Source organism: Bufo gargarizans, chromosome 8, assembly GCF_014858855.1.
Source record: "Bufo gargarizans isolate SCDJY-AF-19 chromosome 8, ASM1485885v1, whole genome shotgun sequence".
NCBI classification, from domain to species: domain Eukaryota; kingdom Metazoa; phylum Chordata; class Amphibia; order Anura; family Bufonidae; genus Bufo; species Bufo gargarizans.
The window spans coordinates 184,058,596-184,182,502 of NC_058087.1; the positions used below are offsets into that span (position 1 = coordinate 184,058,596).

Here is a 123,907-nt window from a genome sequence, read left to right on the forward strand (position 1 = left end):
ACCCTCCTCAGTAAGGGCGGCGCCTGCGCAGGTTATTACAGGGAAATATCTGTCTGTTTTTCGAGTTGTTTCACTCCTGAAGTTTCTCGGTCGGTGAGCAGCAGCTGATGCAAAGGTTGGTGCCAAGGTGCCCCTCAATGGTGCCACCCAGTCCATGCAGCTGGTTTGGTCTTGCTTGGGTGCCTATGGAGCAGTTTTAGGGGTGCAGGGGCCCGAGGGGCCACCAGTACTCTGAAAGGAACGCAGACTTCAGTCTCTGATACTGAGCGAGACCGCTGCTTGCTGTCAGTGAGTACAAGCCCTGTACAAGCTTCTCGCAGCTGAGTTTTTGTGACAGTTGTATTCAATTGTATGTTTCCCGTGTTTGCTACAATGTATCGGCACAGAATAACTGCACCGTTTTATTGAAGCAGTATCTTGTTTTAGAGGAGACCAGATACCACTGTACCTCAGGTAGGTGTAAGAAAGAACGTTCCCATTCATTGACAGCAAGCAGCGATCTAGAAAAAAGAAATTTGAAATACAATATTTTTTTATTTGTTTAAGGAGTAAAATATCTGAGGCAGAAAAATGTCCGACTCTCCTGTGATGAACGGCGGGCACCATGATCCATGGACACGTCATAACCAGATGGTACTGGAGCCTCTGGAAACAAATGATCCGGAGGTAAGAGTTTCGCTTTTACCAGACTTAAAGGGGTTGTCTGCTTTTTTTTTTTTTTTTTATATGCTCAGGATAGGTCATCGATAATAAAAGAGCAGACAACCCCTTTAAGAATATATAAATCCAAGTCCCTGAGTCGTCCAGGTTTTCTTGCTTTCCTACATCAGAGGCCGGGTGATGATGGCTAATGGAATCCATTATGGTGACCCTACGGTTGTCACCCAGCTTTCCATGGACCCTGAATGTCAGGAATCTGCATTAGGTCATGTCGCATTCATACTGGAGATTTCTATGGTAGAGTTAACCTTTCTTAAAGGGATAGTCCTACCTTATCTCTAGATATGATATCAATATATGATCACGGGGGTCCGACCTCTGGGACCTCTACCCATCCTCAGAATGCAGGGGCCGCTGCGTTGGTTTACAGATGTCTCCCCTACACTCTTTTCCTGCAGAGCAGCGCTCCGGCCACCCAGCTGTCTAGGGATCTGCAGCACAGCCCCATTCTAGTGCCTGGGGTCTGATGGGACTATATGTGTCCTTGCTAGAGGGGGTTGTCAGCATTTCCGGACTATCAGGTGCTGCATTAAAGGATGCATTTCTTACGTTTAATAATCACAATTATTTATATTTTATCTGTAAAAGGTGTACGAAATTATCCGCAAGGAGAAGCACCGCCAGCGCTACGGACTGGAGCTCATCGCCTCTGAGAACTTTGCCAGCTGTGCCGTGCTGCAGGCTCTCGGTTCTTGTCTGAACAACAAGTATTCCGAGGGTTACCCAGGACAAAGGTGGGAGGGCGACTCTGGGGCATTGCAACATAATGGGCAGGCCCGTTCTGTGCCTCCAGCTTTCACATAGTGTCAGTTATGATATTGACCAGGTCTTTAAAGGGGTTGTGCCAAGGTTATAAGTTATCGATAACTAGCTGATCGCTAGGGGTCCGACTGCTGGAACCCCCACCGATCCCTGTTCTGATGGAGCAGCGGGTCGAACATGTTCCCTGCCTCTCCCTTCATTCTCTATAGAACTGCTGGAAATTGCTCAGCACCGTACTCGGCTATCTCCGGTGGCGCCTCAGAGAATGAACGGAGTGGCAGAGCCCATGCTAAACATCAGAATAGGGAACAGGGTCCCCGTTCTCGGGATTGGTGGGGGTCTAGTTATCTCCTATACTGTGGATAGGATGTAATTTATAAACTTGGCACAACCCCTATAAAGGGAATTGTGATTTTGGGGATCGTGTTCTTGCAGTTATAACAAAAAGCCGTACTGGCAGCGACAGTCGAGCCGGCTGTATATAAGGCCTCATGCACATGGCCGTTCCAAGCATTGGGGACCGCACATCCGTGTGGCGGCCGGGACGGATCGAGAACAGTGTCCTATACGCATTTTTTGCGGAACCATTGAAATTAATGGGTCTGCATCCTATCCGCAAAAAAAACGGAACGGACACAGAAACAAAATACGTTTGTGCGCATGAGGCCTAAGGCTGAGTTACTTACAGGGCATGAACACTTTTGCAACCATTTTTTGTTGCTCCAGTGCACTTAAAATAAAAAGTGAACTGGTTATAGTCTTAAAAACCTCCAACCATTTTGTGTATGCCGCTCTCATACAGGACAGTGCGTCTCTGTGGTCAGGGCCGCCATCAGGGGGGTACAGCCAATACCCCAGTAAGGGGCCCGGACCCTGGGGGGGGGCCCAGCCAGTTCCAATAAAAAAATAAGTCCAAGTAAGTGACTTGAGTTGAACTTTATTGCATCTCTAGAGGGGGGCAATTGATTATTCCTTTAGTGATGTCTGGTTCATGAACGAATCGTTCATTTGAATCGATTCAGTTCACTGAACCGGAAGAGTCGATTCCTCAGACTGAGCCGATCCGTGTGAAACAGCTCAGTCTGACCTAGCACACAATAGCAGAGCCGCTGGCAGCAGGGAGGAGTGTAATCTGATCCTAGAGTGGAAGCTGCTTCTGCCAGCCCCTCCCCTCCCCGCCCACCAACCAATCAGAGCTGAGGCAAGGCAAGCACTAGCAGCTCTGAATCTGAGTCTGTTATGGGGGGATTCCCCCATAACAGTGTGTCATCCACAGATTCCCCCCATAACAGTGTGTCACCCACAGATTCCCCCATAACAGTGTGTCATCCACAGATTCCCCCATAACAGTGTGTCACCCACAGATTCCCCCATAACAGTGTGTCATCCACAGATTCCCCCATAACAGTGTGTCACCCACAGATTCCCCCATAACAGTGTGTCATCCACAGATCCCCCCATAACAGTGTAACAGTAAACCTTGTGCTTTTATGGTGTTTTTTCTTAAATGTGCCAGGGGAAGATTGCTAGGGCAGATAAGAACAGGCAGTGTAGTTAGTGTTAGTGTAGGGTCCTGCTTAACCACTTCAGCCCCGCTAGCTGAAACCCCCTTCATGACCAGGTCACTTTTTACACTTCTGCACTACACTACTTTCACCGTTTATCGCTCGGTCATGCAACTTACCACCCAAATGAATTTTACCTCCTTTTCTTCTCACTAATAGAGCTTTCATTTGGTGGTATTTTATTGCTGCTGACATTTTAACTTTTTTTGTTATTAATCGAAATTTTACGTTTTTTTGCAAAAAAATGACATTTTTCACTTTCAGCTGTAAAATTTTGCAAAAAAACGACATCCATATATAAATTTTTCGCTAAATTTATTGTTCTACATGTCTTTGATAAAAAAAAAATGTTTGGGCAAAAAAATAATGGTTTGGGTAAAAGTTATAGCGTTTACAAACTATGGTACAAAAATGTGAATTTCCGCTTTTTGAAGCAGCTCTGACTTTCTGAGCACCTGTCATGTTTCCTGAGGTTCTACAATGCCCAAACAGTAGAAAAACCCCACAAATGACCCCATTTCGGAAAGTAGACACCCTAAGGTGTTCGCTGATGGGCATAGTGAGTTCATAGAACTTTTTATTTTTTGTCACAAGTTAGCGGAAAATGATGATTTTTATTTTATTTATTTTTTTCTTACAAAGTCTCATATTCCACTAACTTGCGACAAAAAATAAAAAATTCTAGGAACTCGCCATGCCCCTCACGGAATACCTTGGGGTGTCTTCTTTCCAAAATGGGGTCACTTGTGGCGTAGTTATACTGCCCTGGCAATTTAGGGGCCCAAATGTGTGAGAAGTACTTTGCAATAAAAATGTGTAAAAAATGGCCTGCGAAATCCGAAAGGTGCACTTTGGAATATGTGCCCCTTTGCCCACCTTGGCTGCAAAAAAGTGTCACACATCTGGTATCGCCGTACTCAGGAGAAGTTGGGGAATGTGTTTTGGGGTGTCATTTTACATATACCTATGCTGGGTGAGAGAAATATCTTGGCAAAAGACAACTTTTCCAATTTTTTTATACAAAGTTGGCATTTGACCAAGATATTTCTCTCACCCAGCATGGGTATATGTAAAATGACACCCCAAAACACATTCCCCAACTTCTCCTGAGTACGGCGATACCAGATGTGTGACACTTTTTTGCAGCCTAGATGCGCAAAGCAACCCAAATTCCTTTTAGGAGGGCATTTTTTGACATTTGGATCCCAGACTTCTTCTCACGCTTTAGGGCCCCTAAAAAGCCAGGGCAGTATAAATACCCCACATGTGACCCCATTTTGGAAAGAAGACACCCCAAGGTACTCAATGAGGGGCATGGCGAGTTCATAGAATTTTTTTTTTTTTGCAGAAGTTAGCGGAAATTGATTTTTTTTTTTTTGTTTTTTTTCTCACAAAGTCTCACTTTCCGCTAACTTAGGACAAAAATTTCAATATTTCATGGACTCAATATGCCCCTCAGCGAATACCTTGGGGTGTCTTCTTTCCAAAATGGGGTCACATGTGGGGTATTTATACTGCCCTGGCTTTTTAGGGGCCCTAAAGCGTGAGAAGAAGTCTGGAATATAAATGTCTAAAAAATTTTACGCATTTGGATTCCGTGAGGGGTATGGCGAGTTCATGTGAGATTTAATTTTTTGACACAAGTTAATGGAATATGAGACTTTGTAAGAAAAAACAAACAAAAAAAAAATTAGATATTTCCGCTAACTTGGGCCAAAAAAATGTCTGAATGGAGCCTTACAGGGGGGGTGATCAATGACAGGGGGGGTGATCAATGACAGGGGGGTGATCAATGACAGGGGGGTGATCAATGACAGGGGGGTGATCACCCATATAGACTCCCTGATCACCCCCCTGTCATTGATCACCCCCCTGGTAAGGCTCCATTCAGACGTCCGTATGATTTTTACGGATCCACGGATCGGATCCGCAAAACACATGCGGACGTCTGAATGGAGCCTTACAGGGGGGTGATCAATGACAGGGGGGTGATCAATGACAGAGGGGTGATCACCCATATACACTCCCTGATCACCCCCTGTCATTGATCACCCCCCTGTAAGGCTCCATTCAGACGTCCGTATGATTTTTACGGATACATGGATCGGATCCGCAAAACCCTTGCGGACGTCTGAATGGAGCCTTACAGGGGGGTGATCAATGACAGGGGGTGATCAGGGAGTGTATATGGGTGATCACCCCTCTGTCAATGTTCATCCCCTGTAAGGCTCCATTCAGACGTCCGCATGATTTTTACGGATCTATGGATACATGGATTGGATCCGCAAAACACATACGGACGTCTGAATGGAGCCTTACAGGGGGGTGATCAATGACAGGGGGGTGATCAATGACAGAGGGGTGATCACCCATATACACTCCCTGATCACCCCCTGTCATTGATCACCCCCCTGTAAGGCTCCATTCAGACGTCCGCATGATTTTTACGGATCTATGGATACATGGATCGGATCCGCAAAACACATACGGACGTCTGAATGGAGCCTTACAGGGGGGTGATCAATGACAGGGGGGTGATCAATGACAGGGGGTGATCAGGGAGTGTATATGGGTGATCACCCCTCTGTCATTGATCACCCCCCTGTAAGGCTCCATTCAGACGTCCGCATGTGTTTTGCGGATCCGATCCATGTATCCATAGATCCGTAAAAATCATGCGGACGTCTGAATGGAGCCTTACAGGGGGGTGATCAATGACAGGGGGTGATCAGGGAGTGTATATGGGTGATCACCCCTCTGTCATTGATCACCCCCCTGTAAGGCTCCATTCAGACGTCCGCATGTGTTTTGCGGATCCGATCCATGTATCCATGGATCCATAAAAATCATGGGGACGTCTGAATGGAGCCTTACAGGGGGGTGATCAATGACAGGGGCGTGATCAATGACAGGGAAGTGATCAGGAAGTCTATATGGGTGATCACGCCCTTGTCATTGATCACCCCCCTGTAAGGCTCCATTCAGACGTCCGTATGCGTTTTGCGGATCCGATCCATGTATCCGTGGATCCGTAAAAATCATACGGACGTCTGAATGGAGCCTTACAGGGGGGTGATAAATGACAGGGGGGTGATCAATGACAGGGGGGTGATCAGGGAGTCTATATGGGGTGATCAGTGGTTCATAAAGGGTTAATAAGTGACAGGGGGGGGGTGTAGTGTAGTGGTGTTTGGTGCTACTTTAGTGAGCTGCCTGAGTCCTCTGGTGGTCGATCCAAACAAAAGGGACCACCAGAGGACCAGGTAGCAGGTATATTAGACGCTGTTATCAAAACAGCGTCTAATATACCTGTTAGGGGTTAAAAAAATCACATCTCCAGCCTGCCAGCGAGCGATCGCCGCTGGCAGGCTGGAGATCCACTCGCTTACCTTCCGTTCCTGTGAGCGCGCGCGCCTGTGTGCGCGCGTTCACAGGAAATCTCGGCTCTCGCGGGAGGACGCGTATATGCGTCCACCCAGAAGAGCAGGGCCGCCGGCAGGACGCAATCCTGCGTACGGCGGTCCTGGAGTGGTTAAAAGAGTCTACCTTGTCGTGGTAGCAGGCTTCATATTATTTGGTCAAAAAATAATTCCTTACTGAAATCGCTGATTATCATTTTTTACTGTCTTTGTAGTTGTAAAAAAATAATGAAATTGGGGGTAGTTCCTTGGGGGTGGAGGGGAGGTGGAGTCAGGATGGATTCTAAAGGGGCGGGGTAGGAGGGGGGGCCCAGGCCTTGATCTGTGTAAGGGGCCCCAAAATTTCTGATGGCAGCCCTGTCTGTGGTTACAGACAAATGAACCCTGTGTAGTCCGATCATGTAGTCATGTGTTACTCCAATACATCTACCTACTATCTGTAGGAGACCAGGGATAGGTTCTTGGTTGTCATCTCCTGTATGTAACCTGACAGGTACTATGGCGGCACAGAGCACGTAGATGAGTTGGAACTGCTGTGTCAGAAGAGAGCTTTAAAAAAACGTACAGGTTGGACCCCCAGAAATGGGGGGTGAATGTGAAGCCGTATTCAGGTGAGAGGCCACAATGTGATAATTATGCAGTCCTTTTTGTCTTTGATGATGTTAATTTAAAGGGGTAGTCCGACCGCTCCCTCACTGCAGTTGTAATTATGGCCCCCGAATCTGCTCTACCTAAACACAGAAAGGCAGGTGTCCCATTCCTGCTCCTATCAGTCACCTGGGGACCAGAAGTGTGACCACCCATCTATGGTCACGTGCACTGCTGCATCCATTTAATGTCCTCGGCGTTCGCATGTCCCTCAGCAGCACATGACTGCAGAGGCCAGTAAAGAGCTGCAGCGGTGCACATGACGACAGACTATAGGTTACACTTCCGGTCCAGCAGGGACGGCATCTTCAGCACCGATGAATAAGTGCCTTTCTTTGTTTGGGGCCATAACTAAAATTGCAGTGGGGATCGGACAATTCCCTTTTAGAGTAAGTGGACATGTAATGGGCTGTTTGCTGTGGATTTCACCAGTGCGTTCCCTTTAATTTCTGATTCCAGGTTCCCCTGCAAATTATGCTGTTTACACTGCTTTGGTGGAGCCACATGGGAGAATTATGGGGTTGGACCTGCCTGATGGGGGGCACCTTACCCATGGCTTCATGACCGACAAGAAGAAAATCTCTGCCACATCCATCTTTTTTGAATCCATGCCCTACAAGGTGAGTGCGGTCATTACAGCCAGTCCCTTCACATCGTTTGCAGTCCCTTCACATCGTTTGCAGTCCCTTCACATCGTTTGCAGTCCCATAACATCGTTGGCAGTCCCTTCACATCGTTGGCAGTCCTCCATATGGAAAGAGTTGACTCTTACAAAACATGTTTCCTCTATTAGCCAGTCAGATCATGACAATAGCAGCAGGTGAGGAGTGTGTTGACCTTGCGAGAGACAGTGACCACGTAATCATTATGTTAGTGAGGACAGATCTTCAAGTGACAGGGGCAGTGTCATGATATTAGGGGATAAACAGGATAGGATACCTATAGTGGAAGGATCGTGCCCCTCCAGCAGCACTGAATATTTTGGCAGGTGAATTTATCCTGTGGGGTCAGTGTCCTGTTTGGTTTATGGATTTTACACTTCTGTGCAGGTGAATCCAGACACTGGTTATATAGACTACGACAGACTGGAAGAAAACGCCCGCTTGTTTCATCCCAAACTGATCATTGCCGGTGAGGACTGCCTTCATCTATTTATTTGACCTCTTTCTAATGTGTTGCTGGCATAATATTTAGGGGGGTGAAAATAACATTTATTTATTTTTTTCTCTAAGGTGTCAGCTGCTACTCCCGGAATCTGGACTATGCTCGGATGAGGACGATTGCTGATGAAAACAATGCTGTTCTCATGGCAGACATGGCACACATTAGTGGCCTGGTGGCAGCGGGTGTCGTGCCTTCTCCTTTTGAACACTCTGACATTGTGACCACCACAACCCACAAGACCCTGCGTGGCTGCCGTGCTGGCATGATCTTTTACCGGAAGGGTGAGTTGTCCACCTCGGGGTGAGAGAGGGTTGAATTCATGCTAGTCGTACTGACACAATCTCTTGTTCAGGAGTCTGCAGCGTGGATCCAAAGACGGGGAAGGATATCCTGTACAAATACGAGAGTCTGATTAATCAAGCAATATTTCCTGGCTTACAAGGTGGACCCCATATCCACGCTATTGCAGGTACAGCCCATGCTAATTTAAAGGGTTTTCCGTCAACTCATCCTTATGAGAAATCCACTAGATCAGCAAATGTTTACATTCCATATCGTGACTTATTACAGGTATTGCTGTGGCCCTGAAACAAGCAATGAGCCCAGAATTCAAGTTGTACCAGACACGGATCGTCGCCAATTGCCGGGCATTGACAAGCGAGCTGAAAGAACTTGGTTATCACATCGTCACTGGTGAGGAACCTTCAGAATTACCGTATATTATGGAAGCAAATGTTTTATAGGCATTAAAGGGGTTTTCTGGGAATTTGATATTGATGGTCTGTCCTCAGTAGAGGTCATCAATATGAGATTTGGGGCGACTGACTCGGAGCACCCCTGCCGATCAGCTGTTCTTCCTAGGTCATGTGACGTCATGTTCATCAGTCACAAGGCCAAGGTGCAGCTCGGTCCCATTCAAGTCAATGGGGCTTAGCTGCGATTTATCAAGCACTACTACTATTAATTGGACAGTGCTGTGCTTAGTAAACTGCGAGGAGGCTGAGCCGGTCGTGCAGTAGAGAAGCCAACACACTGATGAAGGACCTGTTTTATTAATGAAGTGGGTGTTCTCTTGCATCACGTCAGCAGGGAACGTGAAACAAACCTTGCCATCTTGTCCTGCATCGTCAATTAGTTGTATGGCAGCTGGGACATCCATGGGTGTCTGTTTAATACATGGGGGCTAGGGGGTCCTCTTTCTGAAAGCAGTTCTCTACTCTGACCGATTGCTCAGACACCTCAAGTAGTGTGCCTTTGCGGGCCGGAGCGGGGATGCTGTAATACATGCCGGAGATCATTTCTCCACTGTCTGAACTTTTAAACGCCGTAATCCGTGCTGTTCTGACATTCAAAGGAAGTTACTAATTATGCACCAAAAACTGGTAACTGCATATAGCACAAGAAAAAAGAAAAATTATTTTTTTTTGCACTGCTCACCCTCAATTTGAGTAAGGGCTTTTTCACACGACCGTCTGAAGCCCGTGCTGTGGACCGCAAGTTCCGGTCCGCAATGCACGGGCACCATCTGTGGGGCAGTCGCATGGGGTTCGCAGACCCATTCACTTGAATGGGTCCGCGATTCGTCCGTTCCACAAAAAGATAGAGCAAGTTCTATCTTTTTGCGTTGCGGAGGCACGGAACGGAACCCCAGAAATCGCTCTGTAGTGTTCCGTTCTGCATCTCTGGATTTGCAGACCCATTGAAGTGAATGGGTCTGCATCCGTGATGCGGAATGCACACGGAACGGTGCCCGTGTATTGCGTGTAACGGCTACGGGCAGCACACGTTCGCGTGAATGAGCCCTAATCCAGACACTCCCGTAGTATGAAGAAAAAGGCAGCAGGGATGAATCCCCCGAGGACACCATGGAGTTCTTTTATTTATGTAAATAAAAGTTACGTTTTATTTTAAATTCCAAAGCGCTGGATCTATTGAAAATTTGTTACATATAGTACAACTCATCCGGCAAAAAACAAGGCCTCATACGGCTGCGTTAAAAAAAATATATGATTGGCTTTACTGAAACTTGTGCGTCATCTCTTCACAGGGGGTTCTGATAATCATCTCATTCTGGTCGACCTGAGGAACAAGAAGACAGATGGAGGACGAGCACATAAGGTCCTCGACGCCTGCGCCATTTCTTGCAACAAGAACAATTGCCCAGGTGAGTGCCCAGGCCTGACGTAAAGGGTACAGGCGGAAAATCTGTATCTAGTGGATTCACATGGAACAACATCCTGCTAGTGGATAAGTGCACAAATGGGAGGATCAAACACCTAGATGGATGGGTAACGGTGGGTTCACTGCTCACTGGGTCACCCACCCAGTATAAGGTAAAGGTAATGAACAAGCAAAAGAGGAGGCACACCACCTTCTGGAGTAAAAAAATGTGACGACAATTTATTCAAATACAAGACCATAAAATGGGATCATATGCTTGATAAAATGTGTGTGGAATGTGAGTGGAAACATACACCCAGTAAAATAAAATAAACAATAAAATCAATCAAATATATAATCACACAAATCCACTAATTGAGGAGGTATAGAAATTGACTGTAGTCTCTAGATAGAGAGTGACAATGTTCACAAATACATCATCATTGTTCACCCGAGGCCCATAAAAATCATCCAAACTCGATATCAAATATAAAGAAGTCTCAATGTTGGAGACACAGCGATATGTGTATAAAGGAAGTGTAGATAGGAACACAGCCGAATGGACACGATCACAGCCCAGTGTAAATAAGCGCACAGCAAATGAGAGTTGCCTCACTGAGGCTCTTACCGCGCTGTCGGTGATACAGTGTCCGTTCTGTGTAAAGGCAAATGAGCCAACTCACGTGTGAATTCGGGCACTGGTTCCAGGGACGGAGGGTAATAAAACTCTGTGAGGACAATTCGCCCAGGACGCTGATTCCACGTGATGGAAGCGCTCAGCTCCGATACTTAGTAGGCGTGTGTAACTGTTGCGGAGGTCAGATGATCCGATCAGCTGGTTTGTTCGTCGGTCAGCTCCTATGGTCATGTGACTCACAGGTCCTATATGGCAATTCTAAAAATGCTGTATTTCGATGAGGATAAAAGTAATTCTTTGCAGGCAAAGGGGATTCTTTTTCCTTTTTCTTTCTGCTCCGGACCAGCAGGGAGTATAGGGAAAACGCAGATTGCCAGACGCGTTTCGAGGAGACTTGCCTCTTCCTCAGTGGCTACAAAACTGCGTTCCTCCAAAGGTCTTTTATAGGCCTCATAATTGAGGCACAAATAAAACATGGATTGGATTCAGAGGTGTTACCTATGTATAAAACAGTTCTCAAACAAATATAAAGACGAATCCAATTAAAGAGCACATCTATTATATTAATTTAGAAGAATATGCTATATAAAAGACATAATATGTATAAATATATATATATATATATATATATATATGTAAAAGTGAAAGGTAAAAAATAAAAATTTGTTGGACAGCTATAGATCCCTTAATGCATAGTTGTATTCTGCTGTTGTTAATGCGTTTTTTCCTTTTTTCTTTTTTTTATTGGTGCATTTTTATTCAGTTCATTATATTTTCTCTACCCCCCCCCCCCCCCCCTTGTTCTACTGTTTATTATCACGGATGAGGGAGAGTTTTTGGGGCCTGGGAGCAAGGGGATATCATGGTGCTGGTCCTATGGCGTAGGTATATCGATGATATCCTTTTTAGCTGGAGTGGGGGAGAAGCTGACTTGATAAGCTTTATATCTGAACTTAACCACAATGAGAAGAACCTAACCATTACCGCTAACATCAATAAAAAACAGGTTGAGTTTCTAGATTTACTGATTACAGTAGAGGATAAACTAGTTTGCAGCACATATCACAAACCGGTGACACAGAACAGCTATATGTTACAGACTAGCTGCCACCTCCCCATGTGGTTAGCCAACATACCGATGATTCAGTTCAGGCGCCTTAAGCGTCACTGCACACTAGAAGAAAACTTTGAAAAAGAGGCCCAACAGATGAAGAATTTTGAGGCTAAGCAGTATCCATCGAGTTTGTTACAAAATTCCATTAATAAAGTAAAAGCGATGGATAGAGCAGCTTTCTAAAGAAAAAAACAATATGGAAGGGAAGGAAGATTCAGAAGTGACGATAAGACTTCTTCCATTTAATTCACAGTATAGGAAGATAGAAAATCTGATTAAAACTCACTGGCGCCTCCTACGTGAGGTCAAGATAATTGGCCCTCTCCTACCAATTTGCCCCGAAATCACTTATCTAAGAGTGCCCTCTTTAGCCGTGAAAATTTTAAAAATAAAAATAAAACCAATTCTGGAACCTTAACAAAATGGGCAGGTTTACAGGGCTTTTATCGATGTGGTAGTTGCTCTAATTCAGGCATCCTCAAACTGCGGCCCTCCAGCTGTTGCAAAACTACATCTCCCAGCATGCCCCGAACAGCCTACAGGTATCAGCCTACAGCAGGGCATTGTGGGAGTTGTAGTTTTACAACAGCTGGAGGGCCGCAGTTTGAGGATACCTGCTCTAATTGTAAAATTACAAAGAATCGTAAAAAATAGAACAGGTTAAATCAACGACTAACAATTATAAATAGGAAATCAAAGATTTTCTAACATGCAACACCACAGATGTCATTTATTTACTCCAGTGTACGCGTGATAAACAATACATAGGGAGGACGAAAAGGACATTAAAGAAAAGAATTTCGGAGCATATTGCCAACATACGTAAAGGGTATGAAAAACACACGGTATCAAGACACTTTAAGACGCATCATAACCAGGACCCATTAAGATATGTGGCCCTAGAGAGAGTTGAACCAAATTGGAGGGGGGAAGGGGGGGAATCATATTATGCACATGTCCTGCATACAATCAAGGAGGATTTTTGAGTCGCGGGTACTTGGGATCGATGGGACATCAGGGTCCGGCTGTTATATGATCTCCCCTTGCTCCCAGTAGAGCAAGGAAAAAATAGAGAAAATATAATGCACTGAATAAAAATGCACCAATAAAGAAAGAAAAAAGGAAAAAAACGCATTAACAACAGCAGAATACGACGTACGCATAACGCGCTAACTATGCATTAAGGGATCTATAGCTGTCCAACGAATTTAAATTTTATTTTTTACCTTTCACTTTTTACGTATATATATATATATATATTTATACATATGTCTTTTATATAGCATATTCTTCTAAATGAATATAATAGATGTGCTCTTTATTTGGATTCGTCTTTATATTTGTTTGAGAACTGTTTTATACATAGGTAACACCTCTGAATCCAATCCATGTTTTATTTGTGCCTCAATTATGAGGCCTATAAAAGACCTTTGGAGGAACGCAGTTTTGTAGCCACTGAGGAAGAGGCAAGTCGTCTCGAAACGCGTCTGGCATTCTGCGTTTTCCCTATACTCCCTGCTGGTCCGGACCAGAAAGAAAAAGAATCCCCTTTGCCTGCAAAGAATTACTTTTACCCTCATAGAAATATAGCATTTTTAGAATTGCCATATAGGACCTGTGACTGACAGGACCTGAGAGTCACATGACCATAGCAGCTGACCGACGAACAAACCAGCTGATCGGATCATCTGACCTCCGAAACAGTTACACACGCCTACTAAGTATCGGAGCTAAGCGCTTCCATCACGTGGAATCAGCGTCCTGGGCGAATTGTCCTCACAGAGTTTTATTACCCTCCGTCTCCTGGAACCAGTGCCCGAATTCACACGTGAGTTGGCTCATTCGCCTTTACACAGAACGGACACTGTATCACCGACAGCGCGGTAAGAGCCTCAGTGAGGCAACTCTGAATTGCTGTGCGCTTATTTACACTGGGCTGTGATCTTGTCCATTCGGCTGTGTTCCTATCTACACTTCCTTTATACACATATCGCTGTGTCTCCAACATTGAGACTTCTTTATATTGGATATCGAGTTTTGATGATTTTTATGGGCCTCGGGTGAACAATGATGATGTATTTGTGAACATTGTCACTCTCTATCTAGAGACTACAGTCAATTTCTATACCTCCTCAATTAGTGGATTTGTGTGATTATATATTTGATTGATTTTATTGTTTATTTAATTTTACTGGGTGTATGTTTCCACTCACATTTTATCAAGCATATGATCCCATTTTATGGTCTTGTATTTGAATAAATTGTCGTCACATTTTTGACTGCAGAAGGTGGTGTGCCTGCAGCTCTTTTGCTTGTTCAACATCCTGTTAGTGATGAATGCCAGTCAGGCTGTGAAATCCATTTGACAATCTGATGACGCCACTCTGCACCATGTCACTGATAAATGACATTATTTTCTATCTGCGCCCCTGGCAGGTGACAAGAGCGCCCTTCCTCCCAGCGGCCTTCGACTGGGATCCCCCGCCTTGACTTCTCGAGGATTCAGAGAAGACGACTTTAAAAAAGTTGCGCACTTCATCCACCAAGGTGGGTTGTAGTTAAGTCACATTATGTGGGTGATCTTTGCTCTCTTTTTTTTCTTCTTCATTTCATTAGTAATTGATACTTAATTACCGGAATCTGTCCACATGCTGCTGTTGACGGATCTGTTCTTACTGGGTGTCCTGCAGGGAATGGGCTGTGGTTCTGCCTGGCTCATTAAAGTGTTTTCTGACATTTATAAAAGATCAGCGGGATGCCACAAACAGTCACGGTCACTGCTGAGCTCATTGATTGGCTGGTAGCAGACTATATGTCACACATGCGGAAGCAGCAGCAGGTCCATGGAGCAGAGTCATTTCATTTCCAGCTAGCATTCGTGTGTTACACCCCAAACTGCAAATATTTTTTTTTTCTTTCGTTTTTTGTGTTCCGTATACGGAATCATTCATTTCAATGGATCCGCAAAAATAACGGAAGGTACTCCGTATGCTTTCCGTTCCAATCAAAGATAGAACATGTCCTAATATTGTCCGAATAACGGACAAGGATATAGTACTGTTCTATCAGGGGCCAGCTGTTCCGCAAAATACTGAAAAAGCCATACGTTCGTGTGAACGAGCCCTAAGGGTCCATTCACACGTCAGTATTTTTACCTTTCCAGATAAACGTTCCTGTTTTTTGCGGATCCGAAAATCTGGATGACATGAGGATGCTTTTAGCATGTCTTCCAGATTTTCGACGGATCCATTGACTAGAATGGGATGACGGAACGCAAAATCGGAAAAATAGTAGGACAGGGTATATTTTTTTTCCAGGATCCGAATAACGGAACCCACGGAACGGAACGGAATCGGAGAGCACAATGAGTGCTGTCCGATTATTTGCTGATTCCATTGAAAATGAATGGATCCGCATAACGTTCCGTTTTTAATCGGAACGGATGCGGAACACCAAAACGGACGTGTGAATGGACCCTAAGGCTAATGTCACACGAGCATGTTCAGTCTGTAAAATGTGCTCTGTGTGTTGGGTATTTCCTAGGCTGAACACTGCTCCTGTGACAGGACCTTACAGCATTATAATGCTGTGTGTCCCTGCCCGACCTCGGATCTAATGAATTGTGCTAACAGCATTATGTCAGTAAAACAAGGTAGATCCGAGGTCGAGCCGGAACACAATGCATTATATTGCTGTGACGTGCTGTCACATGTCGCTCGGGTGATATCAGCCTAAAGACAAGGAGCAGCCGGATGACATCTAATCTTAGGCGGTCATTTTGTGACTGATCTCCGTTTTTCCAGGCATCTTGCTCACTCTAGAGATCCAGAACGACATGAACCCCAAGGCGACCCTGGAGGAGTTTAGGGACAAACTGGCATCAGACGGCAAGCACAGAGAGAAGATTTCTTCCCTGAAGGAGGAGGTGGAGCAGTTCTCAAGCGCTTTTCCTATACCCGGCCTGCCTGACCTGTAAATGATTATAATGGAGGAAGATGGGCTGGATTTATACGCGAGCTCTGATCTGCTTAGGAAATGGATACGTACACTGGATAAGTCTCAGGAAATGTGGCTATTAATAGGAAATGTGATTTCACTGTGTCCTGGGCACATAGTCACATGGACGGTGTCTCAAGATTTAGAAATGAGCCAACAATGCATTTGCAGGATAATCGCCCCCCCCCCCCCCCATGCTATTATTTTATATTTTATTTTGCTTCAGTGTCCCTAAAATATTAAATGAAGCAACTGTGCACCCAATGAACGATCTGTACCATTACAAAGAAAGCGTCTGACGCTAATGGTGGTTGTGGCCATGGCACTTGTCAGCTGCACTGAGGATTCCCTAATCTAAGATGATGACATTGCAGCTTATAGACGAGGCCTATCCTTTGAAATCACTGTACTGCACTACTGCCTCTGCAGCGCTTATTTTCAATCTGTTTAGATTGTGCTGCTGCCGTCCTGAAGTGTAGATTTGTAATGGTCACAACATGGATGCATATTCCATGAGATTAAACATCAGTAAACTGTCTTCTCTCATTTGTATTTCTGTACATACTATTATTTTTATTCCCCATACTTTTAAAGGGGGTCATCCACCCATTAGGACATAACTTATAGAGGGGGGCTCTCACTAGTAGGCAGAGTGTAATGCTGCTGCAACACAAGGCTGAACTAAGTGTGGTCTCCTGTTGACTTCAGTGGGTGCTGTCTATGGGTGGCCATACACATTAGACAAATATTGGCCAAACCCACTGATCTCAGAAGGACCAGCCGACCGTCTAATGCAGGCATGTCCAAACTGCGGCCCTCCAGCTGTTGCAAAACTACAACTCCCAGCATGCCTGGATAGATTGATTACAGCTATTAGGGCATGCTGGGAGTTGTAGTTTTGCAACAGCTGGAGGGCCGCAGTTTGGACATGTCTGGTCTAATGTGTCCATTCTTACAGGAAAGAAGGATCAGGCGTGTTGGATATTAACATGTAGCAGCTTACTCCCCTCTCCCTTTTTGAGAACACATGCATGCTCAGCTGAAGCCAGTATGCATGTGTGTGAGAAATTCTCTTTCAAAGCCCCAAACCGTATTAGATGCCCTATGAGCTCTGGGGAGGTGTTGACAGCCACTACTGATACCCCTGGAATTGTCACACAGCCTTCCTGGACTCCTGAATGGAACATCTGCCTAGGTAGGCAGGGAATGCGTCACACTGTGCCTAGCCAGATTTCAGGATTCTGAGTACGCTGGGTGTCAACACTTCTGGCAGACATATTGGTCGTCGTCCAGCTTTTCCAAAACCAAACACATTGATAGAGCAATACTCAGCCACGTACTCGTGATAAATCCATTTATTGAGGTGGATTTCCGGCCTGACAACACAAATGTGGGTTCATGCAGCGGTTTGTGAGCACAGACGAGTCCTCGCATGCACCAATATAACTAGGATGTCTTTGGTACACCAGCTGTTCTACTACAACACCCATCAGTTGGTGTAACAAAGGTTTACATGAGTCCCTTATGGATCTGTCGCTGCTGGAAGGGGAAGCAGATGTCCTATAGGTTTGTATTGCTGAAGAGCCTGAAGTCGTGGTTTGAACCCTGAGTGTTGTGTTCAGTAGAAGGCACTGGAGGAGTCGGGTTACCTTGCACTATGGTCCTGATGCAAGGCCCCAGCCCTCCAGTGTGCTTTGGCTGAAGGACGGAAATCGGCGTGAACGCTGCGATGGCTGAAAATCAGGTTGTTGCTTTGTCATACGAAGTCTCAGCTAAATATCAGTTAGTCGATTAGGAGCGTTAATGTCCAGAGCGAAGAGATTCACAGTTTTATGAAGAAACCAGTTCTATAAATATATTTCACATTGTGTTCATTTACAGAGATGATGCAAGTGAACCGTAACACCAGCAGTGCAAAGTCAGTGCCATGGAGAGAGTAAGAGCAGACGGTTAATAAACGTGTCCAGGTAATCGGCGTGAGGCTGGCCCCAGTACATACAGATGCCCTAAAAAATTGTATCATGTGGGTGAATTCACACACAGCAGATTTAATGCTGAAATTTCTGCAACCAAAGAACCTGTATTTATTTGAATCGAGAAGCATCTGCATTGAGCACGTGGTTTTATGCGAGCATCAAATCTACCCTGTGTGACTATACCCTATACAGCCACAAGGGACGTCATGTGCTGAACAATCCACATATTACATTCAGGTCTGCTGCAAATCTCACCCAAGGCATTGCAAAGAGTTAAAATCCACAACCTAAATTAACATGCCCAAATTGGGGATAAGAATTTTTTTTTTATTTTTTTTTAAACTCATCCACTTTGGGTTCTTATGTTAGATTTCATAAAGCCACAGCGGACCCTCAGATTGGCCTCATTCCCTATGGGGTTTTGGGGGGTGTAAGGGGCTCTCTATGGACACAGCTCGTCCCTGCAGAAGTCTGATGTCATAAGGAAGATGTGGAAGCCAATGACATCATCACCATCCAGCCTGAGACCAAAATTTTTATATACAGCATAGGAGAAATAGGTAAAACTAACTATGGCGGCTTTGATATGCTGCTGACAGCTACAGCAGGCCGGGCTATACATACCATCTAAAGGGGAACCCTCCACAGCATTACATCCTAAGGGCACATCCAGACAGAATTTTTTTGCAGGAGGAATTTTGGCACTGACGCATACCCAAAATTCTGTTGCATGGTTCAATGAGATGCGGTTAAAAGCTGCAATCCCGCCGAGAAGGGACACGTCCCTTCTTGACATCTGCTGGCGGCTTAACGGCCTTTAAAGTTAAGAACTGTGGTGGAAATCATGGCACTTTCTGCCGCATTATACGTGGTGGATTTTGACAGCATCAAAATCCGCAGTGTGAACGGTCCCCTGAGCCTCGCAGTGTTGGGGGTCAGTGCCAAGCAGAAAGACCAGACACATACAAGAGACTGTCGCTTTTATTCCAAGAACAGCGCCCCACCTGTTCACAGATGTGTTATTGCAGCTCATTCACTTTAATGGAGCTAAGCTGCAATACCAGATCCGGCCTATGGACAGGGGTGGCGCATATTTTTCCTGATCCTGGAAACAATGAGGTGTTGAGAGGAGGTGCAGGGCTCTGCAACATCAGCAGATGTGGTTTAATGTCATTCCTATGACACACCGGAAACCTATAGCACTATGGCTCCTGTGCAAATACAAGCCCAGGCCTTAAAGGGGCATTACCCCCAGGCCAGTCTAGGTTCACATTATATGTGCTGCAAGTTGTCGGAATAGATTGACAAACTGAGATCAGAATTTCTCTATTGATTCAAGCGAAACTCATGCACAGTGTTACGTCTAGTGCAGGTTCTGAGGGGGCGGAGTGTGACACAAGGACTTACTGTTTGCTGTTCTTTAAAGCCTGGTGTCATGCTCCGCCCCTTAGGGCCCTGCATTAGGCATAACGCACACATTTTGCCTTCCTAGACCTTCTATGAGAAGAGGGTAGAGTTCACACAAATTTGGGACGGTGCCGCATGTGATAAGATCTAGTCACCTCTGCTACATCTAGCCTGGACCTCATCCAGCCCAGGGCCTAAACCCTAAAGAGATCCAGTAAAAAAAAACAACAAAAAACAAAAAAAAAACAACAACATACTCACTCACTGTAGAAATACAGTATAAAAAGTTTTGCAGCTTTTTAATAAAACTTTGTGTTTTCATTCCTCACCGATCTCTGCTTGCCATCAGTGAATGGAAACCTTCACCCAATCTATTCAGGCTCTTACCTAGTTCAGCTTACCAAGTGGTGTGCTTGCTAGTTGCTACAATAACTCACTCGTCCTTTGTGACAGCAAGCAGACATCTTGAAAATGGTGATGAATTGAAACTAAAAGTACATTAGAAAGTTGCAGAACTCTTGCTTATACACAGTTTTACAGGTCAGGTGACAATATAGCAAACTTTAAAAAAAATATGGCGACATTACGTGTCCCTATTTCCATCGTACTTGCATTTATAAAACGCCACTCACCACAAATAGAACATCTGGTCGCGGCAACAAACAGTACACAGAGTTAATGAGATTACATGGCGGACGTGTCACAAGACAAACACATGAGCCCCACAAATCTCAATTAGTGCAAATAATTACATGGAAAGAAACGAGAAATCGCGTGACTCGGGCACGGAACAAAAAACCGAGTGCAAACGCTAAATAATACTGAGCATGCAAGAGTACGGGGGCGACACGGGAAAGGGACAGTAACCCTAAAGCAGCGCTCTCCCCCCGCGGCAAAACTACAAGTCCCAGGATGCCCTGACAGCCAAAGGCCACAGTTTTTGAGACCTATTTACTTGAGGTGATAATAGTCCAGCAGTGTTAGGGCTCACGCACACGACCGTTGTTTTGCGGTCCACAAAACACTAATGTGCATTTTGCGGAAAGGAACGGCTGACCCCTAATAGAACAGTCCTATGCCTGTCCGTAATGCGAACAATAATAGGACATGTCATCTTTTTTTACAGAACGGACATACAATGCACACAGGGTCATTTCCGTTTTTTTTTTGCAGCCCCTTGGTTTGCTGCACTTCTCACTGACGAGCAGTGTAATCCGCAGGGAACAACAGATTATATTGAAAAGGTTAGGTTTTATGTCCCTTTTAAAGGGAACCTGTCACCGGGATTTTGTGTATAGAGCTGAGGACATGGGTTGCTAGATGGCCGCTAGCACATCCGCAATACCCAGTCCCCATAGCTCTGTGTGCTTTTATTGTGTAAAAAAAACGATTTGACACATATGCAAATTAACCTGAGATGAGTCCTGTACGTGAGATGAGTCAGGGACAGGACTCATCTCAGGTCAATTTGCATATGTATCAAATCGGGGTTTTTTTACACAATAAAAGCACACAGAGCTATTGGGACTGGGTATTGGGGATGTGCTAGCGGCGATCTAGCAACCCATGTCCTCAGCTCTATGCACAAAATCTCGGTGACAGGTTCCCTTTAATGGTTTCTTCACTACTGGCGCCCTCTGCTGTACAGCCAAGGCAAAGCATGCAGATCTCCATTGGATTCATCCTCTGCCAGCACAATTTAGGCTAGGTCTACACGACGACATGTCGCACAACTACACTGCAACAAATGTCGGGCGACAATTTTTATAATTGTAGTCTATGGTGTTGCACTGCGACTGTCGTGTCGCAGTGCAACACCATAGACTATCATTATCAAAATTGTTGCATGACATTGGTGAGACAAAATGTCATGTAGACCTAGCCTTATAGGGGTTCTCTGGAATTTACGTATGGACGACCTCTCCTCAGGATAGGTCATCAATACGATAACGGTGGGGATCTGACCCCCGGAATCCCCGACAATCAACTGTTTGCGGAGGCTGCAGCTTTCCGGCAAACGGCTTAACCTAGAAAGAGGCCTAAGTGCTCACATAGGACTGCGGCTTCTTCATACAGCTGATCGGGGAGAAAACAGCGCCACACCTGTCCACCGGTTGGTCAAACCATGGTCAGGTAGGGCGTTGTTGTGTCTGGAAGAAGGCTGCCATGTTCTTCACAGGTTGCCAAAAATTGGATTACTATGGGAGAACAGCCTGACTTCTGCTCCTGTCGCTTCTCTGCCCGGTGCCAATTATGGCACTAAAATCTTATGTAATCTGAGTCTGGTTGCTAGGGACATCTGCCATCTGACAAGAAGACACCAAGATGGTGGTTGAGTATGTCCATAGCAACCAGCCTGTCAGCGGTGATTCTACGCGGACTACGGGTGAATTCACACGAGGTAGAAATTTCTGCAACTGAAAATCCAGTTTTTCGGTTCATCTGAAGGGGGCTGCGCCTGCACCTGGAGACAGTCGCATAAATGTATGCAATAAACCTGCCGCGTGTGAAGTCACCCTAAGGGCCTGAGCGTTGTCAGAGGAGCGGCTGATATGTCTCACATGGATGTAAATGTGTCTACAAATATGTGACTGTGGGGGGAGGGGAGGTTTCTGGATTGAAAAGAGTTTTAGCGAAGTGACTGGTAACAGGGAACAACAGATGACATTCGCCTGCAAATAGAGCGACGCTCTATGGTTAGTGTCCCTTTAAAAAAAAAAAAAAAGTGCATGCAGCACATTCAGCAGCGTCTTTACCTCTCAGTCTAGGTTAGTGGTCTCCAGCTGCTGCAAAACTACAACTCCCAGCATGGCCAGGAGAGCCACTGGCACGCTTGGAGTTGTGCTTTTGCACCAGCTGGAGAGCCACTGGTCGGAGACCACCGATCGATGTCCTCAGTAGTTAAAACTGGTTGAGATGATCTAACAAATCACATAAATAGGTAACGAACATAAAAGGCAAAAAGTAAATGAACCCCCACAAATCTTCTCTGGGCCACAGTGCAGACCTACCATGACTTCTACATCCATGAGTGCCTATTGGGGGGGGGGGGGGGTTCTGTCAAATCTTGTATAAAATGCTGGGGATGTAGTCAAATCTGAGCACTGGCAGCAGCGGCGTCCCCGATTCCCTTAGATAATGCATTTTGAGAAGCTCGGAGAGGTATTCCACGATTTTACTGTCCTCGTGTGAGAGGCCGAGGAGCTGCTGGAGGAAGGCGGCCCGGCGCTGTGCTATAGACTCCTCGCCCTCCTTCTCCCGGATGGGCAGGTGGACGTGGTGGCAGAAAGTGAACAGGAACGCCTTGGCGCTGAGCTGGGTCAGAACGCTATGCACATGCAGGTAGTAGGTGCTGCCCTTCCGGATCTGAGTGCGGTGGTCCGCCAGCCTCTGGAGGAGGGTGCCCCTATACACCGGGCACCGCAGCGTCTTGTTGTCCGCATCCAGGATGCTGGCGTAGCGGCTGTATCGGCTCAGGGAGTGGAGGGTGTTGGATCCGGATGGAGAGACCCCCCTGCAACATGAGAAAGTAAAAGTTAAAGTAAAGTTAAGGCTACAGGCACACGAACGTTGTTTGTTTCAGTGTCCGTTCAGTTTTTTTTGCGGATAGGATGCGGACCCATTCATTTCAATGGGTCTGCAAAAGATGTCCTATTCTTGTCCGTTTTAGGCATTGTTACGGTTGTCTGCATGTAGCCTAAGGGTCACAAAACTAACGGGAAAGGAGGGCACATATTTATGAGAACCGGTGCTTATATTTCCACAGATTTCCAGTTTTATACAAATGACGCTTGTTAATTGTGTAATGAAAAGTTCTGTAACTTCCTGCTGCTGATACAAGGTGCAGGGCTGCAGTGTAAAGTATGGGGGACAGATTTCTGCTTCCATTGGACTCCTAGACTAGGAATCACTGGTCATAGCAGGAAAAAAAAAAAAAAAGGGGTCCTCCTCTGTTTTACTCCTAAAAATTTCAGCAACTTTGGGGGGAGGTTTATCAAAACTGGTGTAAAGAAAGGAACTAGCTTAGTCGCCCATAGCAACCAATCAGATCATACCTTTCATTTTTCACAGCTCCATTGGATGATGAAAAGCCGACTCTGGTTGCTATGGGCAACTAAGCCAGTTTTTTTTCCCTTTTACATCAGTTGTTATAAATCTCCCCCTTTGTGTTTTCGATTCCTTACCATCCCCAGGTGCTTGCTGTCAAGGAATGAAAACACTCGTTCATATTCCTGATGATACAGGTGCCCAAACTATGAGACCAGAAAAGGTCTCCTGCCTCTGAGTGTAAGCAAACTTCCCATGACATCAAGCAGAGATCCTGAAAATGGAGAGAAATTTAAACACACACTTGGGGGACCAGTTTTTCTACATTCCCCCCCCCCCCCCCTCCCCCAAGTCTATTAGAAAGTTGCAGAACTTTTCCTTATACAATGAAGGAAGGCGAGGAAGCGGGAGGAGGAGGGCGGCTCTTCAGGAGAGCCATCTGGTGCTTCTAATTCAGCAGTAATCTAATACTGTGATCTGTGGGGATTGGATTATAATACAGAACAGACTCTACCCCTAAGGGTAAAAACATAACCAGAGATGTGAGATACTGGAGAACTACAACACCCAGCATGCCCTGGTTCTTAGATGAAGATGACCCTAAAGGGGTTGTCCCATGATGGCGACTTCACCCCTATCCAACCACTGGGGCACCCACTGATCATGAGAACAGGGGCCCATCCTCCCCCAAGAACACCGCTCCACTCAGAGCACAGTCCAATAGAGATGAGCGGAGTGATGGACCAAAGTGTCTGTCGCTCAATTCAAACAGGGAGCATTAGCCCCGAGCGGTCGGACCCCCACCGACCAGACACTGATCCCCTATCCTGTGGATGGGGTATTCCGGTTGCTACAAGTTATCCCCTATTCACAGGATAAGGGATAACTATTAGATCAGTCGGGGTCCTACCACTGGGACCCCCAACGATCACGAGAAAGGGGCCCCGTACCACCTGCAGCTCTCCTGTAAAGAACAAAGTGGCTGGTCACACATGCGTGCGGCCGCTCCATTCATTTCTATGGGAGTTCCGGAGATAGCCCCTGTTCTCATGACCACTAGGACCCCCACTGATCTAATAGTTATCCCCTATCCTGTGGATAGGGGATAACTTGTAAACACCGGAATACCCCTTTAAGGCTACGGCCACACGTAGTGTAAGCGATATGGATGAGATTTTACAAAAAAAAAAAATCTAAATTTATCTCATGCACGCGCCTATGAGGTGTCCTCGAATCCCTTCTCTGAGCGCGCTTTGGTCCACCACTCCATTCACTTCTATGGGACTGACGTACGCAGCGCACTGCTGAAATGGACTGAAACGCGCACAACTGCTCCACTCCGGTCAATTCACATCCGAGTTTGATTGCACCCTTTGTTGTAGAGAGGGTACGGCCTGAGGAAATCTGCTGGTACCGCACCGACTGATCACAGGGGTCTGACCGCTGGGACCCCCACAATCCTGAAAACGAGGCATCCCCGTATCCCCACTGGAATGGAGCAATAGAAGGGAATGATGCACCAAGATGTGCACTAAGAGACTGACCTCCCCGATCCATTACTTATTACCCATGCTGTGTTTAGTTGTTATTTCCCAGGCATAACCTCTGATCTGCAGACAACGGCTGGAGCTAGCAAGAGAAAGAGGAAGTGAAGTCTCCCTCTGAATCAAACGTCTTAAAGCTGAAGTGTGGAGCAGTTCACACCATACCCCTGTGAAGATCCGACCTGGGATCCTCATGATGTGAGCAATTCCTTAAAGGGGTTGCCCAGGATTTAATCATTGATGGTCTATCCTCAGGACAGGTCATCAATATCAGATCAGTGAAGGTCCGTCACTCCGCACCCCTGACGGTCAGCTGTTTTGGTGTACCGAGGACGGACCCCAGCAGGTTCCACAGTATGACTGAACACAGGAAAGAAGGATTGGACAGTTGGGTTTCAACACGTCTGATCCTTTTGTTCTCATGGCAATAAGCCACTAACTTAATTCCCTCTCCCTATTCAGAACACATGTAGGCACAGCCGAGCAGAGCATGCATGTGTACAGGGGGGTAAGGCAGCGGTCATCTAAAATGCATGGTCCACCTAAGACAAGTACATACAAAGTGACTGCACCTGGAACGTAGGTTAATTCTATACATAATCTGGGGTCCGTCGGTGGACATCCCCTTAAACTACTATTTTAGACCTTTACCTCTGAAGCCCAATCAGTTTCCACTTCTGGAAATCCATGATGTGCAGTGGGGAGGTCACCCATGGCTTGATAGGTTTGGCAACATGTCCACAATTAGGGACAAAGATGGACAAAGCAGTCACGAGTTTTTTCACAAAGGCTTCCTCTTCACCCAGCACCACGAGGGTCCTCCCGCTGAGCAGAGAGTAAATGGCGGGGTGGGAGAAGGGGTACTGCCTGATAAACATCAGAGCGTTTCGGCCGGATTTTCTTTTCTGACGTTCAGTGATGGCGGGCACGGGGGGAGGGGAAGGTGTCCTATCAGAGCAGGTGGAGGCGCTGCTCCTGAAGCTGGTGGAGTCCTCGTCGAGAGTCGTTTTTTCCGCATCCTTGCTGCTGAGGAAGTAGTTGGACTCTGGAGGAGAGAAGACTTCCCCAGAGGGATCGTCCACCTGCTCTACTGAGAACTTCACCTGGCCGAACGTCTGGCTCACGTGTTCACCAGGCTGTGGTGGGACACTAACGACAACGCCATCACCGCAATGTCCCGGCACAAGATCTCCAGCCAAGTCTTCAAGGTTTGGACTATCTGATCTTATACAACAGGCAGGGTCACCCTGGTTGGCTTTTTTGTCATCCGGCATTGCACCAAAATAGTTGGCACTCTCATAGTCCTCGGCAAAGGCCTCCTCTTCGTTAATGGCTATTTGGTAAGTGGCTCGAAAATCTTCCGGGATCACAGTTTCAGAAGTACAAGTGCTGAGAACCTCAATGCTGTCCTCGCTAATGGTCCTCCGGCTGCCCGCCCTCCGCCTCTGCTGCGGGCTCGGATTAAGCCTCAAGCACGGCTGACTCTCAGAGTGGATAAGAAGAGTAGACTTCTCAGTCCTTAAGACCTCGATGCTCTCTCCACTACTTATACTCCCTTTGGTATCCGCCTCCAGACCCTCAGCATTGCCCGAAGGGTCACAAATGTCCGTCGCGTCTTGCTCGTCGCCAAACTCCTGCTCGATTTTGATAGGGACGGACTCTACGCTGGACTTGTAGGACTCCATACTGCCCGAAGGCTTCAGGTTTTCAGGTTTTTCAGCAGGTTTGGACCTCGGGGTGTTCTGATGGATACCTATATGGTCTGAATACTGCCTATCGATCAGTTTAGGGCCCCAGCTGGAGATGTCCTCGAACAGAAAGTTGGCAATGGCTTGTTGGCCCAAGAGAGTCTTGTCCAGGTGGCTCATGATTAAGTAGCTCACGTCACCCCTATAGCGCTTCTCGACGGAGGTCAGCAGGTCTATGGTCTGCGTGAAGAAATAGACATCAACAAGTTCCTCCAGCGTCTTCAGTTTTTTGTCAAAACACTTGGAGGACTTGGCTTTTATGAACTTGGGGGTGTAAGATGGGCGGGGGGTGTAGACCTCAGTCTCATCGTGGTTGGCCGGTTCGGAGTCTTGGGCCTCATCTTGGGAGGTCTCGGGCACGTACGGCTGATAGTCTTCTCCTTTCAGATGTCTGTACGGATAGGACTGGATCTGCTTCAGAAGGTCCTGGTGCTCGATGATGGACTTCTCCACGTTGGCGAGCTCGTTGGCCTTCTCGATGGCCTGGGTGGTGTAGAAGCCGGTGTGGTCAGTCTTCTGCTGCTCTTCCATCTCGTTCAGCAGGACGGCCCTGGTGTAGTCCAGGTCCTTCAGCTTCTTCTCCAGCTCGTTGGCGAAGGCTTTGCGGTTTCCCGTCTTCAGGCAATCGGAAGCCTTGGAGAAGTCGCCGGAGAGCTCCAGGAACTGCTCCATGATCTTGTTCTCGTCGGTGGAGATGTAGGCCATGCAGAAGGGACGCACAAAGCCTCGCGCCTCCAGGTCGTACAGAGTCAGGTGGTGGACATAAGCGAAGGCCCCTTCCTTAGAGTCCCCCAGGACCACCTTGGAGTCCTCCACAAAGTTCAGCTTGGGGTAAGAGGAGCCTGGGGGGTGACCCACAAATGAGGCCTGGTAATCTACGGACATGATACGGAGGGAGAAGTAGTTGAGGTCAAAGGAGCCCCTCACCCGGGGGTCGTCGGGGATGGTGAGCAGAGGCTGAGGCCCGACCTGCTCCGAGAACTCCGAAATCAGGATGAAGTCCCGGCTGAATTTGGCCCCTGAGAGCCGGGACCAGGGGCTGCTCTCCGCCTCCGAGTACGGGAAGAGCGGCACCGAGTATTCCTCCGGCAGCCCCGGGCAGCTGTGCTGCGGGGAGTCATAGTCCTCGTCCCGGGTAAACGCCACCAGATCCGGCGATCCGATCATCATTCCCCTCCCTGCGCTCTGCTCCTTCTCACAAACACCTCACAGGGAGGAAGCCATCTTGGATTGCGAACCACATGACCTCCGACTGACGTCACGGCTTCCCTATCGCCCAGACCGGGGGATAACACCACTCCAAATAACCGTCCGCCAGGAATTACCGTCCTCCTGCATCACTGCCAATGAGGGACCCGGAGGATTTAACCGGACGGGGAATGCCGGGGATCTTAGTTCCAGCACAATCACGTGATAAATGTCATCGGCTGAATTATGTACGGAGAGAGAAGAGGGACATGCTGAGAGAAGGCGTTAGGTGACAGGTCACATGACTGTGTAGTGACGTCACTCCTCCCCGGCGAGCGACGCTGTGGGACCCGAAATTTCGTAGGTTGATGGTCCCACGCGGGGTTGGTGGTAGGTACCGTCCTCGGACAACCCTAAAAAAAACCGAAAATCTTAAAGATGAAAAAGGGGAAACCAGGCGCTAGGGCATGCTGGGAATTGTAGTCTAGGTTGGATCACGTGATGCATGCCTTCGGCAGGAGCGATCTACGGTGGGAGAAGAGGGTCAGTGGGAGTCACGGGCGGCGCGGGAAACCACATGGAGTGTAATTATACTAGCATTTCTTCTTATTACATGGTGCACGGTGATGAGAGAGACCTGATGGGTAACCATGGAAACGTTGGGGTTAGGAGGGAATGGTGACTTAAGGGGCCGAGCTCATGAGCCTGTAGTAATGCTGTATGTGGTGGGAGACTTTTCGCCAGCTTTGCTGGGAGTTGTAGTTCTCCAAAAGCTGGACAATGACCATTTGTTCCAAGGAGTTTAGAACTACGATGACCGATCACTGTACATTGATTAGTTATGTCTGATCGCAGGATGGGGGGCGCCGCTGCTTCTCCGTCACATTGATATTGGAGCTGCTGGTGCCAGTTTCTGCAGTTTTCTAAAAATACTTTGTGTTTCTATATTTTGTTGTTGCTGTTTTCAAGATCTTTGCTTGCTGTAAATGAGAGCATTCCCATTGGAATCCAGAGGTGGGAAACCCGTCCTCCCCTAATACTTCTCGGAGAAGGCGTCTCTACAAAGTATCAGCCTGGAGTCCGGGGTCGTCTGACGTCAGTCCATTGTATCAAACGCTCAGCTCTGCTGTGATGTAAGCCTCATTCAGTGACAGCAAGCAGAAATTGTGAATGTGGCGAGGACTTGAGACGCTAGAAAACCCCCTTTAATCACACAGTCCCCCTTTATACTGACGGAAGTACGCGGATACGGTTACATTCACTGACAGCAAAAATGACGACGAAAATAAAGTTTTACTCACATTTTAATGGAGGGGTCCAATCCAGTCCTCTGTGTGAATGGGGCAGGGGGGCACCACCAATGAGGTCAGGTGAGGCACCAGGTAGGGGCAGGGGGGCACCACCAATGAGAACAGGTGAGGCGATCGCCTCAGGTAGGGGCAAGAGGAGGGGTAGCTGAAGGGAAGGGGTTAGGTTAAGAAATTGACATGTGGGGGGGGGGGGGGGGCGCGTTTCAGTTTTCGCCTCAGGCAGCAGAAGGCTAGGTGCTCCCCTGCCGCTCCATTAACTTCTATGGGGCTCACTGAGATAGCCAGCACTGCCATAGGAGTAAATGGAGCGGTCGTCAAACATGCGCACCCCTGCTGCCTTTACACAGGGGACGGGGATCCCCGTTCTCTCGTTTGGCAGAGTGACAGCAGTCGGACCCCCTGTGATCATATCTTTATCATTTGTCCTGTGGATTATAGTTAAGTGGAACCCCCCTTTAAGGTGACAGAATGAGGGCGGAGCGGGCAGGGGCTGTGCATTTTGATCAGGGCTGGGTGACCCTGTGACTAAATCCTGGCACTAACTGTCAGGACAAGGCAAGGAAGAAGGCTGGTCACAGAAGATGACGGCACACAGAAAAATGTGAAAAAAGCAACTTTTCAGCACCGTTTTGGATTTATTTTTTCCAGTTTTTATGGAATAGGAACATCTCGCTGTTGATATAAATATATTTTTTTTTTACAGGGATCATTCTCCTCCTTCATTAATCCGCTAGCCTCCTGCAGAGCCCCGTCATGACCGCCGCCAGCGCCCTCCGTCTCCTCCCGGTATGATCTTGAGAAGTATTTTACTGTTCACCAGACGACTGACACGTTTCAACGTCCGCTCCTGTTCCCGGAACTGCGCAAACATGTCGCCGAGAGCCCCCATCCAGAAGGTCCTGTGCGTGGCCGAGAAGAACGACGCCGCCAAGGGGATCGCGGACATAATGTCTAACGGGAGGATGAGGAGGGTGAGACCCCTTGTGTGCTGCGTCTTACTATAGCGAGGGTGTCTTAGTCGCTATCTCTGTGCATGGAAAAGCTGAGTGACTAACAGTATGGCCTCCATTACGGCGTCCACCATGGTTGTCACCCAGCTTTCCCAGACTCCTGATTGAAACATCAGTCGATTTGCTGGGCTATGGAGTGAAATGTAATTTTTGGTCTCTGATAGAATGACATTGGTGGAACCTCATCGATCACGAGAACGGGGGTCCTCGCCTACGAGTAAGGGTGGCCGAGCCCACATTCATCTCTATGGGCCTTTCAAAGAGAAGCTGTGTGCATGCTCAGCCACTGCTCCATTCATACTTAGATTGGGGGGGGCAGTTGGTATCAGTTGGGGTCAAGTGGTCAGACGCCCAACTGATCAAACACATGTCCACGAGGTGACAAATCCTCATTCTGGGACAACCCCTTTAAGTTTTTTTTGGTACATTAGGTTAATTTAGAATTATTTTTTTTTTCATGTTTTCTTTCTACAGAGGGAAGGACTGTCAAAGTTTAACAAGATTTACGAGTATGAATATCATCTTTTTGGACGGGTAAGTGATAGGAAAGAAGACAGGGAAGAATGGACTTCTACCGTTCATCGTGACATCCAGAAAACCCGACAAATGCGTTGCGCTTGGGCAAAGAGAGCGCGCTCAGATCTGTAACAACTCCTGCCCCTGTGTCTGTAGCTTCTGATTGTAAGCAGGGATGTTTCCCTTCACTGACAGCAGGCGGAGGTTTTAGGCCACTTTCACATCTGCGGTTTTGCCTTCGGGTTTTGAGATCCATCAGAGGATCTCAAAACCAGAGCAAAACGGGTCCGTTTGATTTAATGCACCAGGAGGCATCCGTTCCGTCAGGATGCGGTTGTATTAAATGGAAACAGAACAAACCGGATCTAGAATTAAAATCATTGTAAGTAAATGGGTGACAGATCCGTTTTTTTATTTTTTTTATTTTTTTATCCGAAAAACAGATCCGGCACCATTGATTTACATTGTTCCGTTTGGCAGACCGCACACAAAACTGAAAAAAACTGAACGGATGCATCCTGAATGGATTTTCCTCTTCTGGATCTCAAAACCAGAATACAATGCAATACTGCAGCTGTGAAAGTGGCCTTAGTTTGCAGCACATCTCGCAATGGTTTACGGTGTGTCCTGTTTCGCCATTTTATGAATCGTACTTAATGATTTCTGTTCTCGGCAGGACGTCTCCGTCTCGATGACTTCGGTGTCCGGACATCTTCTAGCGCTGGAATTCCAGAGTCACCTGAAATCCTGGTCAGTATCTGGAATCAGAAGGTTTTCCATTGGATTATTCCAGTAGTGAGCACCTTGCAGTTGTGGGACGCCTGCAACATCTACTATCACCCTTGTCTGTGGAGCTTGCAATCTAAGGTCCTTTGACCATATAGATGAGATAGTTCTGATCAGAAAACTCCATTCACACAACTGTATTTCTGGGTCCGCATTTGTTTTACAATCTTGCGGGACGGGTGCAGACCCGTTCATTTCAATTGAGCCACAAAAGATGGGATAGCGCACTGTGTGCTGTCTGCATCAGCACTTCCGTTCTGCAGCCCGCAAAAAAGATAGAGCATGTCCTATTCTTGTCTGCAATCACGGACATTAATAGGCATTTCTATTAATGTCCGTGATTGCGGACCGCAAAACACTTACAGTCTTGTGAATGGACCCTAATAAATGTTTTATTTAAAGGGATTGTCCCCCCTATAAAGGGGTATATCTAGACATTTATGGCATATCGATAGATGTACCTGCTCCTATCTAAAGAACGGTTCCCTGACTGAAGAGCCAGGTGCACGGTTTTCTCTATTCACTGCTATGAGGCTTCAGAAATATTGTTAGAAGTTCTATAGCGGTGAATGGAGGGACACCATGCATGCATCCAAGTCAGGGCACTGTTCTAGACATAAGTGCGGGTCCCACCTCTGGACCCCACTCCTATCAGACATTTATGGCATATCTTAACGATATACCCCTTTAATAGTGGGACAATCCCTTAAAATCTCATACATGTTATATAAAGTTAGGTCCATATATATATTTGGACACTGACACAAATTTAGTTTTTATTACCTGTTTACTAAAACATATTCAAGTCATAGTTATATAATGGACATAAAGTCCAGACTTTTAGCTTCCATTTGAGGGTATCCACATTAAAACTGGATGAAGGGTTTAGGAGTTTCAGCTTCTTTACATGTGTTTTTAAAGGAACCAAAAGTAATTGGACAATTGACTCCAAGGCTGTGTTCATGGGAAGGTGTGGGCGATTCCTTCATTATTTCATTCTCAATTAAGCACATAAAAGGCCTGGAGTTGATTTGAGGTGCGGTGCTTGCATTTTGAAGATTTTGCTGAGAAGTAAACATGCGGTGAAAGGAGCTCTCCATGCAGGTGAAACAAGCCGTCTCTCATCTGTTAAAACAGAAAAAAACCATCCGAGAAATTGCTACACTATAAGGAAGAAGGCAAGCCCTGGTGACCTCAACAATGCAAAAAGACCTGGACGCCCCGGAAGACAACAGTGGAGGATGAGCTCAGAATAATTACCATGGTGAAGACAAGCCCCTTCCCAACAGCCGACCAAGTGACAACACTCTCCGGGCTATAGGCGTATCAATATCCAAATCTACCATAGAGAGAAGACTGTATGAAAGTAACTACAGAGGGTTCACTGCACGGTGCAGCCACTCATCAGCCTCAAGAATAAGAAGGCTAGATAGATTGGACTTTGCTAGAAAAAAAAAAAAAAAAACATTTAAAAAAAATCAGCACACTTCTGGAAGAACATTCTTTAGACAGATGAAACCAAGATCAACCTCTACCAGAATGATGGAAAGAAAGAAGTACGGTGAAGGCTCGGTACAACTCATGATCCACAGCGTACCACATCATCTGTAGAACACGGCGGAGGCAGGGTGATGCTTGGGCATGCATGGCTGCCAGTGGCCCCGGGGCCCTATTGTTTATTGATGATGTGACACAGGACAGAAGCAGCCGGATGAATCCTGGGGTTTTCAGAGACAGACTGCGCTCAAATCCAGCCAAACTGATTGGTCGGGGTTCCAAAATACAGATGGACAATGACCCAAAACATAAAGCCAAAGCGATCCAGGAGTCTATTAAAGCAAAGAAGTGGAATATTCTAGAATGGCCGAGTCTCCGGATCTGAACCCAATAGAGCATTTCACTTGGTAAAGACTAAACTTCAGACAGAAAGGCCACAAACAAACACCAACTGAAGGCCGGGCATTAAAAGGAGGCAACGCAGAGTCTGGTGATGTCCATGAGGTCAAGACTTCAGGCAGTCATTGCCAACAAGGGGGTTTCAACCAAGTATTAGAAATTAACATTTTATTTACAATTATTTAATTTGTCCAATTACTTTTGAGCCCCTGAAGTGAAGGGATTGAGTTTAAGAAAGGCTTTAGTTCCTCACATTTATGCCATCATTTTGTTCGACCGACTGAATTAAAGCTGAAAGTCTGAACTTCACCTTTTGTTCAAAATCCACTGTGGTGATGTACAGAACAAAGATTAGTAACATGTTGTCTCCTGTCCTAATACATATGGACCTAACTGTCATAATAAGAAGCCTGTCTGACATTTCCACGCTGTTAGATGCAGTGAAGAGTTATGATATTTACTTACATCAGGGATCATCACTCCAGCTGTTCTAAAACTACAACTCCCAGAATCCTCCTTTTAATTCTGTGGGAGTTACAAGAACAGCCATGTTAGTGTGCATGCTGGGAGTTGTAGTTTCACAACAGCTGGAGTGCCGAAGGTTGCTGATCCCTGACTTACATAGTATGGCGCCACCTGGTGTTCATTTAGACTGGGTTCACATCACTGTTTCTTTTCCGTTCTTCTAATCCGTCAGAAGAGTAGAAAAAAAAACATTATGCACATTTTGCATCCGTTTTAACTATTTCCGTCTGAAATCCAGACAGGAATTTTTTATTTTTATTTTTTCCGGCTAAAGTAACAAACTTCAGGCGGAAATGGCTAAAACAGATTCAAAATGCGCAAAACAGTTTTTTTCTGCTCTTCTGACAGATCAGAAGATTGGAAGACGAAACGATGATGTGAACCCATTCTTACTTATATAGTATGGCGCCCCCTGGTAGTCATATTTTTTGTACAGTATGGTGTCCCCTGGTAGTCATATTCTCTATACAGTATGGCGCCCCCTGGTGGTCCTTTACTTTGCATAGTTTGGCGCCCCGGGGTGGTCATATTCTCTGTACAGTATGGCGCCCCCTGGTCGTCATTTACTTTGCATAGTATGGCACCCCCTGGTGGTCATATTCTCTGTATAGTATGGCGCCCCCGGGTGGTCATTTACTTTGCATAGTATGGCACCCCCGGGTGGTCATATTCTCTGTACAGTATGGTGCCCCCGGGTGGTCATATTCTCTGTACAGTATGGCGCCCCGCGGGTGGTCATATTCTCTGTACAGTATGGCGCCCCGCGGGTGGTCATATTCTCTGTACAATATGGCGCCCCCTGGTGGTCATTTACTTATATAGTATGGAGGCAGTTGATCTATTCCATGTGGAATGCATGGATGTACAGTCTCCAGTGTGGATCACTATATAGCGGCACTGATATGCAGCATTGGGACACTGCAGGCGAGGGGACTAACCCGCCATCGTGTTGTGTTGCAGGCACAGCTGTAACCCTGTCTCCCTGTTTGATGCAGAAGTTGAGAAATTTTGTCCGAGTGATTATCTGAACATAAAGGTAAATAGTTGTGTCAAAGCCGCACTTTCTTTAAAGGGGTTGCCCAGGATTTTATTATTGATGGCTTACCCTCAGGATAGTCGGTATCTGATCGCCGGGGGTCTGACACCCTACAACCCCCATGATCAGCTGTTTAGGGGAAACCCCGGTACTGGAACTACTCAGCTCCATTCGTGTAGTGGACGGAGCTGGTAACTGCAGTGCTGCTCCCATTCACATCACTGTGAGAACGGAGTTGTATCCGGAAACCGCTGATCGGCAGGGGTGTCGGAGTCCCACCAATCAGATATTAAAGACCATAGTAAAATCCTTGACAGCCCCTTCAAAAGGGTTTTCCAAGATATTTTACAGATATTTTCCTCTGGATAGATCATCAGTATCTGATTGGTAGGGGTCTGACACCCGGGACCCCCACCGATCAGGTGTTTGTGAGCACCACGACCTTCTCCCTGCCACCAAGCACAGCGCCGTACATTGTAGAGTGGCCGTGCTTGGCATTGCAGCTCAGCTCCATTCACTTCTATGGGGCTGAGCTGCACCTAGGCCACGTGACCGATTAATGTGACGTCACGTGGCCTAGAAAAAGCTGTGATAAGGCCAAGGCTCTACTGTGAGTGCCAGCGCCTTCTCAAGTAGCTGATCGGCAGGGGTCCCAGGTGTTGGACCCCCACTTATGTAAATACTCATGACCTATCTTGGAAAACGCTTTTAAATATTAAGTGAGCGTGCTCAACTGGCGACTGGCAGCGGAGAACAGAGGAAGCATGCCCCCTGAATTGGGACACATTCTTGATATAGGGGGGGTCTGATTATTATTACTTATTTGCATATTGCGGGGCAATGAGGACGCAGGACGTGAATGCTGGGCGAGCAGGTGACCCATGCGATCAGAAGTGGGGTGTCGCCTGCAGTACGTAACTGCTGATCTCCACCGCATAACCCTTTAAATGCAGCGATCATGGCAGATTGGGGCATTAAACGGCAGAGACTGGTGCGGAGAACGGAGGCCAAAAAATACCTCCCAGCCGCCTCGGTGTTCTAAGGAGAAAGTCACAGTAGATTTCCGAATCCTCGCGTTCAGCACAAGTCTTGCAGTTTTTACGCCATTCTTCTTCCCCGGTAAAGAAATACTGCGGTGGCGGGGGCCTCAGCCTGAATCTCATGTTGCTGTTCATGCGATTGCAGAAAACCCTGGAGCGGGAGGTGCGGCAGTGCCAGGCGCTCATCATCTGGACGGATTGCGATCGAGAAGGGGAGAACATCGGTTTCGAGATTATCCACGTCTGTAAAGCAGGTATTGTGCATCATCTGTATTCTGTGTATATAGTGGATCGTCCACAGCATTAACCCCATCATGACCTTATCCCGCCGTACGGCAGTGAAGACTAATCTGCAGGTGTTCAGGGCGCGCTTCTCTGAGATCACCCCCCGATCCATCCGAGCAGCCTGCGAGAACCTCGCTCCTCCCGACCAGAACATCAGCGACGCTGTGGATGTGCGGATGGAGCTGGATCTTCGAATAGGTGAGCAACAAGCTCTATGGGAAGAGTAGAATGACCCCCCCCTAAATGCATGCTTGCCAACCATTTTCATCTGCTTCCCAGGCGCCGCTTTCACCCGTTTCCAGACTCTGCGCCTCCAGAAGATATTTCCCACTGTTCTGTCCAGTCAGCTCATCAGCTATGGGAGTTGTCAGTTCCCCACGCTGGGGTTTGTAGTAGAGAGATTCAAAGCCATCCAGGCCTTTATACCCGAGACCTTCTATAAAATCAAAGGTAGGTGATGAGAGTGGCTACGTGAGTCTGTCTTCTTGCTGATGGGCTCCTTTCTGAACCTGTCGCCAGGAAAAGCTTTAATCGGCTCTGCCAGAGAGCATGTCCGGTATAATAGGGTTAATTCTGCTGACAGGGGACGTTATAAGGTTTGTATCCAATAAGGTAATTCCAGATTGTAAGAAGGATCCCGTGTATGTGACCAGACCGCCTGTCGGTACAGATGCATCTTTCCTATGAAACGGCGACCTCCCAGCCGGCCCCCTGCTCAGCGTTAGGATCCTGAAGGAGTTTTACCCTTACAAGCAGCTGCTTCAGATTGTGCTGGGATTTCCTGCTGTGAAGGATAGAGAGAGAGCTGCTGCATTCAGGATTTGGTCCCATAGTTGTTCTCCTGCAGGGATTTACTAGTAGTAGTTAGGGTCATCACGATACCAAAATTTCGATACCATAAAAAAGTATTGTGATACTCGATACGACGAAAAGGAAAAAGAAAACTCCCAAAAAGCCGTGTGCAATCCACATTTTTCGGAATGTCTGGCACATAATCGAACAGTCCTATCCTGTTTTTGGCGGGATCCAGGTGATTAAAAATTGGCGAATTATGTGTTTTTCATTTTTTCCCCCGTTATGGCGTTGACCGCATAGGATATATTTTTTAATAGCTTGGGCTTTTTCGGAAGCACCGATGCCTAATATGTTTATTTTTTTATTGTTTATATATTTTTATATGTAAAATTGGGAAAGGGGTGATTTCAAACTTTTATATATTTTTTTTTTTTTTTTTTTTTTTTTTTTTTAAACTTTTTATTTAATAACTATTAGCCCCCTTAGGGGGCTAGAACCTGGGATCTTTTGGTCCTTGTCCTATTCACCCTAATAGAGGGGTTTAATAACGGGTTTGGCGGGATCGCTGTTCCCCATCATTGCGGACGGGTGTCAGCTGTATGATACTGCTGGCGTATGGAGCGGGCTCCCCGCAGCTCCATGCATTTGCATTTAGGGGTTAATTATTTGTACCCTCCCCTTAATGTTTTAATTGGTGGCAGTGGAGGCCGCATCACAGTGGGGCTGGAGGGACTAGTATTGAGAAAAAGCAAATCCCCATCTCGTATTGATCCGGGTGAAAAAGTATCGATTGGGTATCGAAAGTTCAATACCCGCTGCAACCCTAGTAGTAGTATATTGGTGGTAGTAGTCTCCTTGCAAATTACAAGCAGCAGGGATATGATTAATTTCGGGAAGGGGGCACCTGACATGTGGGGCATTGACCCGTTAGGTGGCCTATTGATCTGCTCTTTTATTGCTATACACTTACATGACATTTTTTGTGCTCAGTGACTCATGAACATGAAGACGGAAATGTGGAGTTTAACTGGAAGAGAAATCGTCTTTTTAACCACACAGCCTGCCTGGTCCTGTATCAGATCTGCATGGAGGTACGCTTCTATACGTGGAGGGATGCTTCTGACTGTGTGCGGTCCGAACAGCTGGAGGCACTGGTCCGAAGCTATCCCCCATCCCCTCCGCCTCAACAATGCGGGGGTAGGACTGAGTCTAAAAGGCTGTTTTATGGAAACCGTTGCTTTGTTTTCTAGGATCCCACCGCTACTGTTGTTCAGGTCGGGAGTAAACCAAAAAGCAAGTGGAGGCCGGTGGCTCTGGACACCGTGGTACGTGGCAGCCTACAAACAGTCAGTAATGACCGCTCAGACATTGTAGATAGTTGTGGTACACATGGTAGACCGGACCTCCCGTAGCCGCTTATCTCCAGTTCACTTTGAGCATTGCTGTGGTTTGCTGGCTCCGCCACTAGAGGCGCCGTTGCTGTATTGATGTCTCCGCCTTGTGGCTTACTTCTTACCTCCTTCTTCACTTTGTGCAGGAAATGGAAAAATTGGCCTCTAGAAAACTGAAAATTGGAGCCAAAGAAACCATGAAGATTGCGGAGAAGCTCTATACACAGGGGTAATTAAAAGTCTGCAAATTATGGGGTTGGGGTGTTCTCTGAGATCCATTTTTGGGGACTCTTTTTCCCCGTGCATGCTCCTGTTCAGCAGTGCATAGACTTCAAAATGGAGTCTCCAAATGGCAAGTTTAAGCACATGAGCCCATTCATTCCATACAGCACCTAAAACAAGTCTGCTCAGCATGGAGAGGCAGTCTGTTGTTTAGCAGACAGAAATGCATAGGACATTTTTGTATTTAAAGGGGTATTCCAGTTAGATTAACTGATATCCTCATGGACCCCCACCAATCATGGTAAAGAGGGCCCTGTACTCACTGAAATGAACGGAGTGGCCGGTAGGGCATGTGTGCGTCCACTCCATTCATTTCTATGGGAATTCTGGAGAGAGCAGAAGGGATAACTTAATGTAACTGGAATATCCCTTTAACACTACGTGTGCTCACATGGTAGTCACTCAGAAAGGAAGTCAAGTGGTTGCTAGGTAACTGCAACACCGTGCACAGTACATTAAGTGGGTGCTGCAAGAAGAGAAGTGAATCGGCAAAGCTGATTAGTACAAACCGTACTATGTGTTTTTTATTTAACCCAAGTAATAATTACATTACTTGTATTACAGAATCCTTTTAATTTTACTTCACAGAATTTCTTTTTTTTCCCCCCCCTCATAGTTTTATCAGCTACCCCCGCACAGAAACCAATATTTTTCCTCAGGATCTGAACCTCACAACACTGGTTGAGCAGCAGACGAATGATCAGCAGTGGGGTGGATTTGCACAACGTATCCTGGAGAGGGGTGGGCCAACTCCAAGAAATGGAAGCAAGACAGATCAAGCCCATCCCCCCATACACCCTACCAAGTACACCAACAGTCTGCAGGTGAGCATGTAACTGTAAGCCTGCCCCCTATGTACAAGGATATAACTACTATAATACTGCACCTATGTACAGGAATATAACTACTATAATACTGCTCCTATGTACAGGAATATAACTACTATAATACTGCCTCCTATGTACAAGAATATAACTACTATAATACTGCCTCCTATGTACAAGGATATAACTACTATAATACTGCTCCTATGTACAAGAATATAACTACTATAATACTGCTCCTATGTACAGGAATATAACTACTATAATACTGCTCCTATGTACAAGAATATAACTACTATAATACTGCCCCCTATGTACAAGGATATAACTACTATAATACTGCTCCTATGTACAAGAATATAACTACTATAATACTGCTCCTATGTACAAGACTATAACTACTATAATACCACTTCTATGTACAAGAATATAACTACTATAATACTGTCGCCTATGTACAAGAATATAACTACTATAATACTGCCCCCTATGTACAAGGATATAACTACTATAATACTGCTCCTATGTACAAGAATATAACTACTATAATACTGTCGCCTATGTACAAGAATATAACTACTATAATACTGCCCCCTATGTACAACAATATAACTACTATAATACTGTCTCCTATGTACAAGAATATATCTACTATAATACTGCTCCTATGTACAATAATATAACTACTATAATACTGAATACGGTATTCATGTGTGTATATAGGGTAATGAGCAACGCATCTACGAGTTTATTGTGCGCCACTTCTTGGCCTGCTGCTCCCAGGATGCTCAGGGCCTGGAGACCACAGTGGAGATTGACATTGCTGCTGAGCGGTTCGTTGCCCACGGACTGATGATCATCGCCAGGAACTATCTCGATGTTTACCCGTATGATAAATGGAACACTAAGGTAAGGAAGGAGACATTTGTGATGTGTTTCCCCCAAATCTTGAAATAATGGAGTTCATGAAAACAGAGCAGCGCCCCGTGTGGACATTTTCCATTCAGCGCATTTACCGTGGGGTTTTTCACTTTACTCTTAGATAATCCCGGTGTATGAGATGAGTTTTAGATTTCAGCCCACAACGGTGGAGATGGTGGATGGAGAGACCAGCCCTCCGCAGCTCCTCACAGAAGCAGATCTCATCTCCTTGATGGAAAAGCATGGCATAGGTTTGTGCTGTAGAGCAATATAAATTCTGCACCCACCAGTGATGAGAGACACTACAGAGCCTATAACCTGGGCGTGTCCTCGTTGTCTTCTACAGGGACTGACGCCACCCACGCGGAGCACATCGAGACCATTAAAGCCCGCATGTACGTGGGTCTGACCCCAGAGCAGAGGTTCCTCCCTGGAGAGCTGGGGATGGGCCTGGTGGAAGGTGAGGAAACCATCTGGATATCTCAATGCCATTGTCTTGATTTTCATGACTCCTCCCACTGGTTTAGGTCTCTTCTATATCTTCTCCCACTGGTTCAACTTTTCGGCCCCTCTAACGCTCTTTTGCTTCCTCCTGACCCCTTCCATTGTTTGCATTACCTTGAGCCCCCTAAAAGACAGTGAGCTGCTCATTGATCCTCACCCTACCACACTTCCTCTTCCTCACTCCCTTTGCCTTCTTTTTGGTCTTTTCTACAGGATATGATTCTATGGGCTTTGAGATGTCCAAGCCGGACCTGCGTTCCGAATTGGAGGCCGACCTCAAGCTGATCTGTGAAGGCAAGAAGGACAAGTTCTCCGTCTTGAGACAGCAGGTTCAGAAGTACAAGCAGGTCTTCATAGAAGCTGTGGCCAAGGCCACCAAGTGAGTAGTCCCCCGTTTGCCGTCAGCTTCACGGCAGAGTTCCCAGGTCGTTTGAAAAGGGATGTGTCTCCCTCTGCAGGCTGGACGAGGCGTTGTCCCAGTATTTTGGACAGGCCCAACCCGTGGAAGAGCAGATTTACGCAGAAACACCGCTCCCAGTACGGAAATGTCCACAGTGCAACCGGGATATGGTTCTGAAGACCAAGAGAGATGGAGGGTACGTCCGTAGTGCATGACAAGTCTCATCTTCCAGCAGCCTGTGGTTCCCCTCTCCCCTCCTGCAGCTCAGAAGCTCCTTCATACTCCCCAAAAATCTGTCTTGGGTAAAGGAGTAAATAGTGGACAGGGAGGAGGGGGATGCAGCTGCAGCTTCTCTCGCTGTGAAGCTTCATGCTGTGAGAGGGGAGGAGAGAGGTAGATCAAGGAGACATCTGATTGGCTCAGCATGTGATGCATCACACAAAGAAGTCTCCACCCACTCAGCAGGCATGGAGAGAGAGAGAACATGCATTTTTCCTTTGTCTGAACCATAACTGGGCCTCATCTCTCTTAAGGTTCTACATTTCCTGCCTGGGATACCCGAGTTGTAAGACATCCGTCTGGTTCCCCAGCTCCGTCTTGGAGGTGTCGCGAGACGAGAGCGTGTGCGACGTATGCAGACCTCATCCTGTGCACAAGTGAGCTGACACTTTTACATACATTATACACCAATTTTCAAGATCTTTGCTGCTGTCATTGAATAGAAACATTCCATTTGAAGGTTACAACGGTCTTGACCTAGTCCTGCTTGCACCGCTGCCGTTTGTTACAATGTATCAGTGTCTATGATCCTTTTTTCCACCTCCTCCTCTAGGCTGAAGTTTAAGTTTAAACGCGGGAGCGTGCCCCCGCTGATGCCTCTGGAGTTTGTGGGGTGCATCGGTGGCTGTGATGAAACCCTTAGAGAAGTCCTAGATCTAAAGTACCTGCAGGGAGGCAACAGAGCAGCCCCTCAATCCGGCCCAAGGGAGAATAACCACCTGCAGATGAACCAGTCCAACAACCGCATGGGCAACTCTAGAGACGGGCACAGCCGCCAGCCACCTGCCAAGAAGGAGAGGCAACCAAAACTCGTGGCTCCTGCTGTCCCGGCAACCAGAGCATCCGGCGATGAGAATAATGAGGTGGTCTGCAACTGTGGCGTTAGTGCCGTGCAGCTGACTGTACGCAAGGAGGGGCCCAACCAAGGCCGCCCGTTTTATAAATGCAACGGAGGAAACTGCAACTTCTTTTTGTGGGCGGATCAGGAGGGCGGAGCTGGAAGGAGTGCCCCACCCCCGCAGAGCTCAGGAGGGCATCTTTCGACTTCATACACTAGTGCCCGGGAATCTGTAGGGTTCAGGACTAGAGGTGGAAGCGGTGACGCGAGTTCCGAGGGTCAGGCAACGTGTATGTGCAATCAGCCGGCCGTCACTCGGACGGTGCAGAAAGACGGCGCCAACAAGGGCCGACAATTTCACACGTGTTCCAAACCCAGAGAGCAGCAGTGCGGGTTCTTCCAGTGGGCGGATGAGAATGTACCACCAGGTAAGGAATCTGGGAGGGAGACTACCAGCGGAGTGGACGGAGAGCTGAATGGGACAATTATATGCAACATTTATCTTTAACCCATTCTCTTCCAGGGGGTTCCAGCAACTTTCCCAGTGTCTTTGGAGGGGGCTCCGCAGCAGAGCGGGGCTCCGGCACAAAGAGCAAACGCTCTGACATCGGCTCTTCAGACCGAGGGCCAACAGCGAAAAAGCCACGGACTTGTGGCATATGTCACCAGCCCGGACACAACAGGACCAACTGCCCCCAGAACAGATGAGGATTGTCCAGCGTTTTATGGTTATTACGTTCTTGTGTTTTTAACGTTAACGCGGTATGCCTCTCGATCCGGCCTGCAGCCTCCCCGCCTCATACTTGGTACGTTCGCACCTGTATGTCGTTTATCAAATACCCAAAAGAAGAAAGAAAAAGTTTTATTTTGAGAGTGCAGTTTATATATTACTATATATATTTTTATATACTCTTTTCTGGGAATTCTGAGTCAACAGAGGGGTCGGGGTCTCTTGTTCAGGCCACTCTTCTGTTATCCAAAATGGAAGGCTGCTACAAAGAGCGTCTCTTGCTTTGGGGGGCCCGACCTGTCCATGTATTACACTGACCTTTAAAGGGTTTTTCAGAGATTTTTTAACTCATGACCTAACCTCTGGACATGTCATCAGTCTGTGATTGGTGGGGGGGTCCGACACCCGGGATCCCTTGTTGGGTCATTAGTTTAAAAGTCTTGGAAAACCCCTTTAGTGGTAACGGTGTAATACCTCATTTACCCTGTGGCGGCGCTGTAGGGGAATCTAACACTGGTTGCCAGGTTCCACCACCGTTTATAGGTGATTGCTGAGGGTTGCAGCCTGTGATCAGTTTGCGAAAGAAAACAGCTGTTAAAGCTGTAGGATAGGGGATAACTAACACAGCGCTGGGACCCCCACCAATCTCGAAAACAGGGTCCCAACGGAGCTGCAGCCAGAGCATGCTCCCTGCGACTCCATTCATTCTCTATGGGACTGCTGGAACTAGGGGAGTGCTGTACTCTGCTACAGTGGTTCCATACAGAATGAATGTCCCTATCAGGATGGGGACATAGGACGGATTGTGGGGTTCCAGCAGTCAGACACCCAGTGATCAGTTAGTTATCCCCTTGACCAGGGGTGGCCAACCTTACAGACACAGAGTATCACTACCAGGAGCTACAAGCTATACATTTACACACGAGTCACATAGGATTTAACAAAGAAAAATAAGAGGAAAAAATATATTTTTCATCAGACCTCAGATCAGACTCCTAAATTAGATCCCCCAAACCTCATCTGACCCCCAATGCTCGGATCAGACAAAATAAATCAGACCCTCAGTGTTCAGATCTCTCCCCTTCTCAGACCTGACCAACCCTTGCTCAAACAAGACCCCCCATCTCAAATCTGAACCCCGACCCCCATTGCTCAGATTAGGACCCCCTCCATGCTCAGATCAGGACACCCCCCCTGCTCGCTTTTTGTGCGTCTTTTCATCAGTTTTTTTTAATGTGTTTTTTTTCCTTTTAATATAGTTGAATAAAACTGTATGAAAAATATACATTTTTTATGCGTCTAATTTTTTTTTTACCGGTAACTTCAGTTCCTTACCATTTTCAATATCGCCGCTAGCTGTCAATGAATGAGAACATTGCTGTTTATAGCCAGAGGCTGAAACCCGTCTCTAGGTGCAGGGCTAGTTACAGTTTCCCAGGGCTTTTTCTGGTGCGGCTGCATCGGCAGGGTCCAGGACTTTTCTCGTATGTGAATGTTCATCCTTTTAAAGGGCTTCTGTCATCCCACTAAACCGTATCCTCCGATCCTAAAGACGCCCCCTCCGCATGTTGATTGACAGGGCCAGGGAACGGGATCGTCCTTCTGCTGGCCCTGTTTGGATTCAAAATATTGCGCCTGCGCCGTACCAGTCTTCAATCGGCGCAGGCGCACTGAGAGGCGGCCGCTCCATCCTCAATGCGCCTGCGCCGATGACGTCACATCTACACTCGACGCAGGTGCATTGAGGATGGAGCGGCCGCCTCTCAGTGCGCCTGCGCCGATTGAAGACAGGTACGGCGCAGGCGCGATATTTTGAATCCAAACAGGGCCAGCAGAAGGACGATCCCGTTCCCTGGCCCTGTCAATCAACATGCGGAGGGGGCGTCTTGAGGATCGGCGGCTGCTACCAGCAAGTAGCCGCCCTACTTGCTGGTAGCAAGGTAATTTAGCATATTTTAAAATTACGTTTTTAACAAATTCTACTGGACCGAAATGATTATTTAGCTTATGTATGCAGAAATCGCACTATAGGGATAAGTAAACAAAAAAAAAACGGTTTAGGGAAGCCCTTTAAGCAATGATTTAATGAAAACGGGTGTGAATTCTGCTCTGAATCACTTCGTAATATATTTTTACAGCCGTTGGAACTGTTTATTCAGATACAAAGCTCCAAGTCCTCTACACAGATTTGTGGTTACCTGCAGCCACCACTAGAGGGAGCTCCCCTGCAAGCCGTTTATACTATACAAGACAGTGTACAGTCAGCTCCCTCTAGTGGTGGCTGCAGGTAGGTTGGAGCTCCTTACACTATAAAAATATATGAAGAAATGAATTGCCACAGAATTGTGAACCTAAAAATGACATGACGATAAAAGCTGCATTCATACATGTCGAGCTTTATTTATGTAGCACCAGGAAAACCCTTGCCGTGGATCAGGGAGTTCAAACTAGCGACCCTCCAGCTGTTGCAAAACTACAACTCTCAACATGACCTGATAGCTGTTCGGATATGATAGAAGTTGTAGTTTTACAACAGCTGGAGGGCCACGAGTTTGACATCCCTGCCATAGATCTTTCCGTGGTCATTCTGTCTCATGGAGTTTGGGACTACATTGGGGACATCCTGTTCCCTGCATTTGGACAAATATGTTGATTTCATTAAATTTTGCTCTGTCCAGTCTCCAAAAAAGTCTTCACATCTCATTGCCCAAGATCTTGGCTGAAGCGTCTGGAAAGCTGCCACCATCAGATCTGCTCTCTGTTGTTCCACAGTCTACATCCTAAAATAACTTCTCTAAGCCTTCTGGCCGTAGCCCCCACCCCAGCGTATAGCCGGACCCTCTCATCACGGTGTTACATTGGTTGCACTGATCTTCATTTAAAGGGCAAACAGGGTTCCTATAAAGTTTAGAGCTGAATATACAGCTATGGCATGTGGGCACCAGCCCCTGGAGAGCCAATGAAAAGGACAGAAGAAGGGAATCTGACCCCATGAGGTCTACAGTTTTATAGGACAGTCACCTGTCGTTTTACACCACAGAGTTGCTGCAGATTTCACCCGTTGTACTGCAAAGGGTCAGATTTGTAAAAAATCCAAACCAATGTCCACACGAGACCTATTTGGAGGCAGAAAGTTACTGTGGATCTTCTTGAGCTTTATGTGGATTTGCATTGCAAAGGGGGAAATCTGCAGCGTAAATTGACCTATTTAACTTCCACACCGCAGGTTAAAGGGGTATTCCGATTATGTAAAGTTATCCCCTATCAGATTGGTGTCTGCCTGCAGCCACCACTAGAGGGAGCAGACGAGCTTGCAGCATACTGATCAGCCATTGAGCACAGAATTAGGTGCGTCCACACGTGGTGGATACACTGCAGATTTTACATTGGGGGCGGAAAAGCTGCAGGATTTTACATTAGCAGCAAAGTGAATGAGATTCAAACAAACCTCCTGCACAAAGGGCATTCCAGTTATATAACGTTATCCCCTACTGGCAGGACTCCCGAGTGTAGAAACTCACATAAATGGACTGGCCGCATGCATGCCCGACCTACCAGTCCAGGGGAATGGCCCATTCTCATGATCAGTGGGAGTCATAGCGGTAGGACCCCCAGCAATTGCATAGTTATGCCCTATGGAGGACTGATCAGTATGCTGTAAGCTCTTCTGCTCCCCCTAGTGGTGGCTGCTGATAGAAAACAGTACGAGAGCTCTTCTTGGATAAAAGTCTTAGGGCACATTCACATAACCGTGTGACAGCAGTGACCCTTTTGTGGACCATGGCACTCGCCGTGTGCACCCATTGTATTTTCCGGGTCACTGGGAGATCTCTCTGTATACAATGGATGCTCACACTGATACATTGTATCTTCCAGGTCACTGTATATTAGAGATCTCTCTGTACACACTGATACAATGTATCTTCCAGGTCGCTGTATATAGCGGAGATCTCTCTGTACACACTGATACATTGTATCTTCCGGGTCGCTGTATATAGCGGAGATCTCTCTGTACACACTGATACATTGTATCTTCCGGGTCGCTGTATATAGCGGAGATCTCTCTGTACACACTGATACATTGCATCTTCCGGGTCGCTGTATATTGCGGAGATCTCTCTCTGTACAAACTGATACATTGTATCTTCCGGGTCGCTGTATATAGCGGAGATCTCTCTGTACACACTGATACAATGTATCTTCCGGGTCGCTGTATATAGCGGAGATCTCTCTGTACACACTGATACATTGCATCTTCCGGGTCGCTGTATATTGCGGAGATCTCTCTCTGTACAAACTGATACATTGTATCTTCCGGGTCGCTGTATATTGCGGAGATCTCTCTGTACACACTGATACATTGTATCTTCCGGGTCGCTGTGTATAGCGGAGATCTCTCTGTACACACTGATACATTGTATCTTCCGGGTCGCTGTATATTGCGGAGATCTCTCTGTACACACTGATACATTGCATCTTCCGGGTCGCTGTATATAGCAGAGATCTCTGTACACACTGATACATTGTATCTTCCGGGTCGCTGTATATAGCGGAGATCTCTCTGTACACTGATACATTGTATCTTCCAGGTCACTGTATATAGCGGAGATCTCTCTGTACACTGATACATTGTATCTTCCAGGTCACTGTATATAGCAGAGATCTCTCTGTACACAATGATACATTGTATCTTCCAGGTCACTGTATATAGCAGAGATCTCTCTGTACACACTGATACATTGTATCTTCCGGGTCGCTGTATATAGCGGAGATCTCTCTGTACACAATGATACATTGTATCTTCCAGGTCACTGTATATAGCAGAGATCTCTGTACACACTGATACATTGTATCTTCCAGGTCGCTGTATATAGCGGAGATCTCTCTGTACACACTGATACATTGTATCTTCCGGGTCACTGTATATAGCAGAGATCTCTGTACACACTGATACATTGCATCTTCCAGGTCGCTGTTTTGTTTGACAGAAATGACTATTCTACTTGGACGTTCAAAGAAAAGCTTTATTATCACAATTTACTTAATTATAAAAGTAGAAGCAGCAAAATTCACAATCGAAAGCAGCAGCGGATGCGTAACCCCCAGACAGGCCGATCCGGCACGACCACCTGAGCCTCCTGCATCCGCCCGATCATCACAGTGTACAACTCCAGGTCCTACATACTTCTGACAGGGTTTCCTAGCTGTATCTGTTTCTGGGAAAGCTGGGTGACAATCAGTATGGCTGCCAGAGTGTCAAGGACCTTTTTTTTTTCACTTTAGGGGAATCTGGTTTATAAATAAATTTGGCACAGGCAAGGGAACGTGCCGCAGTCACTGCAGCTGCCTCCATCTCTAGCAGGTGCAGTGGTATTTATTGCCCTGTTGTGGCTCGCCAGCTGTTAGGAAACTACTACTCCCAACGTGACATAAATCTGATGGGTAAAAACCTGTTCTAACCCATACAAATCAGGCTGCCCTTACATATAGACTCCGAAACATCCTGTCTGAGGAACATCAGATGTGACGATACTACACTCACATTCAAAGCTGCATTCAAATTCTCTTGGTTGCCTCTTGGAATCCATCATCACTAACTACTGAATAGGGTATGGTGTAAAGACTACAACCCCCATCAGAGCGCAATCTGTGCAAATACTGAACAGGCAGGGAGAGGTATACTCCGAGTGCTAACAGTATAGTCACAGGATGCAGCTCTGGATATAACTAGAGTATACAAGGTGACATCCTGTAGACTGAGAACTAACCGGAAACCCACAGAATGCAGCTCTGGCCTTGACTGGGGTATATATTAAGTCCTGCAGCAAGGATGCAGCTCTGCATGTGACCTCATATAGACTAATCCAACAGGAAAATAAGAATACAGCTCTGGCTGTGACTAAAGCATACAAGATGTGATGTCCTATAGACTGAGCTAACAGGACATTCACAGAATGCAGCTCTAGATGTGACTAGAGTATACATGTAATACACTAACTCTTGCAGGTTTGCATGAAAACCTTCGATATCGCTCCTCTGTGATACAAACTGGTGCCAATACAGCGCCATCTTTAGTGTTACACCCACATTGTGTTTTACCCAGTGACCCCATATTTTGTGCCGTTCATTGCTTAGTTATATTTACTTCATGTTTAGTGCTGCCCATAAAACTGTCTCCACTGGTGTCCCTGCAAGACGGCAGAGCATGCTGAGAGTAGTAGCTCCAGAAAGCTGGCATTCCACTGGTTTAAAGAGCGCCTCCACCTGAAGTTTCTATAAAAATCTGATTAATACGGCAGCAAGAGACAAAGAATGCCAACCCTCCCCCCCCCCTCTCAGACCAAAGTAATCAAAACCAGACTAGTTGCTGGGAACCTACTGTCTGTCATCGCCACATCTGAAACACTGTGGTTGTTATGCAGTGCCCCTAGCAACCAAACCAGAAATGACTCTGGCTTGGCACATTACCGCTAGCAGGAGATGGAAGAAGTGGCCTTACAGCTGTCACCTCCCATCTCAGGTCGGCTTTTAATAATCAGATTTTTCTATAAACAAACACTTTTACAGAAATTCTTGAGAATTTCTAAACTAGAAATGAAGCTTTTCGATGTGATCGGTCACTGAACAATCCAAGGGGGGAAATACTGACAAAGCTGTTATGATACCCCTCCCCCCCACGCACGGTGAGGGCGGCCATATTGTGACCTTATCCACTACATAGTAAATAGTCTTCAAATGCCTGGGAAAGCTGAGTGACATTTAATATGGCCGCTAGGGCAGAAAAAACCCAACTAGAAAAATATAACATCTGCTATTCAGGATTCAAGGAAAGCTGGGCCAAAACTTTTTGGGAGCTGTAATGGCAGCCATATTGGTTGTCACCCAACTTTCCCAGAAACAGATACCCTAAAAAGGAAAAAAAAAAAAAAGGGCCGACACAGTCCTGTCACAAGATTAGGACTATTTCAAGAGATTTTCACACCCTGTGGATTAATGAACATAAAGAAACCCCCTGATTAGTGCAAAAAATACTTTAAAAAAAATTCGATTGAGAGTGTGCGAGGGGTAAAAACGTAAACCACAAATCCATGTACGAAATGATAAGCGGCGCCCGTCTTTTGTAAAACACGTCAGTAAGAATCTCTGCAAACATCTCACTACAGTATAGCAGCAATTACAAACATGGCTTCTGGAGGAATCTCAGTCATTTTAGATTGAACTACAGTTCCCAGCAGGCATTGCCAGGCCGACTAATCGCACGTGGATCAGGAGCATAAAAGGGTACGGTACGCTTCATAGTCTCGTATTCAAAAGCCCAATTCCGCCACACAAGGGCAAGAGAATTGCCCAGATCATCCTGAAATACTGGAGGTGCGAGCGCGACCGTCGAACGCCATATCAGCGCGCCGCTCCAGTTCTGGCAGCAGGAAATGACTTCTAGATCTGCTTAGATCAGGCATGCTCAACCTGCGGCCCTCCAGCTGTTGCAAAACTACAACTCCCAGCATGCCTGAACAGCCTACAGCTATCAGCAAGGCATGGTGGGAGTTGTAGTTTTACAACAGCTGGAGGGCCGCAGGTTGAGCATGCCTGGCTTAGAGGAATTAAAGGGGCTCTTCCAGGTTGGCATACATAAGGATCAATGGAACGAGAGCGGGATACACCCGCCGTCATCGGTTACCATGACAACCCACGGACGGGGCAGGTCAGCTGACTTTATTGTACATCCCTGGACACGCCCTATCCATGTCAAGCTTAAAGGGGTTCTCCAGGATTAGAAAAACATGGCTGCTTTCTTTCAACAACGGCGCCACGTCTGTTCACAGGTTACGTCGGGTACCACAGCTCAGCCCAATCCATTTAAATGCCACCACACAACCGACTGACCGACGTAAGACAGCAGCCATGTTTTTTCTAATTCTGACAACCTCACGGTATAACCTGCAACTTTGTAAAAATGTTTTGCTTCAACTCCTCTAAAGGATCAAGACGTTTGCTTGCTGTCATTGAATGACAACATTGATGGTTCACATTCCAGGGCTGAAAAAACCTGTCCAGGTCATGTGCTGCCATACAAGTCGATATAGGTCTCCGTGAGCAGGACAGGTTTGATGTATCCATTCGTTGACATCAAGCGGAGATCTTAAAAATGTTGACAAATCGACACACAGTATTCTGCACCACGTGAGCCTCATTTTGCCAGCAACGAGTTGGGATCGGAAAAAATCTGATACAATCCGTAGCCGACCTCATCGATCTCCTCCTCCGTCAGGCGGGAGAATAAATTGACTCTTTCATTAAAATAGCAGGGGAGGGTCCCACTGCCGAGATAGCCAATGAGCTCCTCGACGACCTGCAGGAAACGGTCGGCCATGTTAGACTCCGACCAATCGGACGAGTCGTTGCTGACGTGTAGGAGGACTTGTCTCAGGTGGGTTGGAGACAGTCGGCCAAGTCCTGGGCGTTGGCGGCAAATACTTCCGAGTACGTGTAGACACTTCTGCCGGACGCCAGCATCGCTGCGGTCCAGCTCCTGGAGGCGGAGCATCTCCTCGCGGTAGTAGCTCCGTCGCCAGAGGTTTTCGGCCGGGGCTGTGGAGTGGGGGTACGCCAGCAGGACGACGTCTTTGGTTTCAGCCACTGGGAGGATGTTGATGGTGACCCTGAAGTCCTGGCAGACGACCTCCAATCTGAGGTCCTCGGGGGCCACAACCGGCCAGACGCTGCACTCCAGGACGGTCCCAATGGCCGGCCAGTTGACGGAGGCCAGGATGGTCTTGTGCAGGGACTCCACGATGGTCCTGGTGGATAGGTAGCCCCCCAGCATGAACCGGTCCCAGGGACTGCTCCCCCGGGCTGTGTACTCCAGGTTAGCCCTTTTAATCATCCAGAACTGGGGGTCATTCAGAATGGTTTCCTGTCCTGGCACGAAGGTCCATAGATGGGGTTCTAGAATCAGGGGCAGCAATACGTGCGCGCGGTCCAAGCTGGTGACGGGCAGACCGTTGCCCAGGGACCCCCCCAGCTGCATGGCGGAGAAGGGCATTTCGGGGTGTTTAGCCTTTAGGAAGTTCTGCAGTTCGCTCATGATGTCCAGCACCAGCTGCTTGGCCACTTGCGTCTTGGCTTCTGGCACAAGTGCCTCATGGGTGTAGTAGTGCAGGAGCGTCTCCTGTAAGGTGAAGCATATCGGGGTCTTCTCGGCAACAGGGGGCCGCTCCGGATTACTGCTCGAAGCTGCGTCATCTGTCAGCGTGGAAACAAAAGAAGAGAATCAAGTCTTGTCACCTCTAATCTTACTGATCAGATTACACTCCAGTCACATCTAAAGCTGCACGAAGAACTGAGCTCGCTTCAGCACTTATGCAGGTGCATTGCATTCAGGCAGATGTAGTGTGTCCTCTTAAACCCTGCAGTAGTCAGATATGAGACCACTGTCCGATTGTCGGACATCACCCTCACATGTCTGTTCAGGATCATCGGAAGAACCGCTCTCAAGGCCAGCAGGACTGCCCTCAGCTCCTTCCGATTTGATGAAAACTGTTTCTGACCCTGGGACCACTCTCCCTGAAAGATCCGATCCTCCACATGAGCCCCCCAACCCCAGGGGCTGGCGTCTGTAGTAACCACCACCGGTTCCGGAAAGGCCCAGGGAAGTCCCTGATTCAGATTTTCTACCTCCTTCCACCAATCCAGGGAAGAAAGAGTCACCTCTGACAAGCTCATCACTGACTCCAGGGATGCCCCCGCCCGTCTTGTAGCAGCCAAGATCTCTACCTGTAACTGGCGGGAATGTCTCTGAGCCCACTGGACTGCTGGTATGCAGGAAGTTAGAACTCCTAACAGAGACATAGCTTTCCTTATAGACAGGTTCCGTTCTAACTGAACCCTCTGAACCTCGGTCCTCACTGCCACCCGGAGGAATCTCTGGTGATCTGGATGGATCGGAATATGATGGTAAGCATCTTTTAAATCCAGAACCGCCATATGACACCCTGGAGATAAAAGATATATTCTGATCTGATAGTCTCCATCTTGAATTTTCTGGCTTTTAAGAACTTGTTCAGATATTTGAGATTTATGATGGTCCGGTATGACCCATCTGGTTTCTTTACTAAAACCAGGGTGGAATAAAATCCCTGCCCTAGCTCTGGCTCTGGGACAGGAATCAACACCCTCTTGCTTATCAATTTTTTTTAATTTTTTTTTATTTCTTGCAGCATGACAGGGGAAGACCCTTGACACCACAAATCTTTCTGCGGGCCAACGCAGGAATTCCCCGCTTATATTGTCTAAACTGCGTAAGAGATTCCTGGGGAAACTTCTTCTTCCTATCTGCCGCCTTCTCGAGTAAAGAGTCAAGCTCCGACCCGAAAAGAAACTGGCCATCACAGGGAATGCTACAAAGCCTCAACTTGGATGACAGATCTCCCCCTTTCCAATTCTCCAGCCACAAAGCACGTCGCGCAGAATTAGAAAGGGAAGCGGTCCTTGCTTCCAGCCTTACCGAGTCCACCGCGGCATCTGCAATAAAATCCGCGGCTTTCTGGAAGGTCGGAATTGAAGCCAATAACTGCTCCCTAGGGCATTTTTCCCTAATCTGCCCTTCTAACCTTTCAAACCATAGCGACATAGACCTTGCAATAACTGTGGCAGCTATACTAGGTCTGAAAGCAGCCGCAGAAGACTCCCATGCATTCTTAAGGGAGGAGTCAATTCTTTTATCTTTTTCTTTGCCTCCACCTTCCTAGGCACCGTCTAAGAAAAAACGGAACACACCCAACACTGAGGAACAGTCCAGATCTCTCTGACAACCGAGAATAGGACTCACAATACCGGTGGCAAGATCTGCACATCCGCACTTTCAGACCTCTTCCTTCGTCCATAGTGGGGGCAACAACCTGCCCTGATACAACAATGCCTTCATTATAAACTGCCACCAAGTGCTACTCTCACCTGAGAGATCACTGCTTCTGCAGACCCACCACGCCAAATTTGTCCAGGAACCCTTCTGGTCCACTTCCCGGCCTCTGGATATCCGTCTTTGGCGTCCAGAACCACCCAGTTATCATACCTGCCTGGAGCCGGGTTTAAAAACTACCGGGAAGCCGAACTTCCGGTCACCTGACCGGAAGTGCACTGCCGTGGAACGCACGGCCGTGGAACGCATGGCGCTTCCGGTTCGCCGTATCCACATCCGGCGGCGTCTGGCGAGTCTGCAAGTCAGCAAGGCCCTCTGGCCTTCTTCAACCGCCGGCGCCGTCCTCCTCGCCTGAGGGACCAGCACCTTCTGCCCTGGATCCAGTGAGACGCCCGGCCGCCTCCGGAACTTCATCCCCGCGCCTGCGGGGAACAATCGGGCAGGTACCGACTGCCGCCCCGACCCTCCGGCTTCTACCGGGACTTCAAGGTCAGGACGACACTGCAGGCTCCCGTACCAGGACAGGAAACCTCACTGAGGTGGGAGAGCGGCTCCACCTTTTTTATGCTGCAGGTTTCCTGTCCTGGGGCGGAGCCATCTCTCTAAGGTGCTGTCGTGGGGGAGGGGAAAAACCAGATTCTGTCGGCAGCTTTGGATGTGACTGGAGTAGAGATGTAACAAGGAGACATTACTACACAATACAGCATCCATCGGTGATCACACTAACGAGAGCCCCTTTGCTGACCTGTGACCGGCTGGCTGGGCTCGGGGGCTGGTAGTGCGGTGCCCAGGTCGGCACGCTTTGCCTTTCGTGCTAGTTTCGGGGAGGCCTTCATCAGAACGGCTTCCTTCCAGCTTTCCTCTATGGATTTCTGCTCTGCCTTCTCGTCTGTGTCCTTCTCATCAGGAGGCATCGCCGCTCGGTCCATAAGCTGCAGACAAGAAGAAGAGAATGAGACCCCATCGTGTGCAGGGCGGGCACCATGGCTGTTTTAAAGGGCCCCTGGAAGCAGCATTAGTTTACATGACTTAGGTCTTAGACTCCAGTCACATACAGAGCTGCATCTAAAACCCAGGCAAGTGCCACACCTTATAACGCCCCTAAGATTCCACAATGCAATGGATTCTGGGCCTTTTATTTATATCTACCATGCTGGTTCCAGTCCAGCCAGTAGGCGGCAGTAGTGCGCCACAATCTATTGACCCCCACTGATATGTTCTATTGAAGTTCCCATTTTTCTTACCCGTTTTACTGCCAACGTGGCAATGCCCAGCACTGCCGCTCCTCCGACGCCCAGCACCAGCCTGGCATTGGCCAGTAAGAAGTCCACCACGCTGCCGATGCCATCGTCTGACTTCTTGCCTTTTTTCTGGAGCTGCCTTTCAGCCATGATGGCGCTGCAGAGGAAGGAAGAGCGGTTCACACGTCACCTCCTCGTCTTGGGGTACATCATCCCCCCCGATGATGTCATCAGACTGCACTGACCCGCCCTTCGCCCGAGTAGTGGCACATGTGCGGCTGATGTCGCTCCTGATGCCAATTCCGCATTTGTCCCGTTTTCTAGTTTTAGTCTTAATCATGGGCTGTCAGGACATGCTGGGAGTTGTAGTTCTGCCACTGGTGGGGAGCGGACTGCTTCTCTACTTACTGATTTACTGCCACTGTAGGAAAACTCCACCCTGCTCTGGTGACGCAGAAGATGGCGATGTTCTCTGCCTGCCACCATGTCTATAATTACGCACCCCATTATATACACCAGTCAGACGGGCAGAGGCGCCAGTGTGCTACGTCTCTAAGCTGCTCGCGGGTGATAATCTCCGATAAAAAGTTACTGCGCCCTTTGGCAACTTGGATGTAATCAATTTAAAGGGCACCTTCTGCTTAAAGGGGTTATCCAGGAAATTATAATGATAGCCCATCCTCATTATCACATCGGCGGCGGTCTGAGTCCTGGCACCCCGGCCAATCAGCTGTTTCACTGACCGGAGATCTGCGGACTCCCAGCAGCTCTCCAAACACAGCGCCGTACATTGTATAGTGGCTGTGCTTGGTATTGCAGCTCAGCCCCATTGACTTCTATGGGACTGAGCTTAAATTAGGCCACGTGAGCAACGTTCGGTGACGTCACGTGGCCAAGGAAGAGGCCGCGGCACTCACTGAGCGCCCGACCTCTTCTAACAGCTGATGAGGAGAGGTCATCAAGATCACTTTCCAGAAAACCCCTTTAATATTGATGACCCATCCTCAGTATCTGATTGGCGAGTGTCCGATTCCAGGCACCCCCGCCGCTCAGCTGTTTGACGAGGCCGGGCAACTTACCAAGCACAGCAGCAGCACCATCCATCCACTTCTATGGGTCTGAGCTGCTCCTAGGCCGTGTGACCGATGTACGGTGACGTCACCGGCCTAGGAAGAGGCCTCATCCTGGGGCGGATTGGATACGGACTCTACAGGAAACCTTCCCAGAGGGCCGCCTGAGCCCTCGTCACGACCATAGGGTGGGTAAATAACGATCTGAAGCTCTCAGGAGCAGCAGGCACAGGTTTAAAGGGGTCCTCCGGGCTATTTAATATCGATGACCTATCCTCGGGTGGGGTCCGACATCAACGGTATGAGGAGATGGCGCGCAGTGTGCCTGTGCCGTCTCTTTTCCTGCTGCCGTCCCATAGACACACAGCGGAGAACAGGAAGGGAGACGGCACACTGCGCGCCGTCTCCTCATACAGCTGGTCCTGAGGATAGGTCATCAATATTAAAAGCCCGGAGAACCCCTTTAATTCTATTGCATAGTCATCCTCAGAGGCAGTATAGTGTGCTGCACGGTTATTTGGTAATGCTGGGGCGGTATTTTGGGCTGCACTGTGGTATTGTTGGCCCCACCTACTTGTATTGACCCCGCCTACAACTTAAGCCCACTTTTTTAAGTTTTTTTGTTTTTTTTTCCAGGGCCACCAAGTTCCCAGTCGGCCCCTGGCCGTATCACTCCCCAGAGCCCAGCGGCCTCTTCACACAGGCAATGGTGGGGGAGCTCGGAGTCAGACCCCCGCACATCTGATATTGATGACCGCTCCTGAGGACACACCCATCATTCTTGGACAGCCCCTTTAAAGGGGTTTTCCATATTGACATACATGAAGCTGAATAATAATAATAAAAAAAAAAAAGCCCCGCCACTTCCTAACAGGCTTTGTGCTTCTTGTTTACACCCAAGGGCTGGGAAACTATCCTGACCTATTCCTTCTCACAGCTGAGGGTTTGCTACAGTTGCATCCATCCTCTGTGAGCAAGGACTACAAACCATCAGGAGATGGTTGACACTGCAACAAACCCTCAGCTGTGAGCAGTGTCAGCTCAGGACCCCCCAATAATAATAATAGAGGTTTTGTTTAAAAAAAAAAAAAAAAAAAAAAAAGGAAGACCAAAAACCTGACATTTTTTTTTTACATAGGGCAACAGCAAACGTTATAAAACTACAAGTCCCAGCAGGCCCAGCTAACCAGAGTCTACTTACCGTCCTGCCAGAGGATGCTGGGACTTGTAGTACTATAGAGATTAGATGAGACGGGCTTTCTTCGGAGCTCAGCCCGCCATTACCCGTCCGCCCGCCTCCCCAGCCCGGAATACGTCGTTGACCCAAAGCTCTCACCGGCCTTTCCCGCGGCCTTTGCTCCTCTCCCTGCGAGCAACGTCCGGGTGTCCGCTCGCAGTCGCAGAGCGCTCTGACCAATCACACGCCTGCATTCTACCTGCCTCCCAATCACAAGTGTCAGTGCGAGGCTCCCTTACCAATCACAGGTAAGGTGAAGAACAGCAGCCAATCGACGGGGAGGTGAAAAGTATCAGCCAATCAAAAAGGAGACGAGGAGAATCAACCAATCAGTATCGCATTTATTAAAAACAACTTAGAAGAAAAAAATGAATGTGTCCTAAAATAGAAGATCTAGGAACCAACCAACACGCTACGCTCCTGCTGACGTCATTGGTTGTCATTTCGGGTTGGAACTTTTCATGAACTCTGCTGTTAGAACAAAGCGCAGCAGAAATAGCGTAAATAAATCAATTATGGAGCTCCTGATTGGTCACATGACCTGTCAATCACCCAGGGACTGACGGCTGTGACAGTGACTGATGGCTGTGAGGGGGCGGAGCCGGAATGCGACCGGGTTAGGGTGTGTACAGTTGGTGACAGCACTCTGTGCAGGGTTGTGTGAGCGGAGTGGGCGGGGCTGAACCGCTTCCTGCTGCTGCTCACTCCAGACAGACCCTCCCTGTAACCGGGACATGGCGGCTACCGGGGTGCTGCCCTTCATTCGCGGGGTGGACCTGAGCGGCAATGATTTTAAGGTGAGGGGGACCATGGAGGGCCGGCAGAAGGGCTGAGGGACACTGTGAGGGAGGCGTAATAGTCAACTGTTATCAATGTCTATGTGTGTAGGGAGGGCTGTGTATATACATGTAATATACAGTATACAGGCCGGGCTATATCATTACTAGTGTATATACCAGTTATATACAGTATACAGGCCGGACTATAGCATTACTAATGTATATACCAGTTATATACAGTATACAGGCCAGACTATATCATTACTAGTGTATATACCAGTTATATACAGTATACAGGCCAGACTATATCATTACTAGTGTATATACCAGTTATATACAGTATACAGGCCGGGCTATATCATTACTAGTGTATATACCAGTTATATACAGTATACAGGCCGGGCTATATCATTACTAGTGTATATACCAGTTATATACAGTATACAGGCCGGACTATAGCATTACTAGTGTATATACCAGTTATATACAGTATACAGGCCGGACTATAGCATTACTAGTGTATATACCAGTTATATACAGTATACAGGCCGGACTATAGCATTACTAGTGTAGTATAGCCAGTAATATACAGTATACAGGCCGGACTATATCATTACTAGTGTATATACCAGTTATATACAGTATACAGGCCGGGCTATATCATTACTAGTGTATATACCAGTTATATACAGTATACAGGCCGGACTATATCATTACTAGTGTATATACCAGTTATATACAGTATACAGGCCAGACTATATCATTACTAGTGTATATACCAGTTATATACAGTATACAGGCCAGACTATATCATTACTATGTATATACCAGTGTATATACAGTATACAGGCCAGACTATATCATTACTAGTGTATATACCAGTTATATACAGTATACAGGCCAGCTATATATTACCTGTGTATATACCAGTTAATACAGTATACAGGCCAGGTTATATCATTGCTAGTGTAAGATCCCATGTATATACAGTATACAGGCCAGGGCTATATCATTCCGTGTATATACCCTGTAATATACAGTTTACAAGCAGGCTATATCATTACCTGTGTAATATACCATGTAATATACGTATACAGGCCCGGGCTATATCATTACCTGTGTATACACCATGTAATTTTACAGGCCAGGCTATATCATTACCTGTGTATATACCATGTATAGAACGTATACAGGCCGGGCTATATCATAACCTGTGTATATACCAGTGTAATATACAGTATACAGGCGGCTATATCATAACCTGTGTATATACCATGTAATATACAGTATACAGGGCCGGCTATATCATTACCTGTGTATATACCAGTTATATACAGTATACAGGCCGGGCTATATCATTACCTGTGTATATACCATGTAATATACAGTATACAGGCTAGGTTATATCATTACCTGTGTATATACCAGTTATATACAGTATACAGGCCAGGCTATATCATTACCTGTGTATATACCATGTAATATACAGTATACAGGCCAGGTTATATCATTGCTAGTGTATATGCCATGTAATATACAGTATACAGGCCAGGCTATATCATTACTAGTGTATATACCATGTAATATACAGTATACAGGCCAGGCTATATCATTACCTGTGTATATACCATGTAATATAACGTATACAGGCCGGGCTATATCATTACCTGTGTATATACCATGTAATATACAGTATACAGGCCAGGTTATATCATTGCTAGTGTATATGCCATGTAATATACAGTATACAGGCCGGGCTATATCATTACCTGTGTATATACCCTGTAATATACAGTATACAGGCCAGGCTATATCATTACCTGTGTATATACCATGTAATATAACGTATACAGGCCGGGCTATATCATTACCTGTGTATATACCCTGTAATATACAGTATACAGGCCAGGCTATATCATTACCTGTGTATATACCATGTAATATAACGTATACAGGCCAGGCTATATCATTACCTGTGTATATACCATGTAATATACAGTATACAGGCCAGGTTATATCATTGCTAGTGTATATGCCATGTAATATACAGTATACAGGCCGGGCTATATCATTACCTGTGTATATACCCTGTAATATACAGTATACAGGCCAGGCTATATCATTACCTGTGTATATACCATGTAATATAACGTATACAGGCCGGGCTATATCATTACCTGTGTATATACCCTGTAATATACAGTATACAGGCCAGGCTATATCATTACCTGTGTATATACCATGATTACAGTATACAGTATACAGGCCGGGCTATATCATTACCTGTGTATATACCATGTAATATTATTATTATTATTTATTATTAAAGTGCCATTCATTCCATAGCGCTGTACATATGATAAGCGGTGCACATACATGATACAGACAATTGCACTAAGCATGAACAAGACGAGTTACAGACTGGTACAGGAGGAGAGGGCCCTGCCCGCGAGGGCTTACAATCTACATGGTATGGGAGAAGGACACAGTAGGTGCGGGTGAAGCTGGTCATGGCGGTATAGAGGCAGCAGGGTCTCTGGTTGTAGGCTTGTCTGAAGAGGTGGGTTTTCAGGTTTCTTTTGAAGGATTCCACTGTAGGTGAGAGTCTGATATGTTGGGGTAGCGAGTTCCAGAGAATGGGGGATGCACGGGAGAAATCTTGGAGTCGATTGTGGGAAGAGGCAATAAGAGGAGAGGAGATATAATATGTAATATTATGAGATGTAATATACAGTATACAGGCCGGGCTATATCATTACTAGTGTATATACAATGTAATATACAGGCCGGGCTATATCATTACTAGTGTATATAGCATGTAATATACAGTATACAGGCCGGACTATATCATTACCTGTGTATATACCATGTAATATACAGTATACACGCCGGGCTATATCATTACTAGTGTATATACAATGTAATATACAGGCCGGGCTATATCATTACTAGTGTATATACAATGTAATATACAGGCCGGGCTATATCATTACTAGTGTATATAGCATGTAATATACAGTATACAGGCCGGACTATATCATTACCTGTGTATATACCATGTAATATACAGTATACAGGCCGGACTACATCATTACTAGTGTATATACCATGTAATATACAGTATACAGGCCGGACTACATCATTACTAGTGTATATACCATGTAATATACAGTATACAGGCCGGGCTATATCATTACTAGTGTATATAGCATGTAATATACAGTATACAGGCCGGACTATATCATTACCTGTGTATATACCATGTAATATACAGTATACAGGCCGGACTACATCATTACCTGTGTATATACCATGTATATACCATGTAATATACAGTATACAGGCCGGGCTATATCATTACCTGTGTATATACCATGTAACATACACATATACATGACACGTATACTCATATATGCATTCAAATATACACAGACATTTATAATACATACAAACATATAGACATGTACACGGTCATTTATATCCTGGCATATATAACATGTGATACATACCAGCTGAGCATAAACACAGGCTCCAATTTAAATGCCCTGTACATACATAACATACACCTGTATGTTAGATACTCAGATACATAACGACATATGTAATACACACACACACGTGTACATAGTCATACATACACACTACACGTATATATATTTGGGAGTCGCTCTCTTCCGCCGGCCGTCACGGCTTTATATTTAGCCCGGTGGAGATGGAGGGCGGCAGCTGTGACCGCGGGGGCAGTGTACATGTGAGGAACATATAGGAGCTGACTCCTAGAGGGGGCGCTACAGCCTGCTAGGTCCCATGACTTAGTCCTGGATGTGGGGTCGGTACAGTGTCGCAGCTTGTGTTTCCTCCCACGCTCCATTTACATACTTGAGATGTTTGTTCTCATCTGACCCCAGTGTCTGTGATAAGGAGATTAGACTATGAGCTCCCGGGGCCAGGACTGATGCTGTGGAGGGCGTCCTGTGTACGGGATGTTTACATGTAAATATCGGTGCAGTGACCGGGCTGCGGACGAGGCGCTGCCACCAAATCTTGAGGGATCTCCCGGTTTCTATCGTAGTTTTCCTTGCTCATTTTTGGGGGGCTCTTTCATTGCCTATGGTTTCTCTGACCTCGGTAACCCCCCATCCCCCCCCTTTACGGTTCCAGGGTCGTCAAGGCTCTGTGCAAATTGCGGTAGAATTGCTGTAGCGCCTATTTCTTATGACGTAGGGCACAGGAGGATTTCCGTTCTGGTCGCCGTGGCTTGTATAATTAGCGCAGACGATACCTGTCGGATGGTGGGCTTGGCAAAGATCCTGACCCATTGGTCGGACCAACCCTTACTGTACAATCACTAATTATATTGACCAGAATCTCACCTCTCTCCATTAGGGAGTCTAGGACTGACACACTGTAACGCTGCATTCCTGCACAGCCGCAGAGATTGTATGAAGCACCCGTCGTGCACACAATGGATGCAGCCAGGCGTCCAGCATACAGAGGCCTCTATGGGAGTCGATGCATCATGGAGGATCGTATTCCTTATTTGTGGGCGGGGCTTCATTTACGGTCTCTGCACGCTCCCGCTGCTCAGCTCTGCTACATGCAATCTATTCCCTTCTGGTTTAGATTTGAGTATTGATGTCCTGAGGATAGATCATCAATATCAGATCGATGGGGGTCCAACTCCTGGCACCTCCACCAGTGAGCTGTTTGAAGAAGCCGTGGCATTCCCGTAACGTGGCCTAAACGTAGCTCAGTCCTATTCAAGTGAATGGACCTGGGCTGCAATACCAAGCACAGCCACTATGCAGTGGATGGCGCTGTGCTTGGTAAGCTCCAGTGAGCGGCGATTGGTACTTACTAGCGCTACACTAATCTGCGGAGAAGCGCTCCGTAATAAACCGTATTCTGCACTATTTACGTCCTTTTACAGTGGGACCCTACATAGTCCTGTGCGCCCCCAAACCAGAACTTCACTTTGTAGACCCGACTTGCAGTAGTCAGGTCCTGAGGAGACCACTTGAATTCTATTACTTAGCTATTGACACAGCTTGATGACCGGTACTTGTTGCAAAACTACAACTCCCAGCATGCCCTGACAGTAACAGGCTGGCGAGCATTGCACATTGTGTTCCTCCAGCCTGATGGGACATGGTCAGCCCTATAAACATTTGGGTTCTGGTAGTCCCGGGTGTGTCCGCTCCAGCCCCGGTGACTCATTATCTATAGTGGTGTCTGCAGGGTGATTATCACCCGATGGGGGTTGTGAGTCATTGCTATGAGCAGTTGCCTTGGCACCAGTTTTGCCATCCTCGCTCTCCAGGCCTGTAATGTCAGGGCATGCTGGGTGTTGTAGTTCTGCACTGCTGTGCGGATTATGTGGACCCTCCTCCATGCCTCTCCGTGTGAAGCCTGGTGCTTTTTATCCACCTCCTGGCGTCTTTCGCTCCTCCATGAATCCTTCCGCCCACACGAGGCATGAGGCGCTCTCCTGTAATCCTTTGTGCCTCGTTTTCCTGATTACAGGCGGCCGCAATGTCCGTCTATATAAATGCAGCTTAACCCTCCTATCGTAAAAACTTCTAAAGCCTTCTAATATAGTTTGCATTTCAATCCCTTGTTGTTTGCAAGATCTCTGCCTGCTGACAGTGATCGTTAGTTGTTTATATAACCCACAGCTGAGGGTTTGTTACCGTGTGTCGGAGCTTAACCATTCGTTTTCAGTAGTACTCTCCATTGCAGATGCAGAAGGTTCAGCGTCCAGCGTTGACGTCCATGTTGTCTCTCTTTCTCCAGGGTGGATATTTTCCTGAACATGTCAGGTCTATGTCAAGCCTGCGATGGCTGAAGCTGAACAGAACCGGACTGTGCTACCTGCCGGAGGAGCTGTCCTCGCTGCACAAACTGGTAAGATTTATAGCACCCGCCAAAGGATCGGAAGTGATCATCTAGGTCTGCTGTGTCCTGTCCATCTGATTCCAGTATCAGGGTAACGTTCTAGGTGACGCCACTAATAGGAGCCATCTTTCTACAGACCCTGGGTGGCATATGGGTTAGTTGTGCCATACCTGCAACGTCCAGGTCACCTTTATCCGTTCCCTGGTACTGACATTCCATTCACGAATTAGGAGGCACAGGATGAAATAAACTATAGGTTCATTCCTCCATGGAAGCAGGTTAGGCTACTTTCACAAAATTCACACTAGTGGCACGGACCTCCGGCAGGCTGTTCCGTCGGGTGAACAGCCTGTCGGATCCGTCCTGCCACTAGTGACCGTGTGCCCCCGGACTGCCGCTCCTTCCCTATTCACTATAATGGGGTGGGCGGCGGAGTTCCAGCGGAGGCACGGCAGCGCACGTTGAGAGGCTGCCGGATTAAATGTCGGACATGTCGTAGTTTTATTCCGGCAGCCTCTCGCCGTGTGCTGCCGTGCCTCCGCTGGAACTCCGGCTAGGATAGGTGATCAGTTTGAAACACTCAGACAGCCCCGTTAAGCCCTTAGTGACCCCCCATACATCTTTTTACAGCTGTCACTAAGGGGCCTTAGGCTGGGCCGCACTCCTGCTCTAACAGCCCGGACAGGTAGGAGTGCCAATCTGGGCTGTTTTTAGCGGTTTACATGCCGCAGGCAATGGTGCCTGCCGTATGTAAAGCGGTGACAGAGAGAGAGCGGACTGCCTCTGTCTCCTATCGGCACCCTGAAAGTGCGATTACGGGGTGCTGATGTGTGTGTATATGCTGGCTGGGGTCTGATATAGGCCCCAAGCCAACCTTCAGTATTTTCCAGCAGGCTATGCCAAGACTAGAATAGCTCCTTAAAGAGCACCTGTGTACAGGATCAACTCTATTAAACCAGGCATGCTGCGTGTTAGGGTTGATATTGCTGAGCAAAACAGCCACTGTAGGTGAAATAGCTGGCCCCATTTTAGAGAAATCTGCCGTTTATTCCGCATGCTAATTAGGTGTTCAGTGCACCAAACGACAGGCCAAGTCCCTCGGAGCACTGCTTCACCACCACTTTTCCCCCTTAGCCACTCCTTCCTCCCCTTGAGTGACATGGCCAGGCATCCTTCCTGCCTGGCCCTCTATTCCTGCGCATGCGCTACTGAACATTTAGTCGATACATGCACAGTTCAGATCTCAGCATCGGAGAAAGTCGACTGAGAATACTGCGCGTGCACCGATTGAGCCTTCACCGGTGAATGCGCCGGACTACAGGGCCAGGCAGGAAGACGGTAAGGATTCTTGACCCTGTCACTCAAGGGGAGGGGGAGTGGCTAAGGAGGAAAGGTAGTAGTGAAGCGGTGCTCCGAGGGACTAGACCCGCACCTAGGTACTCCGAACATCTCATTAGCATATGACATAAAAAGTGTCATCCAATAATAAAGGAGGACGGATCAAATTCTCCACCCTTGTCCTGCATATCCATCAGAAGAATACAGGCCACCGTTTACAGTAGCTCTGTCTATGAAGCAGCAGGCTCAGGCTGTGTAAGGAGCTGCTGGAAAGTCCTTTTCACTCTTGTCTGAAAGGTGCTAATCTGACAATTAAAATCTGTAACCTAACGAATGTAAGACACAGGGGAAAGATGGAAGGCACAATGGCTGCAGGATCAGACTACGTAGGGTTTGTTTGTTGTCTGCTACCTGGAGACACATAGATCTGCAGAGTAGCTGTAGACACAAAGTGGCGGGAGGTTCTGAATGAAGGGGGTCTAGAATGTTGCATCAGTTTTATTTTAGGGGCGTTGGAATAATAAAATTGAAGACAAAAGTGCCCTTTAAATCTTTGTATTCAACTTCTACAGGAGCACCTGTCGGTTAGCCACAACAGCCTGACCACGTTACATGGGGAGCTGTCATCCCTGCCCTGCCTGCGGGTAAGTAGCCCTGGCATTTTCCCGGTTATCCTCACAGTGTGCCATACAGGGCATCTATTTCTCATTATGTCCATCTCATCGGTTGCTTTCCTCTCATTCGCAGGCCATTGTAGCCCGTGCCAACAGCTTGAAGAATTCTGGGATCCCAGATGACATCTTCCAGCTGGATGACCTGTCCGTACTGGTAGGTAGGAGACACCGATGTGGGCAGCGTCCATCACCACCTTAAATGCCTGCATTCTAAGGGGTTTTCCCTTTAAAGGGGTTGTGTCCTCGCAAATATCCTAGCGATATGCCACCCCTGAGACCCGCACCTATCTTCGTAACGGGCCCCCGAAGTGGCTCGCTGTTTCCGTCAGCCCCATAGAAGTGAATGGAGCAGTGGCCGTGCTTGCGCTTTGCGCTTCCCATTCATTTCTATGAGACTTCTGAAAATAGGTGAGCATGCCGCCCTGCTATTTTCAGCACTCCCATAGAAATTACACACATGGGGTGTCCGCTCTCCTTCATTTTGAGGACTCCGTTTTAGAGTTAGCTGCAGGTCCTAGAGGCGGGACCCGCAGCTATCAGACATTGGTGGCATATCCTAGCGAGATGACATAACCCCTTTAAATACTGATGATGTCCTCCAGGATAGGTCATCAAAACCAGAACGGTGGTGACCCAACTCCTGGCAGTTCTGCCAGTCGACTGCTTAAAAGTGGTCACTGTACGCCTGACCTCTACAGCCTCTTCATTGTATACCAAGCACAGCGCCGTCCATTGTATAGTGGTTGTGTTTGGTATTGCTAGAACTGTAAAGCGCTGCACAAAGGCCATGTGACCTGCTTGCCCTGAATGGCGCTTAGAATACTAATATCATTGGTTATATCCGATTAGTTCTCTACCACCAGCCTTGGCTATTAGACTGGGAAAAAATTTGGTGAAAAAAAAAAGATTAAAAAAAAATCTAACTCTGCCTTGCAGGACCTGAGTTATAACCAGCTGACAGAGTGCCCACGAGAGCTGGAGAATGCAAAGAACATGCTGGTCCTTAACCTCAGCCATAACAGGTGAGATGCCTGCATTCAGAGTCTTAAAGGGGTTCTCCATTTCAAGGAGTTGTGTCCTGAAAATAAGATTGCAGCTGGCCAGCTTCAGAAAACCCCGTAAACAAGCGGTTATCTCAGGTGAAGCCGCAGCCAGCGATATAGAATTACCGTCCGTGTAATACATAGGTGGGGCGAGTCCGGAGAGCTACTCCTGCTAATGGCCTCCCCCCATGATAGTTATATGCCCTTCATAAAACTGCCCCTTTCTATAGTTTCCCTTAGTTCAGTGCAACTGAAGACTGTAGGAATTTGGGACAATCTGGTTGCTAAGTCACATATCCTTAGCAACCAGACTAAAAGATGCAGTGGTGATTTCTAAAGGTATATCTTTAAGTAAAACCGGTACGGCATGTTTCCCGAGTCCTTAAGGACACATGACGTACCGGTACGTCATGGCTTTAAATAGCGATGCCGGCGCAGCGGGGGTTAATCGGAACGGGATGCCGGCTGAAATCATTCAGCCGGCATCCTGTAACAATGCAGGGGGGGGGTCATTTGACCCCCCCGCATCGACGATCGCAGAAAACCGCAGGTCAATTCAGACCTGCGGTTTGCTGCGCTTTTTGCAGTTTCTGATCCCTGCGGTCCCTGACCGCGGGGATCAGAAACTTTAGAGTGCCTAAAATCAATAGAGTACACCCCCCCCCTGCACCCCTGCATGATTTGATGGCGGCGGGTGGTGCAGGGGGGGTGTCGCAGGCGGTGGGGGCGTTGCGGGAGGCGGGCGGTGCGGCAGGCGGGATCGCGATCCCCCGCCCGCCTCCTATTGCGTAATCGTTGGTGTACAGTGGGTATACCAGGGTGCCAGCACATTGCTGGCACCCTGGTATAAACGGCTGACATCGTTGACGCGATGTCAGCCGTTTAACCCTTTCCATACAGCGGTCCGTACGGACCGCTGTATGGAAAAGGTTAACAGTAAGAGGGAGCTCCCTCCCTCTCCGATCGGGGGGCTGCTGTGCCTTTCCAGCTCCCCGATGGAGAGGGAGAGAGCCCCCAGAGAGCCCCCGAAGCCCCGTCCTCACCCTTCCCCGTCTGCGAAGTTCTGACCATAACTGAGCAGACGGGGAAGGTTCCCATGGCAACAGGACGCCTGCTCAGGCGTCCTGCTGTCCATGGTGCTGAACAGATCTGTGCTGAAAGCATAGATCTGTTCAGTGTAAGTAAAATACAGTACAGAAACCTATATAGTTTCTGTACTGTATTTTACAGACATCAGACCCACTGGATCTTCAAGAACCAAGTGGGTCTGGGTCAAAAAATAAAAAGAATAAGTGAAAAAAGTTAAGATAAAAAAAAAAACATTTATCACTGAATAAAAATTAAAAAAATAAAATAAACTACACATATTAGGTATCGCCGCGTCCGTAACGACCTGATCTATAAAACGGCCATGTTACTTTCCCCGCACAGTGAACGCCATAAAAATAAAAAAATAAAAACTATGAGAAAATTGAAATTTTGCCCACCTTACTTCCCAAAAAAGGTAATAAAAGTGATAAAAAAAGTCGCATGTACGCCAAAATAGTACCAATCAAACCGTCATCTCATCCCGCAAAAAATGAGACCCTACTCAAGATAATCGCCCAAAAACTGAAAAAACTATGGCTCTTAGACTATGGAAACACTAAAACATCATTTTTTTTGTTTCAAAAATAAAATCATTGTGTAAAACCTACATAAATAGAAATAAAGTATACATATTAAGTATTGCCGCGTCCGTATCGACCGGCTCTATATAAATATCACATGACCTAACCCCTCAGGTGACCACCGTAAAAAAAAAAAAAAAAAACGGTGTAAAAAAAGCTATTTTTTGCCATCTTACGTCACAAAAAGTGTAATAGCAAGCGATCAAAAAGTCATATGCACCCCAAAATAGTGCCAATCAAACTGTCATCTCATCCCGCAAAAAATTAGACCCTACCTAAGATAATCGCCCAAAAACTGAAAAAACTATGGCTCTCAGACTATGGAGACACTAAACAATTTTTTGGTTTTAAAAATGAAGTTATTGTATAAAACTTACATAAATAAAAAAAAATTGTATACATATTAGGTATCGCTGCGTCCTTGACAACCTGCTCTATAAAATTACCACATGATCTAACCGGTCAGATGAATGTTGTAAATAACAAAAAAAAAACGTGCCAAAAAAGCTATTTCTTGTTACCTTGCCGCACAAAAAGTGTAATATAGAGCAACCAAAAATCATATCTACCCTGAACTAGTACCAACAATACTGCCACCCTATTCCGTACTTTCTAAAATGGGGTCACTTTTTTGGAGTTTCTACTCTAGGGGTGCATCAGGGGGGCTTCAAATGGGACATGGTGTCAAAAAACCAGTCCAGCAAAATCTGCCTTCCAAAAACCGTATGGCATTCCTTTCCTTCTGCGCCCTGCCGTGTGCCCGTACAGTGGTTTACGACCACATATGGGGTGTTTCTGTAAACTACAGAATCAGGGCCATAAATAATAAGTTTTGTTTGGCTGTTAACCCTTGCTTTGTTACTGGAAAAAAAATATTAAAATGGAAAATCTGCCAAAAAAGTGAAATTTTGAAATTGTATCTCTATTTTCCATTAAATCTTGTGCAACACCTAAAGGGTTAACAAAGTTTGTAAAATCAGTTTTGAATACCTTGAGGGGTGTAGTTTCTTAGATGGGGTCACTTTTATGGAGTTTCTACTCTAGGGGTGCATCAGGGGGCTTCAAATGGGACATGGTGTCAAAAAAACTGTCCAGCAAAATCTGGCTTCCAAAAACCATACGGCGCACCTTTCACTCTACGCCCCGCTGTGTGGCCGTACAGTAGTTTACGGCCACATATGGGGTGTTTCTGTAAACGGCAGAGTCAGGGCAATAAAGATACAGTCTTGTTTGGCTGTTAACCCTTGCTTTGTTAGTGGAAAAAATGGGTTAAAATGGAAAATTAGGCAAAAAAATGAAATTCTCAAATTTCATCCCCATTTGCCAATAACTCTTGTGCAACACCTAAAGGGTTAACGGAGTTTGTAAAATCAGTTTTGAATACCTTGAGGGGTGTAGTTTATAGAATGGGGTCATTTTTGGGCGGTTTCTATTATGTAAGCCTCGCAAAGTGACTTCAGAGCTGTAGTGGTCCCTAAAAATTGGGTTTTTGTAAATTTCTGAAAAATTTTAAGATTTGCTTCTAAACTTCTAAGCCTTGTAACATCCCCAAAAAATAAAATATCATTCCCAAAATAATTCAAACATGAAGTAGACATATGGGGAATGTTAAGTCATCACAATTTTTGGGGGTATTACTATGTATTACAGAAGTAGAGAAACTGAAACTTTGAAATTTGCAAATTTTTCCAAATTTTTGGTAAATTAGGTATTTTATTATGCAAAAAAATTAATTTTTTTGACTTTATTTTACCAGTGTCATGAAGTACAATATGTGACGAAAAAACAATCTCAGAATGGCCTGTATAAGTAAAAGCGTTTTAAAGTTATCAGCACTTAAAGTGACACTGGTCAGATTTGCAAAAAATGGCCTGGTCCTTAAGGTGAAAATGAGTCTGGTCCTTAAGGGGTTAATCAGTACATAATGCTGCTTTTGGAACGTGTGACGCGTGCACGATTTAACGTCTTTTTGTTCTCCTCCTCAGCATTGACAACATCCCCAATCAGCTGTTCATTAATCTGACGGACCTGCTGTATCTGGATCTCAGTGACAACAAGCTGGACAGTTTGCCCCCACAGATGCGGAGACTGGTGCACCTGCAGACCCTCATCCTCAATAATAACCCCCTGCTGCACGCCCAGCTCAGGTCAGGATGCCTCATCGATAACTCGGGCCACCAGTCAGGTGACATTTTATAACGCTTGCTCTCTGTTGTGTTAACAGGCAGCTTCCTGCAATGGTCGCCCTGCAGACGCTGCACTTAAGGAACACGCAGCGAACACAGAACAATCTGCCTACATCCCTGGAAGGCCTTACTAATCTAGCAGGTAACCTCTGTGACAAATATGCCATGAATGTCTGTTGTGGGTTCGGCCTCCTTTTGGGGGATTTTTTGGCATTAAAAGGGTTATCCCATCATAGACAATGGGGGGGAGGGGGATATCGCTAGGATATGCCCCCATTGTCTGATAGGTGCAGGTCCCACCTCTGGGACCCGCACCTACAAGGAGAACGGAGCCGGGAAGAGTTCTGGCTGGAGGACCCCGGGGTCCGTCCACCACCGGGCGCAGCACCCCGCCTCTCCCATTTATTTCTAAGGGGCCGACGGAAATAGCCAAGTCATCGCTCGGCTATTTTCGGTGGCTCCATAGAAATGAATGGAGGGCGGCTGCGCTCCGTTCTCCTTGTAGAGGTGGGACCCGCATCTATCAGACAATGGGGGCATATCCTACCGATATGCAACCATTGTCTAAGATGGGATAACCCCTTTAACCTTCCCTCTTAGCCAGACATGCAAAAGGGAAGCATACTTACCTGCTACCTGCCACTGGGCCCCGGCTCCTTCACCCCTGTCCTTGGCTGCTTCGCTCCAGTCCCTGCTGTAAACAACCACCAAAAATTGGGCAACCCCTTTAAATTTACAAGTATGAAACTGGCTGACCTGTTGCACGTGTGGTTGGCAGCTGAAGACATCTGTGTTGGTCCCATGTTCATGTGTGCCCATAGTGCTGAGAAAAATCATAATTTAATTTATGCAAATGAGCCTCTGGGAGCAACGGGGGCGTAGCTGTTACACCTAAAGGCTCCACTTCCTCTGCAACTGCCGCGCCCTCTGCAGGGCCAGAATGTAATGATATTGACACTGCCTGGTCCTGTCAAAGTGCAGAGGGCGCGGCAGTTGCAGAGAGAGCAGAGCCTCTAGGTGTAACGGCCACGCCCCTGTTGCACCTAGAGGCTAATTTGCATATGTTAAAACATCATTTTTCTCTGCATTACGGGCACATATGAACATGGGACCAACACAGATGTCTTCAGCTGCCAAGTTCACATGTAACAGGTCAGCCAGTCTCATAAGTACAAAACTGCTGACAGGTGCCCTTTTGTTTTTTTAATCGATTCCAGATGTCGACTTTTCCATGAATGACCTGAGTCGGATCCCCGAGTGCCTGTACACACTTACCAACTTGAAACGCCTGAACCTCAGCAGCAACCAAATCTCTGAACTCTCCTTGTGCATCGATCAGTGGACACAGCTCGAGACCCTCAACCTCTCCCGCAACCAGCTGACCTCCCTTCCAGTAAGTGCTCGCTCCCCCATGAGAAGGGATGAATAATGCAGCAGGAGCTTGTAGTCCGTATGGTAATGTATCCTACGAGCCATGGTTATCCTCTGCCTGTGCTTTGGTTCCAGTCTGCCATCTGCAAGTTATCCAAGCTGAAGAAACTCTACCTAAACTCCAACAAGCTAGACTTCGATGGGATCCCATCCGGAATAGGCAAACTCTGTAATCTGGAGGAATTTATGGCTTCTAACAATAACCTGGAGCTCATCCCTGAGAGTCTGTGCAGGTAATGCAGCCGCCGGTAGAGACGACAGGGTCCTAACCAGGAGCGATTGATGTCATGAGTTTATGGGTCTATTGTGTTCTGTTCAAGATCAAACAAATTGCGGAAGCTGGTCCTGAACAAAAACCGCCTGGTCACCTTGCCAGAGGCCGTTCACTTCTTGCCAGACTTAGAGGTAGGTAGTGGCACACTCATGTGTTATTGTGTTCATTTTAAACGCTGCCTGGTTTCATACTTTATTTATTGCTGTCTTTCCAGGTCCTGGATGTAAGGGAGAACCCCAACCTTGTGATGCCCCCCAAACCAGCGGACCGCACCTCCGAGTTCTACAACATTGATTTCTCCTTGCAGAACCAGTTACGCCTGGCGGGGGCATCTCCAGCCACCGCTGCTGCTGCTGCCGCCGCTGCAGGTGGTGAGTGGCCGTCTTTAGTGTTTTCTCCTCCTTGCCTGCTTGCTTTTGGCTTGATCATGAACAGCATTTATAGAAGAGCGAAGCATTGATGGTTGTCTAAACTTTCAGCCGGAAGTGCGACAAAGGACCCTTCAGCAAGAAAGATGCGTCTGAGGAGACTCAAGGACTCCTCCAAGGATGACCAGGCCAAGCAGGTGCTGAAGGGGATGTCCGATGTGGCTGAAGAGAAGAACAAGAAGATACAGGTGAGCTTGTCACGTCTCCGTCCAACCGCTGAGATGTAATGAGCACAAACACAGCACCCGTATTAGTCGGTGGATCCGTGTGCTGCGATATATGCTCTGTGCACACACTGCACTATGCTCCAGTGTGCAGTGCTCTTGTGGTATTTAGTCATTATATGTCTTTAAGGAGTAACATATGAGTTTATTACCTCCCCGACTGATCTACTTTCATTCCTGTCCTCCTCCCTACAGGAGAATGGTGACATGAAGCACACAGATCTGAAGACCCGGCGGTGGGATCAGGGGTTGGAAAAGCCACACTTAGACTATTCTGAGTTTTTCACTGAAGACGTGGGACAGATTCCAGGTGTCACCATCTGGCAGATTGAAAACTTCATCCCTATCCTGTTGGACGAGGCTTTGCATGGGAAGTTCTATGAGGCAGACTGCTACATTGTGCTGAAGGTGAGTATGTGGTGTATTACATAGAACGCCATGTCCTAGTCTTAAGTATCTCTTGTGTTAAGGTTGGGGCTCCTGACATGTCACTGAGTGGAGGGGCCTGTGATACATTCACATTACAAGCCCATTAGACCCCTCTAGTTGATAGTCAGATTGGCCCCCCCGCTCACAGATCCCCATGTTTCAGTGACCCGTCATAAACATCACCCTACACAATTGAATGCAGCGAGCTGATTTCCACCCCATAGACATTCCTGGATGATAACGGCGGCCTACACTGGGAGATTTACTACTGGATAGGACAGGAGGCCTCACTCGACAAGAAGGCCTGTTCTGCCATCCATGCTGTGAATCTGAGGAATTACCTGGGAGCCGAGTGCCGCAGCATCCGGGAAGAGATGGGCGACGAGAGCGAAGAGTTTAGTCAGGTGAGAAACAATTATAAATGCAACACGTCTTACAAGTGAAAAGGAAACTCGTTCTTGACCAGCTCCTCGCTTCTTCCTTCAGGTGTTTGGCAATGAGATATCTTACATAGAAGGAGGTTCAGCCAGCGGCTTCTATACAGTGGAGGATTCACAGTACATCACCAGGTGAGAGCTTCCTGCCCTTTTTATGATGAGGGGAGAACTAACTCTCCTTAGGGAGAGAGCACCTTAATCAGTGTGAGGAGACTTATAGGCCATACATGCTCCTCCTGGAATTCTGGGAAGAAAGGGATGCAAATGAGCTCTTAAGGCTACTTTCACACTTGCGGCAGGACGGATCCGACAGGCTGTTCACCATGTCGGATCCGTCCTGCGGCTATTTCGCCGTGCCCGTGGACCGCCGCTCCGTCCCCATTGACTATAATGGGGACGGGGCGGAGCTCCGGCGCAGCACGGAGAAAGCCGCCGGACTAAAGCCTGACCTGCAGTAATTTTAGTCCGGCGGGCTTTCTCCGTGCTGCGCCGGAGCTCCGCCCCTGTCCCCTTTATAGTCAATGGGGACGGAGCGGCGGCACGGCGAAATAGCCGCAGGACGGATCCGACATGGTGAACAGCCTGTCGGATCCGTCCTGCCGCAAGTGTGAAAGTACCCTAACTAGCTCTGTCTCTAATGCCACCAGATGTAAGGCAGCTGACATGCTCCATATATGTACAGCCGATGCCGTCTCTTTAAAGATGGCGCCCGGAGTGGGAGCCATACCTGCCTGGTGCCTGCTGTTTCATATAGTAGACACCCAGGAGTAATGTCTGCGATCGGCAATAACACTGATCACAGACATTTAACCTCTCAGATGCCAGGGGCATTTGTGATGTTTCATCAGCGGTGGCTTTCCCCTGGGGCCCGAACTGTTTCCCCACGCGGTGATCGGGGAAGCCATTCGTTCTCTGTAATAGTCTATCTCTCTCTCTATCTCTCTCGGAACTCCGCTAGAGCTCCTATGGATGCCGGCAGGTCTCCATAGGAACATAGCAAATCTGCCATACACTGCAATGGTAATTTATTGTAGTGTAAGGGAGAAGCGATCTGAACATCGCATATTCAAGTCCCCTAATGAGGACACAAAATGTAAAAAAAATTTAAAAAAAATACTAAATGTTTTAAAAATATCAAAATTCAAATAGCCATCCTTTCCCATAATAAAAATAAATAAATAAAGACAATCTGCACCACCATGTCCTAAAATGCCAGAACTATTAATGTATTTATCCCATACAGTAAACGCTGTAACAGAAAAAAATATCAAAATGGCTAGTTTGCAGGTTTTTTCATCGATTCACCTCTCAAAAAGTCATAAAATAACTACAGATCGCCCTGCAAAACGTGAGCCCTCACACAGTTCCGTAGATGGAAATATAAAAAAGTTATGGCGGTCAGAATATGGTCCTATGTTTTTTTTTTTTATTTTTTTTTTCCTGTATTAAAACACAAAAATTAAACTATATAAATATGGTGTTGTTGAAGTTGTACTGATCCAGAGAATGAAGGTAACCGGCTCAGGTTTACCACATAGAGAACGCCATAAAAATGAAACCCATAAAACTGTTGCAATTGCATTTTTTTTTTACAATTCCACCCATTCGGAATTTCTTTCTAGCTTCCCACGACATTGTATGCAATATTGAATGAAGCCAATAGAAAGTACAACTAAAATACAAGCCCTCATACATACGGAAAAAAGTTACGGCTCCGGGAAAGCAGGGAGTAAAAAAACGTGAAAACAGAAAATCGCCATGTCCTGAAGGGTTTAAGGGGGCATTTACATGCCGCAAATATCTGCTAGCTGCAGGTCCCATCTCGAAGCCCTGTGACTAGAGAGGCAAGCTCCACTGGTTCTACTGATACAGGATATACCTGCTGACCCCTCTCTTGTGTTTTTCTCTCCTCCCAGACTGTACAGAATTTACGGCAAGAAAAATATCCGCCTGGAGCCTGTGCCCTTAAAGGGCTCCTCCCTGGATCCCCGGTTAGTGCCTTCTCCTCTATGAGGGTATTGATGTTAGTCGTAGGGAAGGTGAGGGCTCATTCATCTGACCTTGTGTGTTTCAGGTATGTGTTTCTCCTGGACCATGGTCTGGAAATTTACATCTGGAGAGGATCCAAAGCCACGCTCAGTAACACAACCAAGGCCAGGTAAATACTTAATTGTCTTTATGGGTATAATGGCGAGGATCCGCACGTCTTTTACCCAGAAACCTCTGCTTGTTTGCTACCTGATCTGTAGTGACAGTCACGTTTGCATTCACTCTGCATTTTATGTTCTGCCCACTAGATGGCAGCATGCATTAATATTTAGAATTCAGTAGTATTGGCAGGGGCTGCACGGATATAGAGGTGCTAGTCCTTAGGCCGGGTGCACACTTAGTATAGCTAGGTAGGTAGGTATATGTTTATACAGCGACAGATCCACTCCATTAAGACTCTCTTAAATGAGGCAAGCGGAGTCCAAAGGGCTGTGCTATTCTTTCATCAAACTGACATGAACAGAAAGCGGGACCAATGAAGTCCAAAACGCAATCTTTTGGACTACATTTACCGTATCGAAGTGAATGGATCCTTTTCAGCATATTGTTGAATACTGTCTTCAACGGAAAGCCCAGCAGAGAGCTAAACACAGTGTGAACCCGGTCTTACAATGCTGCTGCTGGAGCACCGGTTGAAAGTTTACTCATCTTGTTTTTTGTTTTTTTTTCCAGACTGTTTGCTGAGAAGATCAACAAGAACGAGAGGAAGGGCAAGGCAGAAATCATATCTCTTACCGATGAGCAGGAGACCCCAGAATTCTGGGAAGTGCTGGGGGGACAGCCGGATGAGATAAAACCGTGGGTGCCCGAGGACTTCCAGCCGCCTCGCCCTAAACTTTATAAGGTATCTGATCGTCACATTGTCACCAGTGAAGTGACTGCTGTGGAGACTTGTACAATATGTATATCCTGGAGCTTTTTTTTTTAACTTTTTCCGAGGACAAGTTCATGGCTTTCTTGCAATTTTTAAGTGTATAACCGTGTTTTCCAGTTTTTAAATACACATTGGGAATTTCGGAAATTGTATTCCAATAAATATGTTTTATGGGGTTATCCAACCGCTAAAATGCCCCCCCCCCCCCCCCCATACGCCCAGGTCCTTCACAGAGGTTGTACTTACCTTGCTCCCCGACACCCACGTCGCTTTTGATGCCCGCACTGCCACTGCTGCATTTTCCCGTCGCCTGGACAAAAACATCTGGCGTCAGGGGGCAGCCAATAGCAGGCCGCAACAGGAACAAGCCTCCCTAACATCGCGGGTGATGACGGGGAGGCTCGTTCCCGTCTCTACCTGCTATTGGCTGCCCCCTCAATGCCGGATGTTTTCATCCACACGAAGAGGAGATGCAGCGGCGGCCGTGCCTGCATCAGAAGTTGTGTTATTACTAAATTATTGGCCATTTATGAAGGAGTCAGAGCTGAGTGTGATATCATGCAGGAGTCAGAACTTTGGCTTACCAACTCCACAGACCTATACTGTAGTTTATAGATCGCAGAGGTGTAGTGGAGACGTGGTGTACTCTATCAGCATCTAACCAGTTATTTGTCTTCCCCCTGTAGGTTGGCCTGGGTCTGGGTTATCTGGAGCTGCCACAGATAAACTACAAGATCTGCGTGGAGCATAAAAAGAGACCAAAAATCGACATTGTGCCAGAGATGAGGCTGGTGAGAAATCAATCAATACTACACACAGGAGAGCTGACAGATGCTCTATACTACACCACACAGGAGAGCCGACAGATCCTCTATACTACACTACACAGGAGAGCTGACAGATCCTCTATACTACACTACACAGGAGAGCTGACAGATCCTCTATACTACACCACACAGGAGAGCCGACAGATCCTCTATACTACACCACACAGGAGAGCTGACAGATGCTCTATACTACACCACACAGGAGAGCCGACAGATCCTCTATACTACACCGCACAGGAGAGCCGACAGATCCTCTATACTACACCACACAGGAGAGCTGACAGATCCTCTATACTACACCACACAGGAGAGCTGACAGATCCTCTATACTACATCACACAGGAGAGCTGACAGATCCTCTATACTACACCACACAGGAGAGCTGACAGATCCTCTATACTACACCACACAGGAGAGCCGACAGATCCTCTATACTACACCACACAGGAGAGCTGACAGATCCTCTATACTACACCACACAGGAGAGCTGACAGATCCTCTATACTACACCACACAGAAGAGCTGACAGATCCTCTATACTACACTACACAGGAGAGCCGACAGATCCTCTATACTACACCACACAGGGGAGCCGACAGATTGTCTATACTACACCGCACAGGAGAGCAGACAGATCCTCTATACTACACCACACAGGAGAGCCGACAGATCCTCTATACTACACCGCACAGAAGAGCTGACAGATCCTCTATACTACACCACACAGGAGAGCTGACAGATCCTCTATACTACACCACACAGGAGAGCCGACAGATCCTCTATACTACACCACACAGGAGAGCTGACAGATCCTCTATACTACACCACACAGGAGAGCTGACAGATCCTCTATACTACACCGCACAGGAGAGCTGACAGATCCTCTATACTACACCACACAGGAGAGCTGACAGATCCTCTATACTACACCACACAGGAGAGCCGACAGATCCTCTATACTACACCACACAGGAGAGCTGACAGATCCTCTATACTACATCACACAGGAGAGCCGACAGATCCTCTATACTACACCACACAGGAGAGCCGACAGATCCTCTATACTACACCGCACAGGAGAGCTGACAGATCCTTTATACTACACCACACAGGAGAGCCGACAGATCCTCTATACTACACCACACAGGAGAGCCGACAGATCCTCTATACTACACCACACAGGAGAGCCGACAGATCCTCTATACTACACCGCACAGGAGAGCCGACAGATCCTCTATACTACACCGCACAGGAGAGCTGACAGATCCTCTATACTACACCACACAGGAGAGCTGACAGATCCTCTATACTACACCACACAGGAGAGCCGACAGATCCTCTATACTACACCACACAGGAGAGCCGACAGATCCTGTAATACTGGTACAGTGCTGCAGTTACTGTAAATGTGCTATGTCAGTGGCCAGGCAGCAGCCACAGGGAGCTATATGTGGCTTTATGACTACATATAGATATGGTGGATCTGATGATATTTTTCCTTCATATTCTGCAGCTTCAGAGCCTGCTGGACACCAAGTCCGTGTACATCCTGGACTGTCACACCGACATATTCATCTGGATTGGAAGGAAGTCTTCTCGTTTGGTCAGAGCGGCTGCTTTGAAGCTCGGACAGGAGTTATGTGGAATGCTCCACCGACCCAAACATGCCATGGTGATCCGGAACCTGGAGGGCACAGAGTTCCAGGTACGGAGGCCAGCATGACCGATTGGCCTTTCATACTAGTGGCATAGAAACATTTTGCTGCAGAGAAACCTGTATTTGTTTTCCAGATCTTCAAATCCAAGTTTAGGAACTGGGACGATGTCCTGAAGGTGGACTACACCAGGAATGCAGAGAGCGTAGTGCAGGCCGCTGGTCTGCAGGGCAAAGTGAAGAAAGACGCAGAGAAGAAGGACCAGATGAAAGCCGACCTCACTGCGCTCTTCCTGCCACGTCAGCCCCCAATGCCCGCTTCAGAGGTGAGATGGACAACTACTATGCCGTGCCTGCCTGTCCATGTAGCTTTCTGTACTTTGCACCTCACATCTACAGGATTTTGTCTGTTTTTGCAGTCACCAAGTAGGCTCCTTTGTCTGTGTCTTGGCTCTAGAAGGGGGAGGGTAGCAACCATGTCCCATGCAATATATGATTTAACTTTAGCTCAGTGGTCTACAGTTTGTAATGCTTTAGTAGAGGTGGAACTACAACTTCCATCAGGCTGGGGAGCCACCTGATGCACATGGCCGATGCTTTCACTTGTATTGCAGGCTGAGCAGCTCACGGAGGAATGGAATGAAGATCTGGATGGGATGGAAGGATTTGTGCTGGAGGGGAAGAAATTTGCACGGTTACCTGAGGAAGAGTTTGGCCACTTTCACACGGAGGATTGCTATGTGTTCCTGTGCAGGTAATTGGGGTAGCAAGACCTTTTATGTCGCCCGCCCCTCTTCCCTTATGGTTGGTGGACGTGGTCAGGTCGTCACATACTTGGCTGCAGGACCTCACTTCCAATATGTTTGTTCAGGTACTGGGTTCCGGTAGAACACGATGAAGAGGAAGAACAGCAGAAGAGCAAGAAGAGGAAGATCAATAATGATGGAGAAGATGAGGAGGATGAGGAAGACGAGAAGCAGCCAGAGGAAGACTTCCAGTGTGTGGTCTATTTCTGGCAGGGCAGAGAGGCCTCCAACATGGGATGGCTGACATTCACATTCAGTCTGCAGAAGAAGTTTGAGAGTCTGTTCCCGGGGAAGTTGGAGGTAACGTCTTGTGTCAGTACTTACCCGCAGCCTCAAGCCTCCTCTTCTCCCGTGTCATCCTTCTGTTCTGCTCCCTCAGGTTGTCAGGATGACACAGCAACAAGAAAACGCCAAGTTCCTCTCTCATTTTAAGAGAAAGTTTATCATTCACAAAGGGAAACGGAAGATGAGAGACGTTGGGCTGCAGCCGAGCCTATACCACATGAGGACTAACGGAAGTTCACTGTGCACCAGGTAAGAAGGGAGTATGGCGGAGGCAAAGTCGTCTTCAGATGTTCCGTAGCTAATTTCCTATTCTTCTCCCACAGGGTGATCCAGATCAACACCGACTGCAGTCTATTGAATTCTGAGTTCTGCTATCTCCTGAAGGTAAGTCCTCAGCACCAGCCATGCCATCTCTTACAGACTGGTCACCGTGTTACCACCTCACCCGCCTGTATATTTCAGGTCCCCTTTGAGAGCACAGATAACCAGGGCATTGTGTACACCTGGGTAGGAAGAGCCGCAGACCCTGATGAGGCGAAGCTTGCAGAGGACATCATGAACACCATGTTTGATGACACGTATAGTAAACAGGTGCGATGCATGAAGGGAGAATATATATATATATATATATATATATATTTTGAAATATAGTGTGAAGCGAGTTAAGAGCGTTTTTTCCTGTTCTTCAGGTTATAAATGAAGGCGAGGAACCAGAGAATTTCTTCTGGGTGGGCATTGGAGGCCAAAAACCATATGATGAGGATGCAGAGTATATGAAGTTCTCCCGTTTATTCCGGTACGTGGTCACGCTTCCCATCACAGAGCTAGAATTCTGGCTGCCTGCAGCCACCACTAGGGGGAGCTAATGGCGTTCAGACAGATGCAGCATGGTGACAATACAGCCAACATGGCTGCTGTTACAGATGTTCTCCTGAGCCATGATCTTTTCTTTTCACTCAGATGCTCCAATGAGAAGGGCTATTTCTCAGTGTCTGAAAAATGCTCAGACTTCTGTCAGGACGACCTGGCTGACGATGACATCATGCTTCTAGACAATGGCAATGAGGTGAGTGAGGACGCAGTGTGGGTGAAGTCTGTGTTCTGGGGGTCTGGGGCTTAATTATAAGGCTGTCTTTGTTTCCAGGTCTACATGTGGGTCGGGAGTCAGACCAGCCAGGTGGAAATAAAGCTCAGCTTAAAGGCATGTCAGGTAAGTGACTCCAGCTTTCTGCTTCTTTAAACCTCATTGTAGGTGACTGATTAGTAAAACATGGCTACTTACGTCCACCGGTTGGGTCAGGTATTGTAGATCAGCCCCAGTAAAGTGCAAGGGACTGGCCTGCACTATCACACACAGACTGGGGCTGTGTTTTTCTTACACTGGACAGGTAAGATCTATGTCCCATAGTTTCCTAATATTTTATTCCCCCAGCCCTTCAGTGGTGGTTATAATCACTTGATATAATAAAAGTGATGGATTTCCTTTGCATTGACACAGCAGTGTAGAGCGTGAGGTATAGAGAGCTCAGCATCCTTGAGGCTCTGATGAGATGAGGCATGGTCGTGTACCCATACATATGTTCTCCTTACAGGTTTACATCCAGCACATGAGAGCCAAGGATTCTGATCACCCTCGGAAACTGCGCCTGGTCCGTAAGGGACACGAACCTCACGTCTTCACCCGCTGTTTCCACGCCTGGGGTGCCTTTCGCAAGCCGCCATCTTAGGCCGGTCCCAAAGCATCTCGGGCACAGAGGATGTTAATATATTTAATCCTTCCTGGCAAACTCTTTACTGTACAGAAACTGGGACAGAACCAAGGCCTTACTGCCTGCACTACTGCTAGCTTAGTCTCTTCAGCGACTCCATTTCTACAGTGTTAAGGGTTAATACGGGCAGGATTGGGGTGGGGGGGTTTTTGCACACTAAGGGGAGCAATGAATCTTCCAGAACTGTAACCAAAGCGATTGCGTCCACCATACTGTAGATCACTGCTGAGGCTATTCTCCCTCCTGCATTTTTATTTCTTCACGTAACGTACAGTGCGATGAACACTCCACGAAGTTTAGGACGATCTTTTCCATCACAACCAGTTACGGTAAAAGGGTTTTCCAGGTTTAGAAAAATGTGGCTACTACAATATCAAATACTGAAGATAAGTGTGATTTTTGGAAGACAGCAGCCATGTTTTTGTAATCCTGGACAAAGCAGGATGGATCGATACCTGCCGTTACTGGTTGTGGGTGACTAGTACCCATACTTTCTATGCAGGTCCAGCATTGGCATAGATTAGATCTCAGTGACATGACAGTGTAATATAGCTAGCATCAGATATGGGAGTGGTAGGTAGAGCTGAAGTTTATAATTTAACATAGCGGGTTGATGGCACAGATCCCCAGGTGTTTTATGGAACTCGGTCTTCCTGGAGAAGGCTCTGGTGTCAGGATAACTTATTGGGGTGCAGCCCTGGCTCCTCTAGCGTAAAACACAGTTAGGGCTCATGCACACGTCTGTTGTGCGGTCGTTCTGTGCATTGGGGACCGCAAATTGCAGTCCACAAGGCACAGGCAACATCCGTGCAGCGGCCAGGACAGATAAGAGACCTATTCAACTTGAATGGGTCTGTGATCTGTCCGCACTGCAAAAAAAAAAAGTAGTACATGCACTACTTTTTTTTTTTTCTGGTGTGGAAGCATGGACAGAAACCCCACAGAAGCACTCCATAGTGCTTCTGATCTGTGCCTCCGGACCACATCTCCTGGATTGTGGACCCATTCAAGTGAATGAGTCTGCATGCAGGATGCACTCGGCCAGTGCCTGTGTATGGTGGGCCGCAATATGGCCACAGGTGTGTGCATGAGCCCTTATAAGGATGGTTGGAATCATGAGTGCACTGGAAGAAATAGCCACAAAGGCTGTTGCAAGACTACAACTCCCAGCATGCTTTGATAGCTATAGGCTGGCCAGGCATGATGCAAGTTATAGTTTTGCAACAGCTGCAGGGCCACACGTTTGACTCGCTGCCCTAAGGGGGAAGCAGAGGCCGTTCTCCCTGTAGCCAGGGGAGGAAACATTTACTGTATGAGCTTTATATTTTAATAAAATTTGCACTTCACTTTCAAACACTGATTTATTTTACCAAACTAATTCAGCAAGTGATGATGTAGACAGACACCTGGGATGACTTCACGAAGGGCCCTTTTCCACAAGGCTCAGGGAGCAGCCAATGATTGGGAAGGAACGTTGGCTCCAGATCACCACCAGCTTGTTTTCTACCAGTGAGGCCTCTTTCACACGGGCATCACAGATGTGCGTATTGTGGGGATACCCGCTCGAGTGCACGCACAATTTTAGTCAGTTTTTATTGCATTGCGTGGTTCCCTTTTTTTTTTTTTTTACACGAGTCCAATGCATTTTGCACACACATGATAAAAAAAACCTGAATGTGGTACCCAGAGCCGAACTTCTTTTTCAGTGTTCTGTATATTTTATTATTCTCCCTTATAACATGGTTCTAAATGAAAATCATAGCATTCTTAATACGGAATACTTACTAAAATGTTGCTTGAGGGGTTAAAAAAAAATTAAAATAAACTTAGCTCATCCTCTTGTTCGCACAGCCAGCATAGTCTTCTTTCAGGACCTTTGAAATAATTACGCTCACCACATGGTCAGCGCAGGTCCTGCTGAATGAAGATAGAAGATCCTTCTATCTTCATTCAGCAGGACCTGCACTGACCACGTGGTGAGCGCAATTATGTCAAAAGGTCCTGAAAGATGAAGTAAAGACGATGCCGGCTGCGCAAACAAGAGGATGAGGGGAGTTCATTTTTTTTAACCCCTCCAGCCCTATTGTACTATGCATTCTGTATTAAGAGTGCTGTTATTTTCCTTTATAACCATCTTATAAGGGGAAAAAAAAAAAAAAAAAAAGTAAATTGATCAAAGTCAATTTACTTAACATCTCCTAGCAACCATGCGTGAAAATCGCATTGTATCGGCACTTGTGATTTTCACGCATCCCCGATAATTTCTATGGGGCATGCTTTGCGTGAAAAATGCAAAATATAGAACATACTGCGATTTTCACACAACGCACAAGTGAAAAATCACTGCTCACGTGCACATCCCCATTGAAGTGAATGGGTCCGGATTCAGTGCGGGTGCACCGCATTCACCTCACACATTGCACCCGCACAGAATTCTCGCCCGTGTGAAAGAGGCCTACCATTGCTGCTGCGGTCATTCATCCCCCATGCCATTTCCACATCTGTTGCCAGCACATCCCTGGTTACAGAGCAGTATTCTGCTGCTTGACAAGGATTTTAGGTGGCACATGAAAAGATACAAGCAGCCCCGATTATAGTGCCGAGCCTAGGCCCATGGAAAATGGCCATACAAGTTTTAAGACTAAGGGTCCATTCACACGTCCGTTTTTTCTTTCCTGATCTGTTCCGTTTTTTGCGGAACAGATCAGGACCAGATCTGGACCCATTCATTTTCAATGGGTCCTGGAAATGTGTGCTGTCCGTTTCCGTTGTTCCGTTCCGCATGTCCGTTTAAATATAAAACATGTCCTATTCTTCTTTTCCGCAAAATTCGGATCCTGGTACAATAAAGTCAATGGATCCGCAAAAAACGGAAGACATTCGGATGTCATTCCGTATGTCTTCCGTTTTTTGCAGAATCCGTTCCTGGAAACACATAGCTTATTTTATTTTTTCAATTTTTTTTCAAAGAAATCCAAACAACTTTATTTGATTATTGAATGTATACATGTTTCCGTTTTTTGCGGATCCGCAAAAAACGGATGACATACGGAAACATTTTCAGGAACAACGGATCCGCAAAAAACAGACCGAAATTCGGATTATAGAAAAATACTGACGTGTGAATGTAGCCTAAAGGGTGAAGATTTAAAACACCAATTTTATGCTGCAGAAAAGTCACTTTTCCATAAGGCTAAGTTCACACTTCAGTTATTTCCATCGGCGATTGTGAGTAGTGTAGAGCGAAGCGAGCTTTAGATGCGTCATCCAAAGTTGCTTTGTCTCTGTACAGAATTAGAACGTATGGGCTCCGATGAGCCAAAGTAAGTTTTTCGCAAAGTTGCGTGCGACTTTGTGGTAGTGGAAAACCACTTCGAAACCGAACTCTGCGTCGGTTCCGACTACTGTGTAGGCTTCACTACTGCTGGAAATAAGTGTGAACAAAGCCTAAAACTGCATTTTGCGCAAAAGGTTTCAGCTTCTAAATTTTATGCCACACCACTTGTAGCTGCTGTAAATGTGTTTTCCTGGCGCACAGATGAAGACCAGGGACACTTCTTGGTAAAGGGGGTTTTTCATGACTAAGTTACCGGTATCAAATCAGTTTAGCTCCAACACCCTGCGCTTCAGCCGGCGATGTACTGCAGCTCAGCTGCTATTCACGTGAATGGGTGCAGAGCTGCAGTACATCGCCGGCTGAAGCACCCGATTTATCTGGGCTGCAGGGTGTTGGACCTAAACTGATTTGACACTGGTAACTTAGTCATGGAAAACCCCCCTTTACCAAGAAGTGGGCCACTGACTACTAACCAGGGTACAGAGCCTTCTGCTTCAAGCTCCAGATGAAACAGCTGATTTATTGGGGTGCTGGATGTCAAAACCCCCATCTCCCTGATATGACCTCTCTTGAGAATCAAGTCCTGGAAAAACAGTACGAAAACCAGCATTTCCTGCTATTAGGGAGAAATTCTAGCTACTCCAGTGAATAGTGCACTTACCTACAACCCTGACCTGCCACCAGGGGGAGCTCTGTTTTTTGTGGGGGTTTTTTTTAGCTTCCACTGAATTTTATAGCAGTTACATAAATGTAAATGCCGTTAGCTCCCCCTGGTGGTGGCAGCAGGTAGACAGAATGTCAATTAACCCGCAGTGTGAGACGGGATGCAGGAGGATTTTTTGGATCGATGTCCCCACCAACCCTTATTAACAATGACATAGTACATGGACAGAGTTTAGTTATTGGGGGTGTCATGATGTGTGCACGGCGCAGACACTGGACCATAAGCAGTATCAACTTCTCACATTTACAGGCCTTGCATCCTCCTCGTAACATTTAATGAAAAACAAATACTTTATTTTAATAAAAACTGTTATAATCTAACAAAGAAAAACTGTAAAAAAAAAAAAAGGGAAATAATACATCCTAAACAAAAGAAAATAAAATCCATGTAAATTGGATAATTCTTCTAAGAATCTTGTCAAAGACAATAAGGTTAGCAAAATAAACCCCCCCCCCCCCCCCTTTTACCGTGGGGGAGAACCTGCGGCTCTAGACTGCTGTTGTCTAGTGCCATGCTGGGAGCAGTAGTTCCTTCCAGGTGCACAGAGCCACACGTTACCAGCGCTTGCCTCATCTCTTGACCTGCCCTTTATTATAAATGCTAACATCAGTACCCAAAAAAATAGCCTCAGAAATGGAAGGCAAGGCGTAGAAAAATAGATCTAATTGCGTCATGGTCACACGAGAAAAAAAATATATTATTAACCCCTAAAATGCTGCAGGGGTCCATAATCACAGTTGTGTACAATTCGCAGTCCTTGGCTAGTAATGAGTTCTTGGCCCAGAGTTCACATTCACGTTGCAGCCAGAACGTTACCTTTTGGTCATCGACGAGCGGGGTCGGGGGGGGGGGGGGGCGCTTTGGGGGCGACTGGGGAACGGCAGGCTCCCTTTCCATGCCCTATTACAAGGCAAGCAGGTTATTGCTGGGTTTAAGGCTCTACTAAATCAATGCAGTTATGTAGTGCGATCAGCACCTTGCATCTATAGAGCAAGTCCATATAAAAAAAACAAACGCAGGTACGTCACGTGTTCAGCGACCAACCTGTTCCGCTCAGCAGTCCGTGACCGGCAGCCATGATGAACGATGCATTAAAAAAGGTGCCAGCACTGAAGCGTCACAGTCCTTAATAGTCCATGGTGTAAAGGCTCAAGAGACGTATGGGGGAGGGGGGCTCCTTCCCTCAACCGTCCAGTATCACATAGAATATAATTAGTCGATGCATGGAATGAGGCACGAGGCAGTGATCATCCACCAGTACAAAAAGGCATCATGGAGCTGGGTAGAGGGGGCTCACCAGTCCAGAAGGAGGGGAGCGGGCGTCATCGGGACGAGGCTTTGTAAAATCCAATGTGGCGAGAACGGGTGTAAACCAGGTCGGAGAGGCGAGGGGGCCACAGTCGGATCGGTCCTGAAAAAAATAAAATAAATAAAAAATAAAAAATTTGTGGTATAAAAATTGCTGAAGCAACAATTTTACACCCTGGGCAAGTGCATGAGCAGCAATTCCATAACGTATTGGTAGCGTTACAGTCTGAGGCAAGTGAGTGAATTCCTCAACACCTCACTATTATAGCGCCCGCTTCCCTCCACTCTAAATTGGGCGACAACATTATGGAACTGCTATTCATGCAATATCTGCCTCATCTACAACTGTTCTGCGGATATGACAAGGCATCGAAGTAGGAACGGAGCCCACCACACGCAAGGCAGTGTGCGCCCCACGAGGCACCAACCTCATTTGATCAGGATCTCTGGGGGTCGTGTCTCCTCTGCCGAATTCTTCAGGTTTTTCTCCGACTCCTCGTTAGATCTAAAGAAACATTGCAGGATTAAACCTCCGCAATATACTGGGTGTGACGCTGCACTCACATGAAGGAGGTCCCAGACATCACTATATAGAGTCATTGTATAGGAGAATGGGCCATTAGTGGGAGTCTGGGGCCACCACACTTGAGAATATACTGTATCAGACAGGGCTACTTGTCCATGTGGTACCCAAGTACTGGGTAATACATTTCAAGGTAATTTATTAATTTTGGGCTAGAAATCATTGGTTCAATTGGTCTTCATTAAAAACAGTCAGCGCTTTCTGAAGTACAAGGGTGAAGGGAAAAAAAAAAAAAAAAGCCTGCAAGCTGTCACTTTCTTTGAATCCAGTCATCTGACGGCTCATGTTTAGCTCTCATCTCATACACTAGGGCTCAGTAACCTTCTGAAAACAGCTGGGAGTTATAGTTTCACCACAGCTGGTGTACGGAAGGTTGCCAACCGCTGGTTTATGAGGTCAGAAGATCTACACATGAGCCATCAGATGATGGGATTCAAAGAAAACAGACTGATTTTTTTTTAACCCCTCTCAAACTGAACATTTTTAATACAGACCAATAGAATATAAAAAATATATATATATATATATATATATATATATATATATATATATATATATATAATTTACAAAATGCTTTTTGGCCCACAAGTAAAATGCAAAAAAAAGCCCCAAAAGGTATCCGTAACCTTTGAATAATGAGGCTGACGTGCAGTACCAGACGACACTGTGTGCCGGGTCTATACACACTTTATCTGGAGTCGTCTGCAGATTGTATCTGGACTGTAATACATGCAGATGCTTCGGAGCTCACCCCAGCATATCCCTCACATCCTCCACTGTGATTTCGCCGGTTGTGTCCAGCGTGGTGTCCGTGCTGTTTAAGGGCGAGTCCAGAGGAGATGGCAATAACATGGTGCCGTGCTCGCGAGAATTTGCTGGACAAAAGAAACAGAAGTTACACCCTCCCCTCAATATAATCCAACAGCACAGCATGAACCAAGACCGTCAGGGACCTCACCTTCAGACATGAGCGGGGTGCCGTCACACTCCCGGGGAAGGTGCGTGCCGTTGGCTTGGTTGTTTTTGGGGGACAAAGGTTTCCTTATTACTGAAAGCATAAGAAGAGAAGGGCGATAAACTCCCAATGAACAGAACTTTGTGCCCCCTGCGGGCAGAACATGCCGATGACGAGTCCCTGGCAAATGCAACATCAAAATTGCACCATCTAGCCAAGGAGGGCCAAATACGGGGCCCCGGCTCCTCACCTGAGATACACAGGGTCGTGGGGTCTATCGAATTCCACCAAGCATAATGGCTCTGTGATATTCTTGGCACTGAGAGAAAACCGCTCAAATTCCGAGGGGGAGATCAGGTAAAATCCTGAGGGGGAAGGGAACAGAAATTACTCTTCCAGACGATATACTGGCTAGCACTCAGCTTTCCCAGAACAAGTATCTGCAATGTCTGACCTTGGCCATACTTGGTGAATACGCAGGACGCGATCCCACTAATGTCCTCCTTGCGGACGCAGTCGTAGCGCACTTGAGGCCGCAGCCCAGGGACGCTGAAGACGTGGATGTCTCCCAGGTTGGTCAGACATGTCAGGCAGTTCTCAGAGTAGTCCTCGGATGCCAAACTGGTAAAGCTGGTGAGAGCCACCTTACGTACCCGACAGCCTTCATGGGCCGTCAGCTTGAATTTTGTTTTGGCACCTGACTTTGGGCAAGGTAAAAATCTGAAGATGAAAAGGAGGCAGAAGAAATAAAAAAAAATTATAATAAACCTGAAATTTTCATTTCTTGTAGTCCGTAGGAAGCACAGCTTTAGTGACAGCTGCCAGAGGACGTGCAGGAAAGGTAAATGCATAGAACACGCTCAGTGCCAGGCTGCAGCACAAGGCTCTGCATTTATTAGTTGCATGTGATCTCCACAGCTCACCTTAAACTGCTCTTCAGAAGCGATGAGCACAGAGTGTGTGCCCTGCATGTCAGGTGCTTTCGCCAAGTCTCGTGACACCTCAAAGGGCTCTGGGAGAGGGTTTCCCCGTCCGTCCAGGACAGCAATGGAGACTACTGGTGCTCGATGCATAAGCTGAATCTCCTTCCCCAGCACGGCTTCTGCAGAGCGCTCCGAGAACTTCTCCCTCGAAGGAACTTCCAGCGCGTATGCAAACACTGAGCCGGAATTGGTGCCTGCCCACATTGTGGGGCCATGGTGGACAGCTATAATAGAGCGCAGGCAAAGGGCATAACTAACCTGAACACAGCAGTTATATCCCTGTACATAGGAGGCAGTATTATAGTAGTTATATTCTTGTACATAGGGGGCAGTATTATAGTAGTTATATTCTTGTACATAGGGGGCAGTATTATAGTAGCTATATTCTTGTACATAGGAGCAGTATTATAGTAGTTATATTCCTGTACATAGGAGGCAGTATTATAGTAGTTATATTCTTGTACATAGGAGCAGTATTATAGTAGTTATATTCTTGTACATAGGAGCAGTATTATAGTAGTTATATTCTTGTACATAGGAGCAGTATTATAGCAGTTATATTCCTGTACATAGGAGCAGTATTATAGTAGTTATATTCTTGTACATAGGAGGCAGTATTATAGCAGTTATATTCTTGTACATAGGAGCAGTATTATAGTAGTTATATTCTTGTACATAGGAGGCAGTATTATAGTAGTTATATTCTTGTACATAGGAGGCAGTATTATAGTAGTTATATTCTTGTACATAGGAGGCAGTATTATAGTAGTTATATTTCTGTACATAGGAGCAGTATTATAGCAGTTATATTCAGCTGCCAAACTGATTGAGTACAAATTGCAGGCCTATTATTCTGTATCCTATGTACAAGAATATGATGCAATTTTCCACAAACGAGAGAACTTTTCTTACCGTCCCGCAGAAAGGTATCAGCAAAATACAAGCATCGCACCACGCCGGACAAAGAGTCATCTGCAGAACGTGGCTCAATCCTCCGCTGCACAGGTGCTACCTCTAGGTCATGGGGACCCGGCTGCTCTGCCAGGTGCGCATTTGCCTCTTGGAGCTGAGGAAACAAAGAAATTTATCTAGATGAAAAATTACACTGGTTAAGCCATTGTGTTAACCAGTACAGGAACTAAAATGGCGTTTTATATAACGCAGATCCCGTCAGCTGCCACATACCCTGCTGTTGGGGCTCGCAGTGTTCGGCCTCTTCTTCCCAGACACTCTGCTCTTCCTTATTCTCCGGAATGACTGCCGGAGAGACTTCTTCAGAGATTTGACCCGGGACAGAGGCCCCTCCATGGCCAGGGAGTCATTGGGGTGTAATGTGCACCTGTAGGGACAAAGGAGCCATTATATTGGCAGCTGCATATACCAAGGCCGCAGACAGGAGAGCATCTCCCCCCCCCCCCCCCCCCCGCATGCCTCCAGGGACTGGCACAGTCAAAACAAGCAACCCTGGCCGGATACATCATACCGCGACCGCTAACAAACCGCTCTCCAAGCTAAAGAGCTTCCACCGTAAACCACTTAATGTATCACAATACAAGACGTCTGTGCGTTCCCAAGACCAGCACAGAGACAGCGCCGTGCATTATTAATGGGGAGGGCGAGACGGATGCACCAAGGAAGAGGACAGCACAAGGGGCACAAGCGGCTTCCTTACAAAAGGTCTTGTAAAAATGGATACAAATTGGCAAACTTGTCTGTCTGTGGCAGGGGTAGGCAACCTCCGGCTCTCCAGCTGTTGTGAAACTACAACTCCCAGTATGCATACTTGCTCTGCTCTTCTAAGAACTCTCATAGAAATGAATGGAGCATGCTGGGAATTGTAGTTTCACAACAGCTGAAGAGCCGCAGGTTGCTGATCCCTGGTCTGTGGGAAAGTTGGGTGGCACGAATGATTAAAGCGTTCACAGGGAACAAGTGGGGAGGAGAGGCGTCACTATTGTTTTGCCATTCATCGGTCTAGGAAATCTGGGTGACATCCCTACGAGATTTCAACTGGATGCCTTCTGGTCATTACCCAGCTTTTCCAGGCTCAGATAGAGATGAGTAATGGCTGCATAGGCTTTTCATCAACAATTAAAGGACTTCGGATTTGCTTAGTTTTGGGGAGTAGTGCCCTTTAGGCCCCTTTCACACAAGCGAGTATTCGGCACGTGATGCGAACGCATTGCGCCCGCACGAAATCCGGGCCCATTCATTTCAATAGGGCCGTGTACATGTGCGTTGGTTTTCATGCCTCACTTATGCGTTGCGTGAAAAATCACAGCATGTTCTAGATTCTGTGATTTTCACACAACCCTGACCCCATAGAAGTGAACGGAGCTGCGTGAAAATTGGATCTTCAGGGATGGTTGCTAAGAGATGGTGGTATACCTTCAGTTTTTTTTTTTTTTTTATCACGCACGTGCAAAACGCATTAAAATCGCATTGCACCTTTGCGATAAAAACTGAACGCGATCACAACGCATCAGGACCTACATTTACACAACTATGTATTTTTAGGTCCGCAAACCGCAGAATCCCAAATATAGATACCGGGCTTTGTGCAACCCGCACCTTTCTGCGGACCCCATGAGCAAAAATTCGATTGTCTGCAATATGCACAAGTTCTATAATTTGAAGAACAGCCGCACGGATGCAGACAGTACACAGACGACATTCGTGCGATGACTGCATTTTTTTCAGACCCATAGAAATAAAGGAGTCCGCGTGCGATAGGCCAAAAATGCTAACTGGACTGAAAATACAGCCGTGTGAACGAGGCCATAAGAGGAGCGGCAGATGGACGGAATGAAAAGCAGAGGACCGTACATGACAATATGGCAGTTACCTGGCCAGGACAGGACTCCTCCGCTGATAGTCAAACAGCCCAAAGCCATGGCTGGTGCCGAACGCCACCAGATTCCACTCAGAGTGTAACGAGACGGCGGTGACCGCAGCCGGTGGCGCACACTGCACCAGCATGGTGGTCTGGAATCCAGGCGGGAAAAACAGGGAGCCGTTTCTGGGGGTCAACCGATCGTGACCCTTCCACGTGAAGCCCTCTCGGTCCTGCAGGAGGTCGACTGTGGCCACGCTGACCATGTGATCCGATTTATCATCGTTCAGATCCATGACGAGAACCTAGAAGAGATGAAGGGAGTAGTCACCGACAGGACAGATTCCTCTACATCGCTGCTTTCAATTTCCTATTGGTTGCCCTTGGCAACAGAAGTTTGCAAAAAATTATTTGTATTAATCTGGGCTCCCACAATGCACTGTTCTTCCCCCAACCCCATACTGAATATGGTCTGGCCATTTAACGCTACATGTGCTGGATTAGCGCCATGACCCCTGTGACTGAAGAGTAATCATCGGAGGATTAAGGTCACTGCAGAGGGGCAGTCACAGCCATTACCTGTCCGGCGGTTCCCGCCACCACCAGCTTGCTGCTGTACTTGCAGAGGGCGATCTTCTGGACGCCCAGCCGTGGGTCATCACTGTAAGGGTCAAAGCAGCCGACCTACAAAACACAAAATGTACAATACAGCGAGTTATACTTTGTACAGTATATAATATATCATATCCAATGTGCAATTCCATTTCCTGCCTGCAGAGGGCACTGCTGGAGAACCATCAGGTCTAGCAGACACATGGAAGCATTCAGCCTCCCCCTGCTGGTGGCAAGGAACCAAGCACCATCCCATCACAAGGAAGCTATAGGGGAGAGTTAAAGGGATACTCTGCAGCATATAAAATATGTCAGATATCTTTGCAAATCCTTTCCTTACTAAATTTTTTACAGTTTTAGTCTCTGTTCACACCCAAAGATACGTTTAAGATCTTGCCAGCCTACTGTCACCATCACATGACATCTGCTCGGAACCAGGATGCAATTTATATATCATTGTCACTTTGGGTGTGAACGGGGGGGGGGGGGGGGGCCCCAAGTAAGGCTACTTTCATACTAGCGTTTTGGCTTTCCGTTTCTGAGATCCGTTTTGGACCGCTTGTGAGAGCCCTGAACGGATCAGTTTTTGCCCTAATTCTGAATGGAAAAAGGATCCGCTCAGAATGCATCAGTTTGCCTCCATTCCGCTCTGGAGGCTGCCTGCAGCGTTTGGGTGTCCGCCTGACAAAGCGGTGCCAAACGGATCCGTCCTGGCACACAATGTAAGTCAATGGGGACGGATCAGTTTTCTCTGGCATAATAGAAAACTGATCCGTCTCCCACTGACTTTTAATGGTGTTCAAGACGGATCCGTCATGGCTATAGAAGACATAATACAACCGGATCTGTTTACGACGGATGCATGCGTTTTATTGTAATGGAAGCGTTTTTTGCACGACGGATCCGCAAAAAAACGCTAGAGTGAAAGTAACCTAAAGCAAGCTACGAGGACTCAAAACAACTTAATGCAAAGAGGACGGGTGCTCAGCTCAGCAGGTGGGAGACTCGTCTGCTTTCCTTGGATTAGTTTATAGCGCCCCCCCTAGTGTGACATCATGATGCAGATGGATTCTCCGATGTCACAGGAGGCAAAAAGCAAAGCATTAAATCCAGAACATTCCCGACGGCTCCTCCAAGATCTCAATCAATTTTATGGCAAAGGAGCAAGAGGAAGACGGGAAATTACAGAGCGGAGATCAGCGTGCGGCACGTGGGGAAGGGCTGATCAGCAGATGCTAGGACTTGGCCCGGGCCAAAGAATCGCACAGCGGCGCCAAGAGTAAACCGTATCCAGATCTGGGATCCAGGGAGGAAGACTCCAGCGCCTGCAGCCATGAATGCAACACGTAAACATTGGTGCCGTCCAAAGGGCTCGGTCTGCGCATTACATAGTTTACCAGTTTCATGCCAAACCTAAATCCCTGTATGATAGAAATCTCCAAGCGGTGTCAAAGAAAAAAACAACTCCCAGCATGCCCTGACGGCTGCAGGCTGTTAGGGCATGCTGGGAGTTGTAGTTTTGCAACAGCTTGAGAGGCAGAGACTGGATCTTGCTGTTGTATAAAATAAAAATATCCATAACTTTCCAGTCTACTTAGTGGTTTAATTCCTCAGCATATTCGAGATCTGTTTGCTGTCAGTGAATTGACTCAATGTTTACATTCCGAGAACATGTCCAGACCTCGTTCTCACTGTAGTTGGCGACAATGTGTCAGTGCAGGTAGGAGCCATCAGTCTGGAGCAGAGCGGACGGAGCCCAAGCTACGCAGAAGCACATCCACGTCAGAGCCGCGAACAGCAATTGGGTCACATAGGACAATCGGAATATCGCAGCAGGTGGCGACTGACACCGTTCTAAGTCACCAAGGTCAGTCATACAACTTCGGTTAAACACAGAAGCTGAGACCCAGAAGAGAATACCTTGAATACGTCAAGGAGGCATTTTAAGCCTTTGAATGAATAGATTTACGGTTATTGACAGCAAGCACAGATCTTGAAAATGGTGACCAGTTGAAAACAGGTGTATTAGAAAATTGCAGATCTTTTCAATATGAAAATCTTTGTTAACATAGTGGACAATCCCTTTAAGAATATCAAATCAAGGCTTCATCTTAAGAAATTTCACACGAGCGAATTCAGTCTGTGAAATAGACTCCATGTGATGAAGACAATTCCCGGGCCACAAACTCACAGCATTATAATGATTTATAATGCTGTGTGTCGCTGCCCAACCTCAGATCTACTGAACTGTACTGATGGCATTATGTCCGTAAAATCTGGTAGATCCGAGGTCTGGCAGGAGCACACTGCATTATAAGTCATTATAATGCCGTGAGGTCAGTCACAGGAGCAGCGTTCAGCCTGGGAAATAGCTCTGTAATACGGAGAGCATTTCATGAACTGAATCTTCTCATGCGAAATTGCCCTACAGTCAGAGTCCAACTAGGGTTGGACGATATCAAAAATATACCCACGATAACGATATTAAGAAATTTATCGCGATAAATGCCCATTTAGAAGAAAAAAAAACACTTGGGGCCACAAGGAGACGTTACACTGTATGGGGGCAGCCACAAGGAGACGTTACACTGTATGGGGGCAGCCACAAGGAGACGTTACACTGTATGGGGGCAGCCACAAGGAGACGTTACACTGTATGGGGGCAGCCACAAGGAGACGTTACACTGTATGGGGGCAGCCAGGCAGCCACAAGGAGACGTTAATTGTATTAATCATTGGTGGCAGTGGCCACAGGGTCGTCCCCCCATCATTGGTGGCAGTGGGCCCCCCTCCCTCCCCAGTATTAATCATTGGAGGCCACAGGGTCGTCCCCCATCATTGGTGGCAGTGGGCAGTTCCGATTGGAGTCCCAGCAGTGTAATGCTGGGGCTCCGATCGGTTACCATGGCAGCCAGGAAGCTACTGAAGCCCTGGCTGCTATGGTATGTTAGTAAGCGGCATTATACTCACGTGCGCTGTGGCCGCCGGGCGCTCCTTCTTCTGTCTGTACGGCGCATTGCTAATGCTTATAGCATTAGCAATGCGCCGCACAGACCTATGAGAAAAAGGAGCGCCCGGCGGCCACTGCGCACGCGAGTATAATGCCGCTTACTAACATACCATAGCAGCCAGGGCTTCAGTAGCTTCCTGGCTGCCATGGTAACCGATCGGAGCTGCCCACTGCCACCAATGCAGGGACTTAAGAACATTCCCGGCACCCGACCTCTGAGAGGACGCTGTGATCACCGCGCTGGGATTAATTGCGCGGATCACAGAGTCCTCTCAGAGGTCGGGTGCCGGGAATGCGAGTCACAGTATTCCTTCCCTCCCTCACGCCAGCCGAATGGATAAGAGCGCCGCAAGTACTCTGTAAATGTGCCGTACGGTACTTCACGCTGGGGCGGGCGGCCGCGGATTTAGAAGCGGTCTATGACGTCACGATATACCGCGATATTTAGGAAATGGCGATATCGCCATATCGCCGTTTTTTTAATACCGCGGTATATCGTGATACCGGTATATCGCCCAACCCTAAGTCCAACCCTTGAACTAGAAACAGTACACCTTAAAGCATCTCATCCAGCCAACACCATGCACTGTACCGACAAGGGGCCCGGACCCCGGCACAGATGTCTACAGACCACAGTCATGTTTCAAAGCTTATTAAAAAGGGTCAGTCATTGACAGGGCAACTACATACAGGGGCACTAGTGGGGCCGTGTTCCTCCCTCTGGAACAGAGTGAATTTGCACAGCGAGACCATTTACAAAGGTGACAACCAAAACGGCAGCACTTCTTTCTATCACGTTATGAAATAATGTCCGCCACAAATATAGGTGAGGGCAAAAGTGCATGACGCGGGGAGAACCGGCTGATCACGAGAGTGGGTGCCTGCGCTCCCCATTTAAATGGAGCAGACGACATGCAAGTGTGTCAGGGGCTCCACTCAAGTCTGTGGGATGGCTGGGGATAGAGTACAAGCGCTCGGCTTTCTCCAGGAGCCACATGGAAGTGCAGTGTGCATGCGCGACTGCCACTTTATTCAAACTTGGGAGCACGGGCCCCGTTCTCGTAATCAGCAGGGGCCCCCTGCGATCAGACACTTAATGTCTAAGCTGCATCTGCACACCTTACGGAACGGCGGCCAGTCCTCGTCTCCACTCTGGTTTGAGCTCTCGTTGTGGTCGCAGTCTGTCTGGAAGATGCCGGCCGTGGAGAGTCGATAGAGGGGCCGCAGGGCGACACCGGAGGCGTCCCAGAAACGTACAGTGCCATCTTCATGTCTGGAAGACAAGTGAAAGGAGTGTGAAGCAGAAGGGAGACCCTGTCATACCACATGAAGTGCAGGGATAAGCGGCGCTGCACCCCCACACATCTGGATTTGCGCTGACCCTCGGCCCCACACTCCCAAGCTCCTGGGGTTTAGCTCCAGGCTCAGGATCTTACTTTCCAATGTTCTGTTTGGCTTCTAAATAAAGGAGAGGCTCTGAGCCCACACACAAGACAACGGTCCTCCCCTGCTGCTCCAGATAACACAGGAAGACCCCTGTCCAAGAGGCCGGATTCCAGACGCTGCATTACACAGCGAGGGAGCAGACGTGGGAGGCCAGACAGCGGCTACACTGCAGAAATATGCCTTGCTGCATATTCCAGGGCCACTTATTGCTCCTAGTTATCAGCCAGTTGAGGCTCCCTACACACAGGCCGAATGATGGCCACTATCCTAATCCCACCAGCTCCTTACCCTGTAAGTAGAAGTCCTCTCTGGGAAGGCTCCTCGGCCAAACTTTTCCCACCATCTATGGGCCAGCTCTGTAAGAGAAAGCATGTCATGAGCAGAGGAGCAGACAGACCACCCACCGCGGAAGGGGCAGCCATCGCATACCCCCCCCCTATAGAAGTCTCTGCACTCACCACAGATGAGAAGTGCGGGTTCTGCTGCTCGCCGGACAGAATTATCCGTTCCCAGAGCTTCAGGGCAACGTTGGAAATGTGATAGGAGCAGGTGATGGCTGAAGAGTGGAGCGGGGCAAGATACGGGGCTGGGATGGTGGGCCAGCCAGGGGTCTGAAGGTCAATGACAACCAGCTCTTCCTCCACCAGGACCACCAGGGCTGTGGGATTGTCAGGACCTAGAGGCAAGTGGAGAGCAAATCAAAAAGTAACCAAAACATTCAGATATTTGAGTGGATTTCTGCAACATTTCACCGATATAGACGATTATGTCAAGTTCTCTCTGTTCACATCCAAAGCGGCTTTCAAAATACTGCTGATCGCTCTTGGAAACAGTCAGCAGTTTAACCGCATGTGAAAGTTTTATTGACACATTAGCTCGGACAGCGCACCGCTCTCTGGTACAAAAAACACGGCAGAAAGCAGGATTTTAGCTTTAGACCTGAACGCAGAAGAAACCCTACAAGATGCATAAAGGGAAGGATTTCTGAGGTGGAGTATCCCTTTAAAGAAGAAGACGTACCGTCCTCGCTCTTGACAGGACACACAGTAAAGAAGTCGATCACGCGGGAGGTGAAGTCCAAGGTCACCAGATTCTTCCCTTGCATTATGGTGACGCAGTGGCGGTCTCCGTAGCTGGCGCGAGGCATCCCCCCGCTGAACATGATGAAGTGATTCCTGCGGCCGGGACAAGGAAGGAAGTGTAAGACGGTGACATGAAGTCAAGCACATGCACTAGATGACAAACAGGTAAACAGCTGTGGCCCCGGCTGACCGTCAGGAGGAGGGGCCCCGCCAGGGAGGGCGATGCTGACCCACCCAGATCACAAGCAAAAACAGGACCACACCATTGACGTCTTAGAGACCTACCCGCAGCTGCTGGACTGCCACTGGATTTTATTGATCGCTTTGCATGGAAATGGACCTAAGGGGACAACAGAACATATGCCTTTAACACAATGGGAGTAGTAGTCCACAGCAGAAATGGGTGCAACCATGTAAGGGTCAGATACAAAGCAACTGGCTACTATTTTGTTTATGTGAACCCACCGTATGGTATAGTAGAGGTGACGGGCTGGGAGGTGGTGGAGGAATTGCTGCTCTCGGCCCACACCATGTACCCCCCGTCGCTGTGGGAGCTGATAAAGGACGACCCGTTGCTCTCCCAGTACAGACTCTCCAGTTGCTGGGGAGAAACGGTGAGAAAAATAAATAAATACAAAGACTTTAAAGGAACATTCTAGGCAGATCTGACGTTATGCCCAGGACAAGGCCAGAGGGGGGCGGAGCATGACATTTGTGTCATGCTCCGCCCCTGCACTATTGTCAGGGACTAGAAACACAAGGTTTTCAGATCTTCACCTGGTTCCCCAAAAAGTGATGCTCAGCTTTCCTGGACTCCCGGTCCCATAAGGTCACCAGTCCCCGGCTGTAACCAATCAGCATCTTGCTGGGCTGCTGCGGGTGCTGCTGCAGAGACTCCACCGGCCCCAGGGTCTTCCCGCACCTGTATTCATCTGGAAGGCTGTAAAGGGGTTAAACACAACATAAGCACCGAGGCACCAGTCGCTGCAAACCAACAACCCCCAGCATGCCCCGAGCCTCCGGCCCTCACCTCTGCAGGATCTCATCTTGCAGCAGGGTCTGATCTTCCAGGAGCTTCAAGCTTGGGATCTGGAGAAGATAGACTCCGCCTCCTTCCGTCCCGAGAGCAGCCACGTCACAGGACGCCGCCACGAGGATGACAGTCACGCGAGTAATGCTGGGAGGGGAACTGAACACAAACAGTGACAATAAGGATCCGCAAACTGACCCGAACAGAAGTGCCATATCTGTCCATTGGCCGTGGCCTAATATGCAGTACCACAGTTTCTGGAAGAAAGCAGCCATGTTATTTCTAATCCTGGACAACCTCTTTAAATTACGCAGAGTAGTCACCCATAGCAACCAGAGCCGACTGGTGCAGGCGCGTACCGCATCCAGTTTTCATGTCTCAGGTCCTGCACAAAATGAAGGGAGTGACCTCATTGGTTGGTATGAGACACCACCTCGCTTTTCCATGGCAGCAGTTCTGTTAAATCTCCTGCAATCAGGTCTCTCCTTTCATTTTATAAAAGGTCTTCTGAGACATGAAAGCTGGAATCTTATTGGTTGCCATGAGCGACTCCTCCAATCAGATTCCAGCTTTCATACCTCAGACATCCTTTAGAGAAAGAAAGCAGTGACCTGATTGGTTGCTACAGGCAACTGCTCCTCTTTCCCATGGCACTAGTTTTTATCCAGGCCTAGACAGAAGTGATGGGTCCTGCGGCTTACAATGAGCAGGACCACTTACCCTCCCCCGCTGTAACATGGGCTTTAAACATAGTCTACGGCTCGGGGTAACCAGTTTCCCCAATTCAACCCCATATAGAAGTCAATAAAGAGACAGTCAGGGACGAGACACCGAGAGACCGGCACCTGGGACACCACGAAACCTTCCAAAGTGACCATCACCGCTTGTATGCTGCAACCTAACAGGACGGGATCATATATTGGACACATTAGGGGGCCACATCCACCTCTCCAGGGGCCAGAAGGATGTCCTGGTAGTTATGGACTCCAGGATCAGCAAAAAAAAATAAATAAAAAAAAAAAAAAATGCCGATTTCTACCAAAAACAGCGCCACCGCTGTTAACAGATTGGAAACTGCAATACCACACCCTACCACCTCAGTGTTATAGAGCTGCAGTACCACAACCCAACCCGTGGACGACAGGGGCGCCGTTTCTGTAACAAAGCAGCTATTTTATTTTTTTTAAATGGTCCCTGAATCTTTACAGAATTTAGGCAGGGGGAGGGGGGAGTCCTCCATTAGCTACAGCCAAGACCCCATATTGGGGGTGGACAAAGACTTGCAACCAAAAAAAGTTTCAAAACCAGACTCCGACCAGCAAGAGAGAAGCTGAATTACATGGCGTCTTGTACTCTAGTCACATCCAGAGCTGCATTCAATATTCTGCCAGCACTAGACCCTAGTGCAATGTATCATGGCAACCCGACCCTATAATTAACAGTAAGATCTACATGGGCACTTTTTTAACATTTTGGGCCAAAAGGTCCCCCCCCCCCCATCTATTAAATATGTGTGGTCCGGAATGTGTGCCTCTCTCCAACTGTTGTGAGACTACAACTCCCAGCAGGGTCAGGCAGAGGAGAGAGGCACACATAGGCATATAGACCACACCTAACAGACAAGCGTGAGAGAGAAAGAAAGAGGGGGCGTGAGTACTTAGGGCAGTCGAACCCTGGTCGTCCTGGGAGGAGGAAGCTGCGGGTCTCCTCCAGGTAGGAGCAGCCGTCCTTCTGCTGCAGTTCCCACAGGTGGATGGTGTTCTCGTCCAGCAAGGTAAGAAGCCGACCCTGGAGGAGAGAGCAAGGATCCTTACAGATCGGCAGAGGCAGGCTGCACTACCACTAGTGGGCGCTACACATAGCTAATGAATGGCAGAGCTGCTTAGTCCAAGATAAGATGCTGCAGGACGCCATATACTAAGCAGATGTGCCACTCAGAGGTCTAGGAAAAGTGAGGGACAACCCATATGGGAGAGGTAAGGTTAACCATTTTGGTTGTCACCAAGCTTTTCCCAAGATTCAGACAGAATGAAGACAGAGGACTCTCCGAGGGTCTACCTGTCCGGGTAAGAAGTGCATCTGGGTCACGGTGGCGGTTTCCTTGTGCAATCCGGTAAACTCCACGCCAGGAGCGCCATATCTGGAGGAGGTCAGGGGTCAAGGAGAAGAAGGCATCTACAGTCTGAGCAGGGAGGAACGAGAGTATTTTTTTTCTCGCCGTTTTTCCCCAGCACACAGCGTCAAAGGGGCACTAAGTGATGGCTGTACGTCCGATAATCCGGCATCCATTCAACACCCTCGGTGCCGCACTGATGGACTTTGGCCATTACACGTGCGTCTGTGTAACGTACAAACAATCACACGACACGTGGTGCATAAAATTACATAATCAGATATTTGTTGTGCACACAGTCGGCCATTCTTCCTATCCCACAACACGGGAGGATCCGGGCTGTGCGAGCCGCAAGAAGTCGGGATCTGATGACTCAACTACGCCACCTTCTGACCGTGGAGAAGATCAGCATTTCTTATTGAAGAGGTCAGTTGCATAAACAGTCCTCTATTGCTCTTCCTGGCAGCCATGAAGGTAGATCTGTCCCTTTTCTGAAGGTCATTACAGTAGCACGTCGAAGGGCTGCAGTCGACAGGTGTTGTCCCCCTTTAAATGGAGTAATAATATTCATGGTCTGCACTGGAACGTTATGACAAGATGGGAGCACCCCAACTTTATAGTAAGACCGCCTGCAGCGGTGAGACCAGCTTATTTTTTATAAACAGCTCTGAATCTGCATCCAGCAGCCATGAGAGCCCCTCACAAATCAGGCGGCAGGGACCAGCGTGTGAACACAGCGCATGCATACATAGTAAATCAAGCAGAAAAAGCTATTCATGGCCAGAGACTGCTGGAGGCCTGCCAGCATCGAGACGGCTGCAGAGAGGAGCGCAGGACGGAGAGGGGCAGAGAAGCCAGACACTACTGATAACAGCACCACCGCTGCAGCCATTACCAGAGAACACCCTGCAAAACTTATCTACCATCACTCCCATCATGCCGCAGGACAGAACAGATTTAATATTCTCTGTTGTGTGCTTATTGCTGTCCCCAACCAAGTGCTGCACTATATCAGCTGCCAGGAGGGGTGGGGGGGATGGAAGCGACACCTCCAAGTACCTTTCTGCCTCACAAAATCAGTTGTCACCTTTAGCCAGTCTGCACATCCACTGTAATACTGCCTCCTATATATAAGAATATACCTACTATAAAACTGCCTCCTATATACAAGAATATAACAACTATAATACTGCCTCCTATATATAAGAATATACCTACTATAAAACTGCCTCCTATGTACAAGAATAAAACTACTATAAAACTGCCTCCTATGTACAAGAATAAAACTACTATAATACTGCCTCCTATGTACAGGAATATAACTACTATAATACTGCCTCCTATGTACAGGAATATAACTACTATAATACTGCCTCCTATGTACAGGAATATAACTGCTATAATACTGCCTCCTATGTACAAGAATATACCTACTATAATACTGCCTCCTATGTACAAGAATATACCTACTATAATACTGCCTCCTATGTACAAGAATATACCTACTATAAAACTGCCTCCTATGTACAAGAATAAAACTACTATAATACTGCCTCCTATGTACAGGAATATAACTGCTATAATACTGCCTCCTATGTACAAGAATATAACTGCTATAATACTGCCTCCTATGTACAAGAATATAACTGCTATAATACTGCCTCCTATGTACAAGAATATAACTACTATAATACTGCTCCTATGTACAAGAATATAACTACTATAATACTGCTCCTATGTACAAGAATATAACTACTATAATACTGCTCCTATGTACAAGAATATAACTACTATAATACTGCTCCTATGTACAAGAATATAACTACTACAACACTGCCTCCTATGTACAAGGATAGAACAATGCACTGACTTCTGTCCTCCATACCGCACTTGTAAGTCTCCATTAAGTACCCGCCATCTGGGGAACAGTGGTGATGGAGAGCGTTATTCCGTACATTCCTGCGCCTCGTTACCATGACGACTGGATCATTAAGGGGACAGCAGATGACAGGCCTGGTCCTGCTTACTCAGCACGTGTTGTGAACGGCACAGAACATACATTTTATAGATGGGTCTGGATTTTAATATTTCCTGCTCCATTGCACTCAATTATAGTGAATTGCACTGGATCAATATAAGATATTGAAAGAGAATGAGATCTACTTGGAAACCATCAACAAATTGCTGTTGCCTGATCGGTCAGTCTGTGTTTCGCATAATGAAGCCCTGCAGTGAATGTGGTCTGGATCTCCACATCTAATAAGAGCGGGCATAGGACCACCACCCCTGCGCCTCGATCTGACATATATTGGGGGGGGGGGGGGGCTACAAGTAAAACATGGAAGTTGCGGTAATATCATGTAGCCAAGAACTGCTGTGTATACCCAGCCCAATGTCCCTACTGCCTGACCGATTACAACAAGCCGCAGTTAGAAACAAAAAACTAATAAGATCCGTCAGCAGCAGCCAACCCGCTTGTTGATGGTTTCCAGAGAGCAGATTTAGTTTTTTGTGTTGCAGAGTAAAGCAATGAAGTCCTAGTAATATGCTGGACTAAATGACGGCAGATGTGCACTTTAACAGCGACTTAAAGATGCCTCTGCTGGGAGTTGTAGTCTCAAGACAGCCACAGATTGGAGACCTCAACGACTTTCGAACACTAGCGGTCTGGGTGACAAACAACATGGCCGTCAAAATCCTACCTATAAGGCCCCTTTCACCTTTGCGGCAGGACGGATCCGGCAGGCTGGTCTCCCTGTCGGATCCGTCCTTCCGCTGTTTCGCCGCTCCGTCCCCATTGACTATAATGGGGACAGGGGCGGAGCTCCGGCGCAGTGCGGCGGTGCACGGCGAAAGCCGCCGAACTAAAAAGTCCTGCATGTCCGACGGCTTTCGCCGGAGCTCCGCCCCCGTCCCCATTATAGTCAATGGGAACAGAGCGCCGAAACAGCGGAAGGATGGATCCGACAGGGAGACCAGCCTGCCGGATCCGTCCTGCCGCAAGTGTGAAAGGGGCCTAACCTGGCAGCCATTTTTCTTAGGTCTCTAGTGCAGAGGCGAGTCGAAGTGAAAGTGACCCCCCCAATACAGGGACAGTAACCAGGCCAGGGACCCCTATGGGCTGAGACAGCCCCCCGCCCCAAGCTCCAGGCCCAGCTGCGGTTACACAATGGTCCTTTGTACAGGACCAGTAGAGAACAGTGACCTGGATCTTCCCTCTCGCTGACAGCTGTGTAAACGCCCCCTCCCGGGACAATCGCTTATAAGATGAGGGGACGAGGCCAGAAGGAGGGTGACCGAATGTGCATAGATGTCCGGGGGGGGGGGGGGGGGTTCTTGCGCAGAGGTTTAATATCTTAATCATGACCTGAGCCAATAAAGAGCAAAATTCTCCAGGATTTGGAGGCACTTCTAAAAAACAGCGCCCCACTTGCCCTCAAGTTGTGTCTGGTATTGCAGCTCTACTGTACTGAGTGGGACTGAGCTGCAGTACCACACACAACCTGAGGACAAGTGTGGTGCTGTTATTGAAAGAAAGCAACCGCCACGTTTGCTGCCCCCTGCTGTGCAATGGACGAGTCTTGCAGAATAGTCGTGACAGGGCCACTGCTCTTCACAAGACTAAACAGTGACGGGACCCAACAAAGACTTCATACAGTGGGTGAACCCCTAATCGCGCCCCTTCCCTTCAGGCCACATTGTTGGCATCTCCATGGCGACAGGCAGAAGGAGGGGCACACCCCATCTCTTGTACACAGCCAGAGGCGACCTATTCATGGGGAACGTTGCCTAGTGAAAAATCAGAGCCGTCATCCAGCCCCCGACATGTCGGCTCTATGCTGGACTACGTGCCGTTCAGTATTGCAGGAAAGCTGGGTGACTAAGCAACGGCGGCCATATTGTCACCCAGACACATGTAGTCTCTGAGCCTAAGAAAGCTGGGTGACGACTGACATGGCCGCCATTACAGCACCGACTGGGATTGTCAAACCGGATTGTCTCATCACGACGCGAAAATGTGAATCCCACTGGAAAAGAGGGGGGGGGGGGGGGGACACAGAAGACCCTCCACATGAAGAGGAACAGGAGGTAATGACCTGTGACATGGCAGCAAGCGAGACCTTTCATCTTACCTAGGAAGGAATGCCACCACTGAAGGACGGACACGAAGTGCCAAGCATTGGGTCAAACCTGCAGTGCCCAAGTGTGCCCATCTTTGGGCATCTGAGAGGGTTACCACCTCGACAGCCTCTTTGGCAGGGGTCCTTCAACCTGGTGGGGGATGAGCTTCCTAGCTGCACGCCCCGGCTTCCTCCTCTCCCGCCGGGTCACTTGTAGTAAAAAGGATACATTTTAACGGCTCCGGATTTTGTGCCGATCGCCATGATCCGCAGCACGGGGTCGAAGGCCAGGGAACTCGGCTGGTTGGGGAATCCATGTTCTACGGTCTGCAGGAGAAGAGAAAGAGAGAGATCACTGGTGAGAAGTCGATCATTACTGGTTACAACTGGAAGGTGACCGAGACGCCCCACCCTCCAATAAGTGATAAGCGGCTGCCAGACACCCAGTGCCCCCTCATCTGGCTTATACTGCAACCTGCCCCCCTGCTGGTGGTTTAAGAACATTACAAGTTGCACAATGACTAAGATGCAGTTTGAGCTCCTCATCACTCAAAATCTCTGCTTGCTTTTTTCTACTCCATTCACTGGCAGCAAGCAGAGCTCTTGAAACTGGTTTACATGTACCAAAATTGAGTGCCCAGCTGCCATGCTAGCACTCCGGCTGCAGTCGAGTATTGAAGTGCATGGTGACCAAGTTTGAGGGAATCCAACGGAAACATTTCAAGCAACCCTTGTCCCTCTACAACTCCTCCTGGCACAGGTCTGAGCCATGCATTCTCCTTCCCCTGCACACAGCCCTTGCGCTCTGCACCACCACAACCCAACGTATCGGACTAACTGATCCCAAAAGTTAGTCCTAATCGGGCCTCATCTGCTCCTTACTGCGAATCACACACCCCAGCCCTCTCTTCACGTGTGAACATGGCACCGGGGGGGTGCTCTTCTCCCCCCATTTCTTGTCCACTAATTGGCACCTCAGCCCTGACCTCAGCAGGCAGGGGACAACACCTGGCCGTAGGAGCGGCTCATTAAAACCCAATCCATCCCCTTGCCTGGATCCTGACCTCCGCAGAGGGAGACCGAGCTGGGCGGCTGCCAGCGACGGACGGAGCGCAGCCAGCAACCTGGAGGAGACGCCGAAAGTAAAGAGCTGAAAATAAGGCGAGCAGAGCCCCCCGACCAAGGGTGCGACGTATAGCCTGCAAGGAGCAGGGGGAACCATGCGACTCATCCACCCCCTTGGTGAGATCAGAAAACAGCTGCATCCGCCAGGAATCAATCATCTCCGCAACAATCTGATTCTAATTATGGGAGAGCGAGATGTCGTTTCTCTCCCCCCCCGGGATGTGCTCAGTCAAGAAGCGAGGACGTCTGCGGATCCTCCATGGTGTAGGTGGCAGGTATCTAGGGAGTTGTGACAGCAGTGTCAGAAAGCACAGTAATGTAATATGATGTAATTCCGCCTTCCTCCTGCGGAGGCGCTGCAGGGAAACATTGTCCGTTCACAGGACATCCTGCACACCGCCTCCCCACCCATTTCTATGGGAGCGTCAGCAAAAGCCGAGTACAGCCAACCCATGCCTTTCAGAGGGGCTCTGCGGGATACCATTCCAGTGGTAGGACCCCCACTGATCTGATAACTGATTAAAGCCAGAATACTTTGTCTTTTTTGTACGTTGTTCCAAGGGGCAAAAAAGCTGAATGACAACACAATAAAACCGCCGTGTGCGAGAACACAGCCCGAGGCTTCCTTCAGGCAGCCGTAACAAGCACCAGTGTAGGATCCGTTTGACCCCTGGAAATCCCAACCGTTGGTCTAATGATCCAAACTGACAGGAGGGGGTCTGACTGCTCACAAGAACAGGGGTGCAGGATCCCCCCCAAACGAAAAGAGTGGCGATCAAGCAGTCGCACTCATGCTCCGCTCATTCTCTATGAAACTGCCGCAGGCACATGGCCTGTGTACATGTGACTGCATGACAACACAGACGCCTGCGCCGTAGCTTTAAATCAAACCCTCTCCTGCGCTGTAGGATATTTACATGGAGCTATGATAACACACGTCTGTCGGATCCTGCAGACAGAGCGGTGAGTAAACATGAGATCACACAGTCTGCACCGGTGGAGACCGCCTGCAGGTGATCACCGCCATACCACATCTCATTTCATCCCCATTGCTGAATAGAATGCCAGAACTGCAGTTCAGACTGACACGTGAACACTGGAGAGTGTGTCCTTCAGCAGGATGTCAATAAAACCCGTCCCCCCTGTGATCACAGACGTTGGCAGCTCTGCTTATGAATTCTAGGGGGGAAGTGCCCCTTTAATGACATCATCTATAGACATGTATATCAGCAGCCCTATAGGGCACGACGCCATACAGGCCTGCCGACCGTAGGCAGCCCCACAGATGGCCGGTCAACCGCCGGTCCCTAAGGGACCAAGAACTTCTAAGGAATTTCTAAGGCTTGGTCAAGGAAGTTTAACTAAAAACAGCAGCAGCGTCCATACAATGCAGACGGAGGATATCGGCGGGGGGCGAGGATGTATATGGGACATATGGGAGGTATACAGGACCCGCAAACACAGAGGAAGTTCCAATAAAAATAAATAAAAAAATAAAAAGCGCACAGCGCCCCCCCCCCCCCCCCCCCCCCAACAATATACGAATCCTCCGACAACCAAAAAGAATGAGGAAGGAGGGGGGGGGGGGGGGGGAAATGGGAGAAGTTTAGGGCCGACTATTGTTCCCATGGAGCATCTAATCCAGGACGGGAGAAAAATGGAGCTTTTGTCTTCTATAGAAAGCGCACAATACCCCAAAGAGGAGGGGAGGACGGGGGAGGTCATTACTGCCGATCCGGCCATAGAAAAGAGGGCGAGATCAGAGAGACCGGGCCACAATGCCGCCCGGGAAGAGAGGCCTCTGCTCAGTGACCGGAGGTAGCCTTCCCAGGATTAACCACTTACTTGCCACGGGAGAGGGGGGGGGGGGTTCCAGTGCAGGTAAACAAGGGGTTAAGCAGAAAACGCAATGGGCGCAAAAAAGGACGACGACCACTGGGGCATGGAGTCAAAGACATGACTAGTGGCACGTCAACCATGGGCCCCAACACCTCAAAAGGACCCATAACACAAATCGATCTTCCCCCATTACGCAAGACAATGTTTACTCCAGGATCTGCAATCATCTACAGGAGGACGGGTCATGTGCAGATCACAAACCGACCGCACAACCGCTGCACAGCGAAGATGTCATATATAATGCAGACAGCAGCGCGGAACCATTAATAATTCACAAGGCCTCATGTAATGCAGAGAAAACAGAGGAGAATCAGGCAGTATTATAGTAGTTATATTCTTGTACATAGGAGGCAGTATTATAGTAGTTATATTATTGTACATAGGGGCAGTATTATAGTAGCTATATTCTTGTACATAGGAGGCAGTATTGTAGTAGTTATATTCTTGTACATAGGAGGCAGTATTGTAGTAGTTATATTCTTGTACATAGGAGGCAGTGTTATAGTAGTTATATTCTTGTACATAGGAGAAGTATTATAGTAGTTATATTCTTGTACATAGGAGGCAGTATTGTAGTAGTTATATTCTTGTACATAGGAGGCAGTATTGTAGTAGTTATATTCTTGTACATAGGAGGCAGTATTATAGTAGTTATATTCTTGTACATAGGAGCAGTATTATAGTAGTTATATTCTTGTACATAGGAGCAGTATTGTAGTAGTTATATTCTTGTACATAGGAGGCAGTATTGTAGTAGTTATATTCTTGTACATAGGAGCAGTATTATAGTAGTTATATTCTTGTACATAGGAGGCAGTATTATAGTAGTTATGTTCTTTAGGGCTAGCTCATTTATAAAAGGTACCATGCAGTAACCTTCCACTACATAAAGTGACGGGTTCTGTCCTGTAAGACAGGAGGTAAGGAGGAGGCTTTGTTTGGGAGTTCATTGTATCGGAGGTCGGCCTCCCAGCTGTCTGACGGGATCTATTCCGGCACACAGGAGGCTACGCTCAGGCTGACTCAGGGAAGCGGCACTCAGCTGAGTGTGTAGGAGGGATCCAGCTGCTGCACCCAGGACTATAGGGAAGAGAAAGGAGGGAAAGGGGATTTTAGAGCAAGGAAGAAACAAAGCAGAAGGAAATCCACCGGAGCTGCGTGCCTGGGCTCGGGGCCCCTGCTGGGTCCCTGTGGGTCAACTCTGGCAATGCAGAAGTTAATCATAATATCAGTGAATTAATTCTGCGCTGCTGCGATCTGACACAATTTCCCATTTTATGGACTTCTTAAAGCTAATGTCTTGCAGCTGTGGAGTCACAGGGCGAGAAGGGCAAGACGTCCGCACCGAACCGTCCGTCCCCTCCATCTGTGCTGACTCAATCACACTCCAGATCAGCCAAACTACAACTCCCAGCAGATGGTTGCTATTACAGCATCCGCAGGAGATAAATCACTACATATCTGCCACTCTGGAGTCCAGGAAAGCTGGATGACAGCCCCTGTGGGAGCAGAGAGCGCCATTAGAACATTATTTACCTTGGAAGATACTTCAGAGACAAGGAAATCTGAGTAGAAACACCTGTGAGCTGAACTGGCAGCAGCCTCTGCCGTCACCCAGCTTTCCCAGAAACAGATAGAACAAGGAAAGAGGAAAGAGTGTACAATCCGTCCATAGAAAGACAAAATGTCCCAGATCCGAGGACTGAGCCGGTAAGACAGATGCTGTCAGCTCTCATTAGTAGCACAATCAGATGATACAGGACGCCATACGGTGCCAGGGGGGCGCTGAACGCCAATAAAAAATAAAATAAAAAAAAACACCACACATATACAGTATATAAATTCATTATGCTGGGGAGTCACTGTACTGCGTTACATCCTGTATTATACTCCAGAGCTGCACTCCCTATTCTGCTGGTGCAGTCACTGTGTACATACATTACATTACTTATCCTGTACTGATCCTGAGTTACATCCTGTACTATACCCCAGAGCTGCACTCACTATTCTGCTGGTGGAGTCACTGTGTACATACATTAGTTATCCTGTACTGATCCTGAGTTACATCCTGCATTATACTCCAGAGCTGCACTCGCTATTCTGCTGGTGCAGTCACTGTGTACATACATTAGTTATCCTGTACTGATCCTGAGTTACATCCTGCATTATACTCCAGAGCTGCACTCGCTATTCTGCTGGTGCAGTCACTGTGTACATACATTACTTATCCTGTACTGATCCTCAGTTACATCCTGTACTATACTCCAGAGCTGCACTCACTATTCTGCTGGAGAGTTACTCCAGTTCATTGCAGGGGTCCCGGGTCAGACCTCCCTACTGGTTAACAGGTGTAGTCTAAGAGCGCAGGAGTGGAGCCACAAATAGTCTTGTGAATATAAAAAGGAAAGGTTAAGGAAGTGGTGCGGGGAGCACGGTTCGGTCGTGTGAAAAGCTCTACAGATTTTCTGCAACTGCCAAGGGAAACGTTTGCCACCTGTAACCTGATGTGAGGAGAGGGCGCTGGTCCAAGGCTGCAAAACCAGCAAGTGCAGAATACGGGGCAGTATACAGCTGGAAGGAGCCCGCGACCGGCAGACAGTGATGTCCTTGACCCAATCAGTGCGTCACCGAGTGCAGCCGTAGTGTGGACAGGCCTCATCCTACTCTGTGTCAGTCTGGAGGGCATTCTTTTTAGATGATGGGATAAAATTGGAACAAACTACCAGCTGTGAGAAGTATTAGGTTCCTGGGCGTTTACTGTATCTAGACAAGATTCCCCCCATTCACTGACAGCAAGCTGAGATCTTCGAAAAGGAATAAAAACCAAGCATCCCCATGAATATACAGGACTATTAGAAGATGCTGCATATGTCGTGTATAAGAACGGACGTTACTGACAAACCTGTAGGAGAGAGACACACTAAGGAGCATGCCCTCCTCTGATCACCATATACTGTACTGCATTAAATCCCAGAGCTGCACTCACTGTTCTACTGGAAACAGTCAGCAAGATTGTCACCAGACACATCACCAACAGCTCTCTTTTGCAGGGAGAGGCAGATCTGCATATCAGATGACTGTACGGTGCCCTGTGTAAAAGCTTCCCTAGCTGTGAGATTTCAGCTCTGAAGTCACAATATAGTGAGTGCAGCTCTGGAGTATAACACAGGCTGTAACTCAGGATAAGCAATGTAATGTACACAGTGACTCCACCATCAGAATAGTGAGTGCAGCTCTGGAGTATAATACAGGATGTAACTCAGGATCAGTACAGGATAAGTAATGTATGTACACAGTGACTGCACCAGCAGAATAGTGAGTGCAGCTCTGGAGTATAATACAGGATGTAACTCAGGATCAGTACAGGATAAGTAATGTATGTACACAGTGACTGCACCAGCAGAATAGTGAGTGCAGCTCTGGAGTATAATACAGGATGTAACTCAGGATCAGTACAGGATAAGTAATGTATGTACACAGTGACTGCACCAGCAGAATAGTGAGTGCAGCTCTGGAGTATAATACAGGATGTAACTCAGCATCAGTACAGGATAAGTAATGTATGTACACAGTGACTGCACCAGCAGAATAGTGAGTGCAGCTCTGGAGTATAATACAGGATGCAAGTCAGGATCAGTACAGGATAAGTAATGTAATGTAATGTACACAGTGACTGCACCAGCAGAACAGTGAGTGCAGCTCTGGAGTATAATACAGGATGTAACTCAGGATCAGTACAGGATAAGTAATGTAATGTATGTACACAGTGACTGCACCAGCAGAATAGTGAGTGCAGCTCTGGAGTATAATACAGGATGTAACTCAGGATCAGTACAGGATATGTAATGTATGTACACAGTGACTGCACCAGCAGAATAGTGAGTGCAGCTCTGGAGTATAATACAGGATGGGAACAGCAGAGTACCACACACTCCTGCAGACATGCCCCCCAATGTCCCCGGATTCGGCTATGAACTGGCATCTTGTACACTGGGCTCTCGGCCAGTCACGGGTACCACTCAGGAGCACAGTGGGGGGTCCCACTCTTCTAGAGGACCACTAGATCCTACAAACTACTCTCCTTCCCACTGATGGGTCACAACTCACTTTTAAATGGAGACAATAGAGTGATGTTAAGTACAGAACCTACAGAGAAGGGGTCCACACCCCTGTACCCCCAACCTAAAGAGAGGGCACCCAGACCCCACTCAGCCTCAGTATAATGGGGTGCACCCCCCTCTATGACCAGTATATAGGGGTACACCTCCGACCCAGTATTGGGGTACATTATCGGTAGAGCTGAGGGCTCCCCAGTACCAGCACCTCCACTCACCAGCAGGGGGTGACACCACACACGGCCACAGCCCCCCTCCTCCCGCCTCACAGCTGGGGGCCCCCTGCACCCCCGGCCCCGCACCTTGTTGAAAGCAAAGAGCTCCTGCTTGATCTTCTCCCTCTGGGGGTCGAGCCCCTGCCGCCTAAAGCGAAACTTCATCATCTTGCCCGGCTCCGGAGCTCACACCACCGCCGCCGCTCTCTGCAGCCAGCGCTCACACTCACACAAGCGGCCGGGCAACTTGATCCAGCCCGGGCTGTGATTGACGTGCGCCTCAGCCAATCACAGACGCCGGATCCTGGCGGCGCTCTCTACGGGCAATCTGGCAGCCGCAGCTCCGCTTCAAAGATTCAGCCCCCTTCTGCACGCATGCGCAGCCTGGCGCAAGGCTTCATGGGAAGTGTAGTTTTAGGGACGAGAAGTTTGTTTAGGCTGTGCTAGTCAACATCCTGGTGGTGCCTCCCTCTGCGGCAGCCCCGGGGCTCACCTCCCTTTACCTCAGGGCATAGCCGTGGTCACTCTTCCAGCAGGTGTGACACTACAACGCTCAACAGGCCTTGTCACGGCGTGCAAAGATGAACACCATTGGTATTATTGTATAAAGACAATTTCATGAACTTTCTCATTTGCTTTTTCTGTCGATTCTTTATTAGTTTCAAGATCTCTGCTTGCTGCCAGGGAATGGAAAACTGCTGAATTCAAAGGCAGCCCCCCTTATCCCCCTGGCTGATGGTTGGGAATTCCCGCTGCCATGTTCCATGATTTTGTGATGATAAAGGGAGATTGCTGTCTCCATGAGCTGCAGTGTAAAGCATGGTGGATGGACTGAGCCTCTTAAAGGGGTTGTCTCACTTCAGTAAATAGCACTAGTGTATTGTGATTGCTCATGCCTTTGACCTAATGTGCGGCTGAGAGATGATTACTGCCCTTTTACAGATCCGGCAAAGCTGGGTGACTACCAAACCGTCCGACATTACCTCTCCCACAGCTTTCCTATACCCCCATCATTGACGCCTTGGAATCATTCCTTAAATGGGGGGAAGCTGGGTGATATCCACTACACTGTGACTGCTCCCACCGGGATGCCACCCAGCTGTCCTGGACCCATACTGGCAATTTATATGGGGACGTGTTAAAGGGCATCTGTCAGCAGTTTTGTACCTATGACCCCGTCTGACCTGTTACATGTGCTCTGCTCTCTCTGCAACTGCTGCGCCCTCTGCACTTTGAGTGACAGGTCCAAGCAGTGGAAACATCATCACTTCTAGCCTTGCCAATCAAAGTGCAGAAGGCGCAGCAGTTGCAGAGAGAGCAGAGCCTCAAGGTGTAATGGTAACGCCCCCGTTGCTCCTAGAGGCTCATTTGCATATATTAAAACTTCATATTTCTCTGCAATGCGGGCACATATGAAGATGGCACCAACACAGATGCCTTCAGTTGCCAAGCTCACATGTAACAGGTCATAGGTACAAATCTGCTGACAGATGCCCTTTAAAGGGGCAGGACAGGGGGTAAGTGTCAGCAGTTTCACTGGGGGTTCTGTGCCCCCAACTCAATGGAGCAGCATATAAGCAGAGGACAGAAGACCCCATTCCTGTGAAGGTCCCAGAGATCCGACCCCCACCAATCAGACATGTATCGCCTACCCTATGGACTTCTACAACCACAGTGCTAGGGGTAGCTGTTGCAGTCCTGGAGCTCGAGCAGTGGCCCCCTGTCCTGGAGCTCGAGCAGTGGCCCCCTGTCCTGGAGCTCAAGCAGTGGCCCCCTGTCCTGGAGCTCAAGCAGTGGCCCCTTGTCCTGGAGCTCGAGCAGTGGCCCCCCTGTCCTGGAGCTTGAGCAGTGGTCCCCTGTCCTGGAGCTCGAGCAGTGGCCCCTTGTCCTAGAGCTCGAGCAGTGGCCCCCTTGTCCTGGAGCTTGAGCAGTTACTATCCCCTGTCCTGGAGCTCGAGCAGTGGCCCCCTTGTCCTGGAGCTCAAGCAGTGGCCCCCTGTCCTGGAGCCTGAGCAGTGGCCCCCTGTCCTGGAGCTCGAGCAGAGGACCCCTGTCCTGGAGCTCGAGCAGTGACCCCTGTCCTGGAGCTCGAGCAGTGGCCCCCAGTCCTGGAGCTTGAGCAGTGGCCCCCAGTCATGGAGCTTGTGCAGTGGCCCCCAGTCCTGGAGCTTGAGCAGTGGCCCCCAGTACTGGAGCTTGAGCAGTGGTCCCCAGTCCTGGAGCTCGAGCAGTGGCCCCCAGTCCTGGAGCTTGAGCAGTGGCCCCCAGTCATGGAGCTTGTGCAGTGGCCCCCAGTCCTGGAGCTTGAGCAGTGGCCCCCAGTACTGGAGCTTGAGCAGTGGTCCCCAGTCCTGGAGCTTGAGCAGTGGCCCCCTGTTCTGGAGCTTGAGCAGTGGCCCCCAGTACTGGAGCTTGAGCAGTGGTCCCCAGTCCTGGAGCTTGAGCAGTGGCCCCCAGTCCTGGAGCTTGAGCAATGGCCCCTTGTCCTGAAGCTTGAGCAGTGGCCCCTTGTTTTGGAGCTTGAGCAGTGGCCCCCAATCCTGAAGCTTCAGGTTACCCCTCACCCAAGGATTATGAATGGTGGGGGGGTCCAAAGCTGTTGTGCTATGTTTGGTCTTTACCAAGTGGCTAAAAGTGGCACTGCACCTGTGCTTCATCCATAGCACCAGCCCACAAAGCGCCCTCTACTGTAGCATTATGGTATTGCAGTATAATATGCTATATTCTGTGTTTTCACCTCATATCTCTGCCTTCCTATTTGTCAAAATCTCCACAGAACACGGATCCACCATTAATAACCCGGCTCCGCCATGTGTCAGATGGCAGAGGGAAGTGAGCGGTGCTGACAACAGGCCCAGCGCTATCACAAATCTGTTTTTACTCTAAAGTCATGAACCCGTCCAAAGGAACAATAGTCTTGTGATTTCCTTCCACGCGTCGTCTTGTGAATCATTCACGCGTCTGGTCTTCAGGAGGTCAATTCTTAAAGGGGCCTTGAAGACCCAAGTAACAAATAAACCGTCTTTTAGAGTTCTCCTTTATAGACAGTTTTATGTGACGAAGGGGAATGGAAAGTTCCGCAGGTTTTTTTGGGGCACATTTATGAAAACAGACTAGAACAGGGATGCTCAACCTGTGGCCCTCCAGCTATTGTAAAACTACAACTCCCACCATGCCCTGGTGTAGGCTGATAGCTGTAGACCAGGGGTGAGCAACCTCCGGCACTCCAGCTGTTGTGAAACTACAACTCCCAGCATGCATACTTGCTCTGCTCTTCTAAGAACTCACATAGAAATGAATGGAGCATGCTGGGAATTGTAGTTTCACAACAGCTGGAGTGCCGAAGGTTGCTGATCCCTGCTGTAGACTGTATGGGTATGCTGGGAGTTCTAGTTTTGCAACAGCTGGAGTGCCGCAGATTGAGCATCCCTGGACTAGAAGGAGTCCTGTGCTTGTTGTCTATATCGACCAATCACAGCTCAGCTTTCATTTCGTATAGTGATCTTGAGCAATGAAAGCTGTGCTGTGATTGGTTACTATGGGCAACAAGGCCAGGCCTCCTTTCAGACAGGGTTATCTGTCTGCCTTGGTGTTTCTCACCGTTTTCAAAATGGCTGCTTACTGTCAGTGAATGAAAACCTGATGTTAATGCACAACAAATTTCAGAGGTCCCGTTCTTTGTCTCTTGGTCATTTTGGGATACTTTTCCTGTCACAATATCAACTCGTACACCTCAGGGCGGCTCTGGCAGGTCAAAGATTTGACTAGTTGGCAAGATGGTGCCCAATGGCCAAAGCCAGGGTTAGGGTCACCACCAAGGCTTTCATCACAAGCCATTCGGGCAGTCCTCGATATGAAAATCGCAGCGACTAATGATGCGGCCTAATTGCGTCATGCAACAGAATACCACTGTGACACGCCTGTCACCAAAAATCCAGACCCGCTGGATTTTTGGTTGCAGGTGACAAGTCACAGACAAACCGCCGATGTGAATTGAAAATGGCGGCTCATTAGAGGGAGGGGGGGGGGGCACAGACTTTTGGAAACTTAGCACACCTAGCTCCCTAAGGATGCCCCCTGTACCCGTATGGATAAGCACAAGGAGTGGACGTCTTGGTTTAGGTAGCGTTCACATCTGCTGTGACGTTAGATTGTCAGCTCTTCTGGCGCAGGGACCTGGCGGCGTCCTATAACAGGCTGATATCATGGGGCAGGGTCTGATGTTTGGACGGGTCCGTCCCTCCTTCTTCCTGTAGTCGTCCCTCGTGAGGTCAACATCTGCAGCTGATTAAATCGCAGAAAAATAAGATAACGAGCTCTGAAAATTCCTCCTGGTTTCATCTCATTTCCAGTTCACCCGCCGCGACTGGGAGCGGCCCCTAAAAGTGACAACTACATCTGTGTCTGGGAAAGCTGGGTGACAGGCCATGCAGCCGCCATTCCAGCTCCTACGGGGACAATCACCCAGCTTTCCCAGACACAGATTCATTTGTAGATGAAGAGGGCGGAGCCCCACACATCCTAAAGCCGTGTACATATATCTCCCTTTATAAGATGTGAATACCCCTTGAAGGTAATAGATGATGGTAACCAAACCCATGCTTGCTGTCGGTGAATGGAAACAGTCCCATTTTCATCCAGAGGCTTGTTGCAGTGTATCAGAGCTCACCCATGTCACATCGACATGGCAGGCGCTGGAGGTAAAGATGCACGTTGTCATTCACTGACTGCAAGCAGAGCTCTTAAGAATATGAAGATTTATGTGGAGATCCTGAGCCCATGTTGTGTAATGGGGAGTAATTAGCCTTAATGACTAATGATCAGGCAAAGCTGTTAGCATCTGCCGCCTCGGTGAGATTATACTGAGGTCAGGATGATGCCACCGCGGGTCCGGTGTCTGCGGTGCAGATTAACCCTGACGGTTCTGTCCGCCATTGATGGAAGCGTTGTTTCAAAGGTGTTTTTTCATCACCTTTTTATTACTTTTTTTTTACAGTTTCAGAACTCAATTCATCATAGTGATCTATGGGGCTGTGAGGTCTGGATAGTAGAATCGTGGTCAGGCTGGAGCAGACAGCAGCGTAGACCACTCCTTAATACAGACCCCAGACAAGACACTTCAAAGAAATGCAGACCCCCCCCTACTCCCCCTATTTATAAAGACCCTAGACCAGACCCCCTCTTTACACAGACCTCAGACCAGACCCCTCCTTTATGCAGATCCCAAACTAGTCCGTTCCTTTATACAGACCCCTCCTTTTTACAAATCCCTCCCTTATATAGACCCCAGACCAGTCCTCTCATATGTACAGACCCCAGACCAGACTCCTCCTTTCTACAAATCCCAGACCTCTCCTTTAGGCCTCTTGCACACGAACGCATGCGCCCCATGGCCGTGCTACGGGCCGCAATGCACGAACACCCATGGTGGGGCAGCCACAGAGGATCGCGAACCCATTCACTTTAATGGGTCCTCTATCCGGCCGTTTCGCAAAAAGATAGGACATGTTCTATCTTTTTGCGGAATGGATTTGCGAACCCATTGGAAGTGAATGCCATCCGCAATACGGCCATGGAACGCACACGTTCATGTGAAAGAGGCCTTAGCCGTGTAGACCTAGCCTGAGGACTCGTCACAGTTGTCACAGCCCACGTCACTGAATCTCTTACCTGTCAATTCATTGAGAAGTTGAGTATTGACCTAGAGGCCAGGACTCATGTGGTTACTGCACTGATGCCACCCTGTGTACAAGGGCCTAATGGTCCCTTCCATAGGATAAAGCTGTGGCTATGGAGGATTACCATTCACATATATAGACATAGTGGCCTGGCTCCACCTAGTGGCCTGTTCTGATTTTTGCTCTCAATGGCTGAAATCGCACAGACTGCCCATAGTTCACTTGCCCCATAAGCAGCCGTGCTCCCAGGACTCCACGTGTCCTGGTTATTGGATGCCAGGGGGGTCTCCTACAAACCACTGCCTTGTCTGATTAGCTGCAGCAGGTCTAGTGCAGTGAACGAAATCTTTGCTACCCGGGTGAAGGAAGCAGAGATATGGGCACTGACGCCGCTGATCTCCGCACTGTCAGTATTGTGTGGACTCCTCTGTGGCCACAATGCTGATCACCGTGAAGATGACCCCCAGAAAAGTCTAAAATTTTCCACGGAAATAAGACGCACCGGTGACCAGACCTCGGCCAGCTGAGCTTCACCCCCATCAGCAGTGTAGTATTGATGTGACCTTGTGCATGCTGCAGCCTGCGGGCCACACGAGCGATCAATATGCCGATAACGGGCATGTAACCCAGAACGTGCAGCGCTAGATTCCAAGTAACTCAAGAGGATTGCTCTACCGGTTATCACCCCAGATATTCAGGATTCTCCCCCTAACGGAGAGACCCACAGTAATGCACAGCCACCTAGTCCATTCAATGCCCCCCTGGATCAGGGCAGTGACTCTACCAGCAGAATAGTGAGTGCAGCTCTGGAGTATAATACAGGATGTAACTCAGGATCAGTAATAATGTGGAACTCAAGGTGCTCTCCAGAGGACTATCATTCTGCCCTACCAAAAGTTTTGACAAAACAGAACTCTGTAGTGACATGGAGGAATATTTTAGGACTGACTGGACCCGTCCCCCTGGCCGCAATACCATTTTGGACCAGTACATTGACTCCTGTAGAAATGTAGTACAGTCTGCAATACTGGACAAACATAAAAGAAACATTCAACATCAACGTACAGGAACGGAGGGCGATTCAAACCTTAAAAAGGAACAAAGGAATCACCATAAAACCTGCAGATAAAGGTGGTGCTATAGTCCTTTTGAACACTTTGGACTATGTAGAAGAAGCACACCGACAGCTCACAGACACACAATACTACATCAAAATGGAGGGAGACTCAACTCAGAAATATTTAATAGAGTTAGAAAAAAAGGTCATCAGGGGTCTTCCTGCAGGATCCATGCAACTTTTAGACTTGGTACCTGAGAATCCCAGGATCGGAGTATTCTACATGCTTCCCAAAATACTCAAAGCAGGGAATCCAGGGAGGCCGATCATTTCAGGTGTGGGAAGCTCAGGTTGGATAGAGGGCATCCTCAAACCATTAGTGAGGAACACCACAAGTTATCTCAAGGACAGCACTAACTTATTGAACAAACTGTCAACCATAGGTCCCCTGGCTAAAGACACAATCTCGGCCACCATTGATGTGGAATCCTTGTATTCGAATACCCCGCACAATGATGGATTAACTGCTTGCCGAGTATACCTGGAGGCGAATGGGATCGTCTCAGAGTCTGTACTACAACTGACCAAATTCATCCTCACCCATAACTATTTCTCTTATGATAAGGAGATATATTTACAGTGCACTGGGACCGCCATGGGCACCGCAATATGCAAATCTCTTCATGGTTAAACTGGAAAATGACTTTTTGGTATCCTGGCCAAAACTCTTGGCCTACTTCCGTTTCATTGATGACATCCTAATAATCTGGACCGACTCTAAACATGAACTGATAACATTTTATGAACAATTCCATCCCACCATAAACCTGACCCTCAACTATTCACACACAGAAGTGACCACCATAAAACTTCAAGACGGCTCAATACAGACATCCCTGTATCGAAAACCTATTGATCGGCCTACATACCTCCAATGGGACAGCTTCCACCCCAAACAAAGTCCATCATCTATAGTCAAGCCATCAGATATAACCGAATCTGTTCCAGACCATCAGACGAGCATTTACAACATCTGAAAAGGACATTTTTTACACCAGGGCTATCATCCTGCTTCAACTGAAGATCAGATCACAAGAGCCACCAAGATCCCCAGAAGTCAACTTCTCCAATACCATGAAAAGAAACAGAACCAGCGCGTACCTCTGGTTGTGACCTACAACCAACAACTAGAGGTACTGAGAAAAACTGCCCAAAAAATGACATCATGTCCTACGTAAGGATGAACGACTAGCTTACCGACAACCCCTTACTAGCTTACCGACAACCTCCAAATCTAAGGAATATTCTGATCAGGTCAAGTTGAAGGCCACAGAAAAAGGAACCCATCCCTGTAATATAAGAAGATGCAAAACCTGTTCCCATATAATGACATCAGATAAGATCCGGATCCCCAACACACAGCAGGACTATCAGGTCCCCCTGGGACATTCACATGTTCTACATCTGATGTTGTTGATCTGATTCTCTGCACTAAATGTCCTGTTGGAGGCCTCTACCTTGGAGAAACAGGACAGAAACTCAATGCAAGGATGAGGTCCCACCGCCACACAACAAGGCTACTTTCACACTGGCGTTTTGGCTTTCCGTTTGTGAGATCCGACATGGGCTCACACAAGCGCTCCAAAACGGATCAGTTTTGCCCTAATGCATTCTGAATGGAAAAGCCCAGGACACAACGAAGAACACATGTGTTAAGTTCTCATATTAAAAGGTAACTTCAAATCCCAAAGAGCTAGAAGAATTTGGGAATTCAAATGTATAACACTGCTGGACACTGAATACTGGATTGAATTTGTCCCCGGGATTTATGAGACACTACAATCTAAAGAGCCTTCTATAGACGTAGTCGGGGCACCAGGTCTCTGAGATAACATCAAGTTAGAGACCATAAAACATTCACACCCCTTATCTGTCAGATCATTAAGGACTCGTTCTCAAGATCTTTGATATGTTGTTCTGTTATTTTTCAAATGTCCATTCATTCCCCCATCTGTCTCTGTTCTTATTGTACATACAGGTGAAAAAATTAAAATATCGGGCAAAGTTTATTTATTTCAGTAATGCAACTTAAAAGGTGAAACTAACATATGAGACGCATTACAGGCAAAGTGAGATATTTCAAGCCTTTATTTCTTAGGCCTCTTTCACACGGGCGTCATATTTTTGGCCCGGATAAGTGGCGGGTGCGTTGCGGGAACACGTGCGATTTTTCCGCGTGAGTGCATGCGCGTGAGAAAAATCGCACATGTTTGGTACCCATATAACATGGTTATAAGGGAAAATAATAGCATTCTGAATACAGAATGCTTAGTAGGTGATCAGTTAAGGGTTAAAAAAATAAATAAAAATTAACTCACCTTCTCCTCTTTATCGTGTAGTTCCCGGTCTCTTCTTTACTTCTTTAATGATGAACTACCGGCTAGGACCTGTGGTGACGTCAGATCACATGCTCCAATCACATGGTCCATCACCGTGGTGATGGACCATGTGATTGGAGCATGTGATCTGACGTCACCACAGGTCCTTTAGCCGACAGCTCATCATTAAAGAAGAGACCGGGAACTACGCGATCAAGAGGAGAAGATGAGTTCATTTTTTGATTTTTTTTTAACCCTCAATTGATCACCTACTAAGCATTCTGTATTCAGAATGCTAT

The 123,907-nt window shown here is 47.6% G+C and overlaps 6 protein-coding genes across 8 annotated transcripts; 3 read left to right on the top strand and 3 right to left on the bottom strand.

Annotated features, from left to right (window-relative positions):
- Nucleotides 1–355: 355 nt before the first annotated feature.
- Nucleotides 356–16,723, top strand: LOC122945018 (serine hydroxymethyltransferase, cytosolic-like). Its single transcript, XM_044303812.1, is given in 12 exon segments — nucleotides 356–666; nucleotides 1,309–1,454; nucleotides 6,960–7,020; nucleotides 7,023–7,077; nucleotides 7,574–7,734; nucleotides 8,164–8,245; nucleotides 8,347–8,559; nucleotides 8,631–8,747; nucleotides 8,849–8,971; nucleotides 10,326–10,442; nucleotides 14,626–14,736; nucleotides 15,993–16,723. Coding segments are annotated over 12 exon segments (1,455 nt in total). The 5' UTR covers nucleotides 356–570; the 3' UTR covers nucleotides 16,166–16,723.
- A 4,625-nt stretch (nucleotides 16,724–21,348) lies between these two features.
- Nucleotides 21,349–28,429, bottom strand: SMCR8 (SMCR8-C9orf72 complex subunit). Its single transcript, XM_044303501.1, has 2 exons — nucleotides 25,811–28,429; nucleotides 21,349–23,082 (listed from the first exon to the last, which is right to left on the bottom strand). Exons 1-2 carry the CDS (start codon nucleotides 28,075–28,077, stop codon nucleotides 22,629–22,631), a joined length of 2,721 nt encoding a protein of 906 aa, XP_044159436.1. The 5' UTR covers nucleotides 28,078–28,429; the 3' UTR covers nucleotides 21,349–22,628.
- Nucleotides 28,430–28,548: 119 nt separating this feature from the next.
- Nucleotides 28,549–44,661, top strand: TOP3A (DNA topoisomerase III alpha). 2 transcript variants are annotated; one of them, XM_044303090.1, is made up of 21 exons: nucleotides 28,609–28,679; nucleotides 29,065–29,228; nucleotides 30,109–30,376; nucleotides 30,890–30,949; nucleotides 31,608–31,681; nucleotides 35,099–35,174; nucleotides 36,360–36,468; nucleotides 36,554–36,697; nucleotides 36,779–36,949; nucleotides 38,285–38,385; nucleotides 38,545–38,619; nucleotides 38,832–38,914; nucleotides 39,584–39,791; nucleotides 40,515–40,700; nucleotides 40,834–40,963; nucleotides 41,059–41,172; nucleotides 41,430–41,595; nucleotides 41,675–41,812; nucleotides 42,150–42,272; nucleotides 42,449–43,161; nucleotides 43,257–44,661. In XM_044303090.1, exons 3-21 carry the CDS (start codon nucleotides 30,194–30,196, stop codon nucleotides 43,439–43,441), a joined length of 3,039 nt encoding a protein of 1,012 aa, XP_044159025.1. In that variant the 5' UTR covers nucleotides 28,609–28,679; nucleotides 29,065–29,228; nucleotides 30,109–30,193; the 3' UTR covers nucleotides 43,442–44,661. The 2 variants fall into 2 exon arrangements, with proteins under 2 accessions (XP_044159026.1, XP_044159025.1); XM_044303091.1 differs by lacking the exon at nucleotides 29,065–29,228 and having other exon boundaries at nucleotides 28,549–28,679.
- Nucleotides 44,662–48,469: 3,808 nt separating this feature from the next.
- On the bottom strand, nucleotides 48,470–58,125 carry MIEF2 (mitochondrial elongation factor 2). 2 transcript variants are annotated; one of them, XM_044303789.1, is made up of 4 exons: nucleotides 58,032–58,125; nucleotides 55,629–55,782; nucleotides 55,130–55,316; nucleotides 48,470–52,709 (listed from the first exon to the last, which is right to left on the bottom strand). In XM_044303789.1, the coding sequence occupies exons 2-4, from the start codon at nucleotides 55,773–55,775 to the stop codon at nucleotides 51,655–51,657; spliced, it is 1,389 nt and encodes a 462-aa protein (XP_044159724.1). In that variant the 5' UTR covers nucleotides 55,776–55,782; nucleotides 58,032–58,125; the 3' UTR covers nucleotides 48,470–51,654. The 2 variants fall into 2 exon arrangements, with proteins under 2 accessions (XP_044159724.1, XP_044159723.1); XM_044303788.1 differs by having other exon boundaries at nucleotides 57,897–58,106.
- Nucleotides 58,126–58,575: 450 nt separating this feature from the next.
- Nucleotides 58,576–83,346, top strand: FLII (FLII actin remodeling protein). Its single transcript, XM_044303352.1, has 30 exons — nucleotides 58,576–58,729; nucleotides 64,505–64,615; nucleotides 66,517–66,588; nucleotides 66,692–66,772; nucleotides 67,555–67,640; nucleotides 71,317–71,478; nucleotides 71,556–71,659; nucleotides 72,735–72,910; nucleotides 73,024–73,181; nucleotides 73,269–73,353; nucleotides 73,437–73,593; nucleotides 73,702–73,838; nucleotides 74,070–74,282; nucleotides 74,528–74,707; nucleotides 74,790–74,872; nucleotides 76,657–76,731; nucleotides 76,815–76,898; nucleotides 77,462–77,633; nucleotides 78,350–78,454; nucleotides 80,004–80,195; nucleotides 80,282–80,470; nucleotides 80,759–80,898; nucleotides 81,016–81,250; nucleotides 81,330–81,484; nucleotides 81,559–81,619; nucleotides 81,698–81,826; nucleotides 81,925–82,031; nucleotides 82,196–82,301; nucleotides 82,380–82,445; nucleotides 82,828–83,346. The coding sequence occupies exons 1-30, from the start codon at nucleotides 58,667–58,669 to the stop codon at nucleotides 82,960–82,962; spliced, it is 3,819 nt and encodes a 1,272-aa protein (XP_044159287.1). The 5' UTR covers nucleotides 58,576–58,666; the 3' UTR covers nucleotides 82,963–83,346.
- Nucleotides 83,347–88,028: 4,682 nt separating this feature from the next.
- On the bottom strand, nucleotides 88,029–114,825 carry LLGL1 (LLGL scribble cell polarity complex component 1). The gene is given in 24 exon segments (XM_044303404.1): nucleotides 88,029–88,476; nucleotides 88,802–88,878; nucleotides 89,708–89,831; nucleotides 89,915–89,997; nucleotides 90,162–90,276; nucleotides 90,366–90,609; nucleotides 90,611–90,631; nucleotides 90,835–91,118; nucleotides 91,807–91,960; nucleotides 92,080–92,233; nucleotides 93,740–94,032; nucleotides 94,307–94,411; nucleotides 98,469–98,622; nucleotides 99,084–99,151; nucleotides 99,254–99,471; nucleotides 99,816–99,970; nucleotides 100,163–100,217; nucleotides 100,343–100,478; nucleotides 100,655–100,817; nucleotides 100,908–101,066; nucleotides 102,580–102,695; nucleotides 102,966–103,047; nucleotides 107,371–107,468; nucleotides 114,583–114,825. Coding segments are annotated over 23 exon segments (3,138 nt in total). The 5' UTR covers nucleotides 114,664–114,825; the 3' UTR covers nucleotides 88,029–88,476; nucleotide 88,802.
- Between the last annotated feature and the right edge of the window lie 9,082 nt (nucleotides 114,826–123,907).

Coding starts and splice junctions, on each gene's coding strand:
- SMCR8 (XM_044303501.1), bottom strand. CDS start 28,077: ATGATGATCGGATCGCCGGATCTGGTGGCGTTTACCCGGGACGAGGAC. Junction 23,083..25,810: donor AAACTGATTGGGCTTCAGAG/GTAAAGGTCTAA, acceptor CTCATGTTGCAG/GGGGGTCTCTCCATCCGGAT.
- MIEF2 (XM_044303789.1), bottom strand. CDS start 55,775: ATGGCTGAAAGGCAGCTCCAGAAAAAAGGCAAGAAGTCAGACGATGGC. Junction 55,317..55,628: donor CCACGTTGGCAGTAAAACGG/GTAAGAAAAATG, acceptor TCTTGTCTGCAG/CTTATGGACCGAGCGGCGAT. Junction 52,710..55,129: donor GCCCAGCCAGCCGGTCACAG/GTCAGCAAAGGG, acceptor CCACGCTGACAG/ATGACGCAGCTTCGAGCAGT.
- FLII (XM_044303352.1), top strand. CDS start 58,667: ATGGCGGCTACCGGGGTGCTGCCCTTCATTCGCGGGGTGGACCTGAGC. Junction 76,899..77,461: donor AGTAACACAACCAAGGCCAG/GTAAATACTTAA, acceptor TTTTTTTTCCAG/ACTGTTTGCTGAGAAGATCA. Junction 82,302..82,379: donor TTCTAGACAATGGCAATGAG/GTGAGTGAGGAC, acceptor CTTTGTTTCCAG/GTCTACATGTGGGTCGGGAG.
- TOP3A (XM_044303091.1), top strand. CDS start 30,194: ATGATCTTGAGAAGTATTTTACTGTTCACCAGACGACTGACACGTTTC. Junction 36,950..38,284: donor GACCTTCTATAAAATCAAAG/GTAGGTGATGAG, acceptor TTTTGTGCTCAG/TGACTCATGAACATGAAGAC. Junction 42,273..42,448: donor AGACCTCATCCTGTGCACAA/GTGAGCTGACAC, acceptor CTCCTCCTCTAG/GCTGAAGTTTAAGTTTAAAC.